The 141,548-nt window shown below is 45.1% G+C and overlaps 5 protein-coding genes across 20 annotated transcripts; 3 read left to right on the forward strand and 2 right to left on the reverse strand.

Annotated features, from left to right (window-relative positions):
- Positions 1–5,156: 5,156 nt before the first annotated feature.
- On the reverse strand, positions 5,157–33,102 carry NOD1 (nucleotide binding oligomerization domain containing 1). 10 transcript variants are annotated; one of them, XM_048300833.1, is made up of 12 exons: positions 33,018–33,102; positions 26,136–26,474; positions 24,104–24,278; positions 21,100–22,903; positions 18,978–19,061; positions 17,869–17,952; positions 16,257–16,340; positions 14,549–14,632; positions 12,394–12,477; positions 11,689–11,772; positions 9,550–9,633; positions 5,157–8,111 (listed from the first exon to the last, which is right to left on the reverse strand). In XM_048300833.1, exons 2-12 carry the CDS (start codon positions 26,349–26,351, stop codon positions 8,039–8,041), a joined length of 2,856 nt encoding a protein of 951 aa, XP_048156790.1. In that variant the 5' UTR covers positions 26,352–26,474; positions 33,018–33,102; the 3' UTR covers positions 5,157–8,038. The 10 variants fall into 10 exon arrangements, 9 of the variants coding, with proteins under 9 accessions (XP_048156790.1, XP_048156808.1, XP_048156800.1 ...); XM_048300851.1 differs by lacking the exon at positions 33,018–33,102 and adding an exon at positions 32,675–32,971; XM_048300843.1 differs by lacking the exon at positions 33,018–33,102 and adding an exon at positions 32,524–32,971.
- A 584-nt stretch (positions 33,103–33,686) lies between these two features.
- On the reverse strand, positions 33,687–44,341 carry GGCT (gamma-glutamylcyclotransferase). Its single transcript, XM_048300892.1, has 4 exons — positions 44,172–44,341; positions 40,301–40,446; positions 37,051–37,186; positions 33,687–35,155 (listed from the first exon to the last, which is right to left on the reverse strand). Exons 1-4 carry the CDS (start codon positions 44,292–44,294, stop codon positions 35,006–35,008), a joined length of 555 nt encoding a protein of 184 aa, XP_048156849.1. The 5' UTR covers positions 44,295–44,341; the 3' UTR covers positions 33,687–35,005.
- Positions 44,342–52,402: 8,061 nt separating this feature from the next.
- ENTPD3 (ectonucleoside triphosphate diphosphohydrolase 3) lies at positions 52,403–93,481 on the forward strand. Of its 7 annotated transcripts, XM_048300914.1 has the most exons (14): positions 52,403–52,513; positions 54,842–54,968; positions 72,143–72,337; positions 72,729–72,777; positions 75,330–75,460; positions 75,802–75,922; positions 80,706–80,823; positions 83,887–84,037; positions 84,812–84,971; positions 87,022–87,252; positions 87,696–87,968; positions 88,062–88,172; positions 88,682–88,819; positions 90,898–93,481. In XM_048300914.1, the coding sequence occupies exons 4-14, from the start codon at positions 72,766–72,768 to the stop codon at positions 91,129–91,131; spliced, it is 1,680 nt and encodes a 559-aa protein (XP_048156871.1). In that variant the 5' UTR covers positions 52,403–52,513; positions 54,842–54,968; positions 72,143–72,337; positions 72,729–72,765; the 3' UTR covers positions 91,132–93,481. The 7 variants fall into 7 exon arrangements, with proteins under 7 accessions (XP_048156871.1, XP_048156900.1, XP_048156881.1 ...); XM_048300943.1 differs by lacking the exon at positions 75,330–75,460 and having other exon boundaries at positions 54,859–54,968; positions 72,143–72,284; XM_048300924.1 differs by lacking the exon at positions 72,143–72,337 and having other exon boundaries at positions 54,859–54,968.
- A 2,162-nt stretch (positions 93,482–95,643) lies between these two features.
- On the forward strand, positions 95,644–99,939 carry RPL14 (ribosomal protein L14). The gene is made up of 6 exons (XM_048300969.1): positions 95,644–95,741; positions 96,447–96,548; positions 97,117–97,211; positions 98,628–98,727; positions 99,102–99,155; positions 99,692–99,939. Exons 1-6 carry the CDS (start codon positions 95,739–95,741, stop codon positions 99,863–99,865), a joined length of 528 nt encoding a protein of 175 aa, XP_048156926.1. The 5' UTR covers positions 95,644–95,738; the 3' UTR covers positions 99,866–99,939.
- A 12,077-nt stretch (positions 99,940–112,016) lies between these two features.
- GASK1A (golgi associated kinase 1A) lies at positions 112,017–131,256 on the forward strand. Its single transcript, XM_048300983.1, has 5 exons — positions 112,017–112,466; positions 123,249–124,073; positions 127,632–127,754; positions 128,031–128,134; positions 128,701–131,256. The coding sequence occupies exons 1-5, from the start codon at positions 112,464–112,466 to the stop codon at positions 128,909–128,911; spliced, it is 1,266 nt and encodes a 421-aa protein (XP_048156940.1). The 5' UTR covers positions 112,017–112,463; the 3' UTR covers positions 128,912–131,256.
- Positions 131,257–141,548: the final 10,292 nt, after the last annotated feature.

A 141,548-nucleotide genomic window follows, 5' to 3' on the forward strand; every position in this document is an offset into this window, starting at 1 on the left:
GGACTGGTGGCAGCTGGGCAGCTGCAGCCCTTGTGCTAAATGTAAAGTGAGATGAGGACAGGAGTACAGATGAGCCATGTGGTTTTGGATAGTGTACGGGGTAAGTCTGCTGTGGGGAAAGTGTGATTTTACACCTCTCCCCCTACGCTAGTTGGGGAGTGGAGCTGTGGGTGCTCTGAGTAAAAACAAGTGCATTTCACCAAGGTTATGTGGAGGATGTGGGGGAAAATGAAAGGAGTTCACTCTCCAGGCAGGAGATGCTCCTTGCGTAGGTGTATTGCATCTCAACTCAACAGGGTGCTGGTCCCAGCCAGGGTGACTTGTGCAGGCTGGTAGTACCTGCTGATGGAATGTGATGCACGGATTTATGGCACAGGTTCCCCCACAGCTGGGTGTCCATCCTTGCTTGCTCCACTTTTGAGATAAGCCTTTTGGTGTGCCTGGGGGTAGCTGAACCCACTGCTAAAGCACAGTGACAATTGGGCCATCACAATTCTCTCTGTGGGAGATGATAGTCGTAATGCATGAATTATTCAAGTCTGCACCCAGAAACAGTTGGATGTAATTACGGAGCAACATGTTCCTATCTTTTGTTAGAGTAACTTTTTTTCCACCACCCCTCCCCACTTCCCCAGCTGCTCTCCCCAGCCACCTTCTGGAAAGCCTGACTTCCTTCACTGCTAGTTATTTCTGTGTTTTCCTCCTCAGTCTTGAGCTGTGTTATGGAAGCAAACTAGTTAGAGCCGAGTTTGGCTCTGCATCAGAAAAATCTGCTGGAATTCATTCCAGTTCAGTAGGTACAGGATTTCATGTGTGAAATTTAAATTGGTGGCTGTCTTGGTTTGAAAGACAGGTGTCTGCTAAGGAAGGCAGAAGCCTCCCTTGGAATGGCAGATGCAACCCCCCTTCCCTCCGAGTTATTATAACTTTGAAATCAAGGGGCCTTTAGGCAAAGATGTGGAAAATAGGAATAACAGTTCTTTACTATTATATATCTATATGTGTATAACCAGTCAAACAAACAACAATAACCGTGGCAGTAACAGCAATCACAAACCCAGTGCCAGCCTTCTCGGCTGTCAGGCCCTTTCCCCTCGGGTGCAGTTCCGCTCGCAGCCGGCAGGGGCGCTGGCGGCTCCCGGTGAGCAGGGCAGGTGCGATGGTTCCCCCGCGGCTGCAGGGGGCGCTCCGGAGCGAGCTCGGGAAACCCGCGGCACCGGTGCCCTGGGATCCCGGGAAGGGATGGAACAAAGGAGCTTCACAAACCCCTGGGCAGCCGATCCCGGTGTCCGGCCGGACCCTCAGGAACAGCAGGCTGGAACGGCAGGGACGAGCACAAATCCCGGGTGGCAGACGAGATGTATCCAAACTGCGGAGCTGCGGTGGGAACTCCCCGGAGGTCTGGGCAGGCAGGGTGAGCAGGGCTACAACGCAGCGAAGTCTTGAAGCAGCGGCGGGGCAGGGCGGCCACAGCCCGGCTCCCAGCGGGGCAGGGAAGGCAGGCTTGGGATCCCGGGGTTTGTCTGGCAGAAGGAAAAGCAGCCGATGAAACAGCCTCTCTCTCCGTCCAAACGCTGGGGACCGACTGTCCACGCACCCAGGTGAAACAAAAGAGTAGCCAGATGCACCCCATCCCCATAGCCAGCTCTTTTGTTTTCCTTAAGCTCTCAGTAATTTGTCCCCCTGGCAACATGTATGGGGAAAATTCCTTTAACAGAAAAAAAAAAACCGGAGAACTCCTAAAACCCCAACAGTGGCATCTATTGGTATCACATCCTACCCTCCTTTCTATGGCTGGGACATGGGACATGCCACCTCTGCCCCAAGCTGCTTGTCCTGCAGCGTGAACTGGGATGCTGTGCTGGCCCCAAGGTATTCCTGGGAACTGTGAGCAATAGATGGTGATGTTGTACACATGTATGTGTGCCTGGCCCCGCTACCACACGCCAGTTTGGTACAGCCAGTGGTCCGTGTCCACTTCTGCATGCTGTGCTGTTTCTAGCAGAAAGAGGGAAACACAACACACAGCCTGCAGCAAAGAGAGCAGGAAGGTGGGAAGAGTCCCCTGCAGCAGCAGCAGGAGCTAAACAGGGAAGTTGCTCCCCTGGCTTCTGAGTGCCCAGTTCTGTAAGGTCTCATTCTCCTTCTGAGGCTACAACACCTGAACAATGTCTGTGCTTGGAGGGGTGCAGGCTGGAGCCTGCTGGTGTCTGCAAACATCCCCCGGTGTGCTTGTTCAGTAGAGGAGGCTCCCAGCTCCTGCAGGGAGAGAGGTGCTGGTGTCCCGAAAGCCAAACAAGGCCACAGAGCACACAGAGCACACTGCCTGTGAGGTGCTGTGCAGCTCATTCCTGCTGTCTCCTTGCCAGCCAGCCAACAGGCAACAAGGAGCCTCAGCAAAAACCAAGTGAGATGGAGTTTTCCAGCTCTCGTGTAATAAAGCATCTGTTTTCTGAGGAGGATGAGATCAGGGATGCATGGTGGCAGGGAGGAGGGTTTGACATAAATAAATAATTGCAAAAAGCCCATCCTCAGTTGACGCAAGATGACTCACTGCTTGTAAAAGCAGGAGCATAGAGGAGGCAGATCTCAGGCGCAGGGACACGTCCTCAGCCGGGCCCGCTGCAAGTTGCAGGTGCTCGGTGCCTCTCCGCATTTGGCCCGTTATCTTTGGAGTCATGTTTTGCGTCGAGCTTCTGCCCTACTTTCGTTTCATCCTGTTTACAGACCGCTTTGTTTGAACATGCGTTTACATTTTAACAAAACCTCCCCCCCCCTTCCCCTCCTAGTTGTTTCTTTAAGCCGGCCTCAAACAGAAGGAAGAGGAAGCTGCCAGGCCTCTCCCCAAGCCCCACCGGGCTCTGCCACCGAGGAGAACGAGCACCGTGGGGCTGTCCCACCCCGCCTGGCGCTGGGCTCTCCTCACCGCCTCCCTCCCCCTGCAGACCCGGGTGACTTCTCCAGGGAGCGGCTTTCCTCTTCCCAAATCACCCGGGCCAGGAATAACATCTGCTAAACTCGAGATTAAAGTGTCTGGCAGGTAATGGGAGCACGAAAGCTTGACAGCTTCGTTTGCTCCAGTCTGTGACGCCCAGGTCAGGCTTGCGAGGCTTTAGCAGCTAATTAAGTTGCTGCCTGCAGAGCATAAGAGGAGTCCCCAGACGGGAGAGGCTGGGCCTAATGTAGTTGTTTGCAAGGGGTTTGCTGGAGCTGGAGCTGGAGCTCTGGCTCTGCCCCACGGGAGCAAGGGAGACGCTCCCGCACCCAGGGCTGCGTTGCTCTCGGGCACAGCCGCTCACTGCAGTGATGGAAGTGACCCGTCACCAGCCCTGTCACCAGCGGCCACCTCCTGAGCCAGCTGCCTGTGTGGCAGCTGGGATGGGCAAGCGCGGCACCTTTCTTAGACTGGCACTGCGCAATGTGCAGCCTCCTGGGGCTGCTGGGAGTGCCCCTGCCAGCAGCCCTGGTGCCAGCAGCAGCTGCAGGCCCTGTGTGTGGCAGGAATGTATGTATTGCCACCCTAAAGGGTTGCTTGAGCCCTGCAGGTGCTGACCTTGAGTGGGTGAGGTGGCATCAGCACTGCCCAAAACCTGCTGTTTTCCAGTGCATCACCCAGGGACTCTCCACCTGCAAAGGGCACAGGACATTTCCTGCTTTCCCAGTATAAAGCAATGACTGTAGTTTTTGCCCCTGGCTGAGTAAGACCAGTTTTTATTCCTTAACCCACCTGCCATGACCTCTCATGCCTTGATGCTCCTGAAGCTGAAGCTGCTGTTTTCTCTGAAACATCATCCCTGCTTTCACATCCCCCTGTGCTCCTGAGGGCAGCTATTTCAAACGTCTGCAGCTCGAGCCGTCAGCTCTCGTCTGCCTCTGGGAGTGAAGAATGAACACTGGCTGACCTTGGCCCTGTTGAGATTCACAAGGGATTCGATGAGCAATTTCCCAGGATGAAAGAGAGGACTCCCCTGGCACCTGTGGCACTCCCTGCATCCTCTCACCCTTTGTCCCCACTTCGGCAAATGAGGAAGGACTTGCCACTGTTGCTATGCTGTGCTTTCAGAAGGCTGACCTATCCCACGGAGCAACTGAGAGCCCCCAGCAAGCAAGGAGAAACCTCTTCCCGTGAGTAAATTTGGAATCCCTGAGTGCAGCTGCCAGCGCCCAGCCTGGCCTCCATTTTCATCTAGCACAATACTGCTGTTTTGTTTCTACCTACTAAAGCAGCAGTTAAGGCCTTTTTGTACAGCTGCAGCTTTTTCCTGCCGAGATTACTTGTTCCATCAGCTGAAAACTCTGCAGTGACCTCGCCTTCCTCATGGCAAACCCATCCCTCACTACTGTTCACCCAGCTCTGATGCCTTTGCTCCTGACTGCAGCCTTTTGTACAGCTTTGCAGTGGGCTCCTGTTTTTGTGAACTGAGGTACTGAGCAGAGTTTTTGTGAACTGAGGTAAGGGAGCAGAATGAAGCTACAGAAAAGCAGGCACTTGCTGTATTTTGGCATCAGTACTGCTCCCTTGGCATGGGATGGTGGGATTGGGATCCTGTGCTGGCTGTGGTTGAAGAGCAAAGGCTGCATGGCTTTGCACCACCCTGTAAGTCATAAACTGGGGTCTGGCACCTGGAGACATGTCTGACACCACGTGAGCCACTTCAGGCTCAGACAAACACCCTTTCCTGAAGACCTGGCAGTGTGTGACAGGACTGCACTGCATTGTGGCAGGGCTCCCTTGGGGGCTGCGGTGTCATCTGGCACCAGTAAACACACACAGCTTGCACCAGCCAAATACAAGTGGTAACACCTCAAACCAGCAAGTCTCTGCCCCCAGCAGCAGCAGGTGGAAATGCAAAGAGCTCCTGCAGTCAGTGTGGCAGGAGGACTACAGGGGCACAGCATGGCTGCAGCACATCCTGGAGGCACCAATGGGCTTTCCCTTGCTGCCCCTAACTGGATTGGCACCTACTGCTGGAAGGGCCCCTCACGGGCAGATGCAGCTGTGAAAGGCCTTCTCCAGCTGTGGCAGCTCCTCTCTCTTATCTGCAGACAGTATTAGTTGGGCTGTCACTGTCCCATCTTGATCCAGCCTCAAAAAAACCAAAAAGTTCCTGTCTGCTTGACAGGGCTTCAGCAGAGCCCAAGCACTTGCAGGCAGCTTGTTCTTTAAAAAGCTGTTTATTATCACAGTGGACGAGTGGAAAAACATGACGCAGTGTACAGAGAAGGCTTCAGCAAATTACGAACAAGTCTTAAAAAAGTTACAGTTGTCTCTGAGTAAACAAGGCTCTCACTGCAAGCTGCAGAAGCGTTGCTCCAATGCCCCTTGCAAACAGGCTGCTAAGACTACGAAGAGCTTCAGCCAGAAATGCTGTGCTGATGAACAAGGGACGTCTGGCTGCTCCCAGAGCAGCAACCAGTTAGCTCAGCATGACTCCCAGAGCTGTGATGTGCTCTGTGACGCAGACCCCCTGCTCTGGGTGAGCTGGGAGCAGCAGGATGCTATGAAACCCCTCAGGTTGGACAAACCCAGAATGAGCTGTGCTCAGACCTTCAGCCCAGTCCAAACAAGTGTTTGCTGCCCAAAATCACCTCTGAAAGGAGTGGCTGTGACTGGCTCTGTCTCTGGCACTGTCATCAGTGCCAAACCCTGTCCTACATGGAGCTGGGCTTGATGCTGCCACCCCTTACCCTGAGGCTGCATGTAGCTGCTTCAGCCCCATAAATGCTGCTGTCCCTGAAAACACCCCCTGGATGCCCAGCTTGTAAAAGCCAGGTATGGAACAAGATTTGCTGAGCTTGTCACTACAAACAACACCAAAGGCTGCTCTAGCCCAAAAAAGGGGCAGATTTGACTGCACTGGAAAGCTTGGGGGGAGCTAATTTAGTCAATTAGTGAAATGAGGACAGGAACTGTAGCTTTAAACACATTTTCTACCTGGTAAATGAGCAAATAATTCCATGATTAGGGCAAAGTAGGAGCACACTTCCTCAAACACAGGCACATGATACCTCTGGTGAAGGCCCTTCCTTACACCAGTATCTTCTCCCTTCCATCAGAGTAGGCTGGCAAAACTCACTTTGACAAGGTGCATGAGTCTCTGATTTGTAAAAGTCACTGAGAAGTCTTTAAAGGCTTTGCTTTGGCAGATGTTTTGGCAATTGAAATCCAGCTCATCTGTAACTGTGTGCTCTTTTGCTTCAGTAAACAAATGGCTCAGGTGCAGAAATCATTCAAGTTAGCTGAGTTCCCTCTGTCATGGTTGAAAAACCTCATCTGTCTCCCTGCGAAAAATCAGTGTTGAAACCACAGGCATGGAGGAAAAGCCATGGAAAAATAACTAAGTTGGTTTTCTTCCCTTTTTTTTCTTTATAACTTCAGGTTTTGTGAGAAGCCCTATGAGTATTTTTAAATGTGTTTTGTCAGAAGCCCTGCGAGTACTCTAAAATGTGTTAGGGAGCTGAGGGGAATAGACAGAATTGAAAGCTGGGAAAGGTCTGCTACCACACAGGAAATGGAGAAGTTCTGACCTGCAAAGCAAGCATTTTCTTTGCTTCATGGGGCAGATTTGGGAGATGGGAAAGTGAGGGTTTACTGGTTTGGCATTTTAACTGGAGATTCTTCTTCCAGCCTACCAAGGTTTTGTGGGTTAGTCAGCAAATGGAGAATTGTTTCTCAAAGGTTTTTTTTTTTTTGGGGGGGGGGGAGGGGCGTGGTAACATGGGAGAAGGAAGGAAAATGGCTCACGCTTTTCCATTTTATGTTCCTACACTGTGGAGTAGAGTTTGAGTTTATAAAGCTCCCAGAAAAAATAATCAACTCTGTTGATTATTAAAAATAAAAAATAAGCCACTCCTGTGCAAACTGGTTTCTTTTAAAGCATCTAAAGTTACACTCTCTAAACAATAATCATTTGGGGAAGGATAATGTTTTCTTGCTGGTCCTTACTATTACTACTGCCTCTTGCCTTGCTCTGGCCACTGATTCAAGTATAGACTAAAAGCTTTCCAAGCCAATCTCAATCCTCCTGTGTGCTTGCCTGTTGCTGGGAGAAGGGATTTCTACGTGACGCAGTTGATTTTCAGTCGTCCTTTCTCCCCACTGATGTTGGGCAATGTGATATTGGTGTAGTGCCACCAGCATGGTGTCTAGGCCAGGAGCCAAGGCAATGAACAGCCTGCTAATTAATTGTTCACATTTCTCTCCAGACCCCCTCCCCAGAACAAACACTGTGGAAACAGGAGGTAGCTGTTTCCATGCAGCCCTCTGGAAATTTGAAGCAGAAGTGGTTTACTGCTGGTGTTACGGTTTTACAGTGATGGCAGTAAGGACTTCTGGTTGCACAGAAGAAGATGGATTTGCTTTGATATGGGAAAAAAAGATTACTGAAAGTAATCTGAGCCTGATGCATCCATTTCTACCCACCCAAAAAAACCCAACAACAAAAAAAAGCAGTGTCTACAACACTGCCTGTAGTCAGTGGCGAAATATGGACCTAATTTCTAGGCAGGAAGAAGGAATTACGTTCAAAACACTGACACAAAGAAACAACTATAGATACTGTTTCTGGTAAAGCTGTGTATATTCATTTTCAGTTCTGAGGCAGGCAATACTCTGAGCAGGTGGAGTTTGTGCATCTTGCACCCTTTCTTGCATATGTACGTGTGTGTCCTTATTTACTTATATAAATAAGTTAAGAGATTATTTACAGCACTGTACAGAATAAATCTAAACTCAGTTATCAAAATGCATACACCTGCCAGTGGATTTAGTCTGTTAACACTTTGCATTTCATCTTCAAAGCACCGAACAAACATTAATTATTTACCCAGGAAACTTCCCATTCACCAAAAGGATTAAGAATAACAGGCAGGGTAAGGGATGGAGCTGAGGGAGTGTGGTGTGTTCATAAAAAGGTAGCTTATTGTGTATCTCTCTCCTGCCATGAGCACTGTAGATTTATGCCTTTATAAACTCTGCAGTCCAAGTGTAGGAGTAACTTTTGATAACACAAACTTGGCGAAATGGGGAAGTCCTCATTCAAAAGCAAATGATCCGCTCTTCATTTTCAAAAGCTTTGGCCTCTTCTTGGCTTATCAGGTTCCCGTTCAAGCTGGAGGAGTAAAACAAAAGAGATGTGAAAGTAAGGTAGTGACTGTCCCCCATCTTCTATTTTCCCAAGGCTTTGGAGCAGAGGTTTGCAATGCCAAGTGGGCTGCATGCTTCAAGGGCACACAACTGAGAATGGGCGTTAGGCAGGCCAGATACAGCACTGCTGTTCCCACTGCACATCCGAGGAACAAGGCTTCTCCCTCAGAAATAAAACCTGAACACACACCTAAGCTCCAGTAACTGAACTCGGTGTTGGGAACCCAGCTGTTTGCATTTCAGCAAGCAGCACATAGCTGACAAAGGTTCTTCCCATGCAATGGGCTGCTTTAAGGACATTTAAAGTCTCCAGAGCATTTTGTGTCTTCCATGACAACATGGGAAGAAAATTCTGTGAAGTACTCAGGCATCATTAATGTGAAATGACCAACAGCAAAATTTTCAATTCTGGCCACATAATTTACATTGATACTTACACCCCTGAAAATGAACAGCCTGGTTAAGTGTTGCTCTCAGAAATGTTGAAATCCATTAAACCATTCAGATTTATGAAATTACTTGGGTTAATGAATGCCTCTGAACATTCAGGCCAGAATCAAAAGACAGATTTCAGTCTGAAGATTCAGAACGATCTGAGGGAGAATGGATGCCTCTTCTGTAGACAAAAGCTGACAGTGGCTTCTGAAAAAAGTACCTCTTCCACATCTCCAGGGAACACACTAGTCAGACAGTGAGTCACTGTCTTTCTAAGCAAGGATTCAGTGTCCTTTCACTAAAACAAATACATATATTTAAAAATAAATTTCATGTTCAATAACAAAGCAGCAGTGCTAAAACCAGCTCAGTTCTATTGACTCCTGAGTTCCCTGAGTTGAGGGAAGGAATGTGGTATTTGGCTTTCTGCCGTAAATGTACACGTGTGACTATGTGATGCCCACCTTATCTAAAGCAAACAAATCCTACAAAAAGTTAATCTTCTTGTAGCTTAGCACTTTCAGTGTGTTTGGAGCACCACCCAAAAAAATCCAAGCACAAATTCTATGAACCAGACTAGTAATGCTGATTAAAGGTAACCAACCATCCCCTGCTTGTTGGCACTTAGGTCCTGAAAAGCATGAACATGTTCAGAAGCTTAAAATAAAAACAACAGGACAAGCAAAACTTGGTCTATAAATTCAGGCCCTGATTCTGCAGACACACACGTTCTGCAAATCAGTGGTACAGACAGATGTGAACCAAGAAAACTGCCTGACATTCAGAACACACAAGGAAATGTTTCAGTGGCAGTGGATTTTTACCTGTTTGAAATCCACAGCTGGAACTACAACCCCTGCCTCACATAAACTTGCTCTGAATTTTTTAGGCTGGGAAATAGTAAGGCCAGCAGGGTTTTAAAGGGAAAGAAAGTTTTCAAAGTGAGCCTTTGAGAAAGGGACCTTTACCAGATTTCTTGAATAGTCGTGTTCTCCTTGAGAGCTTCACTGAGGCACTTCACCCCTTTGGCTGTAATTTGATTCTGGATAAGCCTAAAAAAAAAGCATTTCAAGTCAATCTAACATGCAAACTAATTAGCAGCACATGCACAACCTACAATCAGCTTGACATCAAGGAGCAAAGCTGTCTGCCACAAGAAAATTCCTGTGACTTTATCTGCAAGAATGGTACACAGTATTGGTCAAATGTCCCACTTTCAGAAACAGAGCTCAGAGTATTAATCTTTTCCTTTTAATCTTGCATGTGGTTGCCTTCTGGAGATACTGAGCACTTTAATTACACAGCTGACAAATTTCTGCTATGAACTGTTCACTAGTGGTATGGGATTGTGATATTTGGACTGAGACAGACAAACCTCTTAGCTCTGCTTTCTTACTAAGAAGACTGTGAGATGTTTTTAAGTAATGTACAGGCCCAGTGTAGGCCTAGTGTTTTAGCAGGAATGATCTAGAGGCTGCCTGTTGCAGCAGCTGCCAAGTTCTCCAGTCTTGCTTATCAGACCAACAAGATCTTTGAAAAATAAAGCACTGATTTTGACTCTGGTATGAGCAGGTGCAAGTCCCAGTGAAGCCAACTTACCAGCTATAAATTATGTCTCATCTGAATTTAGGGAAGAAAAAAAGATACGTAAGATCCTCAAGCAGTGAAACTGATGAAGCAGTAGGGAACTCTTATTAACCACTGTAGACCATCCCACTAGCTAAAGATGAACAAAGGCCACTCATCTGCATGAGTATAAAAATACTCATCAGCCTAGCCTAACTCAATACTCACCTTTCAGTCTACCATGCTGAGCCCCATAGCTGTACCATTCCATGTGACCGGTTGCATGAATCTCTCAGGATTCAGGATGAGACTGAAAATTGGAGTGCATTGAACAATCTCTTAGGGAGGGAGGGAAGGAGGCACTCCCATTGAAGGAGTTTCTGCACTTGGTATATGAATCAAAGTGCAAAGGGATCCAGTAGAATCTTTCAGCTACTGGAAAAAGACTTTAACTCTGCCTCAAATTCAATTATCTATATAGGTCACCACCTTTTGGAGGAATCCACTGGTGTAATCAACAAAGTAGGATATAAATTTGTCCACTGGGAGAAACCCTTGGACAATACTGAGCCATGGCAAAGACATTTATCTCGATTACTATGCCTGCTTTGGCTGGGGGAAGTTTTATTATGAATTCAAGCCAAACTGCTCAGTGAATTATATCTGCAGCTGTGCACAAAGAAATCAAACGCTTCCCCCACCGCCTTTTCATTTTCAGGGTGATGGGCACCACAGCTTCTGCTGCTTTCCAAAGAGGCTACGAGTACTTGGCACCCGTGACAGCCAGCATGCTTCCTAAGGGGCTGGAACTAGGATTAATACAGGGAGTGTGCTGGAGTGTGGTCAGCCAAGTGTTTGTAAGGAGTGTAAAGGGACTCCATTCCATGTCTGATGTTCCCTTGATCACTTCAAATGAATGGATGGCTATTTTTTTTACAGCTCACATCTGCCCAACCCCATCCATTGGCAACCTCTGGATTAGAAATGCCAACACTATGTTTCCTTAGAAGTGTAACAAGTCTCACTGTGATTGCTAGAAATAATCCCTGGTTTCCTGGGGATTGATGCCTTGGAGATGAGTGTCTTGCATCAGTGTATTGCTAGCCCTAAAAGAAAGCATCAGGCAAATGGGACATGTATTAAAGTGTCTGTCATGTAGGTTCTTGGTTGAACAGCTACTTTCATAGTATGATGATAAACAGAAAGAATTGTAATAACCTTATTCTATTCTAGCTGTCTGCTTGGTTGTTTTAGGGGTTTTTTTGAAACTTTTGATTTTGAGGCTGGTACTGTTCCCCTGACAAGAGATGAAATCAATCATTAGTTTGAAAGTTACCAGAAACAGCTTGAACTTTTCCCTGTATGAAAGCAGGTTCCAAATGCTAGATAGCAGCTTTATTAACTTCCCATTACAACTGTCTACAAGCAGTCAGCTGCATCCAGACCATGCACAGAAGCTCTTACTGTGACCTACATACACTTGGAAGGTGAAGCTTTAATGTAGAGCCAAAGAGCCTGTGCCACTGTGGAATGTAACTCACCATAAATGCACCAGTTTCTTGTTGACCTTCAGCATCTCTGCAAAACTCATTGCTGCTTCATCGTCCAGCTCATTTTTAGTCAACCTAAGTGGGAGAGAAAATGTTCACTTAGGATGTTATCATTATTTTTCAGCCCCCTGTTTTTGCAGCTTGTCTGTGACTTAGCTTTAGACAGCCAAAGGGGGATGTGCTGTTCCTGCCCTGAGCAATTTGTAAAGGCTGGACACAAAGAGATATTGAAGAGAAGCCCTGGAGGTAAAAGAGACAAGAGTATCAGATCTTTATTTCTCTGAGCAATGTTCTAGTGATACTTTCTCATGATGCTTTAGTGTCAAAAAGGTGGATGAGGTGTAGTGGGAAAAGGTACAGACAACACTGAAGAGGTGCAAAAACTGAGGACAAAGAACTTGATTTCAGATGATGGAAGTGAGAGAAAATGGGGAAAGCAAGATGGAGGGAGCAGAGCAAGGCATGACACTGGGTCACTAGAATGCATCCCAAAGGACACATGCTGCTGATCCATTACTCATGTCCACATTCTTCCAAAGGGTATCTTATAACTTGCTGATAGTGAAAGCACAGGGGATGAGGGGAGGGAGAGAAGGAAGAGGGGAGAGTAGGAGGGGCGATGGGATTGGAGGAAATAAAACAAGATTTTGCTCTGGAAAAGGAAGAAGAGGAGAAAGAGACCACATTGTCAATTACCAGAATATCCTCACGGAGTTGTTGTGTTGCATGGCTTCAGCAATACTTTTGCCTCCCTCTGTCGTGATGCCATTGAATGCGAGACTGTGAAGTAAAGATACAAATGTCTAGGAAACAGCACCACTTGGGTCTCCCACTGCCAAATACAAGTGAATATTCTGGATGATCTGCTTCCCAGTTGTACAGTTCAGCATGTGTGTTTCAAAGGCCCACACGCTTCACAAACCACTGAGTCCTTACGACTTTTACAAATGAGAGCAGTTCACAGGCTGCAGCCTGAGTGCAGGTCTATCATACAGGCCATAAAGTTTGCTGTCAGTGAGTTGTGCGCTTGGGGCTGACAGCAGAGTTGCACCCAGTAATTTTGAGAGTCAAGGCTTTTAACAAGAACAAAGAGTTGTGCTTAGCAGTACACAGGTTTTTACATGCATTTGTCATCCCTGTATGAACAGGGCACTTTGTCCTTTAAGTCCTTCAGGCATCCAAATACCTCATTCTTCTTCCAAATACAATACCTTCTGTTGTGTATGGAGAGATGAGCTTGTAAATGCTTTCCATTACAAACCACAAACATTTCTTAGTCTGCCCTTCATTCTTTGAATCGACATTGGAAAATCATCCAGTTAAAGTTATGCTCTGGGTTTTCAGAGTTCAAAAAGCATCTCCCCCCTCAAAATAATGCAAGGCCTCAGAAAAGGTAGAAAGGGGAACCAAGCAGAGCAATGGCACAAGTATGTATTGCCATGAGACCCGCCTAGCTTCAGCTTAAACTGAATATTCTCAGTCCATCGTGGGCCTAAAAATGGCAAATAAAGTAAACTGATGTAGTAGGGCTTATCTACCCTTGGTCTTCACACAAAGCTACCACAGGTGCTTACTATGAATTCAAATCATGGAGCAAGATTAACCAGAGCGAGATAAGAAATGAAGCCAAGAGCAAGTACACTGCAGAGCAGAGGATTCACTTTGCACAAGTGCCAGCAAACCTGAGCTCAAGACAGCACAGTTACTCCTCTTTCTTTTTGCAAACACATTCATCAGCATATTTGCTCTTGTCTGAGAATCCCTGAGCTCTGATTCAAGTTCAAAATGTTTTCTTTCAAGTCTGATGTGTCCTGGATGGACTGTGCAATCATGGGAAGATGGCTATTTCAGATGGCTTTTAAGTTTAAATGTATCTAGGTCACTGCACCTGTTCAGTTTTTAATTTTTAAGCTTGACTACTTGCTTGCAGAAAAGAGGACAAGGCACCAGCTCTGAAATCCCCGGATGTGAAGTGGCAGCAAAAAACTCTCCAGAGATCCCCAAACTCCCAAAGTATTTCTGAAGAAACTATTGCCATGTGCCACCTTGTGGGGAAACTAAGGAGCCTTGTCTGCTCCCTCACCGTGGAAGCCAGTGGAACTGGGAGATAAATGGAAAGGGTCACCATGAACCCAGTGCTCCAGCTGTGTGGAGGGACTCCAAAATATCTTTAAATCTTTAAATCCCCTGCCAGCATTTGAAAGTCTGGCAGGGAATGGGTTGTTTAACACTGCTGACTTCTCCTTCTGCTGTGCTTCCAACCTCACCCGTGTTACGGCTTCCAGAAGGCTGGTCTGAGATCCATCCCTGAACTCCAGGGAGGACAACATCTCACTAGCACTGAATGTGTGGTGGTGTAGCTCCACTGAAGTACAGGATGAGTCCAAATATAAGAATGTCTCAGCCCCTACCCAAACACATTATGGCCTAAAAAGTACTTTGGTAAGAGTTGCTGCACCTTCTCAATAGAAACTGTTAATGCGGAGCTCACCGGGAACCCGGTTCTGTGACAGCTGGTGCCTCCTTCTGCTAATGCTCCCAGATCAAAATGGCAGCACCCACTGACCATGTGCCTTCACAAATGCCAGAACTCTGTGCAGCATGAGGGGAGGAGGTGCAGACAGAGGAAAGGATGCCAGTTCTGTGGTATTTTTAACTTGCCTAATGGCTACACAGGGCTTTTTGACAGAGTCTGGCCTCTTGCTTGCACCACAGACCTCTTGGTTGCACAGCAAAGGCTCCAATATCAGATGGTATTCCAAGCTAACACTTGGTGGGAAGAGTCGTTGCTTCACAGCAGGATGGAAAAGCCAGCACTACACAGAGCTGCCTGGCTCTGCAGGTGTTTTACCTCACATTTGTTAACCTGGGGTGGTTCCTCAGAGCCTCTGCAAATGCCTTTGCTCCTTCATCTCCAACTTGATTACCCCACATCCTAGTGAAGAGAGAATAGGAGATATCAGTTGTGCTGCCCTACTGACTCTTGGCAATGCATTCTCTCTCTTCTTCTCCCCTCCCCTCCCCTCCTTCCTGATTACTTCACAGTCTTTCAGGCTTGTGAGAAGCCTGGCAGGTACCCTCCCCACTGAGGCAGGTATGTTCCACTCCCTGCACATCACACCAGTAGCCTCGGCTGACTCACCAGTACCCTCAGGCCACAGCACAGAGTCAGCTCTAGGAGACAGGCTGCTGCAGCAGGAGTGCTTTCAGGATCACCTTGCTGCACATTGGTAAGGAATAGTATTTCCAATGATAAAACAACCCTTGATTACATAAAGGGTTATTTTGTGAGAGAAGGTAACATGCTACAAGCTGGAGAGATTTGATCAGAGACTACAGGTATCTGGTCAAATCCTTACTATGCAGACTAACCACTTTGAAAACTCACCCTGTATTATAAGGTTTGAAAACACCTCTGCTGAGGTCTAAGATGTTGGGTTTTTTACAGGGACCCTGGCTTGATGACTCAGAGCCACACTTATCTTACGGGTAATTAGTTGGCAGCTCTTTTAAAATCAATTGAACTCTGTGGTATCTAAACACACGGACTTCCAGTAAGTTCCCCAGAATTTCCTTGTCCTTCAGACCCAGTGCAGTTTGCTATTTAAACATTTCTGTCCAAGCTATCCTAAATCCATTTGGAGTGATAATTTCCTCCACAAGAGAAAATAGGAGTCTTTCACTGAAATTACAGCAAGTACAGCACAGCGGACCCAGCTCTATGGCAGTGTGCAGGTTGTTCACTGTACTGGTGAAATGTTGTAGAACAACAAAATTAAAGGCCAAAAATCTGATTGTACAAATCTGATTTTCATGTTCACACCTACTGTGATTTTCACAATGGCCAAGCAGAGGTTTTCATTCCATGTACTGAAGGACTAAATTTTAAGAAATATGTTCTCCTGTAGAGTGAAAAGAGGAAACTGGGATTTGCCAGAAGGGGGGAAAAATAAATAAAATGAATCAAATCTAGCACCTTTCATGAGAAAGAGGGCAGGAACTAAAGGTTTGGAGTACATTCAGACCTCTCTCCAATAATAGCAGACTCTGCAGTTAGGGACAGACTAAGAGAAAAGGATGATATGAATTCCTTTTTATTCTCCCAGCTCACACCTTTATCAGGATGTGATGCAGAAGGTCTGACAGTTGTAACAATGACACTCAATAACTAGGTGCTGTGCCAATTGTCATAAAACCAGACTTAAAAATAACCAAGTATCTCTAGAGGAGCTGTGCTGCCATAAAGAAAGTGGCTAGCTTTACTGTCCTCTTGTTTGCTTGTCTCTCCTTTAAGGTTCTGTCAGAACAATGAAAAAGAAAAAAACAGACGCCAAAGCACAAACCAAACATTGTGTGAACTGAAGAACAACAAAGCAGCCCTCCACGGAAACGAAGAAAATGTGGCTGTGCTTCTACACTCGTTCGCTCTAATGCTGCTGTTGAGGAGGGAAGGAATAGCAGGAGGAGAGAAGGGGAGCATGAAAAAAAGGAATCCTAAGGGATTTACAGGTGCCTTGCCAAGATCAAGCCTAAGTTCTGCTCCTTAGCACTGAACTTACCCGATTTCAAACATTGTCTTGCTCTTCTGGATGGCCTGGGCAAGGTACTTCCCTCCTTCACTTGTTATTTTGTTTGCTCCTATTCTGCACAAAATACATAAATTGATGAGGTGCATCACTTACAGCTGTGCAGCTATCACAACACCAATTCAGAAAGCCACACAAGTATTTAAGGCTAATTAACTCTGAAGGCTACCTGCAGTTATCAAAGATTAACTCAGAGTAAAAAAATACTGCAGGCACTTGACCTTTGACTAAAAGACATAATTTTATGTTGTCTCTTGCATATTTTGCATGTCAGCCCTCCAAATCAGAAGTATTACAGTAGAGTCTTGGGTTTGGTGCTCAGTATGTTAGAAATGAGCTTTAGGAACTGATCCTCAAGGCAAGGACCCCGGCCTTGTTTGTAATATAATTCTCACCAATTGCTACAGAGCTCATGAATTATATGCAGCATGTTTCATGATGCCACAGGGAACAGAGTATTTCTTGACTGTGTGTTTCCAGAGGAGACTGCAGCTGATAAGCAGACTGCAATAATTTCGAGTCTTTCTGTTGTAAGCACAGGCTCTAGGCAGTGGCATAGCTCAGTGCAGCAGTCAGTCTCCGGCTGGCATTTTACACAAATTTCTACTTTTGTCCTCTGTGGATATCAAATAGCTGGAGTTCAAGGGAGAGATAATTGCATATAGATTGATTTAAAGAACAGACCAAACCCCCAACCCCCCCAAGCCACCATATTTACATAAAAATGGCTTGTTTGGCTGACTTCGGGCACATGAACGGGCACTCTACCTCAGAATAACCTCTAGGGTTACTGTGCAGCCTGAAAGTAACCATCTTTCAACAGGCTTTTTTGTGAAAGCTACATTAAATAAGCAAAACACTGTCAAAGCAGTGAAAGGACTGAAATGCTCCTGGGTTTCAAAATTCTGCAAAAATTTCAAGTAGGAAGGATGTGGCTATAGTGGGGTTTCAGACCAAGTCAGTGGTAGAACAAGGACTAGAACCTATGAGTCCCTGGCTGCCTGTCCTTATGTTCCTACCAAAGGCTGACATTGCTGCAGTTACCTCTGGTTTCTGCTACGGTCACAAACAAACCGCTGGTTAATGATCTCCCTTTATGTCCAACCAATGTGCATGGCCAGACTCTCTTATCTGGGGAAGTTCCAGGAATTAAAGGGAACAACTCACCAGGTGAATTTGCAGAATTCCAGAGTTGAGGTAGGACACCAGCACAGCCTGACCCCAGTGGCCCATAAAAGATCAGACACTAAAAAGCTTGGTACTATATCCAAGGGAATTTGCCTACAGGAAGCAGCAGCAAGGTCCATGCACAACTTCAGCCTCGCTCAGGTGCTCAGACTGGATTTAGGTAAAGAACAGGTCTCATGCACTCCTTTAACTCACTACTATATTCCAGAAAAAACTATGGATTCAATAACTTCACCTGCTACCATCCACTACTAGACTACTGCAAAAAAAAAAAATACAACTGTAACCTATATTATATTTCAAATACAATTTTTGTCTTTTTTTCTACTCTCCCTCCCCTTTCAAGTTGCTTTACCTTAATTAGGACACTGTAGAAAGGAAAAAAAATCCAACATACTTAACATATTCCAGGCTTGAACACTCTTCAATTAGTTTTGCAACATATTTGGCTCCAACATCAGTGATCTGATTGTTGTATAAGCTTAAAGAAAAATCACATTGGTAAAAATAGGTTATTACTGCTGTTAAATATTTACAACCTGAATGTTTTATGCTGCACACATAGCATCTATCTTTTCTATACAGCTTTGTACATATTCACAGTTGCTTGTATTTCTATTTTGATATATAATTCATATTGTGATGGGCTAGATTTAAATATAAGGAGACCAGACTGCAAATCATGAATATTTATATAATTTTTAAAATAAATGGTCTCCACAAGCAAACAAAGCTTTCCTTTACTCCTGTGCTCATACAGAAATAATACTGCCAGAAGATAAGTCAAAAGAGAAAACACCATAATGTACCTTTGGTCTTTTAAAAGTCATAAAATCCCCTTGCAAATATTACTGAAGAGCAGATATCTGAGCAGTTGTACTTACATTAGGGCACTGGAAAAAAAAAGCTATTCTTGGTATTCAAGTTCACCTTTCAAAAAGTCATTTTATGTAGCTACTTAACCAAGAGCAGGAAGTCAGAGCTAATGTGCCTTCCAGCTTCAACTTCATTAAGAACTAATTAAGCTCTTGAAAGAAATTGGTATCATGAACATGACACTTGAAACTGCATGTTCCTGACACCAGTCTCTATGAAGCTGTATCTGCTTTGCATAGTGGAAATAAATCAGTTTACAGCACAGAAAACAGAAGGCTGTAACTACACACACTCTGTTGCTTGCACTCTCTCCCTTCCACAGCAGAAGGCTTTTGGTATAAAATTAGCATGCCCACACAGTTCAGTAACCTGACAGTGGTCCACACTGTGTCACAGAAGGGTTTGATGCCCGCAGGAGGCCACCCCATGAGGCAGAGTGATGGGAGAGGAAGCTGTGGTCCGTGTCCCAGTGAACTGTTCCAGCATCATTTTTGACACAAAAAGCTGCTGTGCTTAAATGAGGAGGTAACTGTAGTTTCTACCCCACCTCTGCTGTGTCAGTACTGTCAGCATTGGAGTTTCATTTTCTAGTATCACTGCTGAGTGTTTTGCTCCCAGCTGGGTACATACCCCAAGAAAGACACAATTTGGTACTTGGAGAGTTCTTCATACAAGATCCTTACGCCGTGATCTGTGACCTGATTTACACTGAGCCTGGAAAGAAGGGAAGGAAAAGTCTGAATCAATACGTATTACAAGTGTTCATAACCCATGAGTTAACACATGACTGGAGGCCTACGCATTTTCCTCTGATATTTTTAAAGGTCCTTATGCCACGTATTAAAAGCTGTTAAGGGAAATGTGAGCTCAGCTTTATATGGCTCACTCCAAAACTGATAAAAATCAGAAACCCCGGATCTCCTAGGTAATGCTCTGGAAGCTGTCCACAGAACTGAGAACAATAAAATGTAGGAAGTCAGACACCAGATAAACATCTCACCCTCCTCCTGTGCTTACTGTGATTCCAGGAAGAAAGTTTGCTTAACACCCTAGCAAAAGCAAGCTGTCCAAACTACTAGTCTTGCAATGTTCTCTCTGAGTACGTAGTGAAAGCCAGGCATCTTGAAAGTCACAACACATTCAGGCTTCACCAAATAAAGGTTGTGAAAAGCCCTGGCCAGAAAACAGAACTGTGGTCCCATGGGTGTGCTAGATGTTTCTAATTTTATTGTCCCAGCCAGACATGAAACAAATCAATGTCAGTCATTCACAGAATGAAAATACTTCTCACTGTTGTTTGGAGGTGGGTAGTTTTTGTTGATGCTTTTTTTTTTTTTTTTGTAACTTCTCAAGCTTTTTCACCTTCACTAAATGGGACAGGCTCAAGTGAAGCATTCCAATTGCCATGAATTGCATTTTCTGGGTAAAGCTGTTCCTATGAAAGCATTTTGACCACATTTAGTTGGTACACAAATTCAGTAGCTGATGTTTTCCTTCTGAGAGTCCCTTATCACCAACAGCCTCCCTAGCCTTTGCTAGTTAGCAATCTGATCCCTTTGGAATGCACTAGCACACAGGAGAAATCAGCCAATTTCTACAGATCAGAACAGTCTGCTTCTTTGAAAGGGATGGTTAAGCTGTTGGAAACATTTCCTGACCTGCAGAAATTGCTTATTAGAAATGAATGTCCCAGCATCTTGAGATCCATAAAGACAAAAAGGCAGCCTAAAAGACTGTTTTGGTGCTGGGAATGGTGTTAAGACCACACTGCGTATGGCATGATCACATGATAGGCACAAAGAATGAAACGCTAGCCTTTTCTTCTTTGTTTTGTCTTACATACTTATGCATTTTCCCCAGGAGTTTCCTTATTGCTTTCTCTTGGGAGGTCAATTTGCAAATAACTGGAAAAAAAACAAGTGTCACTTGCTTTGATTTATTCCTAGAGGAAAACAATGCAGAGTGCAGCCAAAGAGGAGGAATAAATCCAGTTGCTAAAAAAACATTCTCATGAGGCTGAAGAAGCTTTAAAAAAATATATATATGAAGTTCCCGATTTTCTGCACCTAAATGTTTGGACAAATAAGATATAGCTACATGGCACAACCTCAAAGGGATGGAGGTGAAACAATCTGGCCTGAGATGTTAGAGGTGGAGTTAGTTCTCCCTGTTCACACCAAGCCATGTTCTCCCTTCACATCACCTCAGTGAAACACCACATCTGAAGATGTCAACTACATCCTTTCACGGACTACTATGTGATAGCTTTTGTCCTATGAAAGCCAGACATTTTGGCAGGATGCAAAAGCAAGAAATTCAGCGCTTTGGATCAAGGGTTATTGTGAACAGCAGATCCTTCCTTACCCCTTATGACCAAGGGCAGAGATGGCCTCAGGCAATCTTCAGATAATGGAGGGTGCCCTTCTGTTTCCTTCTTCCCTTAAGCACTTTCTCTCATAAAAATCCTCTTCTGAGACAAAACAATTTGAGATGGAGCTAGCTAAACCTACAGGTTTAAACAGTCTGTGCTTCTAAGGACTTCTTACCACCCTTTCCATTTTGGTTTCCAAATTCACAGCTTATCCCTGCTCCTGTGACTAAATGAACAAAGATTTCAGAAGATATGAAACATTAATTTCCAGCAGCAGTAATCCTCATCTTTCTCCACTTCCGAGATCAATTCCTTCAACCTACCAGTTTGTGGAATAAATGAAGGATAAGCAAGGACCTGCTTACGTACAGAGACTCCTACCTGATCACTGCAAGCTTGCTGAAACAAGGTTGCAGCTGTTTTATTCCATAGTCATTGATGTTGTTGTTGTCCAAATCCAGAGCCAGGCGCTTTTGGAAGTGGTGCACAACAAAGGAAATGGCACTGCAGTCGGCAGAGCAGGCGTTGCAGTAGGTCAGCTTGATGTAGTTGGCACGCATGCGGCGAGCAGCCATCCTCCCCACCTTCTCACTCTGCGTCTCGTACAGGCACCTCAGCATCCACACAAAGTTGGGCTGCACCTGCACCTGATTGTAGCTCGTAAGCCTGGACCGAGTGAAGCCTTTCAGGTGGGATTTCATGCTCTCCGCAAGGTACGTGATGAGTGTTTTTCTCTTCCTCTTAATGACTGCAGGCGAAACTAAATGTCTGAAGAGCTTCTGCTTGGATCCAGAAAGTAGGCCACAAAGAAACATGTTGGTAAAATTAAAGTGTTCTTTATTTTGGAAAGGATTCTCCCCTGCTATACGTTTCTTCAACCAGGGGATACGAAGGCAAGTAGGCTGGGCAGTCTCAAAGGAAGAACATTCATTGAAAAACTCAAGTAATTCCTTGGCACCCACCTTCTCCTCAATAACCAGAAATAATGCTGTGAAAAAAGACTGAAGGGTTACATGCAAGAACTCATAAGTGGCCTGACTGTCACAGCCACTGTAACTTTTAACTGTCCTGAGAAAGCCCAGTTGCAAATCTTCTTCAGAGATGTTTGCCGATGAGACCTTCTCTTGCTCAAAGATAAAGAAAGAGTTCTCCATCCCTTTGTATGCCATTTTACCCAAAGCTAGAAGAGTTTCCTTTCTTGATTTGAACATCTCTGCTTGGCTCCTGATATTGTTCTTCAGCAAACTTGTTTTCACAGATCGGTTCAAGTGGACTTCAATCATGAGCAAAAATACATCTGTCAGTGTAACGGAACTGTCTGGAAGCTCATGGTTGTCAAACATGGAATGGAAGTGTTCATAGCATTTAAAGATAATCCAGCAAAATAAAGGCACTGAACACAAACTGCAGAGATTTGGGTTAGCTTCCAGCTGGTTTGATACCAGTGCTCGTTGCCGCTCATCTCTGAAAAACATAGCTGTGTATTCCTTCAGGTTATTCTTGGAGAAACCACGGAGGAACACTTTCTTCCTAATGATATTTTTTTGGATCTCAGTTCCTGTCCTGGCAGTAAGAATTTTCTTGCATCCCTTAAGAAGCTTTCCTCTGAGAAGGCTTACGAGCAGTGCCAGGGGGTGGATGGGTTCATTGGGTGAGCATATCTCAGGTACACTGCTGAGATCAAAGTTGGAATAGATCTCATCAAAGCCATCAAAAGTGAAAAGAACTGTATGAGGGAACTGCAAGATGTGATGGAACACTTCTGTGGGGTCCTGGTCTGGGTAGCAATTATATTTGAAGAGCAGGTCTTTCAAACATATGGCTTCATCTTCCTTGAAGCAGCTAAACATCCTACACCGAAAACGGAAGAAAAACTTGGCCCCTATGTCCAATTCTTTTCTGGCCCAAAGGCTCTGTATCTTTTGCAGCAAGATGGATTTTCCAATTCCTGCATCACCATAGACATAAACAGTCTCTCCATCTTCATTAATTACCCCGACTGCATCATCAAAAAGGGCTTCTAATTGACCCACCTGGCCAAGACTCTCATTGTTAAAATTGACCAGCTCCATTACACTGTCGGAGTAGATTTCTTCAAGCAGCATCTCCTCCCTCTGAGCATACAACATAACAAACTTGGAATCCCGTCCCAGTTCATGTCTGAGTTTCTGGCAATACCTGCTAACTAAAAAGACAGTGAACTATTACTAAAAAGACTATTATTTAAAAACCTATGTATACAATGACCCACCCCTTTGAGAACTCAGAGGGGGTAATAAACAAAAGTAATTCTAATGTGAAAAGGATTTTTTGGCAGATTGATTCTATTTGTGCTGCCATCATCACTCACTTGGGAAATTCAGGTGCTAAAGAAAGGTCACATGTGAGCCACCATTTCCTGGCAGCCAGTACTGATGCTGCATTGGTTTAAGGGGCTGCTATCCTTCAGCTGAGACTCAAAGCCAAGCCCCTGACCCTTTGTTAAAGGCTGCTTAACTCTCTGCAAAGGCTTGTAGGAGTTGTTGGCCACTGATTTCACTGTACTCATATGCTACCTGCAGTTCTATCAGGTAGGTAGTTATTCTTTCCTAACTTCTTTGGTCATTTATATTGTAAATAGAAGCCATGCATTTTAGAAACAAAGTGCCAGGCACCTCAAAAGATTTTTTTTAAGATGACAACAAAAAATAAGAATCTCAGTTATTGCGCAACGTTGGCTTGTGTTTTTCAACAGAAATTTTGCTTCAGATCGGGACAAATTATATTTATGTAGTATGGGAAAACCTCTCCAGAGGAAATAATTTCTGCAATACTTAAACTCTGATTTTTAGGATTGCTAAAAATCGTCATTTAGGATGACAGAATAATTCTGGTTGGAAGGGATGCCAGAAGGTCTAGTCCTACCTCCTGCTGAGAATGGGATCATTTATGACATCAGATGAGGTTACTCAGGGCTTTGTCTAGTTGGATCTTGAAAACCCCCAAGCATGGAGACTGCACAGCCTCTCTGCTTAACCTGCCTCATTGCTTGACTGTTCTCATCATGAAATACTAGCTAGTCCATTGCCAAAACACCACAGTGTTGCTAACAAATTGTAGTAGAGACCTAGAAAATACTACAGGTGGTACAAGGTGGTTCTGCCATTGTGTTACATATCCACAAACAAATGCAGAAAGAACCTGAGTTTAACAAAACAGGATGTAATTTATCAACATCACCCTTGTGTTACACAGTGTGCCTTTTAATTTGGCCACCACTGCTAGCAGGCACACAGTTATTTTCCCTGGCTGTGCCTGTCTAAACTCTTACTCTTCTGTCACCTGGTTGGAGCTTCCTACATAGCAGGGCAGTTCTAAGGGAAGGGATAGAGAAGCATGACCTTACCTGGATCTGTATTTACCACAGGTTTACTACAAATACTCTCTGAAGGCTCATAACCTATTTCATCCAGCCAAGGCTGAAGTTCATAGTAAGCATCAGTGACTTTCTGCAGGACATAGATGAAATATTCTGAAACTTCTTCTCCCTTGCTTTGAACCAAGTCTAGAATTTTGCGAACCTGAAGAAATACCATGGGAAAAATCACTGATACACAGCATTTTATCATAGTAACACTTGTTAACTGCTTTAGGATCCTTTCTGGACTGGAGCAGGGGGCCAAAATCAAAGTGGCTGCTTCAAAAGGGTGAAATCAAAATCTAGCTCTGAATTTGAACCAACACAAAACTCAACTGATGCTTGTGTTTGAATGTTGCAAGAGAGTTGGTTCTGCAATTTAAGGTCTGAACTTGCAGCTCAATCATGTATCAACCAGAAACAAAACAGATGAATACCACTCCTCAAGAGGGAACCCAAAAGATTTCCTCAGCTTGGCTAGATAGTGTATTTTAAATCCTATGCTGGTTAAAATGAAAATAGAGGTGGTTTGTCAGTGCCGTAAATTCACCCCCTGTATTGTAAGTACTCCAGTCACATTTGGATTTACCTCAGGATCCAGCCAGGTCCAGAGCAGGGTAGGCTGAATCTGTCCCTGGATCTTAATGCTGAGCCAAAACCCTACAACTTTTCCTTCCAACACAGCAACTCAGTTCTTCAGGCTCGCTCTGTACAATGGCCCCACTGCCTGCAGTTGTTACCAAACCTAATGGCTACCAGGCAGTGGCTGGAGCAGTTCAGCACGAAGTGTCACCTCCACAGGCAAGGCAGAGGGTGATCTCTGTGCACCAGTACAAGGCAGCCCTAGTACAAAACCCTCTGCAAGACAGAGCAATCATCTGGGGGCACATTTTGAATGTCAGGATCCCCTTGCTAGAAATGAATGAAGAATGCAGTTCTAAACCAGACAAAGGGTTTCCAGAGACTGGTCTCTTGTGAGCTTAAATCAGGGTGATGATTACGTGCAGCACAGCAAACACATGGAGCTTTTTGTGACAATTTGTATGCTCTAAAAAGCAACTTTATGCCTTCCAAAGAAGCTCCCACAGAGTCCACTTCACTTACACTAGTGTGGCCTGCCCTCTGTCTCTGCTAAGACTCCTGATGCATGGCCTCCCCCTCAGCTTTGGTACAATCATGCATATTATGCTGAACAACAAGAAATTGAGATAATCATACAGTGTGCATTTATTCAGCTTTGACCCTACACACAGTGTGAGCACTGTGTTACCATTTCAACATGCCAGCAAGAATGATTATTTTATGAAAATCTGCACTGTTGGTGAAGTCCAAGGTCTTTGAATTTTTTATGGTTTGCCTGCCCCTAACTGTGACAGGGCTCTGAAGCTGCATGATTGGTTGGTCTGGGAAACAATCTCCTCAGCTGTTTCAAGTTATGATGCAAAGACCAACTGCATACACAGTAATTTTCTCCTAACGAAAGACCAGGAAATAATTTTTGCTACTGATGTTTGAAGATGAATTAAAAACTCAAATATGCCAGGACACATCAATTTTCCATAGAAACATTTACAATGTACATAGATCTTTAAAGAGAAAGGAAGGTGTTCATACAGACAACAAGCAATCACTAACTTCTAAAACAACATTTCATTTCTGTCTCTCCTAAAGCAGGATGATCTGTCCCACAGCATCCTAAAGCAGATTTTCCTTGCTATACTCTAACAACCATGTGGCCACCGCTTTATCAGAGGACAAAGCTGCAGCTGGGAGGGACAAAACAGCAAATATCACCCTGCTAGTTCTTACAGCTGCCAACGGGCATTACCAGCAGTGCCAGCAGTGCTGGAAAGGGATGTGCTGGAGATGCTCATCCAGGAAGAATGGGATGGGAAAACTCCAAAATAACCAAGATTAGAAAATACACTAGATGTAAAATTGTCAGATAAACCCTTAAAATCTGGTGACAAATTGAAAGTAACCAAAAGCTTCACTGGCTAGAGGAAAAAAAAAATTGTACCTTATCTGCTTGAGTAGGAAACTGGACAGCGATCTCTGCATCTTCAGCGGAGAAGTAGTCATTCTTCATCAAGTTATCAATCAAACACTGTGTGTTTCGGATCCTACCAACCAGAAGCTCTCGGTGAACCTTCAGCAAAGCAATGAAGGATTGAGGGCTTGCTCCTGGAGGTTTTTTCACAGAAATATCCACATTAGCACAAAGTTGGCCTTCCATAGTTGAGATACCAAGAAACTGCTCCACCAAGCCTCATCTTTGACAAACTGTCCATTTGTAGTGACAGGTCAGCTTGGATTTAACTTCAGGCAAACAAGAAATCTGTCCTTCACATCACCGAGCCTGCAAAAAGTAATTGTACAGAACCTCAGTTTAAACCTTATTCTATGCACATACATCCTCCAATTAGACATCACAGAATACTCCCAAACTCTGTGTAGTATCATGGCCAACTTTTTTATAAGGTTTCTTCCTTAGGTACTTCCATTTATTTGTTCAGGTTTTGAAAAATAAAATATCTATAACAAGCAGTCTCCCTCCTGTACCAGTATTTTACTGTAGCTTGCCTCAAACACCACCACTGGTGTCTGCTTTATTAACTGCCTGTTCCTAGTGCATCATTTAATATTTTTTATTAGCTTTTCATGTTTCAGTAGACAAAGCAGGGCATCTGTCCAGACATAATCTGGACAAGGAAATAAACGGAATAAAATTATGCTTCATAGCAATTAATTTTGTAGGAGGAATTAATTTATAGTAGCAATTCACTCTGCTTTTTCGTTGTTACAGCAAGAGACTGTACAAAGTGCTGCCAATATAATACCCATTCCTGAAAGCAAGGCTTTGTGAACTCTGAGGCAGTTTTAGCTAAACTAGGGTAAAGAGTTTAGCTTCAGGACATCAGATTCACCAACATCAGGAGAGATGTTATTTTGAAACCATACTCTTTAGCATGAATGCTCTCTCCTTGTCTGCAAATATATACACAGTGTATGCCCTTGTTCTCCACACCACTTCTTGGGAAATCTTTTTAGACGGCCATTTATTCCTATTTTTTCTACAAGGCATAAAGCAAGAGGAATCAGGATCAGACTGCTCTCTATTGTATTACTAAAGCAGGGCTTCTTGTAACTGTAATTAATGTGTCTACCATATAGCAGGCATGAAGCTATATTGTAATTACAATTCAACAGTAAGCTCTTTTAGGTACAATCTGGGTACAAACTTGCACATACGATTTCCCATGCAGGAAGCTAATTTTTTGCCAAGATCACTACTGAATCACCTCCACAGAGACAACGAGAATTTGCATGATCAACACAAATGACTGTCATCGCCCAGTAACAGTTAAAACATACTGTTGTTTCAGCAGGTCAAGGGATATCTGGAAAAATGTTCTTAGATTCTGATTACAGTCATATCAACAAAAACAAAAGACACACCCCTCCAACAAATCTGTAACTGTGCCAACTCTGCTGCTACAAAATTCTCACAATTTCCCAAGACATTCACAGTGATGGCAAACTTTTTCAAATGCTCCCCAGAGATCCCCTGACAAGCTGTAACTGAGCCCTGCCAGCTCACAGATTATTCTAAATGACCTGCTACTGGAACAATCTCACTTCTATGCATTTTCTATACCAGAAGCTGCTGTCTGCATCAGTGAAGCTTTGCCTGCTTGATGCTGGAGAAAGACATAGTTTATGCTACTGCATTTTAGTGATACTAACTATCTACACTCAAACCAGCAGGGCAAACCAGCTTAGCTCCTCGGATTTCCCAATAGGTCCCAGCTTACGGTTGCTGACCTGCATGGATGCAGATAACTGCATTAAGAGTTGGGCTCTCCAAGGGCTGAGACCCGGCAAATCCCCAGCATAACTGTTCTGGGTCACAGCCAACTCCCAAAACGGCAAAACTGTTTCAAACAAACGGAATGTAACCACGTGATCTGAATTTCTTACCACACCAGTGACTGCATCTACTCAGACAGATCAACCTTTCATTACGCCATTCAGATGACCCACCCGAGGAAGTGGCTGATTTCTGAGTCACTCAGCTTCCTAGAATCCACACTGGCACATCTCTTTGTTCAAGAAGGCTCATTCCATAAATGAAGACCAAACATGTTGAAAACACCACTTACTCTAAAGCTTTTTTAGGCTTTAGTTAAAGAGAGAGCATCCTCTTAAAACATGCAGTAAAAATATTAACCCTGTTCTTTCAAGATACTGCATCCACCCAACATTCCCTGCTTGCTTTGGTTGTTCTAGGACCACATTATTCTAATGCATTTTCTTTCTTCCCACTTTGTAAGAAGAACTGAGACAAATATTCAGAAAACCGTAAGAATGAACCAAAGCACTGTCAAGTGTACAAACCAAATAGAGGCATTTTCTTCACTCTTTCAGTTCCATCTACAAAGAGCACAAGAAAAGAAAGAAGAAATACAGCAGCAGGACAGAACATGAAAAATATGGAATGACCAGAAGGCCTCAAAGATGTCTGCCCTGCATCTGACTACATCCAAGTCAGTACAAATCCTGGTTACTACTAGAAGGGGTGTGCATACATATGCTGCAGGACAGAGCATGTTCCCTTTCACACAGGGTCATCTGCAGGGGAATGGAGAAACAAGAAACCAAGCAAAAAGGAATATTAAGTAAGGCTAAACATCAGGGAGAAAAGGAGAAAGAACAAAAATGCCAAGGAGCAAAGTCAGGACTAGAAATATGAATTCTGTGCATGGTGACGTACTCAGTGATATTTTCAATGAAAATATTAAATTTAATGCAAAACCCCACACCATCCAGTACTGGAGTACGCAGTACTTTTCATCAGTACTTTTTAATAAGAAAAAACGGAAATTTCCACCATTCACAGACTAAGAAAATCCATACCAGATGAAGAGCTGAACACTTTAAATGTTGCTGGAACAGAAAGACTTCCTGCTACATTTTTTTCATAGCAAAGTGTACTAGCTGTATGAAAAAACTTGACATATATGATTCTGTTTCACTAGGGCTTTCTTGGTGTTGTTGGGGTTTTTTTTGGTGGTGCTTTTTAAAACATGAGGCCAATGTGTGACAACATGAGGTCCCCAGCTTATCTGCAAGCCCATCACCTCTCTTTCTGGAAAAAATCCCAGCTTCCACAGTGCTTCAATGTGAGTTTTTTTCAGTGAGGGAACACAAGGTTACTATGTCTCTTGTGGAAGGATCTGTTAGTTTTACAATGCTAGGTTACACATCTGGTATGTTTAAAGGTAAGTGCTTATGCAGCTTGTTGAAAGCACTTCCTTGCTAAAGTGCATATAGCGTTCTTTGCCTTATCTTGGGCCCTCCAGATGCTGGATTCAATTCCAGTGCAATTCGTCTGACTGATGTTGCATCAGTAATGGGGATGCTGTTAGAAAAGACTGAGACATACATTAACGTGAGACACCTCAGTGCACTGTCTTCCATTTCTAAAAGGGCTAAAGTGAATAAAATAATTTTTATGAAACACACCTTAAGGCTCTTACAAGTTGCAGTCAAAACAGATCACCTATTCTAACAGCAAGAGTTTGTGAACACATCTATTTGGAGAAATGAGCAAGAAAAAGGGAAGGATTTGCAAGCTTGACAGAGTAGCTGAAACAGCAGAACACCTAAGGAGGAATGGAGACAGCAAGACAGATGATACCTGAGTGAAGCAGGAGTCTGGTATGGGGAGACACCAGGAGGAACACTCATGGGGAAAAGCTTCCTATCTGGGAACATAATGGGTTTCTTGTTCCTAAGAGGAAAAAACAATGACTTACTGAAGAGGCTGCCAATGATGTTGGAGCGGAAATGCAGTTAGCCATTTTGAGGACAGCAAAGTCCATCAGGTGAAGAAGACAGGAAACAGACTAGAAGGAATTAAAAAGAACCTGAGAGTAGAGTGCTTAGCCACCAGCTGTAAAAGCCAAGAAGAAAGGGAAGAAAGGGAAGACAGGGCCTTGGCCAAATGAAATGTTGCTGGGGATTGAAGCGATGTGAGAAGCAACAGTAAGTGTGGCAATCAATGCTATCATAAACCTGTGTAACTGAGAATAAGAAAGAGGAAGTGAGACGGGGATCAGGCCAGGAATAAGGAGGGAAATGAAAAAGGGAAATGAAATTTGTCATAGTAAGAGGTACAGTAAAAGCATCAGTGCCTCCAGCAAGGTTTTGTACAACCCATGTCAATAAGCTGCAGTGGTGCTGATGGCTTTTGCATGAAGGCACTGGCACTTTTGTCTAGTGTTTCCTCTGAGTTCCCTCTACTCTCAGCATTGTGCAAGCATATATACATTTCTATTTTTCCTGGCCCTGCCCTCCTCACATCCTCTTTTCACTGAGATCTCCTTGCTCTTCTAACAAAACTGCTATGCCTGTTCCACTTGCAGTGCTGCAAGACCCCTGGCAGCAAAGAATGTGCTGGTTTATTGCAACAAGGTCTTGTCAAAGGTAAATGCTGTAGATAAAGGGGCTGAAGGATCTCACATACTAGCTAAAAAACATTTCCACTTTTGGGTCAGCTAGGGAATTGAGTTCTTATTGAGCTGGCTGCTCCAAAGGAGACTATGTAGGATGATGCAGTAAAGACAATACAAGGTGCAACTTAATTAACAACTGTTCCTTAAAGCAGCTGATTTGAGACCAATCTAGAATATTTCTGAAGAGCAGAAAACTCAGTCAATACTACTTCTTCTGCAGTCTTGCTACTCTGACAAGAACAGTTCCTCTAAATTGCCTGTGAAATAAAGTCCTGTGCTACTTACCCAGTTATCTGCAGCCAGTAGCTGGAATATCTTCAGGATTTACACAGCACCTCGTAGCCAGCTCTGGCAGGGCAACAGTGAGACACACAAACCTGAGTGTCAGCCCAGGGCTAGTGGAGTCCCCGCTAGCAAAGCCTTCTGTCCATAGCATTCAAAACGCAATTACTCTTCCAGAGGTGGCTGTATGAAAACAATGCTCCATTTCACATGAAATGGAGCCCTGTACCCTTTGTGTCTCCAAGTCAGATTTGTTTCCTGAGAAAAGCTATTTTACAGCTACTCACTACAGAGTCATTACAGCAAGAGGAGAACAGGACACTTTGCCGTGCTTGGTAATCTGGACTCAATCAGGTCAGTATAAATTCAACTTTTTGCTATCATGGGGAGAGACAGGAAAGAGACCAATTTTCCACATCTTATGTCATGCATGCAACAGCAGTCAGTCTTTGACTATAATGAGTGAATAAGACACCTATTTCCACACAGCAGCTATTTTACTTAGTTCAAGAACAGTAAAACACATGCAGAGATCAGAGGCAAATGGGCACATATGCTACACAAAAAGCCTGCCGGCTTGATGAGAAGCAATGCAATGTATTCCCAAAGGTACTAAAAAATAGCCTTTTATTTTTATAGCAAAAATAGTGCATTGGTAGAGCTTGTACGGAGTCTCTGTGCAGATCTTAAATTATTCTGTTTGTGTAAATTAAAGCATACTCATCACACCCCACTTCACAATCTCTAACTATCATCACTCATGCTACATATGTCAATAAATGCCCAGGGAGCCATATGTTAACATCACGTTCCTGTAAATCCATTACAACTCATGTGCTCTTGCATCGCTCTGGGGTCATGGAGATCAGCATCTTTCAGTGGTTTTTCCTCCCTCCCTCCCTCCCTCCCCTCTCTCTCTTCTGACTGTATCATAAACTTCTGTAAGCATCTCTAGTTATTTGAAGAGCAACAGACACAAAAGAACACAGAAGAAATTATTTCTGCCTCCATCTGGTAAAATGGCAGGCTTTTCTTTAAAAGGCACAGGCTTTGACAGAAATATTCACATCCCTCACAGGTTTTGTTCCTACGTATCCTAATTCTATTTGTATAGAAAGAGAACTTTATATATAGTGTTTGGATGCATTAAGAAGCCCCTGCCAGAAAGACTTTATGTGGCTTCCTTATAACTCCTTCCCGGTGGGAAAAGATCAATAAATAATAAGTAGCCACAACTAGAAAGCAAAGAAATTTTCTCCAATCAGAGAAATCTTGTGGATTTTTGTCGTTGTTGTTGTTGTTGTTAAGAGATAGAGGAGGAGGGGGCAATTTACTGCTGTCTATAAACATGGGACCGCTTTTCTACTGTCATTTACTATTTTCACATTCAAGCAGCAGTGAATCCTACAAGGAAAAGTTGCAGCTGATAGAATCGCGGCCAGGCCACGGGGCACCATCCTGCCCTGCGAACCGCTCCCGCCTCCCGCTCTCCCAGCTCCTTTCGCGTTAAGTGAGAGAAGCACCGGGGCCTAAGCGCGTGCCGCGTGAGTCCGCGCATGGATTTGGATCTCCGCTCCGGCTTTCCGGGAAGCGAATGGCTCATTGTACCCCGGTACCGCCGCTCACGGGACAGGCGGCCGCCAGGGGAGGAGGGGAGCGATGCAACCCTTCCACCTCCTCCGTCCGTGGGACCTCGCCACTCTTCCCCACCAGCCCTCAGGAACACCACATCCTCGCTAGCGTCTGGAACACCATTTACGCCGGGTAGCGCTGCTGTGCTTCGTCCGAAGGCGTTGTCCCCACGCCGAGGAGCTGCGGGCGCTGCTGCCCGTCCCCTCTCCCACTCCCTGTCAGCGCCTGCCGCCGCCTCCCCGGGGCGGGAGGGACCCTCCTGAGGAAACACGCAGGAATCCCGAAGTTTCCAGCTCAGGAGCGGCGCAGCCCTTCCCCTTCCACCTCGCAAGCCTTTCAGGCGGTACCACAGAAACTTTGCTCTACAGAAAGCAGACACTCGGGCTTACACTCGCCAGCCCTCTCCCGGCGCCGGCCCGCAGCCGGACCCCGGCACCCCGCCCGCGCCCCGGCCCTTCCCCGGCACTCACCGCGGCGGCGAAGGGATGGAGGCCAGAGGAGGAGCCCACGGGCGCTTCCCTCACCCCCTCCCGCCCCACACATGGTCTCTCCTCCCCAGCGGGAAGCGGCTCCTCCCTGCGCAGGAATAGCCAAAGGCTTCCCGTTCACCAACTCCGCATTCCCCTCTGCACCCACCCGGCCTCCTCCCCGGAGAGATGCCAGGGGTCCCTCGGCAGCGACCATTTCCCTCAGGCAATCTCCGCCCCCCGCAAGGACACTTCCAGGGTATTATTTCTGTTTTCTTCACCCATTTAAAAGCTGAAAAGCCCGAAGGTGCAAGGTAAAGGTAAGGCAGAAGAAGCGGTGCTGATGCAAAGGAGTGTGTTCATGCATAGTTTTGCGCTCCTATTGACATTACATCTATTAAAAAGCACAAACAGCCCATAGAGGCTTCAGCTGCATTCCCATATCACCAGTTTTCACTTACATAAGCAACACAGTCTGCCCAGGGAGGTCGTGGAGTCTCCCTCTCCAGAGACATTCCAAACCCACCTGGACGTGTTCCTGTGTCACCTGCTCGAGGTGACCCTGCCTTAGCAGGGTGTTGGACTGGATGATCTCCAGCGGTCCCTTCCAACCTTAAACAATCTGCGATTCTGTGATATTCTTGAAGAGTGCACATTGAACAGGCATAGCAGTTTGGTAATCAAGAGTTTTATTTACTCAAACTAGACAGTGCTAATACAGAAAGTACAATGTTTCACAGCAGTCACCGTACCCAGCTCTGAAAACAGGCATATTACAGCAGGACAGCACCTACACATACCTGGCAGAAGTTTATAGAAAACATTTTATAGAGAGGAGACATGGTCAGTCTGTTATTTTATCATTTATCTAAGCAGTCACGCAGTGACATCAATTCTATCTTACACCCCTCTGTACATCAAGAGAAAAAAAAATACACTGTGGAGAAGATAAGCCAAATCTCAGTGATTTGACATCTCCCAGGTTGTCAAACTTTCCTCATCCCCCATAGACTAACTGCAGGGGTTGCAAAATACCACGAAAATAAATACTCTGTATGTTACAAAAGCTTCCAGTTTTGCATTGGATTGTCAAAGCTGTGGGGAGAAATAACCCCCAAAAAATACAAGAGGCCAAGTTCGTTCATTTGGGGTTTACCAGACAAACAAAGCCACAGAATAAATGTGCTAGGATTCAAAGGAAACTTCCTGATTTCACTGAATATGAGACCAAGGCCTAGACAGGCAAACAAGCCAGTCAAAAAGGTAATTAAAAACCTCTTTGAAATATCAAACTAAAACGAATTCTTTAAAAATCTCTTTGTTATAACTAACTAGTTCACCTATGACAATCACTAGACATTGAAAGGAGGAAGCTATGATGGTTTGAATGAGATGCTTTGCTGAATGTTGTCTTCTAGGCTGCCTTTTGGACTTACACTTAGAAACATGGAAGGAGTTAAAAAAATACTACATTTCTTTCTTTGTTAACTGTATAAACAGGAACTCCACAGCATCAGATAGGTTGGGGTTTAAACCATTACGAGAAGTAGCAGAGAAAAAGGTTTACCCTTAGAGTTTTGAGTTTACTTTGCAACTAAAAAAATCTAGTCGTGTATACAACTTTTAAAAACAGAGGGCCTGATCCTGCAGCCCTTATTCCTCAGAAAGCAACAGGCACCAAAACTCATGAAGACGGCCTTTTCCTTTTAAAAGGGTCAGTAAACTGGACATGAAGCACAAATTTGCATGCAGCACTGCATGACAAGTTACAGAAAGATAATTTCTAAATCTGCAAAAACTTCAGCATGTACTCAAGCTATACATACAAAGAGAAGTTACCAATGTCACTGTGTCTTCAGACTGCAAATTATGTCTAATGGTTTACTGTAGATGCACAGCAAACTCATTTTTTCTTGATAAAGAAACTGCTGACCAGCAGTGAGAAGAGGTATCTAAATCAAGGTGAATGGCCAAGAAAATGCAGAGGTATTCTATGCAGAATTTATTTTCTCTCCTTTAATAGAAGCTTCAATCTCTTCCATGATTGGCACCGGTCCTGCATAGTTATTAGTTTCAATAGCTTCTAATTTCTCCTGATAACCAGTTGGCAAGCCATTCTGTTTTGCACCCATGCAGATGACCTATAATTAAAAGGGAGGGAAAAAGGCCTTCAGTAATAGAAAGGACAGACTCCTCCAAATAATCACTTCAGTAGGAAGAACCACTTAAGTTACCAGAGAATTAATCTCAAACAGCGCTATTTGTACCTAAGGATAGCCACAGGCTTCTGGGAGACCACTGAAGACCAGAACAGCATGAATAAAATTACTCTGAAAAGGCTTTTAACTACGCTTATGATTCTGATGTGTTACTAAAGTGCACAAGACTCTATAATTAAGCTGTTATTCAGTCATTCCATTCTTTCTTCCAGAGAGGATGATAACTTCAATAATATATGATGCTTCTCACTCAGGTGTGACAGTAAAGCTGGCTAAAGGTTTAAAAAGTAGTTATTTTTAAAATTAAGCAGTTGAAATCCAAAGGACAACAATGAGTACCTAGACAAGGTACAGGAGTAACAGAAACAGATACTCAACAGTGAAAAAGCACAGATTCCTGAGTTTGTTACTGCAGATTTCCTTCCATATACAAAAGAAATGGAAGTATTGGTGTGGAAGAAAAGATGTGACAGTGAGAGGAAAAGAAGAAGTAGTAGCAACATGGCTGGAAGGAAACACCAGCAAGCTTGCATATATAAATGAATATTCTTAATATGCTTTCATGCATTTAATAGCATGCACTTCAAGATGAGGTATCTAGAAAGAATGAACTTTGCCACAAAAAGTACATAACAGTAGATGGATGTAGTTCAATCACTATGTGCTGATGCAGTCACCTTTTAAGTTTTTAGCTCTCCTGCCTGGTTAACTTAACAAAAAAAAAAAAAAAAGCTGAGGGCAGAGGAGAAGAACTAACAACTGCTCCTGACAGGACCAGGAGGGAATGATAAAGTTGCCAATAGTGGAGGTCTGCACTTATAGCATACCAATGAGAGCTGACACACAGCAGCAGACTACATATTAACTCCCTGAAAAGCCCTAAAGATCTGCCTTGCCACAAGGTGGGTTGGCAGGGAGGAGGTTTGTGGAATACCAGAGCCTGCTTTCTAAACAAGCCCTCTCTTCAGCAGTCCCACAGCAGCCGGCCTTAGCTGTGCTCCTGGAAGTCAATTGATAGGAGTGAGTTCCTCAGTTTGGAGAAGGCGGCACACTTGGGATTTCACAGCCTCACACCCAGTTTCTTTACTTCAGGGAGGAAAAGCCAGCTGCAGTGACGTCTGTGTAGCAGCACTAACAGCTGCACCACTCAGACACACCACCCCAGCCTGGGCCTGCACCAGATCTCACAAGCTAAGCAGGTCAGGCCTGCTGTGTGACTGCATCATGTGTCTTTACAGAGTCAGTGTTGCAGAACAGTGTTGAAACACTTCTGCCTCATCAGCCATCAAGGGGGAAACCTGCAGTGCTCGGCAATGCTGCTGGAGTCCTGTGATGTACTGATGATGCGCCTGGTAAACGGTAGCAGGCAGACTCCTGTATTAAGTGACAGCAAGTACTTCCCAAGACAGTAAGGATAATCCACGTCCTTGAAACTACAAGTCAGGTGCTGTATTTTCCCCACAGAAAGTACATCCTTTTAGTGGAGTACATTAATTTTTCAAACAGAGAATTGCTGCATATATGTGAACAACATCCTCCAGAAATCCCTGTGCCAATCGTAGCTAATTCACAAGTTAAATAGGGACTTCATGTAAGGCATAACTAAACCAAAAAACTCAAACTGATTTAGGAGGCCTGTAAGAGCTACCAATGTTCTGTGAGCATCATTACAGCAGTCCATTGCACAAGGACTGCTATACCTTTACAGTAGTCATGCCTTCCACCCACTGTAATTAAAGTGCTTATTAAATAGTACAGAAGTACAGCATTATAAATTTCTGTACATTCTTTCAAAACTAAAGTGATGCAACACCTACCTTTTTATACTGTGGAGAAGGGGGACCAGGGACATAGTCCTTCATCTGGTAGCTTCGACAGGTCAGTACCTTTCCTGCTTGAGTGTGGACATTAACTTCTATTGGGACATAAATGCCATCCTCAACTCCCTCTTGCCTGTAAAAGACATGTATTCCTTTCATGCCAAATAACTGATGCATCTTTCAAACCAACTGCGCAATTAAACATGTGGATTTATTAAAACAGAATTCAAGGCAGGACACTGGTCTGTGCTGTTAATATACTTCCAGAAAAACAAATAAAGCAAAACATATTTCAGTACTTTTTGTGCAAACTTTTACATATTAAAAAATAAATTTCTAGAGAAGCAGCAGCATTCAGTTTTGTCATTTCAGCTCTGGAAGAAATGATGACTCATGGTTAACTTGAAAAGTTAGAGAATATTCCTAAACTAATTACTGTGGAAGACAGGTAGTCTGAAAGAAAAACACAAGCAAGATCATCAGAATTAATGAGCCAGACACATGTTCATTAACTGCAACTCAGATAAAGAAACAATTGCAAAGTTTTATCTTGCCCATTGTGTTACATTTTAATAAGGGGAAACTTGCACAACTTGTGCAATGCACTTTCCAGTGAATAATCCAAGACACCTTTTAACTTGCACAAGACATACACAGCAATTATGAGCTAGGTCAGGGCATAAAACAATTTTGTTTATCTTTTTATTAGCAAAATCATGCTTAGGAAAAAACCCCTCAAAACCAAGGCTACTTATTGTCCTTAACCACCGGCATTTAGCCACCAATAAAAATCTGACGAAAGAATAAGAAGTAAACAAGAAGCTTAACCAATACAAGAGTCTTTATAACAAAATTAACTTTAGATGTACTTTAGCTACAAGTCATAACATGGTTTTAGCTCTGCTTGTCCAATATAAATTTGACAACTCATCTTTTTTCAAAGACTTGCTACCATTTCAAGTTATTTAATGTATATAATGTGGGCCATGTTAGGTGAATAACTAGGTTAAGTGCAAGTACAGACTGGAAGCTAACTGCAGATTCAAGGCCAACAGACTACAAAATAATCATATGGTTGTGTGAGAGCAAGAAAACTGCTTAGTAACATCCTCTGCTAGACTCTATGAGGCAAAGTCATGATTTAGTCTGTAACTTACAGATTTGTGAAGTACAGAGGACAAAAAACCCCATAAAAGTGACTCTGAGACAGCAACAAAAATGAATTTGAAGCCAAAGAGTTCAGCCATCTAAGCAGCAGCTTCTCTTCCCATATTTGTTTTCTATAGATTACAGTGTTTTATTAGCATTTCAACTAATTACATGCAGCATCAATTACATATTCCCTCCTCCACTTCTGGATAAGAAAGCACAGACAACTCTACCCAGATTAGGAGGGGTAAAAAAAAAAAAAGGAGGTGGGCCTTTTTTTTTTTTTTTTTTTGATACATGTAATTTCAGGAAATAACTTGAGAGCCTACAAATATATCAGCTTGCATGCAACCAAAGGATCTCTAGACCTTCAGTATGAACACCTGCAAGTTGGTTGGGAGCAATTCTTAGAAGAGCACTGTTGACTATCATTATAAAAGCCAAGAACACATCCAATTTCCCTCCATTTCCAGTTCACACCCATGGCATCAAAAAGACAGCTGGAAAAAAGTAATCTGTAGTGCTAGTGTCCATGCTGCAGATTTTGGTGATGTTACAGCACTCAAGTTTCCAGCACCTTAACAAGCACTAAAGTTTATGCCAGGGATCTGCAATCCTACAGTATATTAACCGTAAATGCTATGTAAACACTTTTAGGAGTCAAAATGCAAAATACTGTCCCCATGGAGGGGAAACACTGGGCTACTATCAAAAGCAGATGCTGTCAGACAGGATCATCATACTTAGGAAGTTTTATGCTTCAGGAAAGCATGGTAAACCAGGAGATTTCAGTAAAGGTCAGCAGAAGGGGGTCAGGACGTTTAAGTGCTCCTGTAAGCAAGAGCAGGGGAACTCAGGAGATCATAAAGCAGGGACATGTGAAGCTGTCCCCAACCATAAGCATGCCAACTAGATGCCCTCTTGCTTGAGACTAACACTCCCAGCCAGGACAAGAGTGCTGAGAGTGCCCATTCCCATAACACACTAACAGAATTTGGGCAACAGTTTCTGTTGTATTTCAGGTTCACCATTGGCAACAAAAGCACATTGGAAGCAAGTTTCACGGCCAGGGGTTATAAGTACATATTTACACAGTGAAATTGCAACAGTACCAGAGGCAGGAGAACAGTGTTAAGGTAGTGCTTTCACTGCGTTTACTATGCCGTGCTCCCTTGTCCTCACTAGCCCAGATTTCTACTGGAATTGACAGTGAAACTGCTCAGAACAAACAATCCTTGTGTACCAGAAACGATGCTGCGCAGGCACATCTCAAAAGCTGCAACAAGCACATGGCAGCAGACAAAGTTTTGGGGATGACATTCCAGGTCCTGTCTTAGACCCTGCAAGACGTCATGCTATTCCTTGCTTTCTTTAACCAGGTGGTCTTTTAGACTTCAGCCTGGGAACAACTTGCTCAGGGTCCCTTGAACTTCTCTTAATTACCAGGCACAGGTAGAACATTCTATACCATGCATTGTAAAGGTGTAGTCAGGCTCTCCCATTCAAAGGGGGAAACAATAACACCCTGGCTCCCTGCCTGGATGCTCCTCAGGCTTACAAAAAATTTAAATCCTTAGAAGAGAAGACATGTCAAATAACCTCCTCAAAAGGTCCCTTTGCCAGTATTAAAGATTTCTCTCCTGCAGTCTTGTCCTCATCCCTTCCTTTTCTGCTACAACTGGAGTCTACAGATGTATACAGACAGAAATTGATGTCAGTCTCAAAGGAAATTCTCCCTAAAGTAAAGGGAAAAATGCAATAGAACAAATACATATTTTAGAATCTTGTAAGACACAGGAAATTGGGAAGACAGGTTAAAATAAAAAAAAAGGAGCCTGACCAGTATATCAGCTTCAAATTAAGGTCCACAGATTGTTAAAATACCCCTAAAAGTAGCTTTAGCTTGAAAACAAGGTTATTTTAATCACAGAAGTATCAGAAGTCAATACACATACTGTGAAATAGAATTCCCATATTAAAATCAAAAGCATCTTCTTGATTCCAACACCAACGCTTCCACACAGCTCTTTACCAAAAATTAACTACTTTTCAATTGCTCTCTAAAGTAGTAGAAGACAGGAAAAGTTAAGTCACCTACTTATCCAGTGAACTTAAATTGCAAGTGTTCATTTTCCACACTATTCCCCACACTTCGTCTCCAGGGCTCTGAGCAATGGTAGCTGTACCTCCATGCCAGACAGAACTTGTCCTGCCTTGATGATGGCCAAACTCGAGCTTAAAATCCTGCAAATGAAAGCAATGCAGAGAATCAATTTCCACTTAAGAGAAGGGCTGTTGGCTATTCTTGACATGAAAGGGGCAGCCAAAAGACAGTAGCACACGTAGCCACTTGGAGACACAGAAGGAAGAGTAGAGAGGCAGGACCTGTTCCACCTCCCATCTCACGAGGGGCTGAAGTCAGCCATTTCCACCTTCCCTTAAGAAACAGCAGCCTCGGGACAAAGGGAATAGAGGTCAGGCAGAGAGCACTACTGATAAAAATCCTGGCCTGCAGAGACTGGATTGATATCCAAACCTCACAGAAGTCTGGCCTAAGCAGCTGACAATTTCTAGCAGTGAGAAGAAAGTGGAGCACTCCCTTCTCAAGAATAGCACACATACCCAATTCTGCAGTGAGCACAGCACTGCTGAAGAAGCGTCAGCTTGCCTTTTGTCCAAGTAGGCAGTGACAGGATTGCTGACGTGCTTCCCACTGGACGGGCCCTTGGCTAAGGTGTGCCACAAAGGAGGAAACTCGACTGGTGTGGTCTCATTCACCCCAAAAGATGTGCCTACCTGGTGCCAAGTCCTTAGCAGCTTTTTGTGATGTTATAAGATGTTATAAATGCTATATGCAGTATCCAGGAAAATAGTAAGGGTAAAGAAGTCTACAAGATGGTGAGCTTTGGGTCCCACCCTCATGCACTGGTAAGACCACCCAATCATAAAATACCATCCCTTGTATTTTACAATGTTTTGTGCCATCTCATCACTCATCTGGAACATTCTTGGGCATTTTTAAGTCAAGGTAGATGTCTCCTTCAGTGAGTTTATTCAGGTTTTTGCAAGTAGAAACATTCTTTTAGAAATAATGTATCACTTTTTCTTACAAGCAATATCAAATACTAGTATATATGAAAAAACCAGTAATGAGTTATTGAATGCTATCAATGTAATTTCTCACCTGACTCAATACACTCAGTATCCCCTCCTACTTATTAACCAGTTTGTGGGTCCTTCCCTAGCACTACAGAAGGGAAAAAAAAAACCCTCCCCAATCCAAAGCACCAAGATTTAAGAAAGACTACCTGCTTAACAACAAAAATAAAACCCAAACCTATGCAGCCCCACAGCTTTGCGAATTTCTTACGACCACCCTCTTGAAGCTGTAAGTTTGATTTGAAATATACACATGTACACATTAATATTCCCTCTGAGACATATCACTCTCTTCTAACATATCCTAATAGATATAGGAAAAAGGTTGCAAAAAAATGAAGCAGTTGGAGGCTTACACACAGAAAAGCAGCACTTATCACAACACCAATCAATTTCTGTGTGTGTGCGTTGAGTGACAGCAGCCTGGCAAAGCCACAGTTTACTCCATCAACAGAGTCACCTTCCTGGCCCATAAAATGTCCCCTATTTAACTAATTTCACTACAAAAAGGTTTACTTAGATGCACCAATTTATTTGCACAAAAGTCCAGTCAAGTCACAGACTGAAGTTACTGATGAGGACAAGTGATTGCAGGGCAGCCCTAAGGAAATACCTGGATGGAATCAAGTACTCTCACTGCAGTATCATTAAAAGAAAAAATAAAAGGAACAAGAAAGGGGAAAAAACCCACTGATTTTTACTTTATTCCTCCAGTTATATTTTCTTAGACCTGACCTGCACCACCCAAAAAGGGCAACAGAGATTGCACAGAAACAGCAGAGTTAGCTCTGGTTCTGGAAGCAGGAAACTCTAAGTTACACCATGTGTTCAACTGCATCAGGCACTGCTGGGAAGATGGGAAAAAACACAGTAGATACTTTCTTGGTGCAAGATATTGGTCTTTGGTCCTTCTTCTAAGTACCAGTATAATATCTTTTCTGTGCATGTTACACATCCCATTTCTTAACAGCTTTTGACTGAAGACTAACAAAGCTTTAAAAAGTAAAACTAGAGGGAAGTTTAGCTGAAGTTTAACTAAAGTTTTTACTTTAGGATCCAAAGCACTCCAGTTACAGGCCATTTCTCCTTTTTTTAAGTCCAAGTGGCACTATCTAAGAGCAATTAATAGGAATCAGCTCCAGTCTTCCTGCAGTCCCTCATTCCCTAGCATCAGTGATTTTCCAGCTGGAATCAAGGGAGTAAAGCCACCCGGTGTCGGCAGGGAACATAGCAATCGATCAAAGGCCAGCTAGAGAAGCCAGGGCTTGACTGCCTGCTCCTGAACAGCCAACCTGCAGTGGGACAAGAGGTGCTTACTGGGTAACCTGGAAATCAACCTGAGAGCTGGGAGAGCTGAAGAAGTTTGCTTTTATTCAGAGGTAAGCACACACTACTACTGCCCTTCTCCCTGCCTCCAAGGTCTGATCCTGCAAGGTGCTGGGCTCTCAGCATATTCAGTGGAGGGGTAGCTGTAAGTGCCTCATGATTTACAGGACCATGTCTCAGCTGCCAGGCTGATAGTCCCAAGAGACACCAAGTATCCGACTATGGGGAGTTTATTAATGACAAGTTTTTGGAACTTCTTCATGCACTCTAACATAGATAATTTCCTGCCAGTTACCCCAAGAGAACCTTCAAGTCCTCTTTAAGTGGTATCAATTGATGCTCTGCTCCTCCAAGCATCCTTCCAGTTGCACAGATCTGTACATCAACAGCTTTAATGACCACAAGCTTGTGTTTCCAAGCCTACACTAAAGCCAAGCTGATAGAATGCTACTTAATAACCCAGGGAAGGAACCGCCCTGTAGAGTGTACGAAGTGTCAGCTGCAGATGTGCAGTGCTGGGTGAAAGCTCCCATATGCCCCTCACACAGTGCAGGGAGAGCTCCTCACCTGCACCCAGCATGGCCAAAAGGAAGGAGGGATTTTGATTTTTTTTTTAACAGAACACCACCCTTGTAAAACTGCTAGAAGCCTGCCTGATAAACCCAGCTGAGCACCTAGAATCATAGAATGGTTTGGTTTGGAAGGAACCTTAAAGATCACCTAGTTCTAGCCCCTGTGGGCAGGGACACCTCTCACTAGACCAGGTTGCTCAGGGCCCCATCCAACCTGGTCTTGAACATTGCCAGGGATGGGGCATCCTCAACTTCTCTGGGCAACCTGTTCCAGTGCCTCACCACCCTCACGGTAAAGAATTTCTTCCTGCTACTTTACGTTTCAAAGTCTGTAGTGCAGGGCCATGGGTCATGGCTGGCAGCCTGGAAGGTTAAGCCCTGTCAGATAACCACGCAGCAGTGGGACTACCACAAACATTCCTTCTGCTGTGGGCAGCCCCAGCAGCGGGCCCTGGGTCAGAATCACAGGCTAGAGAGGGTTGGAAGGGACCTCCCGAGATCATCTGTCCAGCCCCTCCTGCCAAGGCAGGGTCACCTCGAGCAGATTACACAGGAACACAGCCAGGAGGGTTTGGAATGTCTCCAGAGAGGGAGACTCCACAACCTCCCTAGGCAGCCTGTTCAGCGCTCTGCCACCCTCAATGTAAAGAAGTTCTTCCTCACGCTGAGGTGAAACTTCTTCCGCTTTAGTTTACGCCCATCGCTCCTTGTCCTGTCACTGGGCACCATGGCAAAGAACCCGGCACCATCCTCTTGATCGCCTGATCCGTGCCGGGGCCTCCCCCGCGGGAGGGACGGACGGGCTGCGGCACCGGACCGCACGCAGCCGCGGGGACATGCGGCTCCTCGGGGACACTCAGGCTCCCTTGGAGGACTCCCGGGCTTCCCCAGCCCCCCGCCCCCCGCACGCACCTGCAGGCGCGCCAGGGCGCAGAGCGCGGCCGAGGGGTTGCGCAGCAGCAGCCGCTCCCGCAGCAGGTTGCTGCCGTACGCGTAGTACAGGAACCAGCAGCCGCCCTCGCCGCCCGGCTCCATGGGCTCGGCCCGGCCCGGCACCGCCGCCGCCGCCGCTTTAACGCCGCCCTCCCGCCCCGCCTTCCCCGCTGCTTCCGCCGCCGCGCGGGAGCCGGAGCGGGGCCGTGACGCGGGAGCGGCGGGAGCGCCTCTGGAGCGCGTCACGCGGCTCCCGGCGCGGCAGTGACCTCCATCCAGCCGGGAGCGGGGAGCAGCGCTGTCCTGGAGCCCCCGCGGCTGCCAAGGCTGCGGGGCTGAGGCGTACAAACCCAGCCATGAGCTCAGGGGCTCTGTCTGCCCGTTCATCTGGCTTGGCTCATAACATCTAAGTGTCGATTTGAACAGCATGGAAAAGAACACAAGTTTTAGGAGGACACTTTCACCTTGTTCAACATCTACATGCACTTTGAATGAAAAATCATCACAATTGTTGAAACTCTTGAGTGTTGGGAAAAAACAGGTTGATTTTTTTTTTTTTTTTTTTTTTTTTTTTTTTTTTTTTTTTTTTTGGTGTGTGTAGAACATAAAAAGTTCCAATAATTTGAAAAGCATTATGAAAAGCTGGTTGGCTTTCTTTTTGAAGAATGTCATTTTGATGCAAAAGAGTAACAATTGCTCCATGCTTCATTATAATCCCTACATAAGATTTTTCTATTTAGAAAGAAATGTTCACCTCAGCTCGCAAGGAACAGCTCAGAGAAAGCCCGAACAGGTAGCACAGCACGTGCTAGTGCCTGGAAAACCTGCCTATTCCAACATGCCAGCTGCTTCCCGAGGGGCATCCTCTGCGGGGAGGAACAGGCTGCCAGCAAGCAGGGCCTGCAGCTCCTGGTACTGAAATGAGCATCCTGGCCACCTCTGAGATAAACAGTGATGGTTTGTAAATACATTCCATGAGAAGCAAAGTAGAACAACTTTTCCCAGCTGGAAGCACTCAGAGCAGAGTAAGATGGGAATGTGCAAGAGTAAAAGGCGAGAAGATGCTGGTGTGTGGGCCGGTAGAGCTGCACACCCATGCACGGAGGCACTTCCTCTCCTTCCCTGACATAAGCAGTGCTGGAATGGGACAGGAGGAGCCCTTATTGCTGGCTGCTGAAGCAATACATACATATGTATAACACAGCCATGGAAGGATGTAATTAACAATAGCATAACCATTAATGGTGAGATACCACTCATTAATGCAGTTAAAGTAGCCCTCAGTGCAAGTTGTCTTCCTGAGGAGAGGCAGCTGATGTAGGATTTAGCACAAGATCCCTGGCAGCACAGTGCCCGGCCTCTCTGGGCACATTCTCATCCTGCAATATTGAAGGGAAAACGGCTCTTTCCTTTAATAATGTGAGCAGCACTTCATTCGAGTCCCTGCTTTAGTTTTCCCAACACAGGCATTGGGAAAGACAGATTCATCTTAAAGCACATAAAGTGATAAAAGTGATTCTGATCCTTCCTGACTAGTAGCTTTCTATTTTTAGGGATTATTTTTCTTATGTAGGAACGAGGTATTGTAAAGTGAGAGGGATTACACAGGTCATAGGATTATAGAGCAAAACTTCCTCACTCTCACTCCTTACGACAACCAGTAGCTGAATCCATGTTTTGAAAATCTGCTTCTGGTATATGCTTTTAGTCCCTTTTCCCTAAGGACACGCAAACTCCATGAAAAGTTTCCCTCTCTCATCTTCCTTCTCTCAGCTTTTGGACTGTTGCCTAACTTCAACCAGATAGCAAGAGGTTTCAAAGATGACTAAATTTATGCTGGTCTCAAGAAACGAGTCAAGAGGATGGCTGTGAGACAGCAGGGATCCCACAGGGGAGGCTTCCAGAGGGGCCTGTTAAGCCCCAGGGACTAAGCCTGCTGGTGAACAGGTTTTCCAGCCTTGGTGTGTGCTGCACTCCACGTTTGGGCTTTATATGAGCTGTCCCCTGTCAGCTGAGGTAGACATTTCTTTCTAAACAGAAAAAACTTATATAGGAATTGCAATGAAGCATGCAACAATTGTTATTCTTTAATCTCAAAATGACTCTCTAAAAAACCCCCAACCAACCTTTTGTAACAGTTTTTAAATTATTGAAACCTTTGACATTCTGCTCAAAAAAAGCCATTCTTTTTCTCAAAACTCAGAGTTTCAACAACAATTGTGATGATTTTTCATTCAAAAAGCATGTAGATTTTGAACAAGGTGAAAGTTTTCTCCTAAAGCTTTTGTTCTTTTCCATGCTGTTCAAATCAAGACTTCAATGTTATGAGCTAAGACAGGTGATTGACAAATGAGGAGACGGAGCCCCTGATCTCATGGCTGGGTTTGTACACCTGAAAACCTTTGTTAGCAAAGGCAGCTAGCAAAATTACCGTCAAATTTATGGAAAGAGAATCAGTTTAAAACACTGCCCCTTGCAATTCTAAGTATTTCATCCTTCAAAAAGGCCTTTTCAGATTAAAATCTTTTGAGGTTTCCATTTTCTGCAGTCTGTACCGAATACCAAGCCTATTCTCTTACCAAGGAACATGAGCCCATATTTCCAGGAGCATGGTTTTGGTATGTATGGTGTCTAGATGCAGCCTGATGCTAACTCAGATGCTATTTGAACTACCTAGGTAAACCTTAGATCTATGGTGATTATTTTTCTGAAATTGATTCAATCAGTTTGCACTTTGGAAGTTAATTTCTTCCCCAGCTGGCCAGTCTGATGGCAAGGCAGCACGAGAGAGAAGGGAATTTGCTCTGGAGTGAAAGCTTTTCAAGTCTTTCTGCTGATGTATGTCCAAATCATGACGAAATGGCTGTATGTGCATAGAGAAATACTTGGGCACTATGGGCAGACCTTGCTTGGAAACCAAGTTTAGAAGAGAAAATCAGGGAGAAGGACCTTTCCTGTAGCAATTTGAGTAGAAACTTGCCAGGCTTTGGTGGTTCTACCAGATTTCACACTTCTGCTGTTTCATGACCTTTTCAGGTGAAAATTAAGTCTCCAAGAGAGGAGTGTGGTAAATGAAATCCTGGGGGGGGCAGGGGTGGGGGGGTGGGTTAAATCAGTTCTAGGTGATCTCCAGAGCAGCTGGCATGAGACCTGTGTTAACCTGTTTGAAGCCCCAAACAATTTGGAAGCATTGTTTCCCCTTGCATGTCGCTACAAAACCTGCGCAGAGTAAGCAGTCAGGAGTATGCCTCCTGTTCGGGACCTTCCCAAACATGGGCGAAAGCTCTGGATATCCACAGCTATTTCTGCATTGTCTGTGGAGGAAATCAACAGGGTTATTTAGGCAAAGAAAGCAGAAATTTTTTCCATCTGTTTTTTTGCCTAGATGCAATATATTCCTGAGCATATCCTACTTAGGATTTAGGGGAGAGAAAAAGAAAATTAGGAAGAAATAAGGAATTAGGGGGAAAATGAGATGCAGTGGGGTAAGTTAAACCTGCATAAATGTCTGCCAGCCACTCAACATGCCTCCCCATCACTCCTTTTACACCCCATGGTTGTCATAGCATGAGCCATAATTGATATTGAAGACAGAAAAGAGAACGCGGAGGAATAATAAGGACAACCGATGTAAATGAACTGTGTCCTCCCCGCAGCTTTTCACTCCTCCCTCAGGAGCCCTAGTAGGATGTGCTCTGCAATTAGTATTTCATCGAAATGATACCTTTTTGCTGCAAGATGGTTACAGCTGGTGGAAGCTTCTTAATACAGTGTGCGAGGTCTGAGGGTCTGCAGAGATTTCATGTTCATGCAAATGAATGCAAATGATTTGACAAGGTGTCATGATGTTGCTGTGCTTGTTCTTTCCCTACAATACAGGGACCATGCTATCCTGCAGAAACCCAGCTTCTTTCCCTGCCCTGCTTGACAGAATAGCCACTAAACCATGGGTCTTGTGGCTTGGCCCCACTGACAACCAGGAGGAATATCCGTCATTCATTTTGCAATTCTGTTTTCACACGTTTCCAAATATAGTGCAGTCATTTAGGAGAGGAACTGTTAAAATGGCTGGGTCTGTGCATGTATCCACCTGCCTTTTTGTTCTGGTTCTGCCCAATGCCAGTGTGAGTTTTGGACCCATCCAGAGGCAGCCCCAAGCGCCCCGGCTGCTGCACACTCGGTGTGGTTCTGAGATTTCACCATGTGGTTGGTGCCATCTGAGGTCTACAGGTACTTGCATGTGTGACTTCAGCAACTGGTTAATAAATCTTGCCAAATAAGTCTTGTTTCAAAGAAAGAATGCTGCATTGTACTGCAGAGACTGTATCTGGCACCCAGTGTTTTTATCTTGTATATGAATGTACAGTGGGAACAACTTAATAGTGGGAACAAGAAGAAAAATCCCTGTGTGTCAGAAAAAGAGGTTGACCCCGATCATCTTTGTGGAAGTACATTCCAAATCTGTCATCTTCTCCTAGGACCTAGTGTTTAACCTCCCTCATTGTAAAGCTCTTCTGAGTGATAGCAGTTCTCTACTAATACGACATAAATGGTTACAGGAGATTTACTCAAAATAGTTTCCCTTGATACTGAAATCCCTTCGTTTGCTGTGTCAAGAGGATTTGTCAGTGTGATGTTTTCTGTGTCCTGTTGTCTCAGGGTGCATTATCTTCTCTCATGACAGAAGTGATGGCTCCTTCCAGAGGAGCAGTTCACATTGCCATCTGCCTCTGGCAGGGACTTGTGTCTCACCAAATACCAAACAGGTTTTCTCTCAAGTCTGTCAAGTACTCGAGCCTTTTTTCCCATGAAAGTTATGACTATCAAATGCAGACCAGTAGATGAAAGGCCTGTATCCTGCTGTCCTTAGGCAGCTTTGCTATTTAGTGTCATCTTTACAATGTGCTGCTGGTTTGTGTTTTTTAAAATTATCTTTAATACTTAGTATTATTTACAGGTTAGTGTTCATTTGCTTTCTTCCCATCCTTTTATCTTCTGCGGGCTGAAGGCATTCTTGCTTATTTCTCCTTTTATTCTCTTTCAAAACAGAAAAATTATCAAATAAAGTCAGTTCCAGATGGTGTTTTCCAGTCCTGTGTTAACCCTATGGCTTTATTTGAACCCTGCAGTGTATTTCACACAAAGTTGATACTTCTCCTTTTGTACTGCCATGTCTGTAACCATTCCTGTGCTGCAAACCTTCAGCCTGCAAAAGGCATCACATGCTCCAGCCACGATGCAGGAACGTGTCTCATAGCCACATCCTTTTCCAGGAGCAACACCACTGAACTTCTTGAACTCTGAGGGCAGCTATGGCCTGCGAGATGTTGGGATGGAGAAAGGCAGTAGTATTTCCCTGTTTGTAAGAGCAGTGCTAGAACAGTTGCAAGAGCATGTGACATGGATATCAAAACAGGCCCTGATTGTACTGTTCCTCCTAGTTCTGCACAGACCTCACAAAACACGGTACAGATCCCCACCGAGTGATTCTGGGCAGAAATGTAACAATTACTGGTAAATCTAATTCAGTCCTCCACTGGGCTGGTGGCCTGTGTGGATGCTTTTGTTGTGGAACAAAGGCAGCACTGTTTTTTCACTTGTTTTAAACTCATTTTATCATGACATAAGCTAAACCAGAAAAATCCCTGTGTGTCAGAAAAAGAGGTTGATCCTGAGCATTGCATTGGTGTGACAACAGCAGTCTGAGCTCATGCTGTGGCTTGCCATTGCTGTGCTCCTCTGTGTAAGCAGATCTTTGAACCAGCGACAAGACCTGCACAGAACTTGGCTGTGTTTGGGGGGTTGGCAGTGTTTTTCTCCCTTCCTCACTTGTTGGAGCAAGTCCAGAGAAGGACCACTAAGCTGATGACAGGAACAGAGCACCTCTTATATGAGAAAATGCTAAAAGAATTGGGATTGTTCATCCTGGAGAAGAGAATACTCTGGGGTGGCCTAATTGTGGTCTTCCAGTACCTGAAGAGAGTTGACAAGAAAGATGGAGAAAAACTTTATACAAGGGCATGTAGTGACAGGACAAGGGGGATTTGGGTTAGGGTTAGATTATAAATTAGTAAGAAATTCTTTACTGTTAGGGTGATGAAGCACTGGAACAGGTTGCTCAGAGAAGTTGTGGATGCCCCATCCCTGGGATTGTTTGATGCCAGGTTGGATGGTGCTTGAAGCAACCTGGTGTAGAGGAACGTGTCCCTGCTCATGGCAGGGGATTGGAACTAGAGGATCTTTTAGGTCCCTTCCAACCTAAACCATTCTATGATTTTGTGATGATGATGATATGACGGAAAACGAGGGGGAGAGAGCAGGCTGGGAGCAAGCTCTGTATTTCTGCAGAAGATGGGGCAAGAATATTAATGCTCCTCTGCCATCTACGGGCACATCTCAAGGAGAAACAAGAAAGAGTAAATCCTTTGTCCCTCAAAGCTGTTTTTCTTTTCATCTTGCACTTCTACACTGTTGCCTTTTAATGACAGTATTCTTAGCACTTGTTCCCAGTGATTGAGCACTTTTCCTACCACCTCTCTCCCTCTCCCCTAATTTTTCTCTTTCTTCCACAGCCTCTGCCCTTGCATCAGGGATTCAACCATTGGGTTAGAACAGGAGAACTTGCTGGTGGGAAGGGTGCTGGCACTTTGTTGCTTTCTTCATCAGATGGACCTTCCAGGATACATCTGAGATACATCATGTACTACAACATTTTTGTTACCTTGAGGGTGTCTTGGGTTAAAAAGCCAAAGAAGCCATCCTCAGGCTGTACCTGCAGATCCCACTCTTCATTAAAATTGATAGCAGTGTTCACATAAAGTCAGCTTTCTCCAGTAGCTGCCTGTGCTGGAGCAGTGCCAGACAGGTGGACATCCCTCTCTGAGTGCAGTTATGGTGCTTGGGAAGGTGACCCTGGCCCGTAGCAAAGCCAGCCCCAGTGGCTTCCACATTGTGGCAGTTGCTGTATGGTTGCCTCATCTTTGCTGTTATAATTTCTTTGCAGAACAACCGCTACGGAGGGATGGATTTTGTTTCATGCAGTCCCAGACCTTGTAGTCTGTTTTCCTAAGGAAGTGCAGCTCATGCTATCGCACCGTGTGCCCACACCAGTGTGTGCATCCTTCACTGCCCGTCCTGGTGACTGCTGAACACATTGGGAAACTCCTTCCAAGCAGAGAGGTACTGATCTCTGAGACCATGTGTTCCTGTGAGTTTTAGGAAAGGTGCAGCTGGGGAAAAAAGTAAGTCTCAAACAGGGAAAGGCAGCAGTTTGAGTAAGCTGCTCTTAGACAGCAAAGACACTGCCCAGGAGAGAGAGAGGGGCCCAGCTACATAAAAACTTGCAATAGGAGTTTGTTTGTCAGAAGTGAAGGGACATACAATCCATCATAATCTGATCTCTAATGAAGCACTCACCCTTCAGTCATACAAAAATCACTCAGCCACAAGACCTGAATTCAGTGGAAACAGGTTGTCTTAGGTTCAGTGCTTTGTATGGGCTTGTTTTTCTGTTCATCTCTCAGAGCCCTTCTGAACCAAAAATTCAGCTTGTCAGACAAGTTAACGATATCAGGAGCAGCCCTGGCAGAAGTTCTGCCTCAGAGCACATCTATTATTCACAGGGTTTGCAGAGTGCAGGGACATAGAGAAGTCATGTCCTGCCGAGGCACAGAATGTCTCAATGACAGACAGAAGGAGAATAACAATATTTTCTTCCAAGGCACATGTGGCCCTGAGCATCTCTAGGGATGTGCATTTGGTAGCTGATTGGAAACAGACTTATTTTATTTCTGCCTGCATAGAAAGCCCTGAATATTTTTTGAGAAGCTAGGAAAAAAAAACCAACATGTTTTCGGCAAGCTAGGACAGGTCCTCATTCCTTCCTTTCCACTCACAGGAGCATAATGAGTGAGTAGGGAGGCCGGTGCAGTGGGTGTGTTGCAACAACAGTTGTCAATTGGCACTATTTGAATGACAAGGGGCGTTGGAAAATAATGAGTTACAGGACTAATTGCAGCCAGCGGTTGTCACTGATCTAGTTAATCAGGACTGCTTTATACCAAGTGCTCCTCCATCTTTTTCATTCTACCAAGCATTCAAAAAAAAATAGTAATAAAAAAATTCCTTCCGGCTAGTGCGAGGGTGATGTGACCACCAGGTGCCACTCTCGCTCCACGGGGAATACGGAGAGACTGTAACGCTGGCAAAGCCAAATCGGGCAGCCATCACTCGTTGTGTCCGTCTCTGGATTTTCCTACCGGCTGAAGTAGCTGGGACAGCAGCTTTTCCCCATCCTCCAGTAAGGAAGATGCTGGAAAACCGTGAGTACCACTCACCCTGGTGTACATTTGTTTGCCAGCAGCGTTTTTGCACAGGGAGGGAGGGATGTAGATGGAAAGCTCAAAAGCTGCTGTTTGAGGGGGCTGTAGCCTCTTTCACATCTCCTCACTTTGCCATACGTGGGAGAAGTTGGTGCTTCCTCCAGCCCACATCCTGATGAACACCCTGTGGTGTTATTTAGCACTCAACAAAGATTTTGTAGTTGCTTTAAGTGCAATAGTTGCCCGTTCAGTTTTGGCCATGGAGTTCAAGCCTGACGTTTCCACCACGTAGCCTTCCTGGTTTTGCTCATCTTGTGGGCACAGTTTTCAGTGTCCTAGGGAACAGGGTCCTGGCATTTCCTGATGCTCATGTGAACTCCTGAATGAAATCAATCCCTTCTGGAGCCACAGCCACTGCCAGTCTCTGGAGCCCCAAGTACACTGGTTTTCATGGACAGAAGCAGATTTTCCTACCTGCTTGCCACCATGAGAGTTGTCCCAAAGGCTAACTGGTGTTACCAGTGGCCTCAGGGGACAGCCTCTGATGGGATGCCATAAGCAAAAACATTTTTCAAGGTGAAGGGGGTGAGAAAGCACAGTAAGCACTTCCACTCTTGATTTTTTTGTTTTGATGATCTGGGCTGATGTTTGAGTGCAGCAGTGTTTGAGAAGCAAAGGGCTCTTAGAGACAGGTGGGCACCAGGTGTACTTCTGATGTGACCCTAAATTGCTTCAATAAGTTCTGTTTTACCTTCAGCTTCTGCTTGCCTCGCTCTGTCATTCTGCAGGTCTCCATTCCGTCCTGCCTTAAATGACTCATTAGACTTGTTTTTTTGATGTAGCCTGTTAACATCCCAATTCACTTCTCTAATCGGATCTCTTTCCGTTTGAGTTCCCCATGGACTAAACAAGCCTGACACTGCCCTTCTTGTCTACTGGTTTATCCTTTATGTGTTTACCTTTTCTCTTCCTAATTCATGAATAAAGATACTAAATGCAAGGTCACTGGGGGGCTGCTGATTTCCAAATCCAGGAGCTAGTGATATTTCAAGATCAATTCCATTATGTGATTATGTTTCCCTTACTGAGTTTTCTCAGGGAAATAATTTGTCACAGAACAGCAGGCTCCATCTTCCTGTAACCCTCTTAAATCAATCCCATCATATCACAGAAACCTTATTTTAATATCTTCCATTGTAATTGTCTAATTGTTTACTTGAAGGAGCCTTCCTGGTGTACTTAGTAGCAATCAGGTTTTTAAATAGATGACTATTTTTAAACAAAAGAGCTAAAAGTGCCACCCCCCAGCAGCAAAGAAACACCCAAACAAATCCATGTTTTCTGGAAAAATGACGAACTGAAAAATCTGTTGAAAACTGTCATTCTCATGTTGATGCTGGCCAGCTCTTTGGGGTCCTTCAGGTAGTGAGTGAGGTACCTCATACAGGGCTGATAGGGGTTTACAATATTATACAGGGTGAAAAGTGGGGAATGCAATGCCCTTATTTGAATCTAGGGTGGTTATCCCCATGGACACTTTTGCAAGCATAGTTTCATGTTCTTGTTCCGGTGTGCTCCTGGAGAAAACTGGATTGACTGATCTGCAGAAAGCTTAAAAATATTTTAATCTGCTGTTTTATGTTTTACATGAGTGTCCTGCAGAACCTCTGCTTCTGTTAGGATGGGATGACATGTTTGTTGAGCTCAAAGTGGTATTTCCTGGGGAAAAAAAGAAGCATAGTCTCAAGAAATCCAAGTCATTGGCTTGGGATCCTGCTTCATATCTGATGTGAAGGATTCATGTCAGGGTGGGAAAAAAGCAAATATTCTCTGGCCTTTTCAACAATGTCCAACTGCAGCTGTTTGTACAAGAAGGAGAAGTTCCTGCTATTTCTAAAATAGCTGTATTTTGTTGGGCTTGGAGGCTGCTGTTATCTGCACACCTGTGCCAGTGATAAGGACTCTATCCTGGCTGCGGCAGTTTTTGGTTAGCTAGAACATTTCACTCTTGAGTGAACACTTTCTTTTTAGTATCTAGCATCAAAATCCTTCCACAGGCCAGCCTATTGCCGTGTTTCAGTGTAAAGAACAATGATCTATAGATTTGTCTGCACCTGCAGACAGACCTACCTGTTCTGTGGAACAAGTTCTTCCTGCAGAGATAAACGCACCAGGGAGTTTAAAATGCAAAGCTACTGCTCGAATAATCACAATGGCTGATCGAAATTTGCCCCTTGTTTTCCCCTCTCACCTCTGTTCTTGCGAGGAGTGTGCTTGTGCAAAAGAGAAAGCAAATACCTCTGATTGTTTTCTGCACCCCTAATCCAGCTTTCCTCCTTGGAAAGGCTCTTTGCCCATTCTGAATCAGGAATCATCTATGGAATCAGCCCTGGATCTCCTGCTACTTCAGAGGCTTCTGATCTCATCTTCCACCCTTGCTTCCTGCTCTAACAAGGTGGGTGAGCCCGCTATGTGCCATCAGAATGTTGGTTTTTCACATGTGGTCCCTCAGTGTGGTGAAAGAAAGGCAGTAATGGAAAGAACTGCTAATGACCCGACTGCCTCGGGGCTGGGGGAAATGCGGCGTGCCAGCACCGGAAAGACACAGCCAGGGAGTTCTTTCTAGTTCTTGTGTCATATGAAGGTAATATAGGGTTGTCGAAAGTATCTTTTTTTGTCCGGGCAGAAACCTAGCTGTGATCACATAATGGGGTAAAAAACCCCCGTGACTGTAACGCCTGAAAGGACAAACAAGCACTGTCTGTAAAAAAATAAAATAAAACAAAACAAAACCTGGTGCATTTAAATGAGCATCTGTGCATCCAGTGATGCCTTGGTCTATAGGGTTGAATGCCTCTCCTAAAGCAGATATTTCCTTCATCTATTCTGAATTAACTGCAGTCATTGTTCTTTGCTCTCTTGAGGGCTATACCTATTCCTAGAGCTAATTCAAATTAGCTGTCCCAATTAATTAAAGCATCTTAATTAATGGAAAAATACAGAGTCTTTATCAGGCACTCCTTGGCTGGAACACAGCCTAAGATACCACAGCTAAGCAGAAGAGAGACATTTTCTTTTATGTTTTAAATAGCTTGCTAATATGAAGATGTGGTTATAACCAAACTCTTATGAGGATGAAGTTGTTTTCCCACAGCTATAACCCAAGTGTGGATTGTTACTCCATTTCCACTCACACTCCCACTGAAGGCAGGGTGGTGCTGCCCGAGGAAGGGCTGGTTTTGTGTGGGATGACTAGCAGAGGAAATACAAGCAAAGATATAAGCAGAGGAGAGTGTGAAAACACTATTACTCACTTCCCTGTGAGAGGAGAGAGAGGGTGACACACTGGAAGTGGTTGGTATTCTCCCCCTCTGCCCTCCCAGCCCTGTGGTCATCAGCTGAGCCAAAGATGGCAAGGAGGAGGACAAGTGCAAGCCATGGTCCTCCCTTGCTCAGACACCCTGCTCCAGGCACAGGGTGTGAAGGCTAGTGGTGCCATCCAAACAATCCCACATGGGCCCTGCATGGACCAGGCACCAAAGCCACAAGCTGACCTTACACCAGAATGTGCACAGTTGCCTCCTCGTGGAGACAATATTCTTCTCTTGCTGTTTTCAGATTCACCAGCTGAACAGGAGAATTTTATTTGGTCACTAACTTCTTTCTTTTCAGGTTTTCTGGGGATTTTCTGTTCCTGACTGGTGCTTGCAACTTCTCTGCTGCCCAGGGTCATCTGGCTCCCAGCAGAAATGGGTCTGAGCAGCAAAGGCTGCAAGTGTTGCAAGCCCCAGGAGTTCCCTCTGAACAGCAGCAGCAAAAAATTAGAAGTATTTTATAAGCCCTCAGCAGTATGACAAATACAGCAGTACAATTTTTAGAGGACACATTAAAACAAACAAGGTAATTACTATGCAGTTTAATTAGCTCAGAGTTTAATCACCCTTGCAATTGAGGAAAAAGATCAGAGTCTGTTTCTAAATTAGGCAGTACAAAATTTCTCAGTGCCTGTCCTGGAACACCCAGTGGGTGAGTCTACGCACCTTTTCTCTCTCAAGCATGTGACGCAATCATCCCTTTTATTCCCCATTCCATCAGTGATCCACTGGATCATTTAAAACAATTGGTACTAAACAAGAGTGATTGTGAAGCCCCCTAAGTTGCAGTTTGTGCAATACTTTTTCCAGCACTTAATTTTTTCTGCTGCCACAGATAAGAAATGTACTTGGCTGATCAGGACAGGAGAATCCCATTTTTATTCCTGCAATGTTTGCAGGAGAATGCCCCATCCATTCCAGTTTAGAGAGGGAGAGGGATGAGAAACGTTCCCCTTGTGAACACTTTGCTGTGCAAAGGCCATTCAAGATGAATAGCTTTTGATCTGTTACATCAACAAAACAGGTAATTTCTTCTATTCTTCTTCAAGCTGTTGTGAGCTTCTTTATGCTCGACTCAGACCAGATCCCTCTCTTCCAGTTAGCCTTCATTTTTCTTTCCTGTATTGGCTTTTCTAAGTCTGAGAAACTGTCTGATAGTCAGTGCCACACTCAGGTGCATTAGAAAAGGAGAGGGAGGATTTTTCCAAATGGCTAAACAGCCATAATTGTGTTTTGCAGTACTGGATACAAGGTCCTGGAAGGTAGGACCACAGCTGCACTAAGATGTTGTATGTCCAGCTACCCTTTTGTATAGCTAGGCAAGAAGAGTACATTGAATGAACTCCAGGGACATGAGAATAGAGGTAAGTTAGAATGCAGATCTGCAGAGTGTAACAGAGGTAGCTGGAGCTGCTCTGAATTAAAAAAAAACCACCAGCTGATGAGGGTCATTAATGAAAGGGTCAGAAAGTTGTAAGTAGAAGCACAGTGGACTTTAGCAAAATGTTAAGAAAAATGAGTATAATGAGGGATGAAATCAAGTCAAGGATGATTTAATCCAAGAGAGCTGTGTGCAATCCTCAGCTTGTCAGTATGTGCTTCTCAGTATTGGCCATCATTCAAGGTGCCTGTGGCTGTACTGTGAGTATGTTAATATATCCAGCCACTACAATGAAGATTCATGTGCCGTGCATGGAATCAAGCACAACACTGTCCTAGGAGCCCTACTCCAAAAACACAGCTGAGGATACCTGATGCCCACAGGCATAAATATATATATATAAAAATATGTGTGTGTATGTATGCATATATGTATGAGATATAGATGAGCTATTCTCTTATATTTCCAAGAGGTGTTGAGAGTTGCCTTGTCTCAAGACCAAGTCAAACAGGCCCAGCCACCCAGAACTGGTCTGTCTGTGTGAGGGAAGGAAGAACAGGCAATCTCCTTTTCCCAGATAATCTCCTTTTCCCAGGCTCTTCCCAGGAAGAGATAATCTTATTTTCTCTCAGCAAATTGTTAGAAGCTCCTTTTACCATGCTGGATTATTTAAAACTTGCTCAATTTTGCAGTGGGTTCCCTCAGATTAATATTTTAAGTGTTCCCGTAGTGAGCATTAACAAAATTTGGGAGACATCATTGCTGCTTTGTTGGATATTGATTTCTGTCTGATAAGGAAGCATTTTAACTGGGTTACAAAGTGTTCCTCTCCAAGATGCTTAAAATAGGACCGAGGAATCATTATGATATAAACTAATCCTCTGGACATCAAATTCAGAGATGATCCTGAAATTGTTTAGACATCGATTCTTTGTTATCTTTTCCTGTGGAGCATATTGCTCGATTCTGTTACCATTGAACTGCTGTCAGAAGGAAATTTCAGTGAGCAGCAGCAATACAGAAAAGTTAAAATTTAGCTTTTTTTTTTTTGGCCTTTTTTTTTCTTTTTTTTTCCCTACAGAAGACTTTGCTCTTTTTGATGTTTTAATAGTAGGGGTGTGTAATCAGAGAAATTGCAGCTTTTGTATATTTTTACTGCTCCTCAATGGAACAAGGTTATTACTTATGGTTACTTAGCCAGTCGGGCATGAGAGAATGGATGTTTCAAATGTGTCACAGTACTACTCTCAAAACTGTAAAAAAGACACCAGATTAAAGGATATCCAGAAGACACTTACTCCCTGAAAGTCCCATGGAACTGGTCTATGCAAAAATAGGGGAAAACTGGGACCCTTCTCCCCCCTTCTAAGTTCATTCCAATTTGTTTACTATTTCTGAGTGCATAGGATGAGAGGAACAATCCAGAGCATGTGCAAAGCCCATAGAAATCAATTGGAAAATATCTTTCTTGGGAGGTGAACTAAGCTTGATATTAATCACAAGCTGCCAAACCTTAAGTAGTTGTCTCTGTGCTGATGCAATATTGTCTTACCTAACAGGCCCTGTCCTGATTTAAATCTTCTCTTTCTTCCTGGAAGGGGTAGGTTTTATATTTTAAAGTGCCACTGGAATGAAGTTAACAGAAGCTTCCAAGAGCTGTGGGAAAATGTTCTGGGATCCTTTTTGTATCTGGATATGGTCTCATGAGTTTCTCAGTATTTGTGCATCTGAGAGCAGGTTTCACCAGGTGAGTTAGAGCCCACCAGTGGTTCACTACAAGATGTGGCAGATCTTTCACCTCTTGGGAACATACAAAGGATTATTAATTTTTTTTTTCCAAACTGACCACAACATCTCAGTCTAAATAATATTCTAAAACCAGCAAGGAAACTGCCTGGAAAGAAGCAAAATTTTTGTGTTTCTTAGCTTGGCTCACCACCCTACCAGTGTTTGTTCTTCCCACCTTGAATGCATTAACCTTTTTTCTCCCCCCATTTCAATCCCCAGCCTAGCAGGTCACAATGTAGGCAGTGTTGTGGACAGCTTGGCTGTATTTTAAGCAAGCTGGAACTACCATTTTAAGACTCTTCTTCTGAGTCACAAAGACTATGAAATAACTGGTCCCCCAGATGTTCACAGAGGCACAGTTCTGTCCTGGCTGCATGTAGTCTTGTACTGAAGGTCTAGATACAAAGCTAATAAAAAGACCTTGGGAAGAAATGCTGGTTTTTAGGAGACAAAATTTTGTTCACTTTTTTAAAAATAGGTGTTTTTTCCTCTTTTCTCAGACCATGTTATATTGCCTTTCAGGGTGGGATTAGCTGGCAAAACCAGTCTAACCCAAGAGCCTTGACCACAAGCCCTGGGAAGGAAATGAGGTTTTGCCATAGCTATTTCCTTGCTACCTGTATCCAGAGACAAGATACTGTGGTGAAACCTTCACTATCCTTGCTCAGTCAGGGGTTAAGGGTAGAAGTCCAGACCCAGCAGAGAAAATAGGTATCTCCCACACATTTATCTCTTGACGAAGAGCACAGCCATCAGCTAGTCCCTGTGGCTCTCATGTGGAATTGTGCATAGAGGCAGAGAAGTGCCTCCAAACAGGATTCTTGACATCCTCCTCAGAAATGACAGCCACAGAAAACAGAGAGGAAAATACAGAGGAGTAAGTCTTAGTTCCTGTTTGTCTCCAGGAGGGAAGAGCCTAACTTTGTGTCACTGAGAACCACCTTGTTCCATTCAGGATGGGTGGCTTGTCCTCCTTTCCTCCAAATGGGTATCAAGGTATTTTTTGGGAACTGGCAAAGGAAAATCACCCTTTGAAGCTAAGCAGATGGCAGGTGTTCTATCCTTTTTGCCAAAAATAATGTCTGTTAAAAGCTCTTTTCCATGACATGAGAGACCCAGATCCAGTTAATGTCTCCTTCAGTAAGGATCGACATACACGCTTTCCATTCCCACAACAATGTTGGGACCAACAGGCAATTAACTATTGTGAGGGGAGAGCTGGGGAAGCACTTTCAGTCTGCCCTGTTGAACTCAGCCCATTCTTGCATTTTCACCATTCTGTCTGTGGACTGATTTAATGTCATTTGTGCTGAAAAGGATATTTTTGCTTTGGAATGAAAATTTTGATCAAAAATGCCAATTCTGTTGACAAATTTTCATCTTCTAGCAGCAGAGTGATTTTTAAAAATACTTTTAGGTTAAAAAGGTTTTTTAAAGTCTCTGCAGAAAGCAGAGTCAGTAGTCAGTAATGAAATTTTCAATTTATGGAGAGACCTCGATGTCCTTTTTGTTATGAGTGAAGAGAAGAATACATGAGACTCTTCTTTTGTGTCTCATTTTCAGCCTTAGGGAGAGAATGTATCTAGAATCAACTTTAACCATCAGCAAAGAAAAAGAGTTATATGAATTTGTTGCATAAACCATTCACATTGCTACCTTCTACATATGAAAAAAAATCTGCAAAGAATGGGAGAATTTTAATTTTGTCTGTGAAGTTTAGCTTTGTAAAATTTATGACTATGGAATTCAATTAAAGTCAGTACAGTTGAATCAATAGAGAATTTGACCTCAAAAGAATAAATATCCCATGGTATCAACAGACCAGTTTGTCAGTGGGCTGTCAGTTCCTAGAAATCAACTGCATTTGCTCTGGAAAACAGGGGTAACTGTAAATGACTCTAACAGAAACTTTAGAAAATATTACATTCTTTCATGTCTGGATTTTCTGTTTCATGAACCCAGATCTAAACAAGGCAAAATTGCTACTGACTTGTAAAGTGTATTGGGATGTCCCCAGGTAAAAGGGATGAGACAGGTATTATTGGGAAGTGGAATGAAAACAGATTAAATAACTGAGAGCAACAAATTTGCTGTGCATTTTCTGTCATTTTTGTGTTACAGAAATATGAGGTGCTTCATGAGAGCTGCTTCTCATCATGCCATGTTTCCATGCTCCTGGGGGCAGTACAGAAGCCATATCTTCACAGAACAATTCTGTGGTGGTCTGTCTGATGTGCTGAGCACAAACATGCTTTTCTTTGCTGTGGGCATGCTGTACTACTTCTATTCCCACTTGCTTCTTCGGTAAACACGTGTATTGTGTCAGCAATGGAGAGCTGCCACTGGCCTCATTTCTGCAAGCTGCCTCTGAGTCTGACTTAATATATTTCACTGGAAGCCTGGTGATTCAGGAGAGCACTTCTCATTTGAGCAGTCCCTTAATTTCCAGTCTGTCACCTTTGATGAATAGTGGCACAAATGTGGATGATCACTGCAGGCACACATGACAGCACTAGGTGTAATGTTTCTTATTATTTGACCCTTCCCAGGTGACAGCAGCCAGCCCCTTTTCTGAAGGAGACAAGAATGGAAACATTGTGGTTTTCCTCGAATGTTTGAACTTTCTTACTCTATGGTTTTTGGTTTGTTACTAGGACGAGGTGGCACTAACAGTCTAGTTCTCCTGCTAGATTTTTCTTATAACTGTATTCAGGAACAGATGCAATTTCCTCATAAGATGAGGTTGTTTTAAAAGTCGGTGCAGAGTCATGCAAATGTATGTAACTTAATGCAAAAGTGAATCTTATGTTTCTCAGAGTGTATAGGTTGAGACTTTAACTCTTGTTGGCTGTTAAATTCTGACCCTGGGAATCCCTAATTCACACAGTTTTCTCATGTGTTTTATTGTCCAAAAGTCTCACAAAGTTACACCTTGCGTGAATTAACGTCTGCTAGAAACATAAAGGAGTGGTCAGAGGGACCTGCAGGAGGTGGCAGGTGGGTCACAGATCAGGCCCAGGGCAAGTGTTGACAGTCAGACTCCTGAAAGGATGTGAAGCTTCAAACTCACGTTTGGGTCAGAAAGCTCTGCCCAGGTATGGCTGTAATGGTGATCCATGTAAACAAGTTGATTATGAGACAGTTTAGTACTGATAAAATTCAGCTTGTGCAGGGAGCCAGCAAAAACCTCTGTACCCCCTCACACTCCAGTTAAGCTCTTTTTGCTGCTGTATACACCCCTTGAAAAGACATTTCATGCACAGCAAAGACCACATACATACACTGAGATTTTGTCTGTGATGCTGTTGGAGTCCAGTGTTCTTTGACCAGGCTCCTTCAGATACTCCATGAGGGGGGTTTAAAGTTCAGTATCAAATTATTAGTGTACAGACCTTTCTAGTCTTACTTGGGCTTTCACAAACAGACTTAGAAACTTAAAACAGTGACATTAGAGCAATTCATGTTTTCATTTTTGATCTCTATACTAAAACTAATAATCCAGTCATTAGCAGTAGGCAAACATAAATATACCCTAAAAGAACCCACAACTGTTATAACACTGGATAAGCATCTACGTTTATGAAAGAATTAAGTATGTCTCAGATAATTAAAAAAAGAACTTTTTGGACATGTTTCTCTGTGCAAGTCTGGAACTTAGAGAGCCAAGCTGATTAAACCAGACCCCTTTTGGCATTCAAGCGTCATTTGAACCTTTAAGAAACAGACAGGCACCTTGTGGATTTGCCTGCTGCACAAGTGTTTGCTCAAAAAGCCATCAAATACATTCAGAGGCAGAGAGGTCCATGAGGTGCTATTAGACCAGATATAACATCTGGCTCAAGGAGTCTCCAAGGCCTGAGATGGCAGCAATTGAGAGGGTATTTCAGAGGAATTACTCGCGTGTGGTAGCCCAGTCCCAACAGCCTTCTCATCGACATCTGCTCCTACTGATGCTTAAAAAGAAGGCACATCCACCTTCTGTCTGAGCTCGTACATCTGTTAGTTCTTTTATATTAGTCTTGGAAAGGGGGGTTAAATTACTGTGTTGAAGGAGGAAGAGCAAACTGAAAAATACAGTATTAAAGTATGCAGAGGCACACTCCCAAAATACAGCTAACCTCGCTCAGCAGATAGAAGTCAAAATTAAAATGCCTGTCTGGCAGCCTCTCACATGTAAAACCTTGCATATACTGTTCTACGTAAAAAGCTGTATATATAGAGTGCAAAATGAAGCTAATCTATTCTTGGCAAATAAAATAGACTGGAAACCATAGAGAAGTGATTTGTTTTCCTGTGGGTGATAATTGTTTGCACTGATGTGAAACGACCCCAGGGAGTTCAGCTTTTGTGCTCATGGATCTTAATCGAAGTCAGCTGGACTAAAAGCATGCGTGGTTTCATGGAGCTCCGTTTCAGGCTTGTGATGATTAATGTATTTTGTCACAGTTCTATCCTGTACCCTGGCCAAATGAGGGCTCCACTGTTCTTGGCATCATGCCACTACCATTTCAGATGATCCCTCCCTCAGAGAGCTCTCTGGACAGGCACAGACCATGACTGGGGGAAGATCAGAGGAGAGTGCCCTGTCTGTTGTCCCAGACTATTCAGTGTATGCATATGCTTTTTTAAGGAGAGGATTTTTTTTTTTTGTCCTGAATTTATTTAAAGGAATCTGCTACCACTGGTAGGTAGCAACATTTTGGAGAGAGGTCTTATGTGTGTGAGTCATTCAAGGAGGAAAACCAGAACAGCAAAACCAGTGGGTTGAGCTGAAGAAGCCTGAGAGAGCAGCAAAACAAGACAGGTAAGATGGTGCAGGATGACTGCCAAGCTGAGGGGCCAAAAAGTGGATTTGGCTTTGGAGGAAGAATGGTGGGACAGGATACCATTAGGATACCTGACTGGGGGAGGCAAAGAAACAAACACCTGGGCAAACCGACACCAACTTTCAAAGCATCCAAATGAAATCATCACCCTTCTTATTTTGTGCTTATCGGACTGATATGGCCAAGCAAGTAACTTCAGTGTTTGACAGAGACAGGACTCTCATGAGGGGCTGACCAATGCAACAGCTGCCTTTAACGTGTCTGCCTTTACTGTGCATGCACAAGCCCTGTGGCTGGCAGGGCTGATGTCTCAGGACCGACATAGCAGAGTGGAGCTGCAGGCAGGAGGTTGTTTAGATGTTATATTGTTTCTGGCACTCGCTTACACCCAGGGCTGACTCAAGGCACAAACCTGCCTGAGGTGCTCCCTGGAAGGTTCACAAAGCCATCAGTCAATGCTAAAATGGTGTGTGTGATATGCCCTTCTGCAGGTCATAAACACTCAGGGCACCAAAATGGAGACAAAGGGAATGAAAAAAAGGGGAAATTCACAGGTATACCAAAACCTGGATGTATTTTTCTCATCAGGTGCATTATTTACTATTACTACCATGGGCTGGAGAGGTGATACTGTACTTGTGGCTGCAAAAGTGAATGAAGATAATGAAACACAGTCAAGGTTGTAGGAACATCCCAATCAAGGTGCGCCTCATGCCCTCCATCAAATCCCGCCTTGCACTCCATTGAGCAAGAAGTTCTCTTCCCCCATACCAGATAAGAAAAGGCTTTTCAATCTGTTGGAATCAAAACAGGCATTTAATTAAGTCACTCTGTATTTGTTCAGTTAGTGAGAAAACAACCTGTTTAGTGCAGGCTATTTTCGAGCAGGAACTACATAAGGGTGAGTCTGCACATCAGGAATGATTGTTAGAATCACTATTACAGGGATCATTCTACTCTTCTGTGTGCTGCTTGTTTTCTGCCACAGGCTTCATGTTCTGTACAACTGACTTTAATGGCTACAGTGGCATTTCTGAGCCTATGAACTATCCCAAATTGTTGGGGTCCCTCCCCTGCCGTGTAGCCCTGGGAGAGGGGCCCTGAAGGCACAGACACGGGGCTTCCCTGCCCCTGCTCAGCCTCGTTCCCATTGGTTGGTTTGTGTTCCCTGCACGGGCAGAAGGACCCTTGGTCCGGTGACTGGAACAGTTCCTGGGCAGAGCTCCGGCCATGCGGCTGGAGAAATAAACATCTCTGAAACAGCTATCAAGAATCTGTCTGTCCATATATATTTCCTTTCCACGGGACTCCTGGTTTGATATATGCGTGTTGCAGTATCCCCACTGCAACAAATGGTGGAGATTTGTGAGCAGAACGATCCCCGATCCCTAAGCGACTGATTTGTGTGAGTAAACCCTGGAAACTTTGGATTCCTCTTCTTGGTTTTGCTTTGCTATTCCATATCTAAACTATGGAGGAACCGTGGGAAGACTCTTGGCTCTCAGAGCCGCATATGGACATTTATCTTAAACTTAAAATGATTCTTGAACAATGATTTGTAAATTTTAGCTTGATTCAAGCTCAAAAAGAACTGAAACACTTCCTGGCATGGTTGTTTAAGAACTTTTTCTATGTTTCTTGGGATTTAATTATTACCAAAGGCTTTTGGAAAACCGTTTGGACACAGTTAATACTGGAGTCAAAATATATGCCGATGGAAGAATATTTTCGTGAATATTATTTAGTTACCGAGACTGTTGAGCAATGTCAGCTGTGTCCTGGCGAAGGGAAGCCTGGCGCAGGGACCGTGCGGCCCAGGCCACGTGCACCGAGCGCTCTGCGAGCAGCAGCGAGGCAGTTCCCGCGCGCGGGCGGAGCCACGCGAGCCGCAGTGTCGGTGGCGGAGCGGGGAGCGGCGGGAGCAGCGGGACCCGGAGGTGCCCGCCCGACCCTGCGCAGCGCGTGGTGGAGCGAGCCCCGGGAACGCCCGGCCGAGAGGGGCGGCGCGCGGGCGGCGGCTGGCGGCGGTGGCGATGGAACGGAGCCGCGCCCAGCCGAGACGCGCGCTGGAGCAGGACACGGGGGAGTCGTCGCTCGGGGGCCCGGCCGAGACGTGGGTGCAGCGCCCGGCATCGGCAGCGAAGCTGCGACCAGAGGAGGCGACGCACGGAGAACTGAGCGGCGCGGCCCGACCCGGCCCGCGCAGCCCCGAACGCGACCCCGGGAAGAGCGCGCAGGCACGAGCAGCCCCGACAATTCCAACACGGGAGCGACCGAAGGAGAGAGCAAAGACGCAGCGAGACAGAAAACAGCAGCCACTCGGAAAAAGGAAAAGATCATAGTAACTAAGACCTTAGGGATAGTAAAATGGTATAATGTTAAGCAAAATTATGGTTTTATAACAAGGTGTGACAACCAGCAAGACATATTCGTGCATAGAACTGCTATTAAAAAGAATAACCCTGAAAAATGGATCCCAAGCTTGGGAGATGGAGAAGTGGTGGAATTTAATATTGTACTAGGGAGAAAAGGGTTACAAGCATCGCAGGTCACTGGGCCTGATGGTGTTCCTGTAAAAGGCAGTATATATGCAAAAAATCGTAGTCATGTTAGGCAATATCTCCATTGTAAGCCCTCCCTACAGTCTCCCTTTCCTAATCCCACCTTTCCCTTTTACCCTATATCCTATTACCCCCAGTGTATTCCCAATCCGTTTTTTCACCCATGGTTTCCCTCACAAAACCATGCTTTTGCCAATTGTTTCCCCAAAAATCCCTTTCCAATGCCGAGTGGGGGATGAAAAGGGGGAGGGAAGAAGTTAAACCCTCTCCTGCCTCAGTTTCCCCACAAAGCATGCTCAGAGAGTCCTGTCTCCCTTCTGTCAGCCCTAAGATGTTCCACAGAATCTGTTTGGACATTTAAAGACTCAGGAGGGTGGCTTGTTTTGTTTTGAAACTGTTCTTGTTATGTTTATCCAGTTGTTTTCATTCTCCTTTTATTAAAATAAAACGGGTGAGGTGTTGGGGTCCCTCCCCTGCCGTGTAGCCCTGGGAGAGGGGCCCTGAGGGCACAGACACGGGGCTTCCCTGTCCCTGCTCAGCCTCGTTCCCATTGGTTGGTTTGTGTTCCCTGCGCGGGCAGAAGGACCCTTGGTCCGGTGACTGGAACAGTTCCTCGGCAGAGCCCCGGCCATGCGGCTGGAGAAATAAACATCTCTGAAACAGCTATCAAGAATCTGTCTGTCCATATATATTTCCTTTCCACGGGACTCCTGGTTTGATATATGCGTGTTGCAGTATCCCCACTGCAACACCAAATGACTGCAGTTTAATGTTAGTGAATGGAAAGCGAAGAAGGAACTTGCTATATTAGCTCAGAGTTAGGGAAACAAAGCAACAGTGAATGACAATACTGGCAGGCGAACTTGGAAAGAGCTGTAACAGAACTTTTTTCATCCACAGATCTGCTCAAAGAGATAGCTTGACCTGTATGGAGTTGCAATGGAAAGGATTTTATCTAGGAATTTTAGAATTATTCGGCTGATTTGATGCATTCCTGGAAGAGCACAAAACCATGTCAGAAATGTTGCTACAAGGACTACTTCATACTTTTTGAAAACATAGGGGATGACTCTCTTCTCCTGAACCAGCAGCTTGTCAGCAATTACTTCTGAGCCATGGAAAGTGAAACATTCATTTAGAGTGGTCAACCACACAGAAATATTCCATGTTGAGTAGTTTTTCACACAGCAATTTTTAAAAGCATTAAGTCCCAAGAGTAGTTTCAGTAAATTTATCCCCATTCGCTGGAGGTGGTGCATGTCTTTGAGTACAACAGTGAATTTCTTGTAAGAGAATGGTATTTCTTTGTCAGATTCCTGTGTCTGGTTTTATGACAATGGGATATATAAGTCAGGACGTAACATATAAATCTGCAGCTGTGGCTAAAAAAAAACCATGATGAGTTTGCTGAAAAGCGCCATGATCTTGTCTTGCAGCTGAGGGGCAGGGACCAAAGGGCTGGGAGCAGCCACTGTTACTCCTGGAAAGCATCTCTCCTTTCAGCAGCACAGCATGGCAAGCACACACCCTCTCCTGCCGCAGCAGCTCGTTTGGCTTTCTAAAACACGGGCATAGCAAAATAGACAAAAGGGCTGTGTTTTTCTGCTGCCCCAGCAATCTGCTGCCCTAATTACGTGCCTACAACTTGTGCTGGCTCATAACCATGTGATGAAGGCTGTTCCTGAGGGTTTTTAATTGACTGAAGCAGCTCTTGATTCTTAGGACAATAGAGGCAAGGTATAAAGCTCTAAGCCTCAGGAAGAGAATAAATAAATTAGAAAATATTTTGCTTCAGCTTCAGAATTAAATTTTTATTTGTTTCAAGGCCTCCTAAGATAATGTAGAAACCAGAAAACTGTTACTACCACAGAGTCATATGTATGGGGCAGAAGATTCAGAAACTAAATCGAAGACACATCATTAACTTTAGTGCTCTGGTAAAGGAATAAAAACATAAACCAACAAATAGCTGTCTAAGGTATTTCAAAGAAGCCATCAGTGAAATGCTGAAAGAGAAAAGGCAATGTCTGTATCCAGGATTACTTAAAGCAATCAGAATATCTCATGAGCACTGTGTGAGAATGTATGAGCTTTGCACAAACTGAATTTCTCATGCCATAGCTGTGAATTTACTTTATGGGCGTGTGGTGGTGGTGTTTGTCAGTAATGCTAGAGAACTATAGGGCAGCAGATGCTTTAAGACTATTAAAAATCTGTTTTGCAACAGTGTAAAACAAAAAAACCTGCATTCTTGATCTCTGAGAAGAATCTCATCTAGCCTTCTTCTAAATGTGGAGGCCACACATGGTTTGTGACTTCCTTGCTTGAAAGCCTAGGGAGCTATCTTCCTAAATGGAACAGTTCACGTGGTATGCTGCTATAATCATAGAACCACTCAGGCTGGAAAGACCTTTAATACCATTGAGTCCAACTGTTAACCCAGTACTACCACATCCACCACTAAACCATGTCCCTAAGCACCACATCTACAGGTCTTCTAAATATCTCCAGGGATGGTGACTCAACCACTTCCCTGGGCAGCCTGTTCCAATGCTTGACAGCCCTTTTAGTGAAGAAATTTTTCTTTTTATCCAATCTGAACCTCCCCTGGCACAAGAGATAATTTCCGCTTGTCCTATCACTTGTTCCTTGGGTTAAGAGACCAACCTTCACCTGGCTACACACTCCTTTCAGGTAGTTCTAGAGAGTGACAAGGTTTCCCCTAAGCCTGCTTTTCTCCAGGCTAAACAACACTGGCTTCCTCAGCTACTCCTTGTAAGATGTGCTCTAGACTCTTCACCAGCATTATTGCAATTCTTTGGATGCATAATATGTAGAATGTTTTTCTGAAACAAATAGAAAAAGTGCTTTTTGCCTTGGAATAACATGTTGGTCACCAAAAAGGCCTAATTTTAATGTCGTGACTCATGCTGGCCCAGAGGGCCCCAAATTCTTCAGGCAGCTCTGCCTGCATTGCTATTTGTCACAGCTGATCCTGAGGTAAAGAGGTGAACATGAAGGTAGTAGGTCTTTGGAAGCAGAAACTGTGAATGAACAGTCTTTGTCAATATTGAGGGAAAGTAACCAAGAATATTGATGGAAGTGATGAGCTGACTTAAAGGGCATCACACCAATCTGCTGACAACACAAATGGTGGAAAAGGCAGTGCAAAAAGCAACACAAATGGTGCAAAAACCTTAGGATGAAGAGAAGAAGCCCTCTGTTTACTGGACCTTGCAAAGAATGAACAGAAATGAGGGATGGATCTTATTCCTATGAACTGCAAAGTACCACGCAGGAAAGCAAACTTACTGCAGCCACCAGTGTCTTCTTACCTCCATTTTTTACATTAAGTTTTCTCCCCATTTTACCCTTTGCTGTCTCTTCAGAGGATATTTTGAGGCCTCTTGATATTCCAGCAGCCAATGCTGTATGAGCATTACACAAGGAACAGATGCAGTTCTGTGGTCTCTTGGGATGTATAATCATCCATCTCCTCTCCCTATGTTGCTGCTGTCACTCCATAGGGAAATGGGGCAGTATCTGCTGTGTGTCTTGTGTAAATGTGAATGCATTGCAGAAATGTGTCTGTAACAAATACTTTATTCATATCCATGATATTTTAGTTTCTAGGGACTTGGTACTGATCATAGCAACTGGTATTCATGAATCTGCCAATGACAGTCACTGTATTTTTACTCCACGTATTCATGCTCGATGGCAGCAAAAGCAATAAATTTTTCCTTGGGACTGCTGGCAATCCAGCTCATTTGTCATTTTTAAATGGACACCTGGGGTAGATTCTGTCCAAGCAAAACAAATCAATATAGTTAGTTACACTAAGTGCATCTGAACAAGGATACATGATGGGAGAGAAGAAAAAGGTGCTGCAGCAAAGAAAATGATGGAGAGGAGAGGTATGTGTGCTGCAGGCTCAGCAAAGGCTGGGAAAATGGCAGCCAGCTTAATCTATGGCTTGGGAGTGACGAAGGGACGGAGGATCAGGTGAAGAGAACTATGAAAGGGTGGAATGGGCTGAGGAGGAAACTGAAGAAAAGTCAAAGAAAAAGGCTTAGGAAAACAAGACAAAGTAGTGGATCTAAGGTGGGTCCCCTGGGTTGAAGCAGAAGAAACAATGAAACACAGCCACTGGGCATGCCTGGAGGGCAATCTTATTTCTAGTCCATTTGATTTTGGAGCAGTGCTCTGGACTTCAAACCAGCTGGGGGATTTTATAGCCCATATCACTTATGCTGCTGTCATGGTTTTAGCATGGCAATAAAAGTCACGAGCAGCTCATGCAACAGCCCAGCTCTTGGAAATGGTGCAGAAAGAAAAAAATCTCGGATGTCTGTTTTTATAGAAGTAGATGATATAGAAGATAGCGTTTGCTTTCTTTGTAAGCATTACATTTTAGTCACTGGTGTAGGACTGGTTGACATTTTATTTTCTATTTCAAAGTGTTCATGTTTGATTGTGTAACAATAAGAAGCTTTTCCATGGGGTAAGCAATCCGGTTCACTTGTCATTTTAAATGGACACCTGAGCAGATTCAGGTGACTGACCAATGCAGTCAGTTGGACCAAGGGCCTGAAATACATTTGGATGGGAGAAGAAAAATATGCCACATGAATGGAAATAATACAAAAGAAATAAATTACATGCAACAGACAGGCAATCAGGAGGGATGGGAGGCTTTGTCTTTGTGTGCTAGAAATAACTGATCTCCCAAGATCATCATTAAATCAGCTTTAATAATGCATTGTCATCAAAAAGAGGAAATTGCCTCCGCTCCCAAAATGAGCAGATTTTGAAAGGATGCTTACAGATGGTTCACAAGGCTGCAGCTGGTTTCTTGTCCTCCTTTATTAAAAAATCAAAGATACTGTAATTCTTCAAGATCTTTGTAAGAAAAAGCATCAAAGAAGTGCATTTGGGTTTTTGCATTAATGTCACTCTGAATCCTAGAACAATGAGCAAATGGTGGCAAAGCAGCTGAAGTGCCTCACTGCGATTCCAGAGCTCGTGTCCCTGGCAAACCCATCCTGCAGGCTGTAGGATGATCCTTGGCTGTAGCTGATCACACAGGTTGGACAGGGCAGGACCTGTGACACTGTTTCTGGGAATGTGCTTGGTCCACGGAGCAGCCTAGGTTTGGCAAGAACTCCAGCAAAACTACAAAATCAGTGGTGCCTGTATGCTCGAACCTGGATGGAAACGTAGCCCTAAGAGTGGAGGGGCTGCTGATTTCTGGGGTCTGAGAAATTCCTTCCTCAGAAAGCACCTGTTCCTTTTAGAAGACTCAGGGATTCTTCCACCCACCTCTAGACAAACCCCTTTCTGGCCTCGCTTTGGGAGGGAGCTGAGCAATATGATTTAGGGGCGGCCAGCCACAACACCCTGCCGCACCAGCTGCCGTCAAATCCCGAGCGGCGTTTCCGGAAAGCGGGGAGCCGCCGGAGGAGGGGAGGGGAGAGAGGCACAGCAGTGCCACGGGGGGTTCTCCCAGCCCCGCTGCCCCGGCGCATCCCTCGCCGGGCGCAGCCCCCGCCGCATCTCCCGCTGCGGCGACGCCTCGCATGCGTCCCCTCGCCGCAGATCTCCTCCCTCCACTTCAGTCAGTTCATCCGGATTTTTTTTTTTTTTAACTTGCAAGTTGTTTTTTCGTTTGTTTGTTTTCCATCTGTTCGGAGGTACAGGAGCAGCGGGCGGGCACCCACCCGGTGACTCTCCACAAATCCTGCCGGGAGAGAGGCGCTCGCAGCTGCTCCGAGGGTGCAGCCGGCTCCCGTCGCTCCTCATCCCATCCCGGGACGGGGCGGGGAAGCCCGGCTTGCGGAGGTAGCTGGGGATGCGGTGGGAGCCGGGATCCCCGGATCGGGGGCCGGGCTGAGGTGAGGGGGTGGGCGACTACGGCCTCGGGCGTCGCGGCGGGGGTGTCGCTCTGTCTCTCCGACGTTATCCTGGGGGGATAATTTGGTGTTTTCTCGCAAAACACATAATCGTGTGAAGCTTTCTCACCCAGGACGGCGGAGAGGGAAAGCTTGACCCGCAATTTTGTGTCCATGTGCTTGTTTTTACTTAATTTCTCCTCCGAAGAGAGGCGTGTGAAACCTCCTCACAGGTTTTCATCACGGGGTTTAAAGTGCTGTCGATGTTGGGTTTTTGGTGCTATGGGATTAGTTTTGTGGTTGGTTGGTTGGTTGATTTTTTTTCCCCCAGCACTTAAAACATCGACCTGTCGACCTCGTCTGAAAAAAATGGTAACGTGTTTGTATCTCTCAGGTTACAGCGTGAAGAAAGGTGCTTGCTTACCCACCCTATGAACAAACAGGTCAGTACCTAAAAGAAGTGGGTCTGATGTTTCAAGTTACTTGGGAAAAGGAATTTCAGCACAGTCATTTTTACTGGTGTGCATTTAACTTGGTTAAAATGTTGGTGGCATGAAGAAGTTGGGTGCATTTCCCTTTGCAGGCAGGAATTCCTTTTGCTTGTAGGTAAGGTGTAGAAAGTGATCCTTCCAGTGTGCTCATGTGTGGCCCAGTGTACTTAACTGGGTGTGGAAAATATGTATTTATGCTCTTTCTTGGTTCAGGATGATGCTGTTTTAGTAATGGAATGCAACTGTTTTTTGATACTCTGTTAACATCTTTTATTTTTTTGCCAACAAGTGCACAACGATAGCAAGAGTTCCTAACATTACAACTGTGTTTAAACGGTGGAGTGAATGAACTCCTCTCTGGTGTCTCTACAGATTTCACTGAATGGGCAAGTGTGACTGCATTGCCTGGTGCGTGTGTGAGCCTTAGATCTGAGTGTAGCCAGAGCAGGACAGCAAAGGTATTAGCTGTGTGATGACTTCTAGGGGGCATGGAGTGTAAGGTGCCCTTTTGGTACAGAGGCTATTGTGTAAATCAGGATTTGCAGATTATCTCTGATGAAATTGTCCTGATTGCTGGTGGGACGAGATTGTATGAGGAATGTCTTAAGACATCTGCCCTTACCTTATATTCTCCCTCTCAAAAAAAATTTTTGAAAAGAGGAAAATCACCTCTGATGAAGACAAATCCCAGTACCAGGGAAGCACATGGGAAATTCAACAAACCAAAATTTCCAGTTCCCAGAAATGGGAGCAGAAAATATTTAATCATTCAAGACTTAAGTGTTAATAGTCTAATGGTCATTATTGCTTTGCTTTTTAGTAATGCTTCAGTTTTTCAAAGAGTCATTTGTCCTGCATGTTTTTCTTTGATGATGACTTGGTTTTTTCCAGCACTGAATATCAGTGCTTTGATCCAGGAGTGACTGGTATATATTAGCTTGTGAGCAGATAGTTCTCTTTCAGTCACTTTACAATGTTATATAGATATATCCATGTACAATTGAAAGCTAAAGAAAGTGACTTTTTGTCCCCCTAAAGTATTTTATCCAGATGGCTATTCATAAATGTGTAGCTAAGAATCTGCCCTCTCCTTTCAAAGAGGAATTGATCTGTAGAAATACTTCTAATTGGTATGTCCTGACATTATTTGCAGGTTACAGTGGAGGTGTTAGCACATTTTCTAAGAGTAAAAAAAAGATTTCTGTCATTTGTGCATTTGTGTACATGATGTTTCAATGCCTCAGAATAGTAAAGCAATGAAGAGAAGTAAATAGATCACCAATGTGGCCGGTAATTTTCCCTTAAAACTAACTGACAATTAAGATGACAAAGCTATTACCAAGCCAAGAAAGAAAGTATTGGAAGAGTAGATAGGCTCCACAAGGAGCCTACATGGATTTAGAAAAGGGAGTTAATGAATGTAAAAAACGATGTTTTGGAAGTAAGATGTGTCAAACTGAAACAAAGAGTTTCCAAAAGCCAATCTGAGCCAGTTTTTGGAACAGAAGTAGCAAGACAAAGAAGGAAGGCAGTAGCAATACACAAAGCTCAGTGTGAAGCTACTCCCAGAACAAAACAAGCTTCTTTTTTCTCTTTTGAATGTGAACACAGATGTTGGACCATGGGTACCCAGGCTGAAGAGCCCATGGGGTTTAGAAAATGGAAACTGTGGGAGAAGCATTTGTTCTGCCCTCTCCTTCAGCCTTTTGGCTCTGGTTGGAGCTAAGGACAAGACCACGTGTTGCAGGTACAATGGGGCTGACGCAGTTGTGCTCTGGCCACGGACTGGAGACCACCTTTAAGCTCCTGTCCTCAGCACAGACTGGCACTGGTGACTGCTGAAAGAATAGGACAGTCCTGAGCAGCCACTGGTATGTTCAACAATCAGTATGGAAGAATTAGGAGATGTGACTCAGGATAGATCACGCCAGGCTACGTTGATTTTTCTATGCCAAAACAAATGGTTTCTGAAATAAGACAGGAAAGTTCTCCTTGTTGCATTCCTCTAACACTTCTAAGCTTGCCATATCCCTCCAGCTGCCTCCTTCCTCCTCAACCCCTGAGGAGCATAAGGATTTTGATATGTGGACTGTCAGTATTCAGAGGTACTGAATGGGCTCTTGGGGTTAAGAGATGTCTGGTCAGGGATGTGGGAAAAAAAAGGATGAGCAGAAATTCCAGAAAACCTAAACCACGTTTGAATTCTAGGAAACTTTTCTAGAGGATATGAACATATAAATAGCCTTACTGTTAGTATGCATGTTTCATGTCACCTTAGGGTTTGTCCGACATAACCATGTTAGATTTACTTAGATTTAGTAATTTTCCATTGTAACATCTCAGAGTTAAACTGTATATTTTATATTTTATGTGCAGTGCAGCATGATATGAATAGGCTCCTCAGTAATACACACACACATATTTCATCAGCTGTTAGCAGAAGCATGCCTACTTTAATGTTCTTAAAACCTCCTTTTTTATTTTTCATTTTTTTCTTGCTGAAGAAGCCTGTATCTCTTGTCAAGACACCGACCTTGCATCTCTGGCAGAAACATCAGCTGCACTCAGCAGCCTCCCTCAGGGGTCTGTGTGGCCCTGGTTGTGTCCGTGTTGCCGGAGCACAGGGAAGAGTTGGGTGAGCACCAGCCCCGGCCTGCCTGCCCACAGCCTGCGTTTCCTCAGGCGTGGGAGGTGGGGAGCAGGCACCTACACGTAGGCACCGTGGAAAATGGGCAGGCTGAGGGTGAAATCTGGCATCATTAGCATGACAATATAGACACAGCCCTTCCAGACAATAAAAAGTTAGTGGTTGCAAAACACCAGGCAGTTCTTGAGGAGAAGATGGAATTTCCACTAGGTAATCCAGTTGATGAAATTAGATTTTATGAGTTTCCACTGATTCAGGGCTTCAAGCTTTAAGAGAGAATTGCGGAATCCTTTCAAGTTCCCTAAGTGTCTCCCGTTTTGTCGTTTCAGGATGCTCACCAGAACCCCGAGTGTTGTTGCTCAAGTGTTCCTTCTTCTAAGCATAGTTCTTGTTATTGCTATTGCAGTGATTCAGATAAACCAGCAACAGGTCCTCTCCCCAGGGCTTAAGGTAAGTCTTAGGATACCTCAGGAAGGAGAACAATGTTTTGAACTGATATTTAATAATGTGCCTTTCTAAACTCATTTTTATGGGGTGATTCAAATGAGCTTACAGCCATAAATTAATGTTTAATCGTATCATCATTGGAAAACTGAAGCTGAGAGAAAAAGAGAATTGGTCAAGAGTCAGTGGCAAAGCAGGAAAAGTATTTCTTGGTTCCCTCTCTGTGGTGGCTATCACACAATGTCTTCTTCAGGATTGAAAGTCCAAATGGGGAGAATATCTTACTCCTTTTTTTCTTTATTTTTGCCGGAGATTGAAAGTAATTTTAAACTAATTTTGAAGTGGGAAATACCCAGAGTTTAAATTCTTCCCCCTAGCACAGCTGGGAAGTTTATGCCGACATCTTTGCAAATTGCTCCTGTGTATCAAATGCATTTGGGCTCTAAGTTTGCACTCGGTCCTCTACCACGTGTTGGGACTTGCTGGAAATTAACAGAAGAAAACCAACTTCATTAGGGGGGACAGAGTAAACTGCAAAAGACTAACTGAAACATGCTGAAGTTCAGGCTTTGCCTTGTGCTGTGAAACGTGTGCAGGCTCTTCAATGAGGGATGTACACAACTGAGGAAAAGCTGTAGAAAATGCCCTTCTAGAGAAGCTGTGCAGCCTGGCATGCTGAGTTCTGGTTTTTTCCCACGATCCTCTTGTCAGATTTTTCTTTGAAGTCTCTTCTACCTTTCCATCTGCATGTGTATTTAACTGGATAGTTCACATCCTGATAACGATAGGCTAATGCCTCATTGCACTTCATGGGATTATAAACACCTTTGGCTTTGTCTGAATCATTTCGTGGTGTGTGAGTCAGACAATGGGATAAAACTGTATTCTGATACCAGTTTTATATGTTTATGTGGTGTGGCAGGGGGAGAGTGCTGGGATCTTGTATGGGGACACAGTGCATCAAGTATATGCTCCGTTGAGCCCCAAATGGCTGCGTGCAGCAGCCTCACATCCCACCAATTTTCATGCAAGGCAAGACTGGGCTCACATGTATCCCATCTGACACCAGGAAAAGGCTGAAGCCACTATCTAAAAGACAGCCTACACACCTCTTGTGTTTGTCATTAATTCAGTTTCACATTCAGAATGATAAAACTGTTTATGTTACTCTTTGAGGAAGCATTGGAACCACCTGGGCTATCTGGAGCTGGTTTAAGTGGGGAGGTTTGCTTACTGAATCACAGCTTCACAGCTGGTTCTGGAGGAAGGCTGGTGTTTCCTCTACTGGGTGTTCCTTGGCTTTGGATTTGAGTTTGGGCTGTAAGCCTGCTAATGCAGGTGATAAGGAGGACCCTGTTTTTGATTCCTGAAACACTGAGTCCTCCTCAGTGAGTGATTTATTCTCACAAGAAATTCACAGATAGAAGGAGGACCTTGGCATGCCAGTGAAACCCTCCAGTACCTGGCTGATACAATGGAGCCTGGAAATTACAGTGTCCTGAACATAATGGTTGGTTAAAATTAAATATGGCAACAACATGATTAAAGCAGACTTACTGTTTGTAAATGGCCTTGTTCTTCTGTTACTACTGTTTGTGTTACCTGTGGCATAAGAGCTCTTTCCCAAGATGTATGTTGAGAGCTTCTATTGTGGCACAAGAGATAAATTATATGCTATGGCCTTGATGTTTTAAACTGTTGTTGCAAAATTGAATATTTTGGATCCTTGATGGTTGGATTATCTGAAGATTGAGCCAGTGATTAGTGAAGGAAGGGCCTGCCCATTGCATGAGGCTGGGGCACTGAAACAACTCATGACTCACTGATACATATCATGAAGTGAGAAGAGTGATGAAGAAAACACAAACATCCTCAGTGGAGAAGCCTGAAATTGTAAATGATGATAGCTCTGAATGTAATGAGCCTTTGGACCAGTCAAAAAAAAAAAATCTGTTTGTCTATTGCTGTTTTGTGAGCCCTACAGAAAAAAACAACCCACTTCATTATTGTATTTCTTTAATTTGCCTCTCAGGATGCTAAAGTTTTCAACACCTAAATTTTGCACATCTCTTTTGGCTCTTAGGAAGTGTTTTGCATTGTTTGTGGATGTTATACTTGATTAAAAATTGTTCAAACCTATGTAGCTGAATTGAAGCCTGCATGCGTAGATCCACTTTTGTGGCCTCCATTTTCCCTGTAACTGGTTTAGCTTGTTAGCTTCTCTTGGCAGTTTCCAAAGTGATTGGAAGGCAGGTGACCCATCTTAACTGTGCCTGCTTTAAGGGTTTGTGCAGCTCTACGTCCTCCTATAGGAATGATACTCAGGCTGGAAAGGCGATTAATCCTGGGGCTTGCGCTTGCTTATCTGTTGAGATTGCTACTCTTCAGGATGCACCCACAAAGCCATATTCCCATAATAAGCTTTTTCCTTTTTCCTTATTCCCCCCCCCCTTCTTTCTTTTTTCTTCTGGACTAGAAAACAGAACTCTGAAGCTTTTCTGGATTGATGTTGTCTCCCCGTCTTGTCTGACCAATCTAGTCCATTGACTAAATGGTGCAGTTCCTAGGTGTTAGGGAATCACTAGGCCTTTGTGATGATGGAAATATTCTGTGGGAAGGCTGAAGTAGAAAGGAAAGGGAGAAAGAGCAGTTCTGTTCTTTAATAGCTGCTAGTCTGGGGTAAGGGTTTTCCTATGCTTCTAGTCCCACACAGAGCATTTCAAAGCAGGAAGGCATTGCTTGTCCTTAAAGGGCAGCCAAAGGTGATCCAACTTGCAACTTGGACAGAAATCTAACATCCCTGGAAAAATTTAATCCAGCCAGTTTGTCTTTTGCAGCCTGCTAAGACAAGGCAGGTAGAATTCTCTCACCTTCTTAAGATGCAGTGTCATCTGTCATTTCTGCTTTTTGAATTAAAGATTAATCTTAATCCTAGCATGTGGCACAGTTGTCGCTGATCACCACTTCTTGAGGCTGCATGGGCCAGTTTGCACACAGTGAACTCACACAAGTCCTGAGGAGCCTCAAGAGTCACCCTGAAATGGGTCCAAGAGACCTTTTCAAAAATGAGCATCTCTTTTAAAGGAAGCAAGAGGCTGTATAGAAAAAATAGAGGGGGAGGAGGAGGAGAAAGACAATAAAATTGTCAGTCATCCATTAATACAGAAGAGGGTACCACTACTCTTCAGGATGGAAATCTCTTACTTTCAGAATGAAGCTGGAAAATGCAGGGGAGGGAGGAAGTAGGTTGAAAAGCTCCCAGTTAACTGAGGTAAAAATACTTCTGTTATCTTCCAGCCCTACTTGGGTATGATGGTTAGCTCTAAAAGGAGCCAAGTTAAAAGCTTATGGTTGGCACTTTAAGCTGACTGAGACTAGATTTAATTAGTAGTCCTTAAGCAGATTGACCATTACTGTGTTATGTACCTCCAGAGTGCTCATCTCTTCCAAGGAGAGGAAATACACTCAAATTATCTTTGCTAAAGCAGTTACTGAAACAGAATCCAATGATGTGGTGGTTTGATAGTATCTGTGGAGCCTTTAATCTTTTAGTGGATATGGGTAAATATTGTCTGCATAAATATAAATGAAATTTTCATTATCTAACAGTCCTCTGTGAAACAGACTGGACTGGTATTGCTGGTATTCTTTGGGGACCAGGAGTTTTTAGGATTACAGTAGAGGCTGGGAATAATCAGGTGTGGAAGCTGAATGGTTTGCCACCTGAAGCAGTGATCCTTCCCGGTTGGACTTGTTGGTCCCCAGGGAGGCAGTGGGATGAAATTTATCAACCTGCTACAGGGGATCTTACTGCTTTGTAGACAGATGGAGGCTCTCATTTTTCAGTTTTGTCAGGCTCCTGGGCATCTGTCTGTTTCAAAAGAAAAAAGCTGACAGAAAAACGAACCCTACACTGTGTGACTCCTACCAGTTAGGTGACTTAGGAAGAGCTAAACATACTTTTAGGGATCATAAAGAGGATACCAAAATTTCAGTTTGCTTCTCTTTATTGAGATTGCCTTCCCAGTTACTACAGTTTTCTGCTGCCATAAAATATGGGAAACAGGGAAAACTGGTCTGGTGAGCAGTGGGATGGGATAGAGAAGCCTGTGCTTTAATCCCAAAGTCCAAGGGACCTGGGGCAAGGAATTTAAATCTCTCTCATTTATTTAATAAATAATCATGGGGCAATATTGACTCTCTTTCTGTCTTTGTTGTCTCATACTCTGGCACAACCTGTTCTCAGAGGCAAGCTCTCAGGTGGACTGCCTAAACCACTCAAAGGGAGAGGTTTATGGGGCAATTAGGAAAGAACCAGACTTGTTACATCATTCTTACTGTTGACTATTATGTACTTTACCTCTTTGCTCATAGCTTTACGTGCATCCTCGAGTCTAAAGTCTGTGCTTAGATATCAAACCCTTCAGCATTCAGGGATGGACTGGGATAAAGGGAAATGAATTTGCTGCAAAATCAGGTCCTAACACAGTGTTATCTGTCAGTGTGGGTTTTGAACCTGATGCTGAAAGGAGATGAGCATTCTCCATCCCCACTGAATTAATTATTGAATATATGTAGTATGTTCCTTGGTTTGCAGCCAGATTCATTCTGTGCTTGGCTGTTGGATTCATGCCTAAGCGCCTAACACTAGAATTAATCTCTCTTGTAAATAATACACTGTGCATGCATTTTCTAAATGCCTAGTGGTGCAGTGAAGTGCAGCTGCACATGGGCATTTAAGCTGTCATTGTTTCTTTCTTCATCTAATGTATTATTTTTTAATCCCCAGTATGGAATCGTCCTTGATGCTGGATCCTCTCGGACTACAGTCTATGTCTATGAGTGGCCGGCGGAAAAAGAAAACAACACAGGAGTAGTGAGCCAAACCTTCAAGTGCAATGTGAAAGGTGAGCTCAAAGGAAAGTTCCTTAGTTATTCTTAGCCTTGCTTATGCTGGTTTTTTTTTTTTTCTTTTCCCACTGTGTTCCCTTTTCAGTGCTGGGGAGGGAAGACTGTCAAGACTATGTCTATGTCTGTCAGCATTAGTTCTTTTCCTGCTGATACAGTAGGATGCTCTAATCATTGCACCAGAGAGAGGAAATTGTAGCTAAATTTGATTTACTCGATGGCAGTGCATGACTGGTGCAGACAGAATTCAATCTAAAGGGTCAGGACCTGTTCAGTCCTTGTGTTTCTTTCAGAATAAAAGTCATATATATATTTTCAAATAGCTGGGAATAAAAAGAGTTTTAGAAGAATAGGAATCTATTCCTTGTTAGATGTTAGTTGTTAACTGAGCTTCTCCACACTACAGAACTAGGAAGCAGCTAATAAAAATATTGATGAAAATAGCTAAATTGGCAGAACTATTTCTGACAGGGTGTCATAGTTTTATCAAAAATATAGGTGTGGCCTCTGTCTCAGGAAGACCTGTGTCTGTGCACTGCTAGAAGGTGTCCCACAGGTACGCTGGCTACCTGCCATGTCATTTGTCTGAGGTTTTGAATTGATTCTTTGCAGACAGACAGACTAGGCTGACTTCCGATCACACTCCAGTATGGTTAGGTGGTTGTGGATTCCTTCATAGAAACTCTTAGTCAACTTCTGTGACATCTGATTCAGCTTTCAAAGATATGAAAATGCCATGCATTTTGCGAAGACAGATGGCCAGGTAGGGGAGGGAAATCAGGTTTTTTGTTCTCTGATAATAACTGCGGTGTTCAAAGAGAATTTTTTCCCTCTCTCTCAGTCATGATCTCGTAAAGTCTTGCATCTCTCTTTGTGTCTGGAAATAGATACTGGAAATGTAGCCACAGAGGCCCATGAGTAACAGGGAGTAGAAGGCAATGGTTTCTTAACAGCACCAGCATTTCTGTCTTCAGTGTTAAATGTACGTGTGGACATTCTTAGCAATTCTAGAGCAAGGAAAGGAAAGCAAGTGTAACATGAACAGAAGTAATGCACTGTCATGTCTCTAACGATGAAATGTCCTTACAAACTGCTGGAATGGTGGCCAGCCTGCTGAGGTCAGGGGTACACTCTGCTAGCTCATGTCTGGACTCATCAGGAATGTTGCCTTTAGGAATTCTGGTATGAGAAAAATGCACAGAGAAACTGCATTATTCTTCTTCATGAAAAAACCAGCAGTGCTTTGTGAATTTGCTTTAATTGGTTTAGATTTTGTTTTACCTCTGGAGAATGCAAATAAATTACAAAACAGAGGAGTCCAAATTGCTATGAACTGTCTAGGTTCATGTCCTTAGCCATGGTCAGACAAGTACTCCTCATCCCTGAGTGTACAAAATCACCAGGGTTCACTCTTCTAGTCTTGGGTAACTCTGTACTGGAGGAGACAGAGGGCTGGTTCCTGGGAGCTGTCCCCAGCAATGCTGTGGGTGACAGTGGTGAACACATCTGTCAGTGTTTCTTTAGTGACCCTCTAACTGTAGTCTTAAGCACTTAATTTGGGGGATGGTTCTGGGCATAATGAGAGGCAGATTTTCTCATACCTACTGAACTTGAAGGTCAAATGATCAACTGCTCTGTGAGTTCTGTGGTGGTTTTATGATTTCAATTCTGCCTTTATTAAGTACCTCTGCCGCTGTGTGTAGGAACCAGCCCCAAATCAAAGTCCCTTCTTTATAATGCAGTTAATCTGTCCTGGCAAGGCTCTAAGCATTGGCAAAGCAGGCAGTTGTCCAGAAGAAAATGGTCACTGCCTTGTGACCTGCTCTGTCTGAACACTACAAGACGGGAAGTTGCAGCCACCAAAGGAGTGTGAGGCAATGGCAGCTGCTGAGGATGTTGCTGCTCTGTTTTCCTCTGGTAACAGCTTTCCTTCCAGCTTCAGACCTGTTTGTGCTAGACTTAAGACTTCAGAAAGTCTTATTCCAAAACCAGGGCTGTGAACATCTAATGATTACAGGGCAATGTTCGTGTTTAAGTTCACACTGTCAAAAAAGGAGTTTGGGAGTGTGAAATCTGTAAAGGCTTACGTATTTTTTCTTCTGTTTCTATCAATGCAATGTGACTGAACGTAAAAGGTTTCTCTTTTCAACTTGGTAAAAACCACCTTTTGCTTAGCTTGGGACCAGGTTGTGCAAGACATGGCTGTTACAGAAGCAGATGGACTTCTGGCAATTGTTCTCTTCGAGGCAGTGGCTTCATGGGAATGCCTGGATTGCTCCCTGTGTGACTTCCTCAGCTAGGGAATTTTAGTAAGGAATGTTTTATTTACACCCAAGTTGAGATCCTGATGGTCCTTGGAGTGTTGAGCAAGGCAGCACTTTGATGTTAATTGTTCAAATAGCTATGCCTTATGCAGTATGTTGTAACTCTCATTCCTGCTCTTTGAAGGCTTTGAAAATTTGGAAAGCTGTTTACTAGTTCATGCACCAGCGCAGACTTGTACCTCTATGAATTCAAGAGCCATTTCTGTGCTTCTTGAAATTTCACCAGCAATTCCTTGCAAAAGCTTCTTTATTGTACTTTCAGTTGAGAGCAGTGAGCTGTAGGGTGCCATGGTGTCCATGTCAGCTGGGGCAAACCAGATTAGAAAATCTTTGTCTTAGGCTGTGGATAGATGGATTTTTTATACTTCAGCAGATCAGACAAATTTGACATCCATCAGACATGCTATTTTGTACAGCATCTGCCATGAGTATAGTTATTTTCCTCATGAACATATAACACTGCTGTCACGTATGTGTTACTCCAAGTATGGTACTATAGGTGTGTATTTATAGACACAGAAATACAGAGATACACGAGTATCTTCTCTGCCTCACACAGCTGAGGCAGGCACCACATTGTTTATTCAATAAGCACTCCTAGTTTTCAGCCATCCTACCCTTGCTTGCAATTACGGGGCGGGGAAGGGGGAAATGTCTTTCTCTTAACACCTGCTTGCTAATTGGGCTAATTTGTAGTTGGCAAAGCAGAATGAAATCTGTCTCCTTGTTCTCTTTTAGGCCCTGGTATATCCAGCTATGAGAGTAGCCCTGGAGCTCTTGCCAAGCCTCTTGATGACTGTCTGAATAAAGTCAAGGAGAGAATACCAGCTCATCTGCATAAAAACACTTCTGTTTATCTGGGGGCTACAGCTGGCATGAGACTGCTGAGGTATGGCAGAAACTTGAACTACTCTGTATGCATACTAGCATAGCAGTCTGTGAAAACAGAATGTGAAAAATGTACTGGATGCATTTTTACCCACTGGAAATTGGCCATCTCAAAGGGAAATGGAGCCCAGCCAATTTAATTTAATTAACTTTTTTGATAGGGAAAGCGTGTCTGCATAAAACCCCTCTGTTATGCCGTATTGAAAAGAAATGCTTGCTTTATTTTGGAGAAGGCAAGAGTTTAATTTTCTCTTTCACATCTGACTTGAAATACAGTGTTATGTAAACAGATAATGTCTGTGCACATCCATGGGCAGCAAAGACAGATTGAAACTAGATACTAGATTCTCAGTGTGGATGTGATCTGATGTGATGTGGCTTTTAGGGTCTGTCTGTGTCTTTAGCCCTGGCACAAACTGGCTTTTTATATTGTTCTGTAGCTAAATGGAGTTGGAAGAGAGATTCCAGGACTGTTTTAATCAGAAGTTGTCATATAAACCCTCGGTTCATTAAGAATAAAGGTATATATAAGGAGAAAAACCCACCCATGAACTTGCATGATAAAGAGGGAAGTTGGTATATACAGAGGGAGTTGCTTGCTGAAACAATGCTGGATACTGGCTGTTCCCTATCATAAGCTTCCCCTTTAGGGAAACAATGTCTATTTAATATATTAGCTGATTGTAGGAGTTTTCTTGAATTGCTAGTCAGTGAACAATAAACATGAAATTACCTTTCCAGATGCTCAGTGTTTCATGTTTTGTGAATTGCTTAGGTTGCAAAATGAATCGGCAGCCAATGAAGTCCTTGCAAGCATTCAAAACTACTTCAGAGCACAACCTTTTGAATTTAGGGGTGCGCAGATCATAACGGGGCCAGAGGAAGGGGTGTATGGATGGATAACAGCCAACTATTTAATGGGCAATTTCTTAGAGGTGTGTGGAAAAAACTGCATGCTTTTCTTTTCACTCTTTCTCTCCTATAAATGAGAAGTTTGACAGGACATGCCTGTTAAAGTGTCAGAGTTGCAACTTCTATTTTCCCCTGAAGTCTCTCACAGGGTCTTTTTGTGGCAGTAATAGGGCAAACATAAATCAAAGAATATGTTGCTATGGAAATGTGATATGGCAAAGGTAAAATTGTTGATCCCCAAAAAAGGGCTCCTCTCTAAATGACATTGGGTGCCTTACCTTAAACCAAAAAGTTAGACTGCTCTTAAATGCATTGGTATGACAGGCGACAGGTGCTGATTGTCTTGACAGCGGTGCCAACTAAAGATCTTTTCTTCTGCTTACTTGCTGTCCCTGTAGCCCTACTGGTGAAGGACCTGCCCAGCTTAGGGGTCTCCAAATTGCTTGGCAGTGTTGGCTCACTTGTCCTAAGCAGGAAAGACTGTTTGAAGCACTGAAGGTGGTCAAATATACCTCAGCTGAGCCAGAAATCATTCATCCACAGCTCATTCCAAGACTGCTGAAAAGCTGCAGGCTACGAGCAGTAGGCTATGGTACCAACTATCTTGTGCAGGCCAAGTGATACCAATATAAACATACTTCTGCTGTTCTAGAACTTGGAATAGGGTCAGGCAGGAGCCTCACAGCAGAGGGGGAGTCAGATGTGTCGGAAGATCCCTTTTTAGGTACAGGTATTCATTGTCATTTCATTCAGAGTAAAAGCTGTACCCAGATTATCAGCAATCACTCATCTGCATTCGTGGCAGGAGTGTGCTGCCCTTAGCATTGGCTGCACTTCTCCCAGATTGTCTTGCTAGGCTGAAGGGAATTTCAACCAATACTGCTGGGTATTGCTATGTGTCCTGGCTGAATGCTTCCTATCAGATCATGGCCGTTAAATAAGAAGGAAATAGTTTTTTGTGCTGTGAGTAGTAACTCATGGTGAATGTGTTGCTGACTTGCAATGTTAAGAAATACAGTATTGGAATCGCCCATTTCTGTAAGAGTTTTTCTCGTTGTGTGCATTTCATGCAACAAAAATGGCATCATGAACTTCAGGGTGGTGTCAGTCTTCTACCACATGAGTTTTAATAATCCAAATATCAAATTCCATATGACAAATTCATAAAGAATTGACTGCAAGATGCTGTGAAACCAGTTTAGTCTAAAGTTGTGTGAAGAGATACATGTGGAATATCACTAGTAGAAGAGAGAAGTTCTGACCTTTCTGTGACAATGGGCTAAGAATCAAATTCTGTGAGGGCCTGATTATGGGAATCTTTCACTGTAGAATTTTATTGTGAGTGTATTTGCTGGCCCATAAACCCCATTGTTTCCCTTTTTGTGTATACATTCTCCTCATCTTGCTCAGTGATTGACATAGATATTGACATAGATATTCACAGAAAATTTATATTTGACACTGTGACTATGTAGATCAAATACAGAATCTAGGGAATATTTTGGGTAATAGGGAAAAATGTCATCTGAATGGATCAGACTGCAGTTTCAGTGGAGGAGATGTGCAGATTAAGGGTCCTTGTTCTTTTGACTTTGATGGAGCTTTCATCTGACTTTTTTGCATTTTTCACTCTATTTTCACTCTCTTTTCACTATCTCTGTGATCTCTTAATTTTCTATTCCTTTAATGTTTCTTCTTGCCTTGAAACAAGCAAATCTTGATACCAGTTCCATCCAGATTTGTTCAAATTCTCATGGGTATCTGAACTTCAATTCCCTACGTTCTAGGACAGACATTGATCTGGCTAGTCCTACGCTTTGATCGTTGTGCTATCCTATTGAGTTGAACATTATGCTGCATTTGTTTTCCCATCTTTCAAGATCATTTCACTCTCTGAAAGTACATCCCTCTTATGTAAAAACATCTGCATGTCTTCCTCATAGCTACTTATTTTTTTAAAAAGTGCAGGACAAAGAAGGGGGGAAAGTCTCAAGAAGTAGAGAGTAGAAAAGCTTGAGGTGAGAACAAGCAGATGATATTTCTAATTTGCCCTGTTTTTAATTTTACATGTAGAGAAACCTTTGGAGGACATGGGTCCATCCTTACAGAAAGGAGACTATGGGTGCACTGGATCTTGGAGGAGCTTCCACTCAAATTTCATTTATCCCCGAGGACCCTGAGGAGCACTCCAACAGCACCTTGCAAGTGAAGCTGTATGGTTACAACTACAATGTCTACACTCACAGCTACCAGTGCTATGGCAGAGATGAAGCTGAGAAAAGGCTTTTGGCACTGCTGCTCCAGGTCTGTTTAAGACCCTTTGCTGTGGTGCTCTTGCAAGTGTTCAGTAATTGTCTGAGCACGTTCTTAGGCTTGTGTTCTCTTCCCTTTGATGGAGTCTGGAGACCCCAGTAAGAGCTCAGTTGTGCTTTGTTGTGGCCAAACGCACTTAGGTTTCATACAAAGAACTTCATATTTGTTAAAAATTAGTGAGAGTTCTGTGCCATTTGACGAAAAGGCCTTGTGAGTGTTTTGCTGATCTTGCCAACAAATTCTGGAGAAAGGAGTTTCTATGAATTATAGTGATCAGCAGTATTGTGCTGACCAGTCACATCAGTGAACAAAAATACATCTGCATTTTTAAAAGATTCCTGTAGTTCATGCCAAATTAGGTCTTTCTTGCTTTTGACTAGCATTTATTTTTTGGGGTTTCTTGTTTGTTTTTGTTTGTTTCTTTTTCCCCCCAGAAATCAAACACCAGTGCCAAGGTGGATAATCCCTGTTACCCTCAAAATTATAATACAGCATTAACGATGAAGTACTTCTTTGGCAGCCTTTGCACACAGTCTCTGAGACCAGCAAATTACTACCCAACCCAGTTTGTGAATTTCCATGGAACAGGAGACCCAGGTCTGTGCCAGGAGATGGTTTCTTTATTGTTTAACTTCACTGCTTGCAGAGACAGAGAGGACTGTCCCTTTAAAGGAATACATCAGCCAAAAGCAAAAGGGAATTTTGTGGTAGGTTTGCAAACAGTGTGGGTTTTTTTGAGCTTGCTTGCTTTTGATTTCTGTAGCTCTGAAAGTAACCTGTCACCTACTCCTTTTCTGTAGGCTTTCTCTGGATTCTACTATACAATTAATGCTTTGAATTTATCTGGACACTTCTCCCTAGATGACTTCAATTCAAGTATGTGGTTTTTCTGTTCACAGAGCTGGGCACAGGTAAGTGGGTTGTTTGGTTGGTCGTTTTTTGGTGTTGTTGGGGTTTATCTTTTCCATTTTAAACCTCTAAAAGTTGGATATAAAAATAATATGGACTGGCTATGTGTTCAGAACCCTTCAGAAGGTCTGTATCAACCTAGCATTTGTTTTTCCACTGTGCTTCAAAGCATGTAGTATTTCTATCATGCTTAACACTCGGAATAGGTTTCAAAATTTCATTTCACAGTTCTAACCATGCTGTAGAGATAATGTGGAAATTTTAGAAAACATAACATCCTCAATCTTCAATATGCAGTTTTATGTTCATTTTCATTGTTTACTACGTAAGCTGTGTCACTTTTAGAGTCTTTTCCTAAATCCCTGCATCTAATTGTCTACACCTTTACTTGGTGTTTCTGAAAAATGTTACTAAATTCTAGTTAGGATCCAAATATTCTCTAGTTACAAAACCCCAAAGCATTTTTTCCCATAATTAACATGGTTTTTTTAAAAAAATCTCTTGCTTTCAGCTGCAGTTTATGCTGCCTAAATTTGAAGAAATATATGCTAGATCCTACTGTTTCTCAGCCAATTTCATTTATTACTTGCTTGTACATGGTTACAACTTCAATGCAGAAACTTGGCCACAGATACATTTTCAAAAGGAGGTGAGTAATAATCATTTTCTCTTACTGTCATTTTAATCCAAAGAGGTCGAGGAGGAGACAGAAGATGCAGCAGCCAGCAAAAATAGAATGGCTGTAAACAGCCTTTGTAAATGACTGTCAAATGTTTGGCATAAAACAAAGCCACTTTTCCAACCTCAGTAGCAATCTCAGCCTGGTTTCAGAGGTTGCAGCATTATTTGGAGATGCTACATAGATCTTTTAAAGAGCTTTAAGCAAAGACCAAACACTTGTGTTTTAAACATTTCCCCAGCATTTTGCTCTAGGCAGTGATCTGCCTAAAACACCTCAGCAGATAAGTTTGAGCTAACCCTCTGAGCTGGAGAGCAGAACTCTGCTTTTCTGTCTCCTGGCAGAGCCTTGGGGGAACTGGCAAAGCTGTTCGTAGCCAGTGAGTGGTGATGAAGCAACTAGGACAGTTTTCATCCTCACCCCACTCATCCATCTGTGCCATAATCTGGTTCTCTGGAATAAGAATGTATTTTGATGGGGTATTGCCTTTCAGTGGACAGAGAGAGAAGGCTTACAGTATCTGTGCAATAGATGCATTTCTTTTCTTCTCTGCTACTGCACCAAGCCTTACTCTAAAACTCTATCCCAGACTGTCTCTTAATGTCCATATAGTTTGGAAATGCTTCAGCACTTGCATGCAAAACCAATAAAAGAATAGGCTGTAGATCTTCATGGTGTATTCTTAAATCCCCTTAGATGCTGGGGATGCTGGCAAGCTGTGAATGAGAAATCAAAAGCAATGTTTTCTGAACACTCGTATCTATTACTCGTGCATAAAGGAATCAAGTAGGATTTTCTTGCCTCATTTTGACTTCTGGTGGACAACCATTAGCAGCTCTGGAGGAGTGCCCAAATTTTAGCTGTTCCACCAGATAGGAGCAGCCAGAAACAGCAACATTTTTCTGTTTTTAGCCAAGACTATAAAAACACCAAGCAAAATAAAACCCCAAAAGGCTTATTTAAAATTAATACCTTTGTTGCCTAGATTTTACACTAGGGAAATCATGAAATTTCAAAAGGCAAAACTACATTCTCTTAATTAGATCTGCCCCTGCTAAAATAGCAAGATCTAATGTTGGCTGATCAGCTAAGCTACCCCAGAGATAACAGCACAATCTCACTATGACTGGAGGGTGGTTTTTTTGTCTATGCTAGGAGTATATATTTCCTTTTAATCAGTGAACACAACCAATGAAAAGATCCTTGGCCTAATGCTAAGATCTGGGCGAGATCCAGAGCTAGATGATTTGCAAAATTAGAAGTTTTAAACCTCATGATGAGAGGAGGACAAAGGACACTTCACCCTTTGATCCTGTGCTTTTCAAGTGCCAGGATGATGACTTAATGAAAAGGACAGTGGAAAACTGGTAAACTCTGTTGCTCAAACTAGAAGTGGGGAAAGACAGCAAAGCAGGAAGACCATGGAGCAAATACAAACATACTCCCTTTGCTGTTGTTTCACCCATTTTGAAGTAGTTTTAAATTTATGTTTATTTTTTAAATGGAAGAGCCTAATTTTGGTTCATTTGCAGGCACAAAACCAAAAATGGAACAAAAGATGATAAATAGAGTTCCAGCTTTGGGAACTTTACCCTGGCTTCCTCTTTGTCCGTGTTGGTGACACTCTTTGTGGTTTTTTTTTTGTTTGTGTGAACTAAAATGACATCCTAGGGTTTGGCTAAGGTGAGGGGCTAGTTTTAGGAATTGGCACAGCAGTGATGGGGTTTTTTATTTATTTGTTTAAAATGTGTTTCTTGCACAGAAAATTTGCTTAACAGGCTGTCTGCATATAGACCACAAATCTTTGTACCCATCCAATACCTGTGTCTCACTTCTTTAGCCCAGGGACCAATTTTCTTACCATCCTCTTGAACTACAGAAAAATGGTAATTTAAAATGGTTCCATATCCTCTTTGTATATCCCACTAAAGATTTCTCCTTGCTAATTTAAAGGACAGTAGTTGCCAGTAATAGCAGTTAAGCTTTTGGAACCTCTCATCTTTGACTGAAAATTCCATGGGAACAGGACTCTTCTGTCTTTATTTCAGGTTGGCAACAGCAGTATAGCGTGGTCCCTCGGTTACATGTTAAGCCTCACGAACATGATTCCAGCAGAAGGCAAGCTGATCCAGTTACCTCTGAAACCTTCTCTATTTGCTGGGCTTCTCGTCTTCCTCACAGCTACAGCACTGTTGTGCCTCCTCTTCCTCATTTACTTGTGTATTGTATCACATCATCGGAAGAACGTCCCTCGTGTTGAACATGTATTTATTCCAGAATGAATGAACTTTGCTGAAGACAAAACAAAAATTTTATACTGCTATTAAGCAGAACTTTATTTTTCCCCCCATTTTTCAAAAATAAAGACAGGAAAAATGACTTCCAGTCCAGAAGCATAAACAGAGAAGAGGCACAAAGGAGTCTGTGATATGGTGAATTGGAGTGCTTTTGAAGTATTTTGGTAATTGTTTCTGTAAACCTGATTTGTCGAGTGTGCAGCAGAGAAAACATGGACAGATGTGTCACTTTGCTTTGTAAGGGATTACTTGCCTTTTCCTTCCAGGTATGTATTATTTTTTTGTTCATTAACTCTGTGCTAACTGGTGAACTTAAGTGGTGATGGATTTGATCACAGTGGCAGCTGTTTAAGATAAAATTAAACAAGCCAGTAGCAATTGTGGGAGGTGGGAACATGGTAGCTGTCCTTGTGTGCAGTGCTGATACTAAAAGCCCTGAAGTAATCTAATTTCTGAAACTGGAACAAGCACTGGATAATGACAAGAACTGAAAGGAAGAGCTGTGATAGAATTGTTTCTATTGTTGTTCCAAATGGATCGATCCCCATCACATAAAGGTGTAATAAACTGTCAACACCTCTCATGACTTTCAAGCCTGTCTTAAACAGAGCTATATCTTTTGGTACCGTGGAGACCCCAGAATGCCTTTGTTGTGGAACATAAGATTTGCTTTGGAGGTGGAACAAAATGCTTTCACACTTTAGTAACTAAACCTAAAGTTATCTCATAGTTACCTCCAGAAGACACTGGAGTTTTCAGTCCAAGTTAAGAGTTTCTCTCTAGCTTTCACAGAAATGCTTTTTGTAGGTTCTCGTACTGAAACCCTGACCTCTATACCCCACATATTGTTGGTCTCAGACAGTGGCAGTCTGTACTGATTTGACACGTACGTACTATTTCAGCTGTCTGGATAGAGTCTCAGATCTGAACATTCCAAAGCATTAACATGTTAAGCCCTTCTTTCAAGGCCAAGAGGAGCAGGAGCCAGTCTCCAGGCCAGCAAAACACGTTTTCTGTGTGGGCTCAGGAACATACTGCTGGAGCTGCAGTCATGGCTGTAGTGCCTTGGTCAGCCTTTCCACTGTCCTTCAGCAGCACTGGGATCCACCTGGCAGATGCTTCTGTCAAACGTATTGGCTCCAGAGCTTTCCTAGAAGTGCTGCTGCCTTCGTGCAGCAAACAGCTGGCTTCCCTGAAAGCCCAGGCATTCTTCACCAAACCTCACACTCCCTTGAATCACAGGACTATCTCAGCTTCATCTATTCCCAGTATTGATTAGGGGATAGATAGGAGAACAGTGGCCAGTATTTTTACCCATAAATAATGTTTTTAATTTCAGTCTTTTGTTTCTATATCTCCTTCTTACTTGTGTTTGGTTATGGGGTTGGGGTTTTGTTTTCTTTTGTGTTTTTTTCATAGGCTGACAGATGATTTGAAGGGAGCTAAATATCTTTTTAAATGGAAAAAAGAAAAAAGTGACTTTTCAAGTGGATCAATAGGGCTTTGTTCCTTCTCTATTGATATACTGCTAAGTCTTGTCAGTCTTGCTGCAGTAGCAATAAGGTATTATAAGATGATGAAGTGCTCTGTGGCATCAAAGTTATATCTGATGAAGTATAAAATTTACTTCAGAGTGCATGGACATTACAGACGCTGGCATGAGATAAAGGCTTTTTCTTTTGTGTGATGGATTTGTAACTGCAGTTACGGGTGAAAAAAACCCCAGACAGTGGGATGAGAGCATTAAAATGTTTTCTTTAGTTGCCACATTTCTGTGGAAAATTGCATTCTGGAATATTTACTTGCCCTATACAACCTTTGCTTTGTGAGTGGCAGATGTGGTTTTACACAAATGGAACAGACTTGGAAGTTAGTCTCTGTAGAGCTGGCAGCTAAAGAACAAGTTGTTCAAAAACCATTTGGACTTCCAGATGCACTTGGATAGGCCCAGTATCTGTTCAAAGAATCAAATTCCCTCTGTGAATCACCTGTTTTGCTTTTTTAGTGCCTCCCTCTTGTCCTTATTTATATAGTCTCCCTCAGTGCCACCAGGATACCCACCTGCTCCGCCTTTCCTCTCCTGGCAGTTTCAGCTGGGAAAGGTGTTGAACTTCCAGCCAAGCAGCTTCAGTGACCACAGCTAACTCCCCCCCAAGTGTGAGCTGGAACCAGATCAACAGGCCAGATCACTGTCCTGCTGCCCAGAACTGAAAAGATCTCTGGGAGAGACAGGGAAGTTAACAGCACTTGGGAATGTGTACAAACCAGAGATTATTTATCTTTTTATACTCTTCAGTGCCTGCTTATGAAGATTAATAAAATTGTGAAAAGTTAAGCCAAGTGTACGTTTTATTTTTAGCATGTTTTCCCCCACTGCCAATATTTTCATGCTGGTAGACAAGCTGTTGTTAACAGAGGGGTAAGAAATCTCTGAAATGCTATTCTAGGGAGCGGAAACTTGCAAGCTGCAGAACTGATCCTGCAAGGTTCTGAAGTGGACAGGACTCATTATCTCCTGAATGCCATATTCTCAGCAAGAAAATCCTGGTGGTTAAGAGCAAGACACTCTTCTATTTTTCTTTCCTTTTTTATATATATATATATCTATGTCTATACAAGAAACACACATAAATACAACTTCTGCTTTTAAACACTGTTACATTTCACTCAGGGACACCAATGCTTTCTAGAGCTTCTTTCACATTCACTGGCATGATGGGAAGCAGCAACTCCCACTTATCAAATGCAGTTGATCAAGATACAGAGGGGTTAGAGAAAGACTTTTTTGGCACAGGGACAGATTATTTAATATGAAAAACCTCATGTATAGGGAAGCAGCAAGAAATTAATTAATCCACCAGAAGCAGATGAGAAATGAAAAGCATATGGATATTTCTGAAAAGTGACAAAACTTCTCATACAGCAATATGCAAGTTTGGCAGAAGCAAGCACTAACCACTACTGCATGGCATGATTCAGCATTGATAAGACCAGTTAAGAGGACAGAAAAGTAAACAACACTGAGTATGACAGTCAATCCTATCCCACTATGGGGAGCTTTAGTTTTAAAATTCAGTTATTTCAGACCAGGAATTTAGGTAACCTCCATTCCTTCCTTTCCAGTAGTACTGGAGAGTAATGTGGCCTAGGTACCAAGCAATAAAACAAGAGCAGTCCTCCCCTTGTCTCATCAGCTCAGAGATAACATGCTCCAGAAACTTTTCACGCCATTATTGATACACAGAACTCCAGGGTTTGTAGCTCTCCAAGTACAGCCCCTCTATTGTGATTGGTCAGTAATTTCCATACAAGTCACATAATCCCAGCTAATTTCTTCACATGCTCAGCAGAGGGGTCTTCACCTGGGCAGGTGAAGACTTGTAGGTGTAATTTTTAGTATTATAGTACAACTACAGGGTACATGCATCTTATTTTGCCAGGTCAGAACTGTATACATAGACATATATCAACATCTTGATTTTTCTGCATCCTTAAAGCTTGTTAGTTCCTGGATGTCCTCAGCTGGGGGATGCCGGCTGTTGCCTGTTCCACTGATAAGGTCTCCATTCCTGCTGATTAGGCTTGAAAGTTGTGGTCGTTTCACCCCAGCCAGCAACCAAGCCCCAGGCAGCTGCTCGCTCACTCCCCCACCAGCAGGATCAGGGAGAGAATGAAGGGTAAAAGCTGGGAAACTCATGGGTTGAGATAAAGACAGTTTAATAAGGAAAGTAAAAACCACACACACAAACAAATAAAAGCAAGGAATTAATTCATTGTTCCTCATGGGCAGGTAGCTGTTCAGCCATCTCCAGGAGACCAGGGCCCCATCACATGTCGTGGTGATTTGGGAAGACAAATGTCATCACTTTGAATGTCCCCCCTTTCTCCTTCCCCTACTTTCTATACTGAACATGATGTCACTAGGTCTGGAATATGCCTTAGGTCAGTCTGGGTCACCTGTCCCAGCTGTGTCTCCTCCCAGCTGCCCATGCACCCCAGCTTCTTTGCCAGCGTGGCAGTATGAAAGGCAGGAAAGGCCTTGGCTCTGCACAAGCCCTGCTCAGCAATAACAAACACATCTCTGAACTATCAACCCTGTGTTCAGCACAAATCCAAAACACAGCCCCATACAAGCCTCTGTGCAGAAAGTTAACTCTACCAGCTGAAAGCAGCACGAAGTACATAACATCTTAGATCAAAGAACATCCTGATTTAAGATAATCTCGTTGTATCCCACACTTTGCATTACAGAGTAGGCTCCTGGTGGGCGGTGGAGGACCCAGGGAGGGACGGTTTAATGCAGTACCCATGGAGGAGGGTGGGACCTGCAGGTGGCCAGAGAACTGATTCTTCTGCAAAGGACCTCCCGCCGCCACGGAGTCCGCCGGAGGGGCCCAGGGCCAGGAGACCACGGACAGCGATGGGAAAGGACGGGCACACCCACCCGGCACCACCGCGCACGCGCGCGGCGGAGCGGCGGCCACGGCGCGCGTCCCCGCGGCCGCCCCGCCCCGCGCACGCGCAGCAGGGGCGCCGAGGCGGCTTCCGGGCGCCGGCGGCGCCGCCCCGCCCTCTCTGCTGCACCCGCCATCATGGTACGTGTGGCCGTGTCCGGCTCCGCCGCCCCGCCGGCCCGGGCGGCCCCCGCCGCATCCCGCCCGCCCGGCCCAGCGCTCCCGCCCGCGGCTCCCTGCGCCTGCACCGCCGGCGGCGGCGGGGAGCCCGCGCCCGCCTCACCCGCTTTGGGCCGGGCCCAGGCCCCGCGTGTTGTGCGGGCGCGGCGCGGTCGGGCAGGGCCGGGCTCGGAGCGCGGCGGGACCGTGGCTCCTTTGCTCAAGTGTAGGAGTTTCGTGCAGTTCGAAAGCGTTCCAGTAGCTGAGGGGAACTTAGAGGAAAGATAGGGTAGGACTACTACAGCAGCATGTGGTGACAGGGCAGGGGGGGGAATGGCTTCAAACCGAAAGAGACTGGGTTTAGATTAGATAGTAGGAAAAAATTCTTTTCTGTGGGAATGTTGAAGCAGTGGAACAGGTTGTCCAGAGAAGTTGTGGATGCTCCCCCATTCCTGGAAGTTTCAGAGGCCAGGTTGGATGGGGCTCTGAGCAACCTGGCGAAGTGGAAGATGTGCCTGCCCACGGCGGGGGGGTTGGGACTAGGTGATCTTTGAGGTCTCGTTCCAACCCAAACCATTCTGTCATTTTTTTTCGGGAAGCTCTTATAAAGGTTCTCAGAGCCTTGAATCTGAAAAAGGTCCTTGGGTGTGTTCTCACCTAACTATGCATTCCTACCTACTCTCCCAGGTGTTCAAGCGCTTCGTGGAGATTGGCAGAGTTGCCTTCATCTCCTTCGGGCCACATGCTGGCAAACTGGTGGCCATCGTGGATGTTATTGACCAAAATAGGGTAAGTTGTGAGTCCTGCACCTGTATTTCCTCCCTTTGCCTTAATAGAAGCTTGTATGCTAAGGCTGTGCGTATTGACTTCCAACAGAAATTTTGTTTTCAAATAAATAAGCAATTGCTTAAAAGATAGGTTTTAACTGCAGTTGTATTTGAAACCTTTAGGAGCAAGCTTTTTTTCCACTGGCAAGTGATACATTCCCCTCTGCTGTGTTTCCTAGGTATGGAAGTGGACAAGGGATGTCAGTTGGAGTCTAAAGTTTAAGAATGGAATGGCATTTATGTATGTGTAAAGTGAATATTTGGGCTAGAGGGCTCTTCCTGTGCACATCTTAGTTCTGTGTGCTTTTTTTTCTTTTTAAATTCAATTTGGTTTTTTTGTCAAAGGCAGACCTTTAAAATTCTTTCCGTAAAGCTTGGGTTGTACAAGCAATTTTGTCTGCATAGTATGTGTTTCAATTTTGGATCAGTGTTGTCAAGGTACTGTTCATACATTATTAGGAAGCAGCTGTGTAAATCAAATACAATGGGAAAACTGCTGCAAACCCCCCACATTTGTTTCCCTTTTTCAGGCACTGGTGGATGGCCCCTGCAGTGGTGTCAGGAGGCAGGCCATGCCCTTCAAGTGTATGCAGCTGACCGACTTTGTCCTGAAGTTCCCACACAGGTGAGTAGTTGGCATCTTGATCTATGTAAAAGAGCCCCCACGCTGTCACTTGATGGCTGATGCTTGCTAGGTGTAGAAAACTCAAACAGTAGTAAATTAACAGTAAAAATTGGGCAGACTGTGATATCATATGATATCATAAATACCACATTTCAATTTTCATTGCCAATATTGGCTGATAGCTGCTGTTCAGGACCAAAGTCTCACAGTGGCCGAGGCAACTCAGTTCTGTGGTGGATGCTGTGGGGGAAAGCAATGTAAATGCTGCTGCAGCTTTGCTTTTGCTACTGCTTAAGTCACCTTCGGGCACCTGCCTACAGAACTACACTGGAATTGTAGGAGGCTGAACTAATTCTGTTTCTTTCAGCTTAGTTAATGTATGAATTTTTGTAATTTAGAACCAAAAAAGGGCAGTGTTTCTGATCCTGAAGTAGTCAGTGCTAGGAATAGTTGGTCATCTGGACAGTGAGGTGGATTGGAAGCAGATCCCAAAGGTCCATAATCAGGGGCATGGGGTCTGGTTGGAGGCCTGTCGCCATTGGTGTCCCTCAAGTTCAATACTGGGCCCAATATTGTTTAATTTATTCATCAGTGATTTAGATGAAGGGGAGATGCCTCCTCAACAAGTTCCCTGATGACACAAAGCTGGGAGGAGTGGCTGACACCCCAGCATGCTGTGCTGCCATTCAAAATGATCTCAACAGGTTGGAGAGATGGGCAGAGCGGAAACTTAGGAAGTTCAACAAGGGCAGGTACAGGGTCCTGCTCCTGGGGGATAATGATCCTGAGCACCTGCACAGGCTTGAGGCCAACTTGCTGGAAAGCAGCTCTGCAGAGAAGGACCTGGGGACAACAAGCTGTCCATGACCCAGCAGTGTGTCCTTGTGGCCAGAAGGACAATGGTATCCTGGGGGCATTAGGAAGAGCTGCCAGCAGGTCAAGGGAGGTGATCCTGCCCCTTGGCCCTGGTTAGGCCATACCTGGAGTGCTGTGTCCGGTTCTGGGCTCCTCAAGATGAGAGACATGGATCTCCTGGAGCTCAGGTGACCAAGCACTGGAACAGGTTGCCCAGAGAGGCTGTGGGGTCTCCCACACTGGAGATATTCAAGAACCAGCTGGACACAATCCTGTGCCATGTGCTCTGGGATGGCCCTGCTTGAGCAGGGTGTTGGAGCAGATGACCCCACTGTGGTCCCTTCCAACTTGATCCATTCTGTGATTCTGTCAGTTCTAGTGAAGTATTTACTCAACAGAACCTTAATAATGCCACAGAGATGTGACATTGACTTGAAGTAAGGTGTCTGAAGTAACGTAGTAGAGTCATCTTCCCCTGAATGAAATTTGGTAGGCCAGCATCGGGAAGAACCTTTTTTTGATAAAGACTGTGGATATGATTTTGTGACTGTTCCAATGCAGTGCTCGTCAGAAGTGTGTGCGACGTGCCTGGGAGAAGGAAAACATAAATGAAAAATGGTCAGCGACAAGATGGGCGAAGAAGATTGAAGCCCGAGAAAAGGTAACAGTGTTTCACTGGATGAGGAGTGCCTGTTGTACTGCTCCTGCTTTGTAAAGTTAGGTACAGTCTAAAAGCTGCATGTTTTCAATAGCAAGCCAGGATTAAAGATAGACAAGGCATAGGTTTTTAACGGTTGCTACCCATCAGCTTCAACTTCTTGTATTTTAACAGTAAATGTATTTTTGTTCAGTCATGTCTGTAACAGCCTCTTTTCCTGCATCCTGGGATGGTGCAAAGGCTTTAAATAGCGAGCTAGTTGCAGAAGTGCAGCTAAATCTCATTTGGAGATGATCAGTTACTTGTGGAACGCTTTGGAATGCTGAGTTTTACTACTTGTATATATCAGAGTTTCACCACTGCTGCTTTTCACACAGAAAGCCAAAATGACTGACTTTGATCGCTACAAGGTGATGAAGGCGAAGAAGATGGTAAGTGTTTGAGTGCTGCTTCTTTATGGGGTTAGTGCTTCTAGCTTTCACTTAAGAGTCTCATCCACTGTTAGTAGCCTTACTTTCCCAGCTGGCTTGGGTTATGGGGTGACACTGTGGGATTGAATTTTCCATGCTTCTTTGTGTGCCACCACTTTCTCTTCAGTAGCTGATCAAACTTGAGCTTGTATAATCCATGTGTCAGTCCTCCCAAGTTACTGCTGAGGAAGGAATTGCCTGCTGATAAAATCAGATATTCTTGATGGGTTGCTTTTAGTATTTCACCCTATAATGAAAATCATTACGCATGAAATATTGAGATGGCTGAGTTACCAGCCAGAATGATGGTGTCCACTTGGAAGATTGGAACAGTTTTAGGTGGAATTTGACATTTCAAATAAAAGGCATGGTAAAGGGTGATAATGAAAAGAGGCAGAATCTGAAAGCTTAGAATTTGAATTAAGGCATATAGTATTTGAACTCTTGCTCTTTTTGTTCTGATGAAGTGTAAACGTTTTCTTTTTTTTTTTTTACAGAGAAACAGAATCATCAAGCATGAAATGAAGAAGCTCCAGAGGATGGCTTCTAAAAAAGGCAAGAAGCCAGGGAAGCCGGAGAAGGCAGTGAAGGGCAAGAAGCCAGAGAAGGCACCAAAGGCTAAGAAGCCAGAGAAAGCACCTGCACCGAAGGCACAGAAGGCGCAGATATAAAATGAACTTCTCATTATGTATAACTGTGTCCTTGTTCTGATTTTAAAATTACAAACATCTGATTTAAATTGTAATTGTAAGTTCGCTTTTATTTCTGATGGAGAGTTGTTGTCTGTCTCATTTTTTGATGTCCATGTGTGGGGTTCTGGTGTTCCCCAGGAACATGCAGAAATGCTTTTGTCACACTCATGCCTTTTCCTGGTCTTAACATCAAGAGTCAAACAAGGTTAGAAGGGAAAAAGGGATTTTACCTTGGTATTTATTGTAAGGATCCTTAGGTGCACTGTGTCCAGGTTGAATGCACCGAAATGCACACCGCAATGCTCACCCTCAAAAGATCTGGTATAACATTATAGGTTTTACTAATTAGCATATCTATCAAAAATTCCCTAGTGGGAGGCTTGAGTGAGCCCCCCTCCACAAGGAGCCTTCCCCTGGATGGTTCTATCTTGGTTTACAGAATGTGTTCTGGAGAGGACCTTGGGGTCTGGGGCACACTGATCCCTAGCTATGAAGCTTCTAAAATGTTTAGTCTCCTAGCTGAACAAACAAGTCCAAGAATGTAGGCAAAAAGCACTAAGAATACAGAAGTAGTAAACAGGTATAACAGGGGTATAAAAGAAAAGGCAAAAAATCTTCATGGCATCAACACACTATGCCCAATACTCTATACCCTAATGCCAGCTGAAATAATTGCATTCCCAGTTACTTGAAGTAGGTCAGATCCTGACATATAAAAGTCTGCTTTCGGAGTTGGTTAGGAATGTACAAAATTACTTGCACAGTCCTGAGTGTGAAATATATGAAAATAATTAATAGTTCTGTATAAATTGATGCATATGCTGAAAGTATGTGTTCTGGTTAGAATACAACTGTCATCGTTTGAAAGACTTGACAAATTGCAGTTCAAACACTAAATTATTTTCTAAAAAACTTCCACCATTTTTTAAGTAGCGACCTGAACACTTGGATGCTTCAGATGCCTAACACCATAGTTGCCCTGTAAGCACAGCTACAGTAATCTGTGAGGTATTAACAAGATATAAATTGTTGGCTTGCATTTCAGTATGCTTGCTTTTCAGAATGTTTTAAGATTTTGTGTCAAGACCTGAGCTTAACTCCAGTTCCTTAAACTATGCAGCATATAATTTCCACTGTTTAATCAAAACCATCAAGTAAGAGAGCATGACCTAAATAGTAGTTCATCTGAAACACTGAAGTACACAATTTAGTTTTTGCATTATAAAATAATGTTTACAAATCTCAGTATCAGCATCCATGTAATTTCCTGTGTTTTCTCCTGTAGTTTCTTGGCAGGTGGTATGTTTTCTTCATATTGAATGGAGAAATCTTGGAAGTCTGAGGTATCTGGTAATTTAAAAGCAAATTATTTTTTTTCAGTCAAATATAAACTTGAGGAGGAAGTATGTATTTTAAAGAATGAAGGTTGTGAGACTTTTATATTGTCAAATACATACTCAAATATATGCTGTCAAATAAAATGATAAGCATAGCTTGTTAAAAATCTGTGCTTTAACTATTTACATGGTTAGTGCTGCTTATTTCAGCCAGCATTAGGTATCTGCATACCCAAACACTTAAGTATAGTGTTGTCTTGAGCTCCTCATGTACCCTTGAAGTAAAATTCAAGCACATGGTTGATATGAAGGGATACAACTGCTAAGGGAAAAAAAATCAGAAATTATGCAAATTGGGACTAAAAGCCATGTTCAAGTGTCTGGAGACCCTGGATTTAAATTGGATTTTGAAGTGATTAAATCCACCTACTCTGAAACTCTTAACTTGAAAGTAACTTCAAAGTTCTATCAACCTGGAGGTCCTTTAAGGTGAAAGATTTGTCCCTCGGGGTTCTTGATCTTTTTTTTCTGTACTGCTGTTAAGCTTGGTTATATAAGACTGAGGAAAAAAATGGTAAAAGTGCCTGTACAGAAAATAGACGTGCCTTCAATCATAAGGAGCTCAGAAACGCTTTTTCTACACCATTTACTTGTTTTTAATGGTACTGTTTTCCCCAGAACATCTTTGTGTATGACTGCAGCAATTCATCCAGTGTTTTCGTTCCTATCACTTGGCAGCTGCTGAGGCAGCTGGGACTTTTCTAGGATATAAGGTGTACAGTAATCCTTGGGAGCTGGGATTGTCCTGAAGAGCGACCTTGTAGCGGTATAAAACATGAGTAAAGGGTTGTGTCTGCCCTAGCAGTGCACCATGAGAGCAAGGCATCAAAGATTTAGGCACTGCTGGGGGCAGAGAGCATTCAGTGCCTTAAAGGAAAGCTGGGCTCTGTAACACCACACCTGACAGGCAGTATTTCTGTCAAAGTACTGTTTTACACAATTTAGCCGAAATGGGAGAAGAGCAGTAACAGAATATATTGGGTTTTGATACCTACACTGCATTTCTGGCTGGGTGTTCCATGTCACCATGTCATCTGGTGCTCCTTTATCAACTCATGAAACCTCTCTGCAGCCTGCAGGTCTCTCTTGTGGGCAGTCCACCTTCCTTTCAGTCCACGAGCATTGTACAGCCCTCTGTGCTGGTTCCTCCTTTTTGCAAACCTACGGGGAATACGAAAAACTACAGGAGTGCAGTTTATTTCCGAAGGTTACCACACGATGGCAACGTTAGCTCTAAATAAGGTTGTTCCTAAGGCCAGGCGACTGTGCTGCCTTCCCGTGCAAGGAATGGTGCCGAACAGAAGTGATGGCACAAACACTTGATAGCAGTGAATGTGCTTAGCCAATTCTTCATTTTGCCTTTATAGTTGACTAAGTTGTACTTTGCTGGACTATGGATAGGCTTCTTAATTTACTTTGTGGAGCTGAGTGTAAAGAAATGGGATGTGCTGTTTAGAAAGAGTTTAAAGTGAAGTCTCTGTGTTTGTTTTCTCATATCGCTTCTTCATATCTGCATATCACATGCAGAACACGTAGTGGGCTTGCTGGGGGCAGAGGAGGGCGTCTACCCCATCCCAGTTTACTCCTGAGATCAGCAGATAATTGCTGTACTTGGCAAACGCAGTTCAAATCTCTGGGCTGCAAAGTCTGGGAGATGTGAGCAATTCTAGGAGTAGGATTGAACCCCTTGGCATGATCTGTAGTTAAAAGGTGTAAAATCTGCTATTACCGTGAACCAGCTGCAGTTCTGGGCCAACTGATTTGCTGGTGATGCATATTTCCTCTTCTTGGAAAATGCTGTATTTACATGCTTTTGGTTCTTGACTAGCATGTCTGTTACTGTGTTTGGTATCTGAATGTGTTTCAATTTTTTCATTGAGATGTAGTAGACCTGAAAGAGAAATCTCTGCATTTACTGATGGACTTGTGACAAATCTGGTCTAATTTATAGCTCTATTTATTTTGTCTTGCTTCAATTATAGTGCCCCTTAAATGCTTCCAGCCCTGTAAGGTTTCTCTGCTTTTCTCCTGTGCACATTGATAAAGTGTCTCTGAAAGCGCCACGTGCCTGCCTTTTATTGAGATGAAGAGGTGCTAATTTCTGTTCACAGCATTATTGGTATATGAGTAAGTACAGCTTGCAAGGAAGTGGTAAGTGGAGCAAATTACAGGGATGGCTGTGTGGTCTACTCATTTCAGGTCTTCAGCTTTTTGTTCTTCCATTCTGTAATTCCAGGGGGACGGAGGGGGGCTGGGTAGGTTTGTTTGGGGGTTTCATCTGGACATTCTTAATGTTGTTTTGAGCTTGAAGTTGCATATACTATTGTAACACTCAGGCACTTTTGAATTTATACTGGGATTTCCTGAAGCAAAAAGATCAGCTTTTACCTGTTTAAATACGACATCCGTGGTTGTGCTGCAGTCCTTGTCCCTGCTGTGACACAGACCCTGTGGGTACTGGTGATGTACCTGCACCCTTTTCCCAGTACGAGCTTCATTCCTGGGAGCTGTGCAACTTCAGTTCATGGTGTCCTTAAGTGGGAATGTGGCCCAACCTTCGCTTTGTGCAGTTGTCCCTGCTTTATATTCTTGTTTTAGATAAAAGAAGAGTTGGTCATCTTTACCTCACCCTCCTTTCAGTGATGATAAAACTGAGTGGGCTCCAGGCAAGTCTTTGCAGCAAACTCTCCCTCTTCCCCCATAAGCTTTCAGACCACTCTGGCCATCCAAGTTAGAGAAGTCTTCCACCTGCAGACAGCTATTTGTGCTGGTCACCAACATAAAAATTATGCCATTGCCACCAGCACAGAGCCACTTCCTCCTTCCTAAAGTGCATTGACCCAGTTCTTGTTACAGAGCAAGTACTTTTTAACATTTCCCCAGTAATCCCTGGTTGGAGGGTATTTTTCTGAATATTTTGTCCTGTAACTGTTCCTTACACATAGTGAGGAGAGGCCCTGACCTGCTCATCATGGCACTCAGCAGAGCTGAGCTCTTTCCTTGCATCCACTTTGGGCTGCTGGTGGAGCATGGGTGGTGTTTCAGGGCACTGTGCCCTGATGAAGGTTTCTGTGGCAGGATCTTATCAGGAAGCTCTGCTCTGATGAAAATGAGAGATGCTTCAAAAAAGTAATGGTGTGCATATTTAAATAGCATGAAAGAATATTATCTTTGAGATCTGCTGGAGCTTTACCTAAGGCCACACAGTGGGAGAGCACAACATCTGAATATTTTTCACAATAACTCACCAGTCAAGACTTTCTAGAGCCACTGTTTGAACCTCCTATCTACATTGCTAGCTGTGTTACTGCCACAGTCAGGTGCTATGTAAAAGTGTTCTAAAGAATACATGGAAAATAGGCTTGAGGGCTTTTTCCTTATTTCTTCTCTTCCTCCCTGGAATCCCTGAATAACTTTACAGGGAGGGTTTTTTTTCCTTGTTTATCTTTTATTTCTACTGCTTGTCTCATTCACATTTCACATGTGAGTCTTAGCTCATCCTGAAAGTCTCTGCGGATAATAGAGAAAAAAATCAGAGTTCATGGCATAATGAAATAAATTAAGTCTGACTAGCTGAAAGTGGCATCATTTTTGGTCTGGTTGCTTGAAGCATGTTTCAAGGTCCAGGGAGAGGCTGACAAGCTGCTTCTGCTGGCAATGCATGCAGATCCTCATCCCAGATGTGAGCAGGCTTCCTCAGGTCCTAGACACCTGAACATGACTTTGGAAGGAAGGATGTTCACACAGTGGATATGCCTGGTCTCTGCTGGCAGGTCTAGACTGGGAGGCAGAGTTGCATTTAAATGTTAATGCAGGCAATTGTGTCACAGCACAGTGATTCCAACAGGAGACTTAAAAGCATCCACACACTCCAAGGTGCAAAATAATTCCTACCATCCTATAGAAAATTTGAGGTTGTGGGCAGAAGAAAGTCCCGGTGCCATGCCACAGGATAAGAGTGCCCAGGGTCACAGGCACTGCCAACAGCCCTGGGTGGTCACTACTCAGACAGGAAATTTGGTGTCTTCATGGTCCTCGGAAGGAGAACATAGCTGACAAGCTAGACCCTGACAACCTGACCTTTCTGGCCACTCAAAACTTGCAAGCAGCTCTGCTCCAGGCCTATTGCTCTGTACCATTAGCAGATGATACAAAGCCATCCCTGGGGGCATGGACAGGATGAATTCTCCAAGCCATTCAGTTCCCTCCTCTCTTCTCCTATGCTGCTCCACTGGGAGTGACAAAGGTTCACAGCTCACTCCCTCTCCTGTCTGAAAGTTCCCAGAACCTAATCCTCTGATTATTAGGAACCTTCTAATTGTCAACCTAAATTTATTCATGACCGATTTATAACCAGGAGGCTCCACTTCTTGCTTCTGTAACTGCAGGGTTGTCAGGAAAGATTCATGAGCCCATATGTTGGTCAGACCCTGTTTTCAGCAGCCACAATTCAAAGCTCTCAGATTACATACTGCCTGATTGCTCCATGTGTTAATGCATACACTTTTCCCCATCCTAGCATCAGGGTGACAGAGGACTTGCCCTAGTGCAAAGGTATGTACGCAGCCAATAGAGTGTGTCTATGGTCCCAACTCAAGCATATGCCAGTATCTCCTTCCAGGAGAAGAAAGAGATTGCTTCTGTCTTGTTTTCTCTCTCTTTTTGGGGGGGTGGAAAATTTTCTATGCCTCAGTCTGTGCTCATTTTTCCCTTGTTTCTGTGTGGTGCTACAGGTTAGAGATGGAAGTTTGCTGAGATGCTCTGAGGAAAATGGAGTCATATGCTAGCTCGATGTCCCCTGGGCCTGGGACACTGGCACAAAGTGAATCCAGGAGGGCAGGCTCTCCCCCCAGGATCTGGCCTGTTCACATGCAGAGGTAGGAATAGACCTCTGGCAAGGTCTTGAAGAGCCACAGCCACACTCTGTGGGGAGGCAGGGCATGCAGCACCAGTAGCTGCTAATGTGAATCTCAGGCAGCGATGCTCCATGCTCCCACCTGGCATTGTCTCTGCTCCCTTTTAGGCTTCCTGAAAGCTGTCTGCAGTTTTCAGCCATGCAGAGATCTCTGGATGGTGCAGGAAAACCTGCGTTCACCCTGGCCCTGCCTGTGACGTGCAAGAGCAGGCAGGGATGAGCTGAGCTGTTCCCTGCAGAGCCCCATCATAGCTCCTTTTCTTTCCCCGGGCACCTCCAGAGTAAGATGAGCTTGGACAACTCATTCTCAGGAGGCCAAGGGAATCAGCCCAGGAGCTCTTTGAATCCCCAAGACTAATTCTTAACCCAGCTAATCCCAAATAATTTGTGCACTAATTTTGCAACTCTTCATGAAGTTTCTCTGTGATGTTCCAGAGTTTCCAGCGACTTTCCCTGCCCACCTCGGTAGCACAAGTGGATGGCTATGCAAGCCTTTGTTAAGAAGAAGTGAGGAGCTATGAGTGTAACGATTGCCAGCTAACGATTTCATGGTCAGCCAAACTCACCACCTTCCCAAGGACAGCACGGCATCTGTGCTGCCAGGGCACATCTGAGTGTCTCCACAGCAACAGACACAGCACCATATGCCATTTTTATTTTGCAAACGGTATCATTTACAGGGACTGCTTTACATATTAGATGAGAAACTGTCTCAACAACACATCTCAAAATGAGACATCAGTGCTAAAGCTTTTATATGCTGTGGGGTGGAATTGTTCTTCATTCAACATCCCATATTTTCAAACAGTGATCCAGTTAAGGATACACAGACACACACACATTTATTTGCTAGTGAAGACTGCAGATGGTGCAGGATTAGTGGGATACTAAATAATAGAGATCTGAATCCCTTGATTTACATGGTGACAGTCCAGAAAAAAAGGTTTTTCTGATTCATTGAAGTGCTGGGGTAAATATCTAGAAAGGAGAAAGAGAGATGAAGAAAAGATAAAGCTTAAAAAAGGGGGATCCTTGCCTTGGGAAGGACCAACTGAAGAGGACAGAGGCGTCTGGGGTGAAAGGTAGAAAGTCAGTGTTGAAGTTCAAGTTGTTATAGCAGCTACTGGGAGCAAGGCAACCCAGTGGGATGGAACCCTGTTGGAGCACCCATGTTGTGCCACCTGGAAGGTTTGCCCTCTCCTATGGACTTAGGCTGCCACGACATGGCTGGACAGTCAGTGACTGTTTTCACATGGGTCTGAAGCTCAGTTGTTTCAAAAAGCTGGTGGAGGATGGAGGCTGAGACCCTTGGTGATGCAGAGTGGTTGGCTTTTCTTGGAGGAGCAGGCTAGGAAAACAGTTCCTTCTCTAACAACACAGCAAATGTCTTGGACATGGAACATGGGTAGTAAGATTTTTTTTCTTGCTGAACATGGGAGAGCTTTAAAAATAGCCCTTGGAAGTTAAAAAATGAAAAGAAAACCCTAACTCATTTGACTCAGTTCATGTTCTGTAAAAACTATACTCTGTTCTGACAAGCGATTCAGAGTTTGTAGCATTTACCTAAAATGTTAAGTTGGAGGAATGAGTAATCACCTTTGAAGGACTTAATAACTCTTCGTCCCTTCCTCCATATGCTTGAGGAATGTGTTTGAGTCATGACAACAAGGAGGATACAATGGGTATTTGTGGGAAGTATAAATCCTGTGTGCTCAGGGAACGTGTGGTTCCTCTGCAGATGTTATTGTTTTCTCTGGCATCTTAAACACTGCTTATAAAGGGTTACTCTCCCTTCAGGATGTGACCTCTCTGCCTTTTGTCTTGAGTTAGACAAACGGTGACAAAGGCATCCCAGCAGCATTAATTTACTCTAATTACTGGATTGGGGGTGTGCAGCTTCTTCAGCATATTTATGAAAATTCAGTGGATTCCATAAGTGACTTGGGTGGGCTTATTTCCACGTGAACGATGAGGAAAAGCTGACATGCAAGAGTCATTCCCACACACAGCAAACTGAAAGAAATCACACACATCCAGATTCTTCTCTAAGTTCGGGACTCTTGGTTGTCCCCTGTCGGGATACTGATTTGGGGATACTGAGTGGGGCATGGGCTCATGTCACACTTTGAAATCGGATTCAAAACTCAGTTTTGCACCTTACCTTCTTCTCAGCATCTTCTGTGTCCCAGTGCCAGATCCAGTCTGAGCCCAAATCTTTCCTCATTCTGCTTGCTCCCTGTAGCCTTAATTTCCCATCTCTTTCACACCTCCTGCAAAGAAAGGGTGAATTATCAGGGTCTCCTCTACAGACTGTTCCTTAGTAAAGCATTGAGACCCATTACCAACAGATACAGGAAATAGTGGGGTGGGAAGGGAACAGAAATTTGAAGGCTTTCTGAGCAGCTCATTTTTAATCAGTACTTGATAGGTATGATTTATCTGGCAGGGTTTGGGTCTCAGAAATTCATTCAAGCTTATAATTATCTTGGCAGATGTGAAAAGTCGTATTCATAGCCCCTCAAAACCATTAGAGCCTCACACTTTTCTAAAAGGAAGAAAAAACCCTTCAGCTTTACTTTCTGAGAGGCAGAACAGCTTTCTGTTCCTTTACAGCTCTTGAAATCTGTCCCCTTTCCACTGCCTGTCTTTAGTTCCCAAGGGAGAAATGAATGCAGGTCCACTGGGACAGAAAGGGAAAGAAAGAAGTACTTCTGGGAAAGAAGAAAAAAAATCGGCCTATTTTCATCCTTCTGCAGCAGGCATTTCTTTATGAGGACAAGCAAGTGAAAAGGCAAGTCAGCCTATGAAACGGAGTCAGGGTTACACCAGAAGTCTTTTGAGGGAGCACAGAGGTGCTGCTGTGGGTACAACAGCACCCATGGCCTTCTTTGCTCTCCATTGGTTTCCTTTGGATTTTGGCCTGCTTAGAGAGCCCTAGGGAAAGGTCTCAGCTCTTCTGTTTCAAAGTACTTGCTCTTGGCTAAGCTGGATCTGCCAGGAGATACCAGCAGACTGAGCCCCCCACACTGCTGTCCTGTGCCTTGCAATAGGGACAGAACAGCTTTTCTACCTGCCTAAGTACGAGGTGAGAGGGATCACGCTCGGGAGATCTTTGGTACTGGAAATCGGCCTGAGCATCTGGTGTGAGATGTGGCTGTTTTGGAGACTCATATTTTGACTGCAAGCTGGATGCAGTCCCACCTCCCTGCTCTCCTCTCTCTCCCATTGCTGTCTACACCTCTTGGTAGTTTCTTAGAGTGGGGACTGTCCCTCATCCTGCAGAGGTGGTGTCTGTCTGATTGAAGGATTGGCCTCAGCTAAAGTCAGGGAAATGTCAGGGAAATCTATGTGTGAGTGAGTAAGAATGTCTGTGAGAATGTGAGCAGAGGAGGTCAGGGGATAGAAAAGGAAAAGGAGAGAAGAAAAGCAGTTTCCACTATTCAGGTATTCACTAATTTTCCAGAATTCAGTAGCACGGATGCTACTTATGGGACCTGGGGCTGCATTGGTAGTCTTAGGACTACCCAGCTCAGGTACAATGGAGGCACAGCCATATGAATTTGAGGAGTCCTCCTCAGGAAACTGGTTTACAGTGCACTTGGTTCTTAGGCCTGCTTTTTAAATCTGATTTTTGCACTGTGAATGTCATTAAAAAGCAGGGGAAGGAGAGGGAAAATAAATTTTCTGAAATTTCAAAATTTCAAGATTGGAGCATTTGTTTCAAGGCTCACTAGATTTATCTTACTGGTTTGGCCACTGATGACTGGCTACAGCAGCCATCCAAGCCTGTTTCTGATGTCAAATTCCTCAAATGTCAGGCGTGCATTTTAAGCGGTTATTTGTAGGGAGAGGCAGTCCAGAGGGACCAGCAGGAGCGCTCGGCCTGTCAGTCAAGGTTCGCAGTGCCGCCACACTGACAGGAATCATTTTGACAGGAAATTGCATATAAATTGAATCATTTCAAAATTAAGAAAGGGAGATGAAAGTAAACGCTTCCGAAATGAGGTGCCACCTACGAGTTGTGATGCACAGGGTTCAGCTTCCAGAGCCCCGCAGATCCCTTCCCTGGCACTCACTCTGTCTTCGGACAGGCCATTTTTGTGCCAATGCCAATACTAGGTTATTGCTAATTACGTCATATTGCTAATTCTTTTAGAAGTATTAGGTTATTATCTGCCTCAGGGAACTGGCCTCAAGGGAAGTGTTTTAGGATGTTCAATGCTGCAGTGTCCAGGACAGGCGGGGATCAATGAGGTTGGTGGTGGCAGCAAGGAGGGGAAGCAGGGCTTGGTTCCTGCACCCCTTCCTCACACCCAAGGATGGCATGGAGCGGGGTGTGCTGAAGCCAAAAGCAGACACACTGCTTTTGTGTGTAACCTTCAAACCACTTCTTTTCTTAGCTATAGTTTTGAGTAGCAGTGGAAGGAGTAGGGAGATGTACCATATTAAAATAAGATGCACTCAGTGAGCCAGGAGGGTATGAAGGCCCTGGGGCACTGGGACTGGCACAAGAGCACACTGGGCGAGAGCACTGAGTTGCCATCACTGTTTACACCCACTGTGTTGCATCACCTTGTGAAATGTCACTGTGGACCATGCATGGTCAGTGAGCTAGAAGAGGGTTTGGGGACACAGGAGCCTCCTCCTGCGTCTGTCACTGCCCCCCTGTGCTGCCTTGGTCAAGTGACTTGGCCCAGGTTCCCTCAGTCTCATCCTCCTCTCTTTTTAGACCACCATATCTTCATTATACCTCACAAAAGCCAGTATTGTGCCTTTATCAGATTTTTTAAAAACACAAATATCAGTAAAGAGCAATGCTGATCTACCTGGTTTGTTTTATGGTCTCCTAGAGGAGGTAGTTGCACACATCAGGGAGCTGGAAAGCCCCCACACTTGAGACAGAGGGTTTCCTCCTGTCCCCAGGCTGGGCTGGTTGGGGCTGAAGCAGTTGGTGGTGTCACCTGCCATGGTGAGGGACTGATGTATTTTGCTTGGCCACAGTCCAGGGCTGGAAGGGGAAAGTTATATGAAACAAAAAAATGCTTTGCAGCCTGGCAGCTGCCTGTGTACCCTGTTTGGCCATGGAGGGCTCTTGAAACACACTGCTTTCCAAAGCAATGCCTCCAGACCCTCTTCTCCCAGGGGCCTGAGGAAAAGGCACTTAGGATGCACCCTACACCAGGTGCTGGGTGAGGGGACTGTGTTGGGCACTGCAGGGCTCGGCATGCTGCAGTCTGCACTGGTGGGTGTGGTGAGGGTCCTCGTTCCCTGTGCCCCTCTCCTGGCTGCCTGCAGGCACCAGAAAACAGGTGCCTGAGCACCCTAAAAATGGTTTTAATGCATTAATACCTTTTAGGCAGATAAGAAATCTTCTCCCATGTCTGCACCCACTCCAGGCACTGATGTGGCACAGCTCTTTGCTGGACCATTACTGAAAGGCAAAAAAAAAAAAAGCTAATAAAGACCTGTAAAGAGCATTTTCTTGGGCACTCATGAGCAGACCTCTGGTTCACTTTCCTGGCTCTGGGGTCACTGTGGTCCCTGGGACTCTAGTGGTCCCTCTACTTGGCTGGCACCAGGGCCACTGGCAACAAAGGGGCTTGGGAGAAACGTGTTCTTCATGTATCTTCATCTCCTTCTGGCTCAAACTGGCCCTTAGTGTTAAAAAAAAAAAAAAAAAAAAAAAAAAAAAAAAAACCAGAAAAAAAAAGCGGCAAGAAGGGCTTTTATTGTGAAAAAGAGACTTTTCAAATGCCTTCTCCCCCCTTCCCAGCCTCTCCACTCCCCTCCCCACAGGGAGGTGGGTCTGGGACGAGGCAGAGTTTGAAAACTCACAGTTGAAGTTCGCAGGGTGTCCTCCCGCCCAGGGGGAGCGGAGGCACCCGCTGGCGTGTGGTGACAGGAACCCAGCAGCCCCTGCAGTGCGGAGCTGGGCAGCGAGGATTGCGGACAGCCCGAGGGGCACCCCTGGGTGACAGCCCCCGGCCGTGATTAATGGCTTGGGGAGAGGGAGCGGGCTGATTAGTTGCTGGATACTTTTTTGTTTTGGTTTGGTTTTTTGTTTGTTTGCTTTTGGGTTTTTGTTTTTTGTTTGTTTTGTTTTGTTTTTTGCTATGTTTTAAATTTTTGTGTTCTGTGTGGGTTCCTGGTGTCGTATGGAAGTGCCACAGGCGGCCGGCACCCGGCTCAGGAGGTGACCGTGTGCTGTGTCACCCACAGGCGGTGAAGCACATGAGGAGGAGTGCGTCGGCTGCTGCTGCGAGACATGGTAGGATTTAGGGGTTTCCTTGCTGAGCTGGTAGTGGGAAACAACGCTGGGTTTGCCCAGGGACACCAGCCCCATGGGATGAGGTACAACGGGGTATCCTGGATGTCTCCATCCTGGGGACAGCTTGAGCGGGACCACTCAGAGGGTCAGAGCATGGTGAGGCAAGCAAGGCAGGGCAGCGCTACAGCACATCTGTCCTTAAAAGCATTAGGGATGGACCAAGCAGATTGGAGAAATGCACTAGGGATGGACAAAGCAGATTGTCAGGAGGCCCATAAAGGCAGTGCCTGGGGCTGCTGTAGCTAAAGCACTGCTGTCAGCCAGGGTGGTGATTACACTCCCTCAGCCAAAACCCACCTCTTCTAAGTGTCCAGGTGGCACTGCTTCAAGCAGGTGAAGAGCATGAAGTGAAGGCAGTGAAGTGCAGATGGAGATCACAAAGAGCTGCTCTGTGCTTTCTCTTTGGTCCAGACAAAGCAGAGCATTTTCATCAAAAAGCCACAAAGTCAGCCAGTTTGGCAAGGGAAAACTTCACATCCCTCCCAAGAAATGTTGTGCTTCCCCAGCATTAGGAGGCTTATCCACATCTGTAGCATGTTCCAAACCTTAGGGTGGTGTTTCATGTCATCTAGTTTTAGTGCTCCAGTTTGGAACATCCCTTGGCAGACCCATCTGAGCAAGCATGCATCAGCTGAGCTGGGATGGTCCCCCCACGCCCTGTTACCACTGCCTCACCGGGAGACAGGGGGCTGTCATACCAGGGAGTTTGCACTGGGGCGGGGGACTCTGTTCCTGCTTCGCCACCTCAACCCTTGCACAGCTTGTGTTGGGCAGGGATTGCAAACCTGTGATGGATGAGCTGAGGAGGTGCCTGGTGCTGCTGCCAGAAACTGGTCATTTGTGTCACTGAAGCATTTTTATGTCCTTGAGAGTGTGCTGATGACTCGGAGCCTCTCTGGGGACAATGCTGCTGTGCCAGCCTTCACTGGAGTGTGTGAGTGTATGTGCATGGGGGACACTAGTGTCATGCTTTACACTTTCCATCCTACAGTTTGTATAGGCAGCTTTGGTTTTCTTAATTAATGAACTTCAGCAGCAGGAAAAATAGACAAGACTGGGGCTCATGTCACCCATTTTGGGTCTGGAGATAACTCCTCCCCATCAAAGGGAAAAGCAAGGCAACTCTCCCCACACCAACCTTTTGTCTGCAGTAACATTTTTCTGTACAAGCCTTCGCTATGAGGCATTTCAAAGCATGTACAGCCTGAGCCAGGTACCTGGTGTGGTCCTTCATGTGAGAGTGGGGTATTCATTTTTTGCCAGGATTTCCATTTTGCCTTGGAAAGGGAAGGTCTGCTTCTGCAGTCCTTTCCCCTTTGTGAGCTCCTGCATTGACTGCTTTGATTTTGCCCATCATCTGGGTTTGCTCTGGGCATCTGTAGGCATGACCATCAGGTCATGAGGAATAAATCCAGGCTATGCCCTAAGCTGATCACCTTGTTGCTTCATTTGCAGCTTAACCCCAAACAAAATGCTCAAGATGATTTTTGACTCCTTTCAAACTCGCCAGGAGGGTGACCCCTTGCAGAAAGCCAGAGGGATGCCAGCTCTGAGCTCCCCTGTGGGTATGGAGAGCATGCTTGCAGCCGGCTTCTTGTTGGATCCGGCTGCTGCACATGCCCGACCTGCCGCGGCAGAGAGTGCTGGGGGATGACTGCATTACAGAAACATCTTCTTTCTTCTGGCTTCAAAATCTGCCAGCGAGTAGTTTCCAGTTGCTCTGTCGTTTGCCTAGTATGAGGCAGTCTGAATATGAGGGGCTGATTACACTGTATTAATTCTCTGGCATAGATTCCAAATGCCTCAATTACCCCTTCCATTTCCAATGCTCAATAACTCCAGTCCACCTGCAGCTACTTGCCTTGCCCTGAAGGAAAAGCCCCTTTTCTGTGAGCCTGGCTGCACCAATGCTTGTACCATGTTTGCTCTGCTTGCTCACCCCATGGATTTTGCTAGGAGAAGAAGCGGGCTGGGGGGTGGCTGCCAGCAGGCTTTTCCCAGGACGAGGTCTGTGCGACACAGGCAGCACTCAGAGCCAAATGGCAAGCAGTTTTCTTCCTCTTTTTTTCTCTTTCAGATGTAATGGCTTAATGGGAGGAAAATAGGGTTACCTTTCTGCAGCTGAGGCCAGGGCTGGTATGAACAATTCTGTTTTGAAGAAAGCCCACAGGGCTGAAAGGCCCCGCTGTCCTCCTCCTTCTCCCTCCCCTTTGGAATCCTACGAATGCACTTTCCTGCTCTCCAAGAAGGGAGAAAACCTGACAGTCAGCTCAGGGAAACCAACTGTCTGACTTGGGCAACCTCCACTGAAACTCCAACTAGGAAATCCAGTGCTACTCCTTGCCAACACCCCAAGGAGGGTTTTGTGAGCCCCCACTGGGCACCAAGCAAGCATTCCTGTTCCCTGGTGCTGGTCCACTGGTTAGAAATGAAAACTGAAAATAAGTGGATCAAAATCCCCCCTCCACAAAATATAGAAAAAACGTGATCCCCAATAAAATAAATAAAACTGAACCAAATGCCAGAATGTGTGAGGGTTTTAGCAGCATTCCAGGCACTCATGAGCAAGATTGGCAAACTCATCAAGAGCAAGAGGAAATAAAATGTGATTTTATTGTAATGTATTTCTCCCCATATTGAATACAGAACACATTGCAAGAGGGACATGGTTTTCTAGCACCTCGGCTCTTTGCCTCTGTTACATGTGGAGGAGCCACAGCAGCACAGCCCCACTGGGGTTGCCAAACCAGAGCTGGTGAGCAGCCCAGAGGTGCAGCAAGAGAAGCCACCGGGGTGAGGGGAGTTGTGAGGAAGGGGGTCCATGGCTCCCAGATTCTAGCTCTTACATCCCTGGGTTTGGAAATCCCAAAGGAATCATCAGTGTGAGCTGTGGGCTGTGGCTGGAACCAAAGTGCTGAGGAGCAGGACTGTCAGTCCCTGAATGCCACGGGAACAAAGCATATTCTTCTTCCCCAGAAGAAACTCAGGGGGTTGGAGGCAGTTTATGTGTGAGACTTGAAGGGTAGGAGTCCAGCCCACAGGCCACAGGCTGCAGCCCTCCTCCAAAGCATCCCCTGTACAACCCCTCACAAACAAAGGCAAGACTGTTCAAAATGAGCGGGGCATGAGGCGCAGATGTTGCACAAAGGCAAGCCACATCTGTTTCGCTGGGGAAGGGGCCCCCTACTTGCTGGTTCAGCAGGCAGATGGGAAAGCTGCTCTGAAAACTTATGGAGCTGAGTGCAACAGGCTGGCCGGGAAACTGGGACGAGGGGAGGGGGAAAAGGGAAACCTGGCAGGATCCTGCACAGCAGTGGTGGAGTGAGGGAGCAACAGCCGCCCAAAACTGCTTCTCTACCTCCTTGACATCCCTGCCAGGAATTTCTAGGTTGTGCTGCTCTCATGTAAGTGTGAGGGTTAGAGGAATGAGCAGAGGGAGAGGATGGAAGATGAGGGGGACTTCCCTTATCCCATGAGGATAGCAGGACAGTTGTGCATTCAGGGCTGTCCAGGTCCTCACTGTTGTCTGTGAACATGAGATGCTCTTTCAAGTCCTCCGTGATCTGGATGATTTGGGTGCAGGCTGATATCACTTCTAGTGGTGAAAAGTAATGGAGATGTTTGCACATGCAAATGGCAGCAGACCTGTGCATCTCAGTGACATAACCTGCAAGACTGCCATCAATCTCTGGGGAGATGTGTCTCCAAGAAGTAGAAGATCCAGCTAAGTGCAAGACACTGCAGTAAAAGCCCTGACTCTGAACTTAAATAGGAGAAGGATGAGGCATGTGAAAGCTTTTAGTTTGCTTACTTTAAGAAGTGTGGCATTCTGGAGACTGTTTATTTTTGTGGTGCTTTTTGTTGACTTCTGGGATTAAACCAGAGTGATCCTGAGCTGCACTGTACATAGCACCAGGATGAAGAACTCTCTGTCCGTTCCTCATAGAGCTGAGTATTAACTGTCTGCAAGCTGAGATTTACACAGTGGGAGTGAGGAGAATTATGAATCTTTCCCTTTGCTCAGGGAAAATCACATGATTTTGGGGTAAGGACGGTGTCATCACAGGAAAAGCAAGTCCCTGCCGGTACCCTGCAGGGCTTTAGTCCACACCAGGTGCAGGACAAGGTGTGTCCTCTCTGGGTTCCCCCAAGCAGCAGCCCTGACCTTGACTGCACCAGCTACACCCAATGTTGTGGAGTCCTCCAGCCAGGTGCTGGCCATCTGTTTCCTTCAAGGTGTGTCCTCTGTCTCCTGCTCCAGGTCTTCCATCTTCAGAGATGTTGAACAGGACATTTGGGATGCTGGGAGTCTTGCCACTCTTGTAAGCTATGCCTGGAGAGTGCAAGGAGTTTACAAGTCCATATTTCTGCTGTACTTCTTTAGCCCTTAATTCAACTGGGAGAAGTCAGTGCAATGGGAATAGCACTGTTAAACAGAGCACCTTACAGCTATGGCTGAAGATTTTGTTCAAAATGGTCCTCCAGATGATGGGTGTACGAGAAGGGGCTGTGCTCAGCCTATGGCTGTGCAGCAAAGAACCTTCAGGGCAAGAGGCCTCCCAAAAACCAGAAATAGTCAGTCTGGGTGGAAAGTTTAGAGCAAGAAACAGGACATTTCATCCCTGGGAAGCAAAAATTTCAAGGGGCTGATGCAGGGCCTGGAGCCAAAGACATGTCAGGTTATTACTAGAGGGAGGCTGTGGAGCTTGAAGGTTTCCAGGTTTTTATAATTTGCTGCCCCAAGGCTGTCAGTGATAACTGGGAAGAACTGTGAAGGCAACATGATTTGAGAAGTTAAAGGGGGTATGTTGGCACCACCCCTTTGAAGTCAGTGCTCAGACTGAACGGTGCAAACACATTTCATCCCTTTGTGCTGCTGCCAGAGTGCTGCCCTCTGCTAGTGCAAAGCGCGCTTGTCTCCCACTTAGGCTATAAATTACCCAGAGATTTTGCAGACTGTCCAAAATTTAGCAAAGTGCAGCATGTTGTAAGGTTTCATCCCAGGCAATTTAACTTGGTCATTTTCTGGTTTGGTTTTGGACATGTTGCTGGGAAGGTTTGTGTGCCAGCTCCGAGGACTTTGCTGACTCTGCAGGGAAGGACCCAGTACCATGTGGTGATGTGTCACATTTCCATCTCCCCAGCTTCAGCTGACCCAGTGTTTGCTGTGACTCCATTTCATAGGCTTTATGGGAGCAGTCCCCCTTCCCAGTGCCTGGCTTCAGCTTCCCAAGCCACTTGTGAGGGGTAACATGTGGAAGTGGGGCCAGAGGAGCACCTTGAGCAGACAGGCATGACCTACCTGCCACATCCCTGTCCTGGAGCCAAGCAGGATGGTCTTCAGGGTGTCCACAGAGTGCCAAAATGCAGTGGGGTCATGGTTCTCCCCTCTGGAAGGGCATTTTTAAGGAAAAAAACCTGCAATTCTGAAGGAAAAAACCCCAGACACAAAGTTTGTGTGGGTCTGCTAGGAATTGCAGCCACTTTGATGGATCATGAGGTGAGATGAAGAGCTGTTTATTCTTCAAGCCCCGTGGCGATGTGGGTGCAGGTGAGTGTTGGTGGAGCTGTCCCCATGTGCTGGGGGTGCACAGCAGGCCTACCCTCCTGGGGAGCCACTCTGACTAAGCCAGAGGGACCTTTGGGACTGGCAATTATCGTTTAATAGCTGTCTATAGTAAATTCCCCCTCCGTGAGCCATCTATCTTCCCATAGCAGGATAATATAGGAAGGCACTTAGGCACTTGAATGATGGGCGATGGACGCTGCCAAGGATTTGCTTCTGCTCAGACTTGCCCAGAGTCACTCCAGGGATGGAGAGGTTTTGTCTCCTTCCATGTCCTCACCATGGTTATGGGTCTCCTGCCCATATGCCATGCCCTTAACAAACCAAGAAAACCCCCTGCACAATATGAAAAAGAAGAGGCTGATCCACTCCCAGATCTGATTGACGTGCCTGCTCTCCCATTGCACTGGGAGCTGCTGCAAGCACCATGTGTGGGTGCAAGGCTCTGGAGACGTTCCCAGAGGTGGGGGGCAGGCAGAGGAGGTTTCCCACTGGTTTTTCAAGCAGTCTTTGTTAAAACTGGTCACGGCAGGCTGCACCTCCTGCTGCCCAGGCTGTTTTGCGGTTCATTGGGCGGGCAGCGAGCACGGAGCTGGGAGGGTGAGCACAGCCCTGTGTGTTGCACCCACCGTGCAGAGCGCACCCCGCTCAGTGTGCACCCAGATAAATGCACAGGCCTGCCTTTAACCTGCTCATCAGCAAGGTTGCTTTTGGCAAAGTCGTCTGAGCTTGGGAGTCTACAGCAGGCAGGTGGCCAAGAGTGACATGGCCATGGCTGAGCCATCCTGGCTTCCTTGGGCACCTCTTTGGGACAGTGGGATTTACTGCTGGAGGGGTCTTGCAGTGCTGGCGCAGGGGCAGGAGCACTCTTTTGAATGCCAGAGAAAAGCAGGAATCAATCCAGTTTTCAAGAGCCACGTATTTCCGTGGCATCTTTCTGGTCTCAGGGCTGTTTCTTACATTCTTGGATAATGAAGTTTGGGGTTTGTTTTTCTTCTTTTTCAAACTCGACAAAGCCAATTTGATGCACTTTGAAAAGAAATTGAAAACAGGCTTCTCTGCTTCAAATCCTGCCAAGGTTCAAGCATCCTGGGAATACAATGTCAAGGATAATCCTCCCCCACCTCACCCCCAGCTACACTTAGAAAGTTTTATCTCCTAGCGTCAAAGCTGCACAGCTCTCTACTGTGCCTTCTGAGCCTGGGCTGTGCTGTGTGTCCCTCTGATGAGTGAGAGTATATATTATTTACTTATTGGCATCCTGGAACAAGTAGTACCTCTCTTAAGCCTTTTTATGGGTTTTGCCTGCTGGGAAAAGGACCTAATTTCTGGCAAAGACATGCTGTATGTCAGTATGTCAGCCTGGCAAAGCAGAGCTGTACGTATGGTTTGCATTTCGGGCTGAATCGAAGCCATAGCTTAAACTGCAGCAATTTTTTACAGCAGGGCTCAGAGAAAGACTCTTTGGAAAAGTATTTACCCAGGGCTTGTAAATGCAGTATTATTTCTGCAATGTTTTATCACCTAGGTTATTATTAAATTTGCAGTATCAAGCACCAGAAATAACACAGAGACTGTACTTGCACCTTTTTTGTTTCTTTTTGTTGTTGATGTGGCAGGGAAACCCTGAACGGTGCTGGGGAAAGGAGCCTGCACTGGCCCTCGCCCAACTTTGCAGCCCAGGGTTTCAAGTTTAGGATGGGAAAGCAGTGAGGCTCTAACTTGTGGTGCCCAAACCCGAGCTTACTGACAAGGAAGACAAAGTGGGTTTGGACAATAATGATTCCTTAACCACTTGGACTGTAAGTGGACTTGACATTAAAAGCCCGTCAATCATTGCCATCCCTTTGGCATACTCTGGTCTCCAGCTGTGGGTTAAAAAGGATTTTTCCTGCAGTGTTTTGAAGGTTCTCCATGTGGCTCCCACATGCATTTTCCCCCCAGGATACTGGAAGTTTTGGCAGCCAGGCTTTTTAGATATCCAGGGATGGTATAAGCAACCAGAGGATTATTATCAGCTGGATAACAAAACCAGTCACCCTGAAAATCCTCTGTGCTGAAGAAAAGGGTTACAGGGGTTTTTGGTGAGAGTGGGATGGGCTGTGTCTCTCCAGAGGGGTGGCACAGGGGACGTGCTGGGAAAACATGCCCAAGAAAGCATGGATTGGGAAGAGACTTGGCTGGATGCAGATGGGAACACTGAGATTTACAGTTAACCCTACCCTTTGGGATTAATTCCATAGATATCACTTCTGTTAATTCAGCATACTTTGAGGCCAGAGGAACAGATTGTGAGGCATTTACAGTGATGATTTGAAAGGAGTATGGGTATCAGGATACCAGGATCAGCTCTTTATATGCCACAGAGCTATTTTACTATGGTTAAACTACGATTTAGACTTTGCACCTCCCCTAAACTCTTGCTCAGGAGGCCAGATGGGAATTGCAGGTGTTTGGGAAAGAATGTGTGTCTGCACTCTACAGAATTTGCTTGAAATCTGGGGCATGAAGGTTTCAAGTAGCTGAGCTTGGGTGTTTGCCTGTGTCAGTTGGTGTCGGCTGTGGTTCCACAGCAAATCATTATCCCATCCAAGTGGGAGAGAGCTGGAGAGGCATCACAACCAGCTGCTTGACAGAAGTCCTGCTGCCCCTCAGGGTACTTGAGGGTGCTCATGCTCATGCCCTCCCCAGAAAGGCACCTAAGGCAATGATTTAGCCATGTAGTTTGATGCCTGGGACAGTTAATGCCAAGCCTTGAATAACCCTGCTGATGATCTAGGACAGGACAGCCCTCTCTGGACAGTCTTACCCTGGACTAGGTCCTTTCCAGTCTGGGAAGAGATAAAGCAGGGGTCCCCCGGCAGGTCCCAAAGCCCTGTACCAGACAGCCCCTGGTTCCTGGCAGAGGCTGGTGTAAGCCCTGTCTGAACAAAGGATTCAGCCCAGCAGATATATTTTGCTGCACTACATTGTATTTCTGGGAGAGAAGCAATTAAGTGAGAGCTATAAAGCTGAATCACTCCAAGTGCACCATCAATAGCTCTTATAAACTGCATTAAATCTGCTCAGTCCTTGAAAGAGAGGCGTGGAAGGAACACCCCTGTGGCTGAGGCCAGTGAGGCGGTGGCTCCTCTTACCCATCTCAGCTGATGCAGTGTCTTTGCAAGGGATGTGGCTCCTCACCAGGGGGCTGTCTGAAGCAGTCTCCCCAAGGTGAGGGCATGAACCCTGGTGGATTTTAGGATAGTGCTGTGTCAACTCATAAGCTCATGCTCTGGGGTTGCCTGTGGCAGCTGCTCTTGGGGCAGGAGTTGGGCTGGTGGTGGGTCCCTGCGGTCAGTGGGAGCCTGTGGTCCTAAAAGCCCCATGGCTGGAAATGCTTCTGCTTGCTCAGCTGCTTTCTGGAAGTCATTCTGGCTGCTGGCTCTCACCTCCCCAGCTTTTTAGCTCTTTTTTTCAAGCTTTTCCTCTTATAAACAGTCTCTTATCCCTTCTTTGGCAATACATTGTCCCACTGTGTCTGCCATGGATATACTTGTGCTTCCAAAATAAATAATTGCAAAAAAATGTATCCACTTGACCATTGCCTTGACTTCCAGTGTGGGTTTGGGCCACTTGGAAATACCTGTTGAAAGCAGAGAAAAGGCATCAAGGTGCTTTTTGTGGCTCTGGCCTTCTGAAGTGTGTGAAGTTGCCCAAACCTGGGTGAATGAGGCATGGGTGCAGCATGCTCCAGGGAGTGGATTGGCTTGAAGAATCTCACAGTGCTGCCCCACCACTGCCCTCCAGCTCAGCCTAAATGGGAATGTCCTGTGCTTAGGGCAGCCCCAGCGCCATATGCATGGGGTTGCTTAAGGCCGAAGGGGAAATACAAATTTAGCAATGCAGGGAGGCTTGCACAGTGTTTACTTGTAGCTGCCTTTCCAGCCCATATATTTATTGAAGTCACGTCACAGTAGAAAATGTAACTAAAAGGAGTGAAAAAAAGCTGTGTGTATAAAGGTATAGACAGCAAAAGCTGGTAGTACATGTTTAAAGGCAGCTCCCTAGTGCTGGGAATCAGAATACTTTAGGTTTCACATATAGCACAGATCATATCATAGACCTGTAAGATGGTTTGGGTTGGAGGGAACCTTATAGATATCTAATTTGAACCCACCTGTCACGGGCAAGAACACTTTCCACTAGACCAGGTTGCTCTGAGTTTCATTCAACCTGGCCTTGAACACTGCAAGGATGGGACCTCCCCAACTTATCTGAGCAACCTGTTTCAATGCCTCAACACTCTCACAGTTGAGGATTTTTCCTAATATCTAATTTACACCTACTCTCTTTCAGTTTAAAGTCATTACTCCTTGTCCTGTCACTCCATGCCCTTGTGAAAAATCCATCTCCAGCTCTCTTGTGGGCCCCTATAGTTGCCAGGAAGGTGTTGTAAGTTCTCCCTAGAGCCTTGTCTTCTCCAGGCTGAACAAACCCAACTCTCTCAGCCTGTCTTCATAGGGGAGATGTTCCAGCCCTGCAGGAGTTTGCATCCTTTTTTAAAACACAGACAGTCACAGGTCCTGACTGACACTTGGAGCTGCCTTGCTTTTGCCAGACACAGCGATGGGCAGAGCTCCAGAGGCCTTGTCTCGGCACATATTGAGATATCCAAGCTATGGGTTCAGTGTGCAACCAGGATAGGAACCAGTGAGGATGCCCAGAGTAAGGTCTTAGGAACTGGAAAGTGTTCACATCTAGACAGGAATTTGCTCTGAGGTTTTTTTTGTTGTTGTTTTGGGGGTTTCTTGTTTGTTTTTGTTTTTAAATTTCTTGAGTCTTTAAAGCAGAATATTTGACCATGAAAAATTCATTTTCCATAGGATGTTCCCATATCTCAGCACTGCAGACATGGCTACCTCTGTGCGGGCATTCCCCACAGGGCTCTTGCTCTGATTTGCTTCTGAAGGGACTCCAGCTTATTGCCGGCACAAATCACGGCACCAGCCATAACCCTCCCGCTACAGTGCTGTGGAGGCAGCGAGTGTTTGTGGAATACCTCTCTCAGGGATCACACAAGCAGAGGGGCTGCTTCTCTAAAGCAAATGCAAACCCTGTTGGAGACCCTGCCTGCAGCAACACTCCAGCATCGTTCCACCTTTCTGTCCCCACAGGCCCAGCGACCATGGCGACGGATGGGGATGAAGCCCCCAGCCCCAGCGGCTGTCGGGGTGCTGTTGGCCCTGGCCCTGCTGGCTCTCATCCACCTGCCCCAACCACCGGCCTGCTCCCCACTCCCGCTGCCAGCCTCGTCCCCTCCAGGGCCCCCAAGGGAGGTGGCTGCCCCCCTCTCTGGAGGACAAGCCCACAGAAAAAGGCTCCCCATGCCCCTCACTCACCTGCAGCAGGAGCAGGCCCCTGGCCGGAGCAGGAGGCAGCGGGGGGTGGAGAGGGACACTCCTCCATGGCTCTCTGCTGACGACCTCCAGAAGATGCGGCTGCTGTCCAGTGGGCACGTGGTCTCCAAAACCCGCGTCCCTGCCCACGGGCAAATCATGCGGGTGGGGCTGCGTGCCATGGGGGATGCCAAGGGAGATGCCAAGGGAGATGTCACTCCAGCCAGCCCAGAAGGAGACTGCCAGGATGGGCGCTGTGGGCTCATCAAGCGCCCTGGGGACCTGTATGAGGTGCTGGCCTTCCACCTGGACAGGGTGCTGGGCCTGAACCGCAGCCTGCCCGCCGTGGCCCGGCGCTTCACCAGCCGCCTCCTGCCCTACAGCTACACCGACGGCGCCCCGCGCCCCATCATCTGGTGGGCTCCTGACCTCCAGCACCTGGAGGATGCCAACAATGACCAGAACTCCTGCGCCCTGGGATGGCTGCAGTACCAGGAGATGCTGCAGCCCCACAGACCGACACTGGTGGCCGGGGACGCTCCCTGCTCCAGCATCCCACACAGCGAGTGGAGCCGCCTGGCCCTCTTTGACTTTCTTCTCCAGGTAGGGCTGTGGTGATTGAGGCCACCTGTCCCATCAGCTGTGCCACCCAGGTTCCCCTGCGCCTGCACCTCTGTTGTCTGACTGTGGTCTCCTTCTGCTCTGTGGGGTCACAGGCTGTGGTTTTTTGGGATTTATTTTCACTTGTCAGCTAATGGGGAGCAGCAGAACTTTGTGCAGAAGCACTTTGGCCTGAGTATGGTCCATGTTTGGGACTTGCAGGGGAAACACAGGCAGGTTTCAGATGCGGTGAGTCTGTCCTCACGTGGGCGAGCTTTCTGCTGTTCATTTTGTGCAGATGCTGAAGAGGCTTGGGACATCCCTAGAGACATCCCTAGGGCATCCCTAGTGACAAGCAGCATGTCTTACATCAGCCCCATCACATCCAACCTCAGGGATGTGCTGCTGGCACTGGGAATAAGGAGCCCTGCCCCTTTGGACAGCACTGCCTTCCTCCTCCTTGGCATTAATAGTACTTAATCTTCTGTCTGGAAAATCATACCCTGCTACTACAAGGGATTACAACAGTATCCCAGAGAGTTATCAAGTCTTGGAGGGCAGAAGTGATTTCTGTGCAGAAAAAGAAAGCCTGTTTAGGTACCTGGGGGCTGCTTATCAGACAAGAGAAAACTGCCTGAAAGGGCTAGTATTAATATAAAAGAATGAAAGGAAGAAAGAAAAAAACCCAAACTAATAAAATGTGTTCTCCTTATTCTTTCTCTTTTTTTATGGTTTGTTTTTTTATTTTTTGTGAAGCCTGACCATTAATCTTTATAACCTCAACTATGGCTGGCAGAGGTGGAGCAGTTCTGGCTGGGCTTGGAAATATTTTAGCTGAAACAACCAGAGAAATGAGAAGATTAACCAATCCCCTTCCCTTCCCCAGGCCAAAATGCCGCTGAGTGCAGTGGAATGGCCAAGACTGCAGGAGAAAGTATCTAGCTCTAAGGAGAGTTCTTCTTCATGGGCTGAAACAATGCAATGATAAATCCAAGGGCAATCCACAAGTTCTCCTCAGTAATTCTAATGGAATCCTCCCATGCATAAAAGTCACATAAAGGTAAAGAGTCTGTGGGATATTACAGAAGTGGAGTAGCATCTTTCAGAAATGGCTTTAGCATCTCACACCCCTGCTGGGGAGGGAGAAGTTGTGAGATCTGAGTGCTGTTGTACATTGGCATTGAAATCTTGGTAGCTTTCTCCAATTGCTCTTAAAATTGAGCTTCTTCTGTGTTGATTTCTCTTGGTGTTTGCTGTAAGGGAACCCCTCACTATGCACAAAGTTTTACTGGGAGCAAAATGCTGAGCCTGGTAGAAAAGGGGCTACTGCTGATGGCTTTGTCCTGCTCTTTGAAGAGGGTCAAAAGCAAATCAACTCTGCAGCCACATCCCTGTCCTGGGACACCCTCTTCCCAGCCAGGGGGAGAGCAAGGAATCTTTCCCCAGGGGATGGCATCCGGGGTTGTATCATAACTAGAAAAACCTGTCAGAAACAAGGGGCTGCCCCAGGGTGGGCATAAGAGTGGCTGAAGGTGAGCTTCTCACAGGGTTTGAGCTTGGGTGGGACAAGGTGTGGCTCATGTATTTGTGTTCTCGCAATAATACCAAAATTCCCATGAATTAGAGCTGTTTAAGCTCTGGAAAGAAGAAATTAATACAAAAAAAAAAATCAGGCAAGGGCTGGCAGAGGGAGAGCTTGTCAGCATGTCAGAGCACTCTCAGCATTTCCACAGCCATCTGATGCCTCTCCTGGGGCTTTACTTGAACACCAGATCTGCCTCCACCTCACACCTCTGTGGGTCCAGCACCAATCCCCCTTGGTTTCACAGGTGCTTGTGGGTGGGTGAGTGGAGAGCTGAGCCTATTTAATGTCCCTGTAAGTTATCTCAGGTTGTCTTCACCTTCTGTGCAGCCTGCAAAATTACATAGCAGGTGAGAGAAACTGGCGTGCTGAGCTTTCCAGTAGGCAGATCAAGGAGATGTGTGGACGAAATGTGATATTTTCTTCTGTTTCCATGTGTTTTGTGACAAGATGCTCAAGCCCTTTTTAACTGGAGTGTCTCCCAATGGAGAATTGAGTGCTTCATTAAACTTCCGAAAACAGAGAGGTTTAAGAGGCTCCAGTGTGGGACTAATCCTTCTTCTCAAAGGGTTATGAATGGAATGGCCATGGAGATCACAATTCGTGTTTCCTGCAGCATCTTCTCCAGTGCTTGGTCAGTGTTTGGGTTCAGACTGAACTCTCTGTCAAAGTACATCCTGTAATTGTTAAGTTGTGCTAATTACCAGGGTGAAGGCAATAAGCCACTGTGGGTCACTTGGCTTCTGTCTTATTGTCACCTGTAGATCCCTTCTGGCTCACCTGAGATCTGCTCCAGCCCTCCCAGTGGCTCCAGGAGCCTCTCTGCACCCTGAGCCCTGCCTCCTGGTCTGGCACCAGCAACACTGAGCAATTCAGCAAGTCGGACATTTTCATGCTGCAACCACAAAATAGATTTATTTTCTATTTTCTATTTTCTATTTTCTATTTAATATATATTTATATTTAATATATATTTTATATATATTTAAAGGAGCATGTATCTATATATATATCTCGGAGGGTTTTTTGTAAACAGGCCTCGAGAGCGGGAGGAGGTGAGGCAGCTCCCCTACAGGGTCATGTCAACACGCAGCCATGGGGAGGTCTGTTGACAGCCAACAAGGTCCTGTCTGCCCCACAAACCACCCCAGAGGATGTACCAGCTCCTTCCGACAAAGCTGAGGAAGTTCCATAAACACTGAGGCCGGGTCTGACAGAGATTTATGTCTTTTATAAGCCCTTCATTCCTCCAAGGTTGTGGTTGAAACACTGGAAGTTGCCAAGCACCATCAGGGTTTCTGCAGGGAACTGGGCTGGGAAGCAGGAGGTTTGACAGCCTGGACAACATGGAGCCTTAGCAGCACCTGCAAATGATTAAATGCAAATGTAGCTAAAACAAGTCACTGTGGCCCAACTTAAATGTCAGGCATGCTCTGTGTATGCACAGGCCACTTTTTCCCTTGCTGATACTTTTCCATTCATCTTTCCATTGAGAGCTTCTCAGGTTACCATAGGGATGGATGAAAGGTTGCATGTGTGGCAGGAACCAGATGAAACCATCATCCAAAGCACCAAGACTTGGAAAAATAAATTCTTTTTGAGGTTTCAGACTCTAGGTTTCCTTGGGTGCTTTTGCTGGTTTTGTTCATTCATTCATCATCATGTACGTCTTCCCTTCATTTCAGCTGGAAACACAACCCCTTCACTCTGTGCAGATACAGAATGTGGAGGTACCAGGTATCTGAACTGCATCCAAAAAGCCTGTCACCATCACCTTTGTCATCACCTTCTTCATGCCAAAGGGGTTTTGCATGTGTGCTCCCATTCCTCTCACTCACCAGCGTATGCAGCTTTTCCACTGCACATCTGCTGAGGATCCCTAGAAATGTTTTATTTTCCTCTGTACAAGAACAGCTCACAACAGGACCTCCCCATCCCAGGCACATGTCCCTGCTAAGGTTCCCAAATGTCTCCTGCAGGTTCATGACCGCCTGGACCGCTACTGCTGTGGGTTTCAGCCAGATCCCTCTGAGCCCTGTGTGGAGGAGATGCTCCATGAAAAGTGCCGGAATCCAGCAGAGCTGGTCCTGGTCCACATCCTGGTATGTCTCCCTGCTGTCCAAGGGCTGCTCTGTGGCTAACATGAAAGTGCCTGGGAGGCACTTGCAGGGCTGAGGTGGTAGCAAAGGGAATGTAGGTCCCATGGTGATGCTGGGTCCCTCGTGGGAGGTGTATCTGGGCATGGAGAGACCTAGACTTGGGCATCTGCTTTCCCCCAGATGCTCTCAGGCTTTCTCACTGCATTAAGAAGCAGCCTAAACCCCCACATTGGTGGCTCTCTGCAGTAAGTGAACTTCTCCTTCCCATCCTGCTGGCAGGTCCGAAGGAGCGCGCCGTCCCGCCTGGTGTTCATCGACAACGCGGGGAGGCCACAGCACCCTGAGGAGAAGCTCAACTTCAGGCTCCTGCAAGGCATAGACAGGTAGCAATGTGTAGTGCTGGGCGAGGGCTGAGGTGGCACACACGGGATGTCCAGCAGCCCTGTGTGTTCTCACCTTCTTGCCACTCCTGGCTGCCCTGGTGGGCCACCCCTGTGAATCAGGGCCACCTCCCACCCAGAACAGGGTGGGGGCGTAGGCCCACAAAAGCATCCCATGTGCCCCTGCCCTGAGACTAACTCTTTATCCTGCTCTGGATGGCTGATGGCAGGGTCCAAAGCCTATTTCCCCTCTTTAATTGGCAGCTGCACAAAAATAATGAATAATCAGGTATTTCAGCATTTCTTGCGCCATTGCCCATGAGGCATTTTGGCATGCTAGAAGCCTCTTGATTTGGAATTTGTTTGGATCCGTGTCTGATGGAGCTATCCTGTGTGCTCACCATGGGCAGAGTTTTAATCAGGAGGCTCCTCATCCTGCGTTCCTCTGGGTAGATGTGCATTTCGCCTTGAAGCATCTTTGCTTGAGTGACCCCCTGCTCCCTTCCTCTCTGCTCAGCCTTCCCCGGATAACCCCTTCCCTCCCTGTCTCTTCTGCTCCTCCACTGCAGCTTCCCAGCAGCGGCGGTGGCCACGCTGCGGTCGGGCAGACTGCAGAGCCTTCTGCTGGAATCGCTGCGCCTGGACCGGGAGCTCTGGGAGAGTCAGGGCGGCGCCGGGGGGCTGAGACCCCTGCTCCGCACCATTGACAGGCGGGCACGCGTCCTACTCCGCCACATCCGGGAGCACAACCTGACGCTGTTTGAGGACTCGCCGCGCTGAACCGACCGCCGGCTGGCTCAGAGTCCCTGCCTTGCACATCCCAGCGGCCATGGATGGACCTCATGCCCTCGGCATGGATGTTGTGAGGCTCCGTGCTGGTGCTTGGCTCTCTGCAAGGTGTTTCCCCCCCCACCTTGCAGGATGCTCTGGAGAAGCAGATGGAATCACAGGGAGTAGGAAAGATGGGGAGGAGATGTCTCCTAAGACAACTCACAACTGCTTGAGAAGGGCAACAGCCATCAGCATGGATTTTCAAAGGAAGGGCACATCCATGAGGTTTTTTGGGTGCCTTCACTCACACACACACAAACACACAGCACCTGTGAAAGCTGGAGGCTTGGACAGTTGAACAGCTGGCAGGGACCCTGGGAAGAGTTAAAGAAGCAGTGGAAGAAGTCACTGGCAGCCTTTCCAGGTTTGTACTGGGCTTTTTCATGATGCCTTCACTATTTCCAAAACATCCCAGGCAGAGAGGCAGGGGGAAAGCAGAGGGGAGCTTTCTAAGTGGATTAAGCAAAGACAAGACACTAGAGCTGAGCTCTGCCTTACTCCCAGGCACACATCTCCTCTTCTGCAGGGGGAGACTGAAGCCTGAAGCTGGACTAGGCAGGACCCTGGAGCTCAGCAGCATTGGGTAGCAGCTGTCCTCATGTAGCCCATGGTACCATCCCTGGTGAGAGCCATGTGCCATGATCCATGCATGTACCCTGGTAGGCCTGGGCTGCTGCCAAGGCATGCTCTCAATGTTGGATTTGAAGACTTAAATCTCTCATTCACTCTTTCCCTTTGCTGTCAGGGGATGAAAGGCAAAACTACCCCACTTCTGAAAAGCACTCCTGGCTGCTCTCTTGGGCATAATTGCACTAACTCTTCCCCAGGATTGCAGAAAAATGTTTTAACAAAAATACCAGGCTATTTTAGCAGAAGGCAGTCGAGTGCAAAATGCTTTCTGAGCATGCTGGCACCTCTGGCAGAGCCCATCCGGCTCCTGTCACCCCTCAGGCTCTTGCCCAGCAGCCTGCTGTGATAAAGCACAGCAGCATCCCAGCTAGGCAGGTCCTCAAGCCAGAGCTGAGAGATAGTTCAAAATCAAAATGAACAGGAGGAAAAAAAGATGCCGGGATGGGCTCTATCATTCCCTGCAGTGTTTCCCACCTGATGCATGCAGCCAGTGTTTGCATGCCCGGAGCAGTCAGTTCCTGGCCTGTGGGTTTATGGTTTGCCACTAGAAGGCTTTTTAAAGGGGCCTCTGGGAGCAGCCCTCCATTTCTCCATTTCTCCAGTGTTACAGGCAGAGCTTCCATGCTTCAGGCACTCAGATTCACTTGTGCCTTTGGAAAGTGTCAGTGAGACTGGCATGGGTGCCCAGCTGCACCATGGTGCAGCTGTCCCATTGCAATAGCTTTGGAGAACACGGCCACCCATGCAGTGGGCGAGGAAAAGCTGGGTATGGGTACCTTCCCTGCTCCATCCTTCTCAGCACTACGTCAATTTGAGAGCGTGCAAGGGGATGCTTTAACACCCATGCTGATAAGCACAATCAATTACCTTTTTTCCTTCTTTTCCCTCTTGCTGGAGAGAGGGTGAAGCGAGATGTGGGTGACATGAATCAACAAGCAGGCATGAGTGCTCTCAGGAAGCATCAGCACTCAGCATCACAGGCACAGCAGCATCCAAAGTGCCATCAGCTTGTTCCTGGAGTCCTGCCCTCCAATTAGCCAGGGAGAGCCTTTCCCCCAGCACTCTCTCCACCCTGTGAGTTATCATCCCATTTGCTGCACCATGGGATGGATGGGTCATGGAAGCCCCAGTAAAGCTTGAATTGTGGGGATTTATTACGGGGAGGTGAGCTTAGCTCGTAAGCTTGCAAGAGAACAAAATAACTCATCCTGGGTCCTATGAAAAACCATACCCAGGCATGGCTGTGTAAGAGTACAGGATACGAAATGTAACATGATTAAATCCAAAAAATATGCTGTGAAAAACTGTGAGGTAACAAGAGCATTAGTTAGGATGTGCAGCATCAGTCAGAGTCGTTTTTTCTCATTAAAGGGAGACATTTCATTAAAAGTGAGGTTTTCATCCCATGTAAGCCAAGTTCTCAGCAAGAATCAAGAGACAGGTGTGGGGTCTGCACAGTGGCCAAAGCTGTGGACTTTGCTGTGCTGGACCAACAGCTTTTGCCTTGCCTCTGGTTGCATCTGCTCAGCCTTAACATTGCATAAAGTAGTGGGGCTTTTTTTGCGTTTCTTTAGTTGTAACATGAGTTTGCTGGCTAAGCACGTGTGGGAACATCTGTAAGCAGTAATACATGTGAATAAAAATCCCTCGTGATTTAACAAAGAGCCACGTATGGATAAATGAGAGAAGCAAAAGCCAAGATCTTGCTGAGACTGATCATTAATCTTCTCTAATTAGTCCATTTTTCCATGGGCTTGCCTATGTAACCAGCACAGGCTCTGCACGGCGGTCTTGGCTGTTCAGAGGAATCCTGTGGACTGCTTGTGTCAGCCTTTACCACGTCGTATTGGGTTGGGTTTGCTCCAGCTATCAACGTGTCGTATTTCCTATGATAAACTTACTTTTGTGGTTATAACTACTTCATAGTTATAAATATTCATGTGGGGCCATGCTTGACAAACAAGATTTCATCTGAGCAGGGATGCTGTTTTACCAAATTTTACTGCACATCATCATGGACTGTGTTGAGGTGTGGTCACAAAAAAAGATTGTCCAAACCGGCTGCAGGATGGCTTTGTCTTTAAGAAGGCAGTGGCAGCAGCAGCTAAGCAAAGGAAAAAGCACTGGAGAAACAAGGGCTCCTTGACGGGGGAAATCCCTGCAGCACCCTCCTGCTCACCCTTGGCACCATGGGAATGTGCTCTGAGAACAGCATTTGGGAGCATGGGCATGCACCTCCACAGAGCTCCATCAGAAGGGAACTCCTTCACAGGATCACAGAATCACCAGGTTGGAAGAGACCTCTAAGATCATCGAGTCCAGCCCATGTCCTAACACCTCAACTAAACCATGGCACTGAGTGCCACATCCAATCTTTTTTTAAACACATCCAGGGATGGTGATTCCACTGCCTCCCTGGGCAGACAATTCCAGTACTTCACCACTCTTTCCATGAAAAACTTTTTCCTGATATCCAACCAATATTTCCCTTGGCACAGCTTAAGACTGTGTCCTTCATTCCGCAGTGATCCGAGTGCCATGATCCATGTTTAACATCTCCCTGGCTGTGCACAGCCCTTCAGCTGGCAGAAAATGGGGCTGGGGGTTGGAAGGCAGGGGCCAGATTGGCTCCAACCTGCCGAGCACACACCCTCACACGCGTGCAGGCAAACACGCTGTGTCACTGCTCCTGTGCAGCCTGATCTTAACCCCCCCCAAAGCTGGTGATCCCTGGGCACCCCCAGCAGCCTGCTCCAGTGCTTTGCTGGTCTCACCCTCCATAAACTAAATGCCCATTTGCTGCATTTAAGGGCCGCTTCTTGAGCTGGATACAGGAGACTAAATAGCCTTTTCTGCAGCTCTATATGGACCTCACAGAGCAGCCCCAGCACGCACTGAACCCACCCAGTGGCCAGGGATGACACCAGTGGGGTGGCACTCAGGCATGAGATGATGACCCATCCTTGTGCTTCCTTGCCCTTAAGGGTGGGTTGTCACAGGTGACACGCAGAGACCCCACAAGATGCTCTGCAAAACCCACCCAAGCATCCCCGTGCCGCACAGGGGAAACGTGGGCTGACTGCTGCCTGAAAGGCAAGAGCTAGCAAGTAAATCCAAATTTATTGTTAAATCTCTGGATATAAAAATAATCTGGCTTTTAGAAAGCAATTTATTTATGCTTTCAGTACTTACTTAAATATTTATGTGAAAAAGGGGGAAAAAAGTCTGCTCTGACATAGGACTATTGTTGTAGCAATGGTCTTTGAGATTAATGGAAGTAAATTAGCCTGATGTTTTATTTACATCCAGCAAAGCAATAGATAAACTCTCCTTGTGATGGATTTTCTTCATTAGCTGGGCAAACGCCTAAGGTACAGCTCTTGACATTTTTTCTTCCATGCGGTTAGACAAACAGTTTATCAAAAGAGTATAAAATTGTCAGGAAAAGAAGCAGATTAATGGCCAGTAAAGTGAAGATCATTGAATTTATGATATAAGTAGCAGTATTGGTGGAGCTCAAGAAATGGCTTATTAGATAACCACCATGTACACACACAGGTAAGTGCTGAGCCCCCCCGGATCTGCCTCATTGTCAGCGGCTGCCTCCCAAATCCCGGTGGGGTGGTCCCCACACTGAAGCTTCACCTCCCTCCTCATTTCCTCCCTTTAGGTCTGGGTTTATTCTGTAACTCTCTCATTTGAGCTTGTGAACATACGATTTCCTCCCAATTAAAAACCCTTAAGACTTCAGAGATTATAACCTTGTCTCCGTGTCTGCATTGCTGTAACCATTTCTGCAACCTATTTTGGCAACTTTGACTGCTTTTACATCAGTGATAATCATGCCAATATCAACATCAGTAATGTACAGGTCTTATGATTCTTTGTAAAAAATCCCCGAGCTTTAGCAGCTTATGGATCCCATATGGCTCCTGCAGCAATTACCTCTGGAAGGATAATTACCTGTCAGATAAGGCAAATGGAAAAAAGGAGATAGGGAACCTGGGAGAAAGGAAACATTCCTGGGGATGGCAGAGGGGCTGTGCTTGTGGGTTCCCAAGGTCTCTGCCCGGCCAGGCATGGGCTCAGGTTTTCAAGCTTCAGAAGAGGGATTTTGGGTGCAAGGACGACTAAGAAACATGAGTTTAACTGGGGCCATGAGTCTTGGTCTCCGAGTGCTGTCTCCAGCAGGTGGCATTGGCTTGACAGGCTGTCTTTTCCCAGTGCTTGCCAAGAGCGTCTTAAAAGTTTCATCTCTGGACTGGCTGATTTCAAGCTGCTAAAGCATCATTAATTCCCTAATTCCTCTGTAGCGTAATCTGCCCAGCTGTACTTTATATCTCTTCACCAGCACCACCTTTTCCCCCCCCATGACTCCAACAGAAATCTAGATTTGTGGAAGCAGAGCATTGCTCCATGCTGGGAGCAAGGCAGAGCAAGCGGCTGCTTGAAGAACGAAATGCCACAGCACCCAGGGCTCTTCCCACCCTACTGTGGACCCAAGTGTGGACCCAGGTGCACAGCACCCACAGGATTTTTGGACTGAAGGTCTCAAATGGTGGTCCAGTCCAGGAGTTTTTCCCTAGAGTTACTTTGGATAGCTGCTGCTTTGGTAGGATTGTCTCTGTTCCAGAGAATTCATAAAGTTCAGGACATTTTGAATGGGCCGTGCAGCTGTCCCTGGGATGGATTTTAAAAAGATACATCTCTTAGAGCTGTGTGCATCCAACTGGCAGAAAACACAAATCCAACCGTGCTCTGGGGCTTTGAAATCCACTGGTTTGTAAGCAAGACAAGGCAAAGATGGGAACAGCCTCTCCCAGAAAGGAGTAGTTTTCTATCCCCAGACTATCACCATGTGGTCCTTGGGGATTCCCCCAGGTGTTTTGCTTCACTCCTGACTGAAGGACCAGCCTCGCTTTTTCTCCTCTTCTGAGTTGAGCCAGTTTTTATTCCCCTGGGCCACACCCAGCATCACTAATCCAAGAGATGATGTGAGTGCAAAGGGATTTCTTGCCCTTGACCCTTCTGGGGCCCCCTGCTGCCAGCCACAGGCAGGGTGCTGCTCGTGTCCCCATGCATGGGGTGGTGAGGCAATGCATGTGCCTCCAACTTCTGACCATGGCTTGGGTTTGGATACCACATGAGCTTTTTTCTGCTCCTCAGTCCCTGTCCAAGTTCCAGGTTAGGCAATCAGACTCACCATTTTACTTCCTTTTGGGATGCAAGGCTGTAACTGGTGATGTCTCTGCATCACCAGGCAGAAGGGAGGCTCCTGTGGCAGGAGAGGTGAGCAGAAGGAAGGACTGAGACATCAGCTCTTTTCTTTCAATCCATGAGTTTCCTTGCCCATACCAGGAGCTATTATGTCAATCTGCAGAGGTATTAACACAGCATAGGGGCTGCCTGGAGGAGGCAGCACGTGGTGACACCTTTAGGAAGCACCTAAAAGGGGTGGGTGAAGATTTTTCTTACTAGGTGCTCAGCACTGGGAAAGCAAAGAGAAATTCTCCATGGACAATGGTTTAATCCTGTCACCAGCCAGATGAATAGGGTGGGGTTTCAAACCAGATACAGGGTTTGAAAGACTCAAGAGAGAGTGAGCCCAAGTCCTGACCCAAGAGAGAGTGAGCCTGAGTCCTGACTCTGCAGAGAAATGGAACAGGATGTGCCCATGCAGGGGCATTTCCCTGGCAAGAGGTGAGCATGACTCCACGGTGCTGCTGGCCAGGCTCTCTTCTTGAGTAGGCATGGCACCACCTCTTCCAGTCCTGCTTTTTGCGTGAGTTTTGCTCCCTTGGATTTAATGTTTGGCTATATCCAAGCAGGGATGGAGTTTTTATTGAGGATGAGGTGAGTAGATAGAGTGGAGCAGACTACACTGTAAATGTTGCCGTATTTTTTTGCAGGTGTTTGATTTTAATTGCCCATTCTGGGCATCTGGGAAAGCTTGGAGTAAGCAAAGCATGTTACATCCCAGGGCTCTTTATGTACATAAACAACTGGAGGTTTATTGCCTTGACCTTCCCTGAAACAAGTTCTTGGCTCCTCTGAGTTAAATCGTGGGGAAAAAAGGGATCTAATAAGCTGAGATGCAGATTTGGGCTTCTAGGAAGCGCATCTAGGTGCCAACAAGATATCAGGAGGCTGAGATTTGCCACAATTGGGACAAATCTTTTTCAATGGCTTTCATTCAGTTCATTGGGGTCTGCCAGCTCTGCTCCTTGCCAACAGTAAATAGTCTGGGAGCAGGGAACTGGTGATTATATTAAATTTAAGGCAATTCAGCAAGGTTTTACTTGATTTGGAGTGTGGGGGAGAGGTGGCACAACATCTATGCACAGAATGGACAGGTTAGGTCAGACACTTCCTGCTTTACTCACTGAGCATGAAACATGGCATCACAGGGAAAGAGCCATAATTCGGTGTTCAGGAAGAGTTCATCCTGCCCATTTGAGTCGAAGTTGTGAACTAAGAGGGCAGAGATCAAAGGCTTTTACCGAAGGCTGGAGCAATTTGCTGAGGAGCCTAACTGGAAGGTAGCACTCAGTGCCCTTGTGGGGGCATCATATCAGCTGCAGCCTCTTCCCTGCCTTTATTTTTACTCCTCTTCCAGAAATGGGAAACAACCAACAGGTGGGAGATATCTCTACTTCAGCTGGGCATGGCCTTTTCAAGCCTGATCACAGTTCAAGAGGTGGGAAAAAAAGCTCCTTAAAGGCACAGCCGTGCTTCTGTGGTGATAGCCCCTGGGTGGGCTACCTTCATGTCTTGGGGTTCCACTCCAGCCCAGCCCCAGGCTGTGCAGAGAGAAAATCTGCTCAGTCCTTCCCTTCCTTTCCCACCTTCGCACTTGCCCTTCTAAAAATTTTCCTCTTCCTGAGGTGTTTTGTTTGCTCTAGTAGAGGCTGCCCTTTTTATGCCTGCAGCATTACCCCTTCCCTGCCCCTGCCTGCTGGAGCTGCCTCTGGCACGCTCCACAAAGCAGCCAGGCACTGTCTTCTGTTTTAACTGCATTTGCCCACCTCCTGGCTTGCCCTCACATTAGCTTAAGGGGTTTTGGGGCAGGCGAAGGGCTTGGAAATAGGGAACATTAGGGTGCTGAGAGGCAGAGGAAGGAGGGTAAGCAGGTACCTACTGGCTTGGTGGATTCAAGCCCTGGCTCGGTGGGAGCAGATGTGTCAGTGCAGGCACCTGCATGGATATGGGCAATAATAGCTCTGTCTTTCCAGAGCTACGGCCTTGAAGTTTGCCTCTTTTATTCTGTAGGGACCATTGACTGCAGAAAACAGATGCCATCTGTCCACCATGCCTTGTAAATCAGATTTTAATAATCTCAGGGAGAGGTCTGTCTCCAGCTGAGTGCTGCAAACCAGGTCTGCAGGCGTTACTCTGCAAAATTTACATTTCTGAGACAGGTTAGTCATTAGGGCCCCAGCTTCATACCGGGGAGGCTGAAATCCAGTTTCTCCCCCTCTCACAGATTTCCTGGCTGATGGTGGAAAACAGCTCAGGCCATTCCTGAATTGATCAGGTAAGTGCAGTGTTTCTTGCCTCCCAGCTGACCTCCCTCCCCAACACATCCACTCTGCAGCGTATCTGCATCCAGCGTGGGCACACAGGCTCCCATAATGAAGGACACCACTGAGTCAGGACTAAGAGAGGCATCTCCAAGATCCAGTTTTGCTCCATGAAAAGTGAAGCCACAGATTGCAGAGGCGCTGGTGTTGGAGTTGCTGTTTCCTCTGGTGCTGCCAGCGCCTGATTCACACCAGCTACAGGCTTGCCTGGTGGGTAACACGTGTGTTCCAAGGGCTGCTGCAGTAGGTTGCAGTGGGCAGTGGGGGAGAGAGCCAGGGAGGGAAATGGCACAAGATCTGACTCTGTCTGATCTTGTACAGCCCTTACAGAGTTCTGTAAGACAAACGATGTATTCCTACAATAATAAAAGTATGCTGCCAAGGATGGTCACAGGTACAGGTGAACTGTCCTTGTCCCTTTTTTCAAATCATTATATATTGCAAAATCATTGCTGGTATTACAGGGAGGCTGCAAAGCAACTTCTTTGTGAGTAAAGGATCAATAATTTGTTTTCTTCTTCCTTGTATGAAAACAATACCATAAAATCATGTTGGTTTATTAAAAAGGCAATACCCTCTGAGCACAAATGGCAGGGCTGATCACAGCCTGTCCGTGGGGAGATACAGCTCTTTTATCCACAGCCTCTGTGGACTTATTTTTCACAAAAGAGCTTAGCAAAGCCTTTAAAAACATGGTTATTTATTAGTTGGCATTGCCAAGTTTTGACTCCCGTCAGAGGAACCCACAGGGGCAGAGCAGACAGAGCCCAGCATTACTTGCTGGAAGCTTTGAAACAAATCTCTGCCCCTTCTCCTCCATCCTCAAAAAGGAGATCTGCCAAGCAGGATGGCTCCTCACAGCTGTCCCACAGGTGACTCACCCCTGCCATTTTACACAAAAGAAGAGCATCCTCCCAGACTGTGTATCATCACATCACAAGAGGGTGGTTTGAGCAGTCATATCCTGGGACGAGTCAAGTCCTGTCAGCTCATCAAAACCCAAATCTAATCGTTATAATGATGCAACCATTAATTTTTTGAATATGATGGCATTCGAGCTTAAGCTTTTGCAAGGGGGTACAGGAGAAGAAAGGTGCCTCTTGTCAGCATCTTCTGACACTGCAGAAGCAAACCTGCATCCTTCGTTCACATGAGTCAGGGCATTCATTTTGCACAAAATCAATCATTTTGCACAAAATCATTCATTTTGCTCAAAATTTTTTTCCTCCCACCTCTGCAGTGCAGTGGAGGTTGCAGCTGGGCCACACATTAATTAATTGGATGGGGTGAGGGCACAAAGGCAGCATGGCTTGTGTTGAAACCATTTAATGGGGAATCAGTAAAGGAAATACCCCCTTGTCCCCCACCTTCCTACCCCTTACACACCCACAGGGAGTTCTGCACGATATCTTCATGGAGGTACTTGGGCTGGAGCTCTCTAAAGGTTTGGGTTTCGTGAGGCTGTTATGAAGTGTCTGATGAGCCAATTCTGGAACTAAGGGCATCAAAGTTAATTTGTAAAAATGGGCTAATAAGGGGTAGTGTGGTACCCAGCTAATGGGAAGAGCCCAGGCCCCACTGCATAAGCCCCCCACAGTTCTGGGATTCATTTTAATTAGCACTCAGATATCAGACAGGAAGAGAAGATATTCCCCAGCTTTTTTCCATAAAGATTAAATCATTCATTCAACCAACATCCTAATGAGGCACCAACAGACGCACAATGAATAAATATTTTAAAAATAGTTAACTTAAACGTTAAAAAACACACCCATCTCTGTTCTGTAGGTACTGTTTGTGGAATTAGGCTGGAGTGGGGAGAAGGTAGAACTCCCCCTTTCCAGAAGAGCAAAGGAGACTGCAGATGAAACCAATGCTTGAGCTGGTTTCTAATAAGCCTGCCGCAGCTTTTCCAGGTTAATCAAAAAAATGAAAATCCTGGGGCAAACAAATACTTCCATTCAAGTCCTATTAGTCTTACTATTCCCTAATCTTCCCCCCAAAATTCTTATCCCCAACCCAGATGCTCAGCCCAGTCTCAATTATGAGGATACTGGGACTGAGGGGTCACACCTATGTCCAGGTAAGACTGTGTTGCCTGGAGGACGTTGGGGCCAACACCTTACTGGAGCCCAGGGAGCCCTCACCAAGGCTGGCTTTGTCCTACATCCCTCCATGAGATCCTTTACTTGTGGCCCTTCTCACAACCACCATAATTTCTCCTTTCTTTCTTCCTCTGCACAGGAAGAGAATTTAAATATTAAATTCCGCTGAGAAATTACAAAAATCATAGGTCCCTTGAGACACAAAGTACAGCTAAGCCCAACTGCACAAGCAGGGAAACAGCTTTTCTACATGTTGGGGGGTTTGGCAGGTAGGAAAATATTTCTCAGCTGAACACTCTACCCTCGTTTGGATTAATAGCTTGGGTCCAACTTCACTACTCCCATAACAAAAAAATCTTAAAACATAACTAGCCCAAGAGAAGAAGTATCTGCTGGATGTCGTTTCAATGCTGTACTTTTTTCCTCTGTAAAGCATTCCTCTTTTAAAAGCTCTCTGGCTCTTCACAGCTTATTTTCCTTGGATTTTATAGATGTTGGTACCAAACACATGCAGACAGCTAAACTTCCAGGTGGCAACGTACACAAGATACATGTGACAAAAACACAAGGCAAGATGTTCCCAGCAAAACAATGTTTAATTTACTGCTTGTGAATTATCCATGAGGAGACCCAGACATATTTTTTTTACATAGTCAGCTATTAGTAAAAATTGACACTCTGCAGGCCCCCACCACCGGTGTCTGCAGCCCCTCTGCAACCATCCCTGTCACAGACTTCTCCTGCCCAAGGGGATGGAGGTTTGCATGGGGTTTTTTCCATGGTTTTAGAATCCTCTCCGGCTCCAGAGAGGACCCTACACTGAGATTAAGTTGCCATTGTGTTGGAGCACTGGGGAAGCTATTAAACAAGAACTCAATGTATCATCTGTGCTTCTCTTAAACTAATAAACAATAGATGTTCCCTTCAAAGGTGAAGGAACAGCTAATAAAACACTCACAAGCTCTGTCTTTCAACCCCAATAAAGTCCCAGCAAGATGCCAAATAAATCCTTAAACCCAAGCATTGAACTCGATGTTGAAACGTCAGCCCCCAAATGTGACAGGAATATGTCCATTTCCTCAATGTGCCTGGGAAAAGCCAGAGCTTAGAGGACTTAATCTTTCACTTTTGCAATCAGGTAGAACGAAATGTTTCACCTAAAACCTGGTAGTTATAAATCAAGTCCTTGAATGCCTGCCGAGAACTCCTCGAGCAGTTCTCAGCTCCAGGTGTGGAATGAGTTTGGACAAACTTTTATCTCCATTTTAGCAAAACTGAGCAAAACATGTTCTACTCCACAATTTTTTTTACAGTCCCCTCAAATGAAACCCTTAATCAGGTGTCTTTTTTAATTCATTGCACTGTCTCTGAAGATGGGAGGAAAGAAACCACATGTAGAGAATAAAGGGGAACGTAAGTGGCTCTGCTGAGATAACCCTCTTGCGTGGCAGAGGTCCTCTCTCTGGGTGGAGAGCTTGAAACACCTCGAGCAGGAAACAACTCTGATAAATGATGGGGAGCAAGGCCAGCACACCCACAGGTTCTCTAGAGTCCTTTGACCTGGCCAGGAAACAGTGGAAGAGGACAGGGAAGCTGCCACCAAACGCAGAGAAGCTTTAATCCCACTTTTGCACGGAGTCCAAGAGCAAACTTTTGAGGTGGGAGGTGATGCACCAGTCCCATCCAGACCTAGCAAAGCTGGCCTTGCACTGTTGGTGCAAGCACACTTGGTCCTTTCCTTGGCTTGCTGCTACTCTGCTGGCACCAGGGGAGTGGTTGATGAGAGCTGGCAGGAGCCTGGGCACGTGTTTGAAAGCCAGAGAGAAACGGGAAAGACGTGGCATTAATTATGATGGCTTGGGACCAGCTGGAACTGTCAAACTGAGTTAACTGAGGGGAAAATGGCTCACAGTTCAGGGACAAGGCAACCTGGGGGGCTTGGCAGGGGACACCAGATGAAAACCACCAGCATGTGCCAACCCCCTGCTCTTTCCCAGCCTCGGCCCTGGAGCATCACTCTGGTGTCACCACGGATGCAGCTTGGATAATGGGAAACACAGTGAGCCCACTGTCAGCAGCATTTTCTTTTGAAGCCCTGCCATCACATGTGGGATCCCAGACTGGCAGAGCTTGAGCTGCCTTCTTAGCTAAATTGGGAAATTAATTACCCCGAGCCACACCTCCAAGTGAACAATGGCAGCTCAGTCTTGGTGATGCCTGGTCTCAAGCAACTGAATCAAGCTCAGCAGAGCAGTCCAGCACCTCATTGTT

Source organism: Corvus hawaiiensis, chromosome 1 (assembly GCF_020740725.1).
Source record: "Corvus hawaiiensis isolate bCorHaw1 chromosome 1, bCorHaw1.pri.cur, whole genome shotgun sequence".
Taxonomy (NCBI): domain Eukaryota; kingdom Metazoa; phylum Chordata; class Aves; order Passeriformes; family Corvidae; genus Corvus; species Corvus hawaiiensis.

What these genes read in the sequence shown, in the direction of transcription:
- NOD1 (XM_048300833.1), bottom strand. Translation starts at nt 26,351, where the DNA reads ATGGAAGGCCAACTTTGTGCTAATGTGGATATTTCTGTGAAAAAACCT. An exon ending in AAGACAATGTTTGAAATCGG is followed by an intron (nt 14,633 to 16,256) that starts GTAAGTTCAGTG and finishes TCTCTTCACTAG; the next exon opens with GATGTGGGGTAATCAAGTTG. An exon ending in AACTCCGTGAGGATATTCTG is followed by an intron (nt 11,773 to 12,393) that starts GTAATTGACAAT and finishes TCTCCCACTTAG; the next exon opens with GTTGACTAAAAATGAGCTGG.
- GGCT (XM_048300892.1), bottom strand. Translation starts at nt 44,294, where the DNA reads ATGGAGCCGGGCGGCGAGGGCGGCTGCTGGTTCCTGTACTACGCGTAC. An exon ending in AATTTAAGTTCACTGGATAA is followed by an intron (nt 37,187 to 40,300) that starts GTAGGTGACTTA and finishes TGTCTTTTACAG; the next exon opens with GCAAGAGGGAGTTGAGGATG. An exon ending in CTTCTCCACAGTATAAAAAG is followed by an intron (nt 35,156 to 37,050) that starts GTAGGTGTTGCA and finishes TTTTAATTATAG; the next exon opens with GTCATCTGCATGGGTGCAAA.
- ENTPD3 (XM_048300914.1), top strand. An exon ending in TCCTCTCCCCAGGGCTTAAG is followed by an intron (nt 75,923 to 80,705) that starts GTAAGTCTTAGG and finishes TTTAATCCCCAG; the next exon opens with TATGGAATCGTCCTTGATGC. An exon ending in AAGCAAAAGGGAATTTTGTG is followed by an intron (nt 87,969 to 88,061) that starts GTAGGTTTGCAA and finishes CCTTTTCTGTAG; the next exon opens with GCTTTCTCTGGATTCTACTA.
- RPL14 (XM_048300969.1), top strand. An exon ending in ATGTTATTGACCAAAATAGG is followed by an intron (nt 96,549 to 97,116) that starts GTAAGTTGTGAG and finishes TCCCTTTTTCAG; the next exon opens with GCACTGGTGGATGGCCCCTG. An exon ending in TGATGAAGGCGAAGAAGATG is followed by an intron (nt 99,156 to 99,691) that starts GTAAGTGTTTGA and finishes TTTTTTTTACAG; the next exon opens with AGAAACAGAATCATCAAGCA.
- GASK1A (XM_048300983.1), top strand. An exon ending in TGGTCCTGGTCCACATCCTG is followed by an intron (nt 127,755 to 128,030) that starts GTATGTCTCCCT and finishes TCCTGCTGGCAG; the next exon opens with GTCCGAAGGAGCGCGCCGTC. An exon ending in CTCCTGCAAGGCATAGACAG is followed by an intron (nt 128,135 to 128,700) that starts GTAGCAATGTGT and finishes CCTCCACTGCAG; the next exon opens with CTTCCCAGCAGCGGCGGTGG.